The sequence below is a fragment of the Canis lupus genome, chromosome 13 (assembly GCF_048164855.1).
Source record: "Canis lupus baileyi chromosome 13, mCanLup2.hap1, whole genome shotgun sequence".
NCBI lineage: Eukaryota > Metazoa > Chordata > Mammalia > Carnivora > Canidae > Canis > Canis lupus.
The window spans coordinates 18,428,092-18,552,514 of record NC_132850.1 but is presented as its reverse complement, the minus strand read 5'-3'; the positions used below and the strand labels follow the sequence as shown (position 1 = coordinate 18,552,514).

The 124,423-nt window shown below is 38.9% G+C and overlaps 3 protein-coding genes across 6 annotated transcripts; 2 read left to right on the top strand and 1 right to left on the bottom strand.

The window, feature by feature from the left end:
* Window positions 1-11,286: 11,286 nt before the first annotated feature.
* Window positions 11,287-117,739, bottom strand: LOC140602703 (olfactory receptor 4Q3-like). 4 transcript variants are annotated; one of them, XM_072772655.1, is made up of 4 exons: window positions 116,463-117,739; window positions 108,983-109,098; window positions 89,389-89,612; window positions 11,287-12,624 (listed from the first exon to the last, which is right to left on the bottom strand). In XM_072772655.1, exon 4 carries the CDS (start codon window positions 12,600-12,602, stop codon window positions 11,655-11,657), a length of 948 nt encoding a protein of 315 aa, XP_072628756.1. In that variant the 5' UTR covers window positions 12,603-12,624; window positions 89,389-89,612; window positions 108,983-109,098; window positions 116,463-117,739; the 3' UTR covers window positions 11,287-11,654. The 4 variants fall into 4 exon arrangements, 3 of the variants coding, with proteins under 3 accessions (XP_072628756.1, XP_072628755.1, XP_072628757.1); XM_072772654.1 differs by lacking the exon at window positions 108,983-109,098 and having other exon boundaries at window positions 116,463-117,678; XM_072772656.1 differs by lacking the exons at window positions 108,983-109,098; window positions 116,463-117,739 and adding an exon at window positions 107,055-107,221.
* LOC140602705 (olfactory receptor 4N4C) lies at window positions 52,037-52,963 on the top strand. Its single transcript, XM_072772657.1, has one exon. It carries the CDS (start codon window positions 52,037-52,039, stop codon window positions 52,961-52,963), a length of 927 nt encoding a protein of 308 aa, XP_072628758.1.
* LOC140602706 (olfactory receptor 4N2) lies at window positions 74,756-75,743 on the top strand. Its single transcript, XM_072772659.1, has one exon. The coding sequence runs from the start codon at window positions 74,820-74,822 to the stop codon at window positions 75,741-75,743; it is 924 nt and encodes a 307-aa protein (XP_072628760.1). The 5' UTR covers window positions 74,756-74,819.
* Window positions 117,740-124,423: the final 6,684 nt, after the last annotated feature.

Genomic DNA, 124,423 nt, shown 5'->3' with positions numbered 1-124,423 from the left:
TTCATTTTCATTTGGAAATGAACAAAATGGTAGACTTCTCTAATATTTTATAAGAGAGCATGAAAATAATCATCTAACATACAAAAGGCTTATATATACACATAATAAAAATGAGTTATGTTTCTAGATTTTAAGTTTCCTTATTGTTCTTTCTCTGCATCTTAGCCAGGCAGACTTCTACTCGTTTTGTCACTTATCCTTCATTTAGCTAGGATTAATGTTTTTTTAGGGAAAAGACTACTGCCTCAGGATGCTCTCCAAGGCATTATACTGTGGCTATGTATTTGTTGAAAACATTGATGCTAGGAATAAGAACATGGCAGTGTAATGAAGATGTTAACAGTATCTCAATATTAACAAGATGGACTATGCTGTTACATTTGGTTAAAAAAAATCTTCATTATCCAAACAAAAATAAAGTTCTTCTGTTTTTAAATTACTAAAACAATATATGTTCATTTAAAAATAAAAATATATGAATACATAAGTACAAAGACATTACTGGCAATATATTTTTCCCCAGGGATTGGAGTTGTTCGTTTTTTTTTTTTTTTTAAGATTTTATTTGTTCATGAGAGTAACAGACAGAGAGAGAGGCAGAGGCCCAGGCAGAGGGAGAAACAGCTCCCTGCAGGGAGCCCGATGTGGGACTCGACCCCGGGTCTCTAGGATCACACCATGGCCCAAAGGCAGGTGCTCAGCCACCGAAGCACCCAGGCACCCCAGGATTAGAGTTTTTGGGTAACAAAGTTGGTAAAGTCCCATCCATCCAGCTCCATTGGAAGCAGGCCAGTTTGGCTGTCTGCATCGCTGTAAAATATAATGAACGAACGATGGAGCACCTGAGGTGCAACAACAGTTCAGACAGGGAGGCCGGCAAGGTGGCAGAGGAGTAGGGTCCCCGGGCACCCGCCCCCCAACTTACCTAGATAACTGTCAAATCATCCTGAAACCTATGAAGTCGACCTGAGATCTCCAGGGAGAGCAGCGGGAGTGCCAAGGGACAAGGGTTTGCGCTTCCAGCAGGTAGGAAGGTGGAAAAATGAAACAGACCCACACGGGGAGGGGCCCAGGGGTCGGGCTGGGGGCGGGCACAGGAGAAGGCCCAGAGGGGCGGGGACTGTAGAAATCCACCCGGACCCTCCCAGAGGGAAGGCCCTCCCGGGACCGCAGGACTGGGGGGGGGGGGGCAGCAGGGCCTCCAGGGTCGCGGGGTCACGGGCCCAGAGGGGCCCGGGGAGAGCGCACCCACCGGGGAGCTCGGGAAAGGGCTGCAGCGCCCGGGGGTCTCGGGGAGCCAGGGGATCCGTGGGGACTGCGCCCTGCTCCTTGGGGAGCCGCACCCGGGGGACCCCAGAGGGATGGGAGAGGACAGGACGGTGGAGATTCTCCTGCCCCGGGGGACCCCGAGCTGTGTAGCTCAGCGCCCTGCCCCGGGAGCACCTAGGCCAGTGCGGACTGGGAGCTGTGGGTGATACTGGGGGAGTGACTCCAGGGCTGGAGAGCTGGCCGCCGCCGGTGGTGTTGTCCCTCCTGGTGTCGCCTTGTGCCTGGGACAGAGCGTGGCTGCCAGGGAGCAGGGGCCTCATGGGGTAAAGAGCTCCCACTGAGCCGTGCACGTGGCAGGAGGTGGGGCATCTCCCCAGGTGCACACACCTCAGAATCAGCACAGTAGCCCCTCCCGGAGAAGACCAGCTGGAAGGACAGGGGAAGAGCAAGTCCTTGACCCAAAAACGCTGAGAAACGCCAGGGAAAGTCGAGGGATTTACAGTATAAAGAACCAGAGGGTACCCCTCCTTTTTTTTTTTTTTCCTTCCTTTTTCCAGTACAACTCGTTTTTATATCAGGCTGTAAATTTCCGATTTTTTTTTCCTTTTTTCCCTCTTAGTTACAATATTTTACCACCTCTTCATTTTTAAGACTCTTCCTTTTTGACTTTCATATTTCTACAATTATAGGTCCTAGATATATTTTCCCCTTCCAGATTCCCTTCAACATACTCAACTTAATTTGGGGAGATATACAAGATATTTTTTTGTTTTGTTTTGTGTGTTTCGTTTCTCTGCCTCATGTTGTTCTACAATGGCAAAAGTTAATACCTTCTAAATCATGACCAGTATGCACGCAGAACCAAGTGGAACACCGTGCTGGTTCATTCTGTGAGATTCCTCATGGCCATTCTGCTCCTCTCTTTTATCTCACTTATGTTTTGGTGGTCAATGGCTGGGCCCCCTACAAGTATTTCTGGTTTGTATAAATTTGGGACAGAGGATCTTCTAACATACAGAAGTTAATATACTCAGAAACAAGAGGATCACCCTCTAGAACCCCTCAGGTAGACTACATTCTCCCTCCATTACAACTTCTTCACCACCTTCTCCCAGTCCCCGTTTTTTTCTACTTCTTCTTTTTTTTCTTTTTTCTTTTTCTTTCCGTTCTAGTTTTTCTCATCTTCTTTAGGATTCCTGGCCTTTTATTTCTTACGACTTTGCTTTAAAATTTGTTTTTCACTTCAGTGGTCCTTTTGTTTTATTTTGTTCTGATCTTTGTTTCCAATTTCTGGTCTCTGACTTCATCAGAATCATCTAAGGTAAAATATACTAGGTCGCGGTTGATATTCTTGACTCAGCCTGCTCATACAGCCACTCTGCACTGAGCAAAATGACTAGAAAGAAGAACTCACTACAAAAGAAAGAATCAGAAACAGTCCTCTCTGACACAGAGTTACAGAATTGAGATTACAATTCAATGCAGAAAGCCAATTCAGAAGCACAATCATAAAGCTACTGGTGGCTCTGGAAAAAAGCATAAAGGATTTGAGAGACTTCAAACTGCAGCATTTAGACCTAATCAGACTGAAATTAAAATTCAATTAAATGAGATGCAATCCAAACTTGAGGTCCTAATGACAGGGTTAATGAGGTAGAAGAACAAGTGAGTGACATATAAGACAAGTAGATGGCAAGGAAGGAAGCTGAGGAAAAAAGAGAAAAACCATTAACAGACCATGAGGTTAGGTTAAGGGAAATAAATGACAGCTTCAGAAGGAAAAAAAAATCTACATTTAATTGGGTTCCAGAGGATGCGGAGATGGACAGAGGACCAGAAAGCATATTTGAAAACATAATAGCTGAGAGCTTCCCTAATTTGGGGAGGGAAACAGGCTTTCAGATCCAGGAGATTGAGAAGTCCCCCCTAAAGTCAATAAAAACCATTCATCACCTTGATATTTAATAGTGAAACTTGCAAATTCCAGAGATAAAGAGAAAATCCTTAAAGCAAGGAGAGACAAGAGAGTCTTTACTTATATAGAGAGAAATAACAGATTAAGAGCAGACCTCTCCACAGAGATCTAGCAGGCCAGAAGGGGCTGCAGGATATATTCAGGGTCCTAAATGAGAAGAACATGCAGCCAAGAATACTCTTTCCAGCAAGGCTTTCATTCAGGGTAGAAGGAGAGAGAAAGGGCTTCCAAGATAGGCAGAACCTGAAAGAATATGTGACCACCAAACCAACCCTGCAAGAAATATTAAGGGGGACCCTGTAAAAGAAAGAGGAAATCAAAACAAACAATCCACAAAAACAGGGACTGAATACGTATTATGATGACACTAAATTCATATCTTTCAATAGTAACTCTGAAAGTGAATGGGCTTCCTGATCCTATCAAAAGGCATAGGGTTTCAGACTGGATAAAAAAGCAAGACCCACCTATTTGCTGTCTACAAATGACTCATTTTAGACATAAGGACACCTACAGCATGAAAATAAAAGGTTGGAGAACCATTTACTATTCAAACGGTCCTCATAAGAAAGCAGGGGTAGCCATCCTCCTATCAGATAAATTAAATTTATCCCAAAGACTGTAGTAAGAGATGAAGAGGGGCAGTATATCATACTGAAAGGATCTATCCAACAAGAGGAACTAACAGTCATGAATTTTATGCCCCTAATGTGGGAGCTGCCAGTATATTCATTAATTAATAACCAAAGAAACGTCATCCTTAGATAATACACTAATACTGGGAGACTTCAACATGGCACTTTCTGTAAATGACAGATCTTCTAAGCACAACATCTCTAACAAGCAAGAGCTTTAAATGATACACTGGACCAGATGGAACTTTACATCCAAACACAACCAAATACACATTCTTCTCAAGTGCACATGGAACTTTCTCCAGAATAGATCACATACTGGGTCACAAATCAGGTCTTAACTAATACCAAAAGATTGGGATTGTCCCCTGCATATCTTCAGGCCATAATGCTTTGAAACTAGAACTCAATCGCAAGAAGAAATTTGGAAGAAACTCAAACACGTGGAGGTGAAAGAGCATCCTGCTAAAAGATGGAAGGATCAACCAGGAAATTAGAGAAGAATTAAAAAGATTCATGGAAACTAATGAGAATGAAGATACAACCGTTCAAAATCTTTGGGATATGGCAAAAGCAGTACTGAGAGGGAAATACATCGTAATACAAGCATCCCTTAAAAAATTGGAGAAAGCTCAAATACACAAGCTAACCTTGCACCTAAAGGAACTGGAGAAAGAACAGCAAATAAAAACTACACCCAGCAGAAGAAGAGAGTTAATAAAGATTCTAGCAGAACTCAGTGAGATAGAGACCAGAACTGTGGACCAGATCAACACAACCAGGAGTTGGTTCTTTGAAAGAATTAAGAAGACAGATAAACCATTAGCCAGCCTTATTAAAAACAAAAGAGAAAAGACTCTAATTAATAAAATCATGAACGAAACAGGAGTGATCACAACCAATACCAAGGAAATACAAATGATTTTAAAAACATAATATGGGCAACTATACACCAATCAATTAGGCAATCTAAAGAAATGGACACATTTCTGGAAAATCACAAAATACCAAAACTGGAACAAGAAGAAATAGAAAACCTGAAGAGGCCTATAACCAGGGAGGAAATTGAAGCAGTCATCAAAAACCTCCCAAGACACAAAAGTCCAGGGCCAGATGGCTTCCCAGGGAAATTCTATCAAACGTCTAAAGAAGAAACAATAGCTATTCTACTAAAGCTGTCCTGAAGGATAGAAAGGGATGGGATACTTCCAAACTTATTCTATGAGGCCAGCATCACTTTCATTCCAAAACCAGATGAAGACCCCATTCCAAAACCAAAGACCCCACCGGAAAAGAGAATTATAAACCAATATCCCTGATAACACAGATACAAAAGTTTTCAACAAGGCACTAGCCAATAAGATCCAACAGTACATTAAGAAGACTCTTCACCATGACCAAGTGTCATTTATCCCCAGAATGCAAGGCTGCTTCAACACTTGTAAAGCAATCAATGTGAGTGATCATATCAGTAAGAGAAAAAACAAGAACCATATTCTCTCAATAGATGCAGAGAAAGCATTTGACAAAATACAGCATGTATTCCTGATCAAGACTCTTCAGACTGTTGGGATAGAGGGAACATTCCTCAGCATCCTAAAAGCCATCTATTATAAGCCCACAGCAAATATCATACAATGGGGGAATACTGAGAGCCTTTCCCCTAAGATGAGGAACAAGACAGGGATGTCCACTCTCACTACTGCTATTCAACATAGGACTAGAAGTCCTCAGCCTCAGCAATCAGACAACAAAATGAAATAAAAGGCATTCAAATTGGCAAAGAAGAAGTCAAACTCTCCCTTTTTGCAGATGACATAATACTGTATATAGAAAATCCAAAAAACTCCATGCCAAGATTGCTATAACTCATACAGCAATTTGGCAGCATGGCAGGCTACAAAATCAATGCCCAGAAATCAGTGGCATTTCTATACACTGACAATGAGACTGAATAAAGAGAAATTAAGGAGTCAATCCCATTTACTATTGCACCCCAAAGCATCAGATACCTAGAAATAAACCTTACCAAAGAGGTAAAGGATCTATACCCTAAAAACTACAGAACACTTCTGAAAGAAATTGCGGAAGACACAATGAGATGGAAAAATATTCCATGCTCATAGATTGGAAGAATTAATACTGTGAAAATGTCAATGCAACGTGGATAATTTACACATTTAATGCAATCCCTATCAAAATACCATGGACTTTCTTCAGGGAGTTGGAACAAATCATCTTAACATTTGTGTAGAATTAGAAAAGACCCTGAATAGCCTGGGGAATATTAAAAAAGAAAAGCAGAGCCGGGGCATCATAATGCCGGATTTCAGGTTGTACTACAAAGCTGTGGTCATCAAGACAGTGTGGTCCTGGCAAAAAACAGACACATAGATCAATGGAACAGAATAGAGAATCCAGAAGTGGACCCTCAACTCATGGTCAACTAATATTCAACAAAGCAGGAAAGACAATCTACTGGAAAAAAGACAGTCTCTTCAACAAATGGTATTCAGAAAATTGGTCAGCCACGTGCAGAAGAATGAAACTGAACAATTTCCTCACACCATAAACAAAAATGGGCTCAAGATGGACGAAAGACCTAAACACGAGATAGGAATCCATCCAAATCTTAAGGTAGAACACAGGCAGCAACCATTGTGACTTCGGCCACAGCAATTTCTTGCTAGACATGTCTCCAAAGGCAAGAAAAACAAAGGCAAAAATGAACCATTGCGACTTCATCACGATATAAAGCCTGCATAGCAAAGGAAACGGTGGACAAAACCCAAAAGCAACCTACATAACTGGAGAAGATATTTGCAAATGTCTTATCTGATAAAGGACTACTATCCAAAATGTGTAACTGGGTGTTGGGCATTAAGGAGGGCATATGATGTGATGAGCACTGTGTGTTATACCATATATTGGAAAATTGAATTTAAATTTTAAGAACTTATCAAACTCAACACCCACAAAAACAAAAAATCCAGCCAAGAAATAGAAGAACAAGGTAGAAGACAAGAACAGACATTTCTCAAAGGAAGGCATACAAACAGCCAACAGACACATGACCAAATGTTCCACACCATTTGGCATCAGGGAAACAGAAATGAAAACCACAATGAGATACCACCTCACACTGGTCACAATGGTTAAAATTCACAACTGAGGAAACAACAGATATTGGTGAGGCTGCAGAGAAAGGCGAACCCTCTCATACTGTTGGTGGGAAATCAAACTAGTGCAGCCACTGTGGAGAACAGTAAAGGGGTTCCTCAAAAACTTAAAAATACAGCTATCCTACAAGCCAGCAATTGTGCTATTAAGCATTTACCCCAAAGATACAAACATAGTGATCTCAAGGGACACCTGCACCCCAGTGTTTATAGCAGCAGTGTCCACAAGAGCCAAACTATGGAAAGAGCTCAGATGTCCATTGACAGATGAGTGGATAGAGAAGATATGGTATATATATATATATATATGAATAATTCCATATATATAATGGAATAATGATCAAAAAAATGAAATCTTGCCTTTTGCAAGGAGATAGGTGGAAATAGAGGAAATTATACCAAGCAAAATAATCAATCAGAGAAAGGCAATTATCATATGGTCTCACTCTTAGGTGAAATTTAAGAAACAAAACAAAGGATCATAGGGGAAGGGAAAAAAAATAAAAACAAGACAAAATCAGAGATGGGGACAAACCATAAGAGACTCCTAACCATAGGAAACAAACTGAAGGCTGCTGGAGGGGAGGGGGGATAGGGGATGGGATAAATGGGTGATGAACATTGAAGAGTGCACGGGATGCAATGAGAACTGGGTCTTACATAAGCCTGATGAATCACTGACCTCTACCTCTGACATAAATAACACATTTTACGTTAATTAATTGAATTTAATTTTTTAAAAAAGAAAATAAAGTTAGATATATGAGTCAAAATTACAAGCCTAGGTAGAGTAAGATTGTTTCCCAAAATATTGTGCGTGATTGGTGTATGGACTGTCCTAACTAAAGGGCTGGAATCTATGAAAGGTGGACAATATCATTGCCCTACCCACCTTGGCTGGTTGTGTCAGACTTTTGCACCTGTTTAGAAACCAATTAATGCAAATGATGAGGAGTGTCTCTCTCTTCCCAGTTTTCTTCAGATAATTCATTTCTGACAACCACATTTTAAAAATATAGAACTATATTTTTCAGTCTCACCATAATATTTCAGTATCTGGCTCAGTGTTTTAGGTACCAATTGAGTTACGGTTCTAGTTAAGATGTGAAATTAGTGGGAAAAAAGTGAAGGCCCAAGTCACTAGCCTTCTAAATCTAAATATAAATCTAAAAATAAAAATCTAAAAATAAATCTAAAAATCTAAAATAAATCTAAAAACAAAATCTAAAAATAAAAATATCTAGAATGACTTCCAAGTTAAACTTGCTTGGGTCTTTTTGAGGAAAATAATGTAAAGTCGGGATATTCTGTATTTTCCCTTTGAAACTTGACTACATCAGAAACCGTCCATCAAATACAGGGTAGAGTGTATTTAAAAGAAAATACAAAGCATTATGTAAATGACATAAATTTTTCAGGTGGGAAAAATGTTGACTTTCTTTCAGTTTACTTTATCAACTTTTTAATGGATCAATTTTAACAACATAAATGCTTTACTTCCAAAACTGTTTACAAAGCTATGAATTGGTCTGGGAAATTATTTTTAAGATTTTATTTATTTATTCATTCATGAGAGACACACAGAGAGAGGCAGAGACACAGGCAGAGAGAGAAGACTCCCTGTGGGGAGCCAGATGGGGGACTCGATCCCAGGACCCCAGGACCACGCCCTGAACCAAAGGCAGATGCTCAACCACTGAGGCACCCAGGCCCCCAGTCTGAGAAATTTTATAAGAGATTTTTCTCTACATGCTTACTGAAGAAGTTTTGGAATACAAGTGAGGTCCGGAGCTAATGACGAAGAAAGAATTCATGGGATGCCTTTGGTGCAAAATGGTGGTTTTATTAAAGCCTGGGGACAGAACCCAAGGGCAGGCAGAGCGGCTGCCCTGGGCTTGCAAGGAGTGGCTGACTATATAGTGGCCAGTGGGGGAGGTAAGGAAAAGGGAGATTTCAGAAGGATTTTCATTAGATAAGGAGGACCTACAAGATACTGGAGACCTAGCCATTCTCCAGTTAAAGAGCACTTTTCCCTCTAGCAGGACATTAACTTTAAGACAATTGGAAACTTCCTAAAGGATGCTGCACAGATCCCACCCCGGGTGGGGGTCATTTGTGGGATATCAGCTTGTGCTTTGTCCTCAGCTAGCCCTGTTCCCTCATCACTCACTATCTCCAAATAATTATCTATTTTAAGAATTTCACTTCAGGGGAACCTGGCTAGAAGAGCTGGTAGGCCATCTTGATCTTGGGTTGTGAGATCCAGCCTCACTCTGGGGGTAGAGATTACTTAAAAGATAAAAAAATATAATAAAATCTTTAAAAAAAAAAAGAACAAAAAATCCTTAGACTCCTTTACTAGCTGTTGTATGCATGTGATGAATCATTAAATTCTACTCCTGAACCCAATATTGCACTGTATGTTAATGACCTAGAATTAAATCTAAAAAGTGAATAAATAAATAAAAGAATGAGTAAATTAATAAATAAATTCCCAGATCTCCTGAATTTCTGCAGCAGACCTGACAGCGTAGAAAGAGCAAGCTCTGGCCCTCAGGCCCCGTCCACCTCTTCCCTTGGGTCTAACCCAGCTCTGACCCCGGGGAGATGGCACAGAGGGAGCACACGGAGCTCCCTAAGGGGGGGCGGGGCGTCCTAGGGGTGACAGGTGTGAGGGCCCGTTCCTGTTGGAGCAGGTGGGGGATGACTGCTCAGGCCCCGCTGGGGGTCAGGTGAGGTCAGCGTCCCGTCTCCCACTGATGATGTGTCCTTGGGCGTCGGCTGCTGGCGCGCAAGGCCCGAGGCGGCGGCGACAAGATGGACGCCTGCCGCCATGTTGTTGGGCCTCCTGATGCCCTTCGGTCCCGCCCGCCCAGCACAATCCAAATGATTCCCAAGACACTTAATTTTGCTAAGAAAGAGGAACGTTAGAGAAAGGGATGTTGCAGCCCACGAATGTACAGAGTGGGAGCTTCCGGTCCCTGCAGGTGCCTGCTGACCCCACTGCCCTCCAGCCCCGACGCCCCCGCCTCCGGCCTGGTCCTCGGGACGCTGCTGTCGGGGAGGGCCTCGTGCAGATGCCACGGAACGAGGGGGGCGCGGCCTTGCCAGGGATGCTACTCCCCTCGCTCACCCTAGTAGGAGCCAGTCAAGCTCTTACGGGACCAGCTTTCGGGATTTTAAGAGTAAATCCTAATATTAGGTGGAGTTTCAGATACTTTTGTCCTGAGTTATTTTTCAGCTGACTACTTTAAAAGGCCTCTCCATTACAACTGATTAGAAAATAAGTGAACGTATATAAAAATGCCACTAAAATCCCATCATTATATAATTACTTACTGAACAGAATTAACACCTGCCCATAGACATAAGAAGTTGCAGAAATCCTTCTGTCAGAAATAGATAACCTTAAATACTAACATTGTGTGCATGCTTTTAGTGATCTCCTAGCTCTGGAGCTCCTCGATAGATAAAGTAGAAAATATGCAATTAGGTCATCTAATTGGGGTAAAGACTTTCTGGAAAGAAAAATATTAGCTTAATTACAAAAAAATTCCTAGCTTTCTGGCTTGATCATATTTTTTTCTGAGTGTTCTTATGAAAATCACTTCAGGAATCAGTTCGGAGTACCTGGGTGGCACAGTGGGTTGAGCAACAGATGCTTGATTTGGATTTGGGTCATGATCTTGGGTCATTGGGTTGATTCCAGTGTCGAGCTTCATGGTAGCTAGGGAGTCTGCCTGTGATGTTCTTTCTGGCTCTCCCTCTGCCCCTCTCTTTGCTTGTTCTCTCTTTCTCTCTCTCTCTCCCTCTCCCAAAAATAAATTTGTCTTAAAAAAAAAAAAACGAAATCTGAATTCATTTGTAAAAGTGAAGCTGAATAATATTACCTACTTCTTAAAGTACCGTAGAGACTTAGAGTACTCTGAGTACTTTAAACCATAGTTCATTTCTTTATCTTTTTTCTCTTATTGGTCAGACCTCTAAAATATTATGATCAGGTGAAGAGCCAGCTTATATACTTGATCCCGCTGTAACTCCCCTTCAAGCAACTCCAGGGCAAAGAGCTATCTCTTCTAGAGAAGCCTCCAGTGCAGGACACTGAGGTTTCCATCACCCAAAACTCCCAGGCTCCCTTGCCTTCACATGTAAACTTCTCTAAGAGCACTGTTCGCTTAAATGAATTGAATTCAAGTGCATTTCTAAAATTTGGCACAATATATAATACAGTGTCTAGATGAACATGACAAAAAAGGAGATGGAATACCTTCTTTCATTTGAAGAGAATTTAAAAGTGAAATGACATAAGTAAATGAAGACTAGTGATAGACAAAGGGTAGAAGAGTTGATCTTTCAAGGTGTCCTCTTGAACCCAGTACTCAATTCCTGGGACAATAAACATTCCTGACCTCCCTGCTTAATATTGAACACCCAACAGAGCCACTATGCCTCAGTAGCAATCAACAGCACACATTATAATTTTTATGCTGGCTTTTATGCCAGAGTCATCAAATTGGTTTTCATGCTCATAGCCATGTACAGGATGAGCGAAGAATGTCCCAAGAAGGTCATGCTTTCTAAATCACCTCTTCCTGTTCATCCTTTACTATGGAAGAAGAATGCCGCATACTTTTTTCTTAGCTTTTTCATGGCTCTCTTCATGTCAGCATTTCTGAGTGTGTAGATAAGCGGGTTCAACATAGGTGTGATCACTGTGTAAAAGACAGAGAATATCTTATCCACGGAGAAGCTGCAGAAAGGTCTCAGGTAGATGAATACACATGGCACAAAGCTCAGGCTGACCACTGTTAGGTGAGAGGCACAGGTAGAGAGTGCCTTGCTCCGGCCCTGGCGGAAGCGAGTTCTCAGAGTGGTCAGGATGATGGCGTAAGAGAACAGCAAGACAAAGAAGCAGATGAGAGAGAGAAGACCACTGTTTGAGACCATGAGCACCTCTACTACATATGTATCCATGCACGCGAGCTTGATGACCTGAGGGACGTCACAGTAGAAGTTGTCCAGTTCATTGGGGCCACAGAAGGGCAGCTGGATTACCAGTGTGACCTGTGATATAGAGTGGATGAAACCCCCAAACCAACAGGCAAAAACCAACTGAAAGCACAGCTGGCGGTTCATGACTGTCAGGTAGTGCAAGGGATTACATATGGCCACATACCTATCATAGGCCATGACCGTCAACAGAAATGTCTCATTGGCTCCCAGAAAGTGCAGGAAGTAGATCTGGGTCAAACATCCTGAAAAAGAGATGATCTTGCCTTGTTGTAGAAAATCTCTTAACATCTTGGGCACGGTAACACAGCCTAGGCATAGGTCAATGAAAGACAGATGACCCAAAAAATAGTACATGGGAGATTGGAGCAGGTGAGCATCAGCTCGCACTGTTACCATTATCAACAGGTTTCCCAGAATAACAGTCATGTAAAACAATAAAAATATGAAGAAGAGAAACAGCTGTAGCTCCCAGGAGGATGATAGGCCCAGAAGAACAAATTCTGTCACCTTAGAATCATTGCTTTTTTTCATCAAGTCAAGAATATCAAGTGACCTAAAAAAAGAAAAAAAAAAGGACCAAATTGGAAGAAAGATTCAGACAAAAAGCTCTCTCTCCCCACCCCTCATTCTCTCTCTCTCTCTACATATATATATATATGTGTGTGTATGTCTGTATGTTTATAGAATCATATTCCAAGATAAAAAAAACTTAAGCAAATTCTGTGAGGTAGGAAATATACATTTCTGTATAAATAGAATGAGGAACATTTTGCATACCTTCCAACTCTTCCTTTCTATAATGCTTTTAAGTTGAATTTACAACAAACTAATGAGGAAGGAGACAAGGAACTGGGCATGGCGTCATGAGAAGATGAAAATCATTCCATTTTTTAAGAGACAAAATTAAAACCTCTAAAGGCAGGAAGACTTCTGGAATGAACTATCTAGATCTAATGCTCAACTCTGTCACTCTCCAGTGCAGTGACTTCAGGCAAGATATCAAACTTGAATTTTAATCTTTGTTTATTCAATTAATATGAAGATAATAATACCTTCCAAGATTGTTTTGAGAATAAAATATAAACTCTTTATGAACTAAATACACTTACATAAAAAAATGACTTAAGTCCCTGAAAGTAATGAGATATTTCTTTTATTTGTTTGTTTTAAAGATTTATTTATTTATTTATTTATTTATTTATTTATTTATTTATTTGAAAGAGAGAGCAAGAGGGGTGGGTGGGCAAGGGAGAAAGAGCATATCAAGCAGATTCCATACTGAGCACAGAGCCCAACACAGGGCTTGATCTCAGGACCCTAAGATCTTGACCTGGGCCCATATCAAGAGTTGGATCCTTAACTAACTTGAGCCACCCAGGCACCTGAAGGCAGTATTTCTGATTCATCTTTGTACTCATGCCACAGTGATTACTATGTGATTATTTATGATGCTGAAAGGAGAATGCTTTATACTATAAATTGCTATACTGTACCACAGTTAGCAGGTATTCTGAATGTACATGTTAGGAAGCAAATCACTTAGGAATGAAAGGAACCTCATGTCCTTGTCTTTATTTATTATCCCAGGTTACAGAGGTTAGGGAGTTTGTAGAGACTAGGTAAGAGAAAATAAAATCTTTATCTTTAAAGGAATCGTCAGACTCAAGAGGAGTAGGACAGTAGCTGGAATACACTAATCACCAAAAGAAAAGACCAAGGGCCATGATCCATATCACTGAGCAGGTACAAAAGAGGTTTACCATGACCAATTTCATAGAAGAGGATGATAAAGGAAATTAGAATTCTTTTTTTTTTTTTTTTGAAATTAGAATTCTTCTGCTTTTGGAATTTTCAACAACCATGGGTTCATTTAAAAGAAATAAAGTTTACACTACAATATTGTTTTATCCATTTTCTCCTGCTCTACATTTACATTCATTCCCAATATTGGGTGGGAGTATCCCAGATTACAAATTTTTTAAAAAGCAGTGAAAAATTAGTAGATGTTTCTCTGTCTAGATTAGTATATTTTTAATCTAGAACTAGCTCTTGGTAAAATATTAAGTCAGGCAAAATTTGTATTTTTCTGTCCTCAGTCCTAGTTACCTAGTCTATGTTGCACTTGGTTCTCTCAAATCAGTCAGGGAAAGTTATCGGATAGTTATTCAGATATTCCAAAAAGAAAAATTCCTAATACCAAGAAATTTCAGTACATATAGTATTTCAAGATAAGCAAGTGAGAGAGAGATTTGGGGCCCAAGGAAATTTTGGATGTCTTGGTCACACCACATATGTGACCATTCTCTTCACCTGCCTGGAGTCAGGTGCCCAGGTGCATCTAATGCTACAATCTGATTAATAATGGAAGGAACCACCTACCTCCCTCTCTAGCATCATTTGGAAAACAAAGCAAAAAATACAGGAAACCAATTGCTGTCATATGTCCAGCCCTACTTGAGCTCTGATACAATGGAGATTTTCCAATCTTCTTTGGATATACCAAGGATTGTGAATTTCCATATAGAAGTTGCATTCTGATGTTCTTTCCCATGATCCAAGATGTTGAATTCGACAGGTCAAATTCTCATTAAAATTCTTCATCGAGGGGTCCCTGGGTGGCTCAGCGTTTGAGGGTCTGCCTTTGGCTCAGGGTATGATCCCAGGGTCCCAGGATCGATTCCCACATTGGGATCTTTGTATGGATCCTGTTTCTCCCTCTGCCTGTGTCTCTGCCTCTCTCTCTCTCTCTCTCTCTCTCTCTCTGTCTGTCTGTCATGAATAAATAAACAAAATCTTTAAAAAAAATGTCCTGCATCTAACTTCAAGCCTCATCTTTGGAAAACTAGGAAGAGCCTGAGAAAGACCAAGCTTTTTTGTTTGTTTTTTTTGTGTTTGTTTGTTTTTTAATTAAAAAGAGGCTTCTGAAAACAAGGGGAGAGAAAACAAGTGGAAAAGTAGAATCTAAAGCATTCCTGTAATTTATGACTGAGAAACAATGTGATTATTTCCTACTGTGAAAACATAATAGGAGAAGGGTGATATCAAAATCCTTACATTTCATGAGACAAACTTAGAAAACCATATATTTGAGTTGTAATAAATTCCAGTTATTCTTAAATTTTTTTATTGACTCGGGGAATATTCTGCCTTCAGATAATGTGAAAACATAACGCCAACTATTATGGAAAGCTCACTCTCAGTGTTGATAAACTGCCACACTTGGCAAAAATACATCCAGCTTCTACATTTCTGAAGACTCTGATCACAGTAAGAAATGTGACCACAACAATGACAGAAAAAAGATTGCTACTTGAAGCTTAAATGCCATGTGAATTTGTTTTGAGGGTATCTGATGTAATTCTAATTTTTCTTGAAACTCCAAGAAATGGACACCATTCGTTGAAGGTGATACCCATGAAGGTATTTCTTACTGAGAAGGGCATCATCTTTCTGCTTTAATCTTTGTTTGAAACACTGCACCTTAAATTTCTTTTGGGAGAAGTGAAGAACTTATCAAGAAGTAACTGAAATAAAGAAATGGAAAATAGTATCTAGGAGGTCCTGAGACAATACTGCCATGAATCCAGTGCTTTCTGCTATATTACGTTGATCCTATCTTATCCATACCTTGTAATTCCCTTCCTATACCACTGGCCCCAGTTCCCTGATGCTATGAGAGTGTCATTGCTCTGTGAGTGTTTCCAAATGTATAAACCTGGAACAACAAAACTCAAATGATTTCTTAAATTTAAAGATTACGACTGTCAGAGAAGTATAAAAATGGCTTCAAAGACAGAAAGACCAGCAAGGGAGGGAAGTGGAGCTTTGAATAAAGACATCTGAGAAACTTACATGACTGCATGTCAGGAGCTATGTGAGTTCGAGGAAATACTATGTTACCCTACTGTTCATCCCACAGATTCCGTCAGAGTTTCAGTCCAACAAAATTAGAAGTTCTCAGATGACCATCATAGTTGCCCAAGTCTGTACCCTAACTGCTTCCTTATAAGTCAAGCCCTAGTTGAGAGCTGGCTGTACAAGGGGAAAGATCACTTGTCCCCAGGGCTCCGGATGTGTCTGAGGCTTTATGGTCCTCATACTACTGCTCAGCCTAATGAGCCTTGGGATTTCCCTAGACTGCTGTTGTCTGAATCTCAGGTCTTGCCGAAAAGCTGAACTCAGACCTGCAGGCTCTGGAACAGTCAGACCTATTGCATAACACAGCTCACCCCTTTTACTTACTTTGGATTGATTAATTTGGCACTTGATATGCTGACACTTTTCCATGTGTCAGTCTGTACCTGAGAAAAAGGATTGCCACTGCTTTCTGTCTCACCACGACCCTGAAGTAGGCAAGGCTGAACGATTACATACCAGTTACCACTGGAAGCTATAGAAGCAGAAACTCTCCCTTCAAGGCGTTTCAGAGCCATCATACGACACCTGAGTCTCTTGATGATGCCTCAAGCATCTTATCTAATCGGTGTCTATGTATGGATCTTATACAGAAAACACAGCTGCTGTCATTAGTAATTGAATATTTTTATAAATTGTTGCTGTCAAAGTATAATTTTTTGAATGTTATAAACAAATTTCTCAAATAGATGAAAATGTCATAAATTGTATTTAACTCTTTAATTATTTAAATTTAATTTATAATGTTATAAATATTATTTATTATAATATAAAAATTATATTTAACTCCCTAGTAATGTTCCAGGGGTGCCTGGGTGGCTCAGTCAGTTAAGCATTTGCCTTCTCTTCAGATCATTATCCCAGGGTCCTGGGGACAAGTCCTGGGATGGAGCCCCACATTGGGCTCTCTGCTCAGTGGAGAGTCTGCTTCTCCCTCTTCCCCCTTCCCCTCCCCCTGCTCACATGCTCTCTCTCTGTCTCTCAAATAAATAAATAAAATCTTTTAAAAACATAAAAGAATTCTTTTTTTAAATGTGGTTTCATATAGAATATAAAAAAAAACATTGAAATAAACTTTCTAAGTGATATGTGAACTGGTTAATGTCCTAAAGGGCAGTACAGCATTAACCTTTGGGATTACCTTTTCTACCATGGTTAAAAAAATAATAATAACACAATTTAGCCATTTTTTATTACAGCTATCTTCCCATCATTCAAAACTGTGAGAAATAAATATGTTTATATGCCACCCAATCTATGATACTTTTGTTCTATCAACCCAAAAAGAATAAGTCAGTAACTAAAGTCTATTTCCTCACCAGCCTAGAGAAAAATAAGAGTCGATACTTGACAATATCTTTGCAAACAAGCAGCTCAACAGATCAGCAATACATATATATTTTATAAATGCCTATAGTCACACACATCCCTTTTTATATTTCTTAAAGGATGAAAATAAAGATGCCTTAACATAGTCTAAAGGTAGCCAAATGCCCTATCAAACTGTTAGCTGGCAACTATTTGACGATATATAAAAAGAGGAAGCAAATTAAAATTGTGCTTCATAATCAATGTTGTTGATTGTTGTTGTTGTCCTATTTTATTAAGTGTTGTCTAGGTATCCAAAGATTTTTCATTAATTATTGCTTTAGTGTCAGTCCAAAGTCTTAAAGTTAACAAAGAATATTGCAAATTATGTATTAGATAACATTCCAGAGAAACACAATTACTATTGATAACAAAAACATTTATTAGAAATAAAATTCAATTTGGTTGAACACATAATTTTACATTTTTAAGAATGCTAGACATGTAAAAGTAATGCTAGCTCATCTGATCAGGGAAATGAGTAGATGAAGTATATTCAATTCAGATTAAGCAGTTTCTCTATGTGAAAACAAAGTGGCCTCACAAAAAACAAAATGCACATCTGTGTTATATCCTAATCTGTTATAAAATGATGAAGACAAACACAGCTCTTTTAAACCAAACTAGCCAAACCAATCTGATTTGTTCAAAGAATCATTCTGAATACCTGAACTTGGATTCTTGCATACAAATGATCCTAAGCTAGCAGTTTCTGTTAGAAGTTGTTCATTTCTTTCCTCTTCAAAGGCTATCAGATTTAAATTACTAGAAATTCCATTTCTTTCTTCCCCAGAGATTCTTTCTCTTGTTTAAAATTTATGAAAGCACTTATTATTCTTTTTAACCTACTAGAATTACAGCTCCATTAAATTGAAGAAACTTGAAAAGCTGATATATGGACTTCTTCTGGGAATAAGAAAATATTTAGTACTCATACAAGGAGGACAAAATATTTTATCATTTACAGATACACGGAGAACTTTTAGCTATAGTTAACAAATCCAGCCATAGGTGAAAAGCAAATATGGACACACTTAACATGTAAAAACTCCTAAAAAAAAAAAGAATATGTATTTTCATTCAACAAGTATTCTGAGTTGCAAATATATGCTAAACATTGTGCTAATAACTGAAGTGATTATGATTCTTTTTTTTCCTTTGGCTTCTTCGCTTGAATATTTTGTTTTCTTTTTTTTAATAATAAATTTATTTTTTATTGGTGTTCAATTTGCCAACATACAGAATAGCACCCAGTGCTCATCCCGTCAAGTGCCCCCCTCAGTGCCCGTCACCCATTCACCCTCAACCCCCATCCTCCTCCCCTTCCACCACCCCTAGGTCGTTTCCCAGAGTTAGGAGTCTTCCATGTTCTGTCTCCCTTTCTGATATTTCCTACCCATTTCTTCTCCCTTCCCTTCTATTCCCTTTCACTATTATTTATATTCCGCAAATGAATGAGACCATATAATGTTTGTCCTCCGATTGACTTATTTCACTCAGCATAATACCCTCCAGTTCCATCCACGTTAGAGCAAATGGAGTGATTATGATTCTAAACAGGCTAGAAGAGACTATCCTTCACAGAGTAAGCATTCTAATATGGAAGACAAGGTACAAAATAATTGTAGATTTTGATAACTACCATAAACAAATAAAGCAATGTGATAAAGAGCAAGTAAGAGGTGCCAGATTTAGATAGCACGGTGACTGTGATACAGTGAACAAGGGAGGAGTATGAGAGGAGTTTGAACAGGTAGCCAAAAGTCAGAATCTACAGAGTCCTGTAGGTCATGGGAAGGAGTTTTGGCTTTATTCTAAAAAGAGTGGAAAAAATTTGAAAGAATTTCTTTAAAGTAACTGAAATTATTTCATAAATGTTTTTAGAATATCACTCTAGAAGGATCAGATAGGGGAAAATGGGAGACCAGGTAAATGGCTGCCTTCCAGAAAAGAACCAATAATAGTTACACTAGGATATATTGGCAATGGAAATAGGCCATAAATGGATAGATTCAGTGTTTTTAAGAGATAAGACATTTTAAAACATGGATTAATGTGAAAGCAGTAAAAGCAAAGAGAAATGGACAAATTAAGTTTTTTTAGAAGTAGAAATGACCGGAATTGCCTTAATTACTAGTAACGGAAAACTAAATTGTTTAGACTTACTTCCCACAGGATAAAGAAATTTGATAAAATGTATCGAAATATAAGAAGATAGAAAAGAACAACAGCAGTGGTTTTTGGTGATTCAGAACCCAGAGAGATAAACACTAAAACACCAAACCTTCTTCTCCTCTGAGAGTGTTCCCAATTGTGGCGAATTTTGGGATGCATTTCAGAGGTTTTGCAGAAAGAAGCTAAGACCCAGAATCTTCCCTAGATGGGGAGCCTTATAGGAAATACTCTTCATCTTAAGATGGGACACAAAGAGTTACATCTTTAGGATAAGTGGAAAACAGAGCTACTGGGTATTGACTCCCAAAAGAACAAAGACACCAATCAAAAAGATAATGCACTCTAGTTTATTGGAGCATTATTTGCAATAGCCAAGAAATGGAAGCAACCTAAGTGTCCATTGGACTAATGGATAAGGAAGATGTGGTATGTATTCATGTATATATAATGTGTGTGTATGTGTATAATGGAATATTAATCATAAAAAGAACAAGATATTGCCATTTGCAACAACATAGATGGACCTAGAGAGCATTATGCTAAGAAAAATAAGTCAGACTGAGAAGGACACATACCATATGATTTCATTCATATGTGGAATCTCCAAGGCAAAACAAATGAATAAACAAAAAGAATCAGATATATAAATACAGAGAACAAACTGATGGCTGAGACATAGGAGGGAAATCGGGAGATGGGCAAAATGCGTGAAGGGGAGGAGGAGACACAGGCTTCCAGTTGTGGAATGAGTAAGTCAGGGGAATAGAAGGCGCAGCATAGGAAATATCTTCAATGCTCTGTGACAGCTCTGTATGGTGACAGATGGTAGCTACTCTGGTGGTGATCACAGCCTAACATGGAGACTTGTCAAACCACTCTGCATTACGCCTGAAAATAATGTCACATTGCGTGTCAACTACACCCAAATAAAGACAATTTTAAAAATAAAAATGAAACAGAACTAAGTGTGCTTCTGAACCCAATTTAAAAGACTTTAAAGGAAGTGAGGAAGTGAGGAAGGTTGCCTTGATAATGCGTATGATGGGCCAGGGAGGAGAGAAAGATCTTTAAGAAGCTTGGACCCCAGAGAGGCCCTGACAAGGGTAGGAGCCTAGTGTGTGTGTGTATAGAGATGAAAACCCAGACCTTGCCTTTGCTTAACAATAGCCCCAACAACAGGTCCTCGGGTGCCTGGCAGACACAAACCCAAAGTCTCCGGGAAGTAAGGTGTTTTCCTCTTAGTCCTTAGAGAATCCCCACGTATAACTTTTCAAGGGCAGTGAGCGGACAGAGACAAAATTAACTGTAGGACTTTTCTATTGGCAATGTAACATAACAAATTCCCACAAATTGGTAGCTTAAACAAATTTATCATGTTCTGAAGGTCAGCGTTTTGACAAGACGTCTCTGGGCTAAAAATCAAGGTGTAGGCAGGGATACATTCCCTCCTGTAGGCTCTAGGCGACGATCTCTGTCCTTCCTTCCTTAGGTTGTAAAGGGTTCCCACTTTTCCTGGCCTGCAGCTCCCTTCTTCCACCTTCCAAGACAGCAAGGCTGAGTGAAATCCTTCTCATACCACCCCATGTCACTTCACGCAGGCAGGGGCCTACCTGGAGAACTGAGGACACCCCCTACTCCTTAATCCTAATCCCATCTGCAAAATCCTTCTCGCCACATGACGCAGCTGGTTGACAGGGCTGAGTATGTTTTTCTGAGGGTTTCAGCCATGAACAGCTTTGGAGACCCTCATGTTGCCTACTTCAATATGTAATGAAATGAGATGCTGTGCTCAAAAGCCAATGCCTCACTCAGACAGAAGAAACAGACCACTCAGGGGTCACATGCAGGGCTTAGCACACCTCATCTATAAAAGAATTCCTAGAGATAGATTTTTTAAGCAATTATGCCTAAAGAAGGAAAAGACAAAATTTGCCTGTTATCACAGTTAAGAAGGGCATATTTTCCATCTTCTCCACATGCTTCTATTTATCATGAGATAAATATTCTTCACAGGTATTGTTCCTGCTGCTACAATCCTAGAAGGCAGTTTCCCCTCCCGTTCCCACAACATTCAAGATGTAATTCCTTGCCATCTGGTTTTCACCATAACTGCTCAGAAATCCACTTTCTGCTTAATGTTGTTTCTGGAAAGGTGATCTATTTTTCTCTTCTTCCTTCTCAGCTATTATTGGTTTTTGAAGATTTATTCATTTATTTTAGACAGAGAAAGAACATACACATACACACATACCTGTGAGCAGGGGTAGGGGCGGAGGGAGTCGCTGAGAGAATCTCAAGCAGACCCCCTGCTGAGCTTGGAGCCTGCCATGGGGCTCCCCGCCAGGACCCAGATCGTGACCTGAGCTGAAGCCAGGAGTCCAACACTTAACAAACTGAGCCACACAGGAGCCCCTGAGCCCCTATTTTTGTCCTTAGTTTCCATTGTTTATAATTTGCATGGTGCAAATTTTTAATTTTATACTGTTAGAATGTGTTGGGCTTCCTCTTTGAGGTTACATATTTTTGTGTTTGACTAAATCTATAGGTATTATCTCTTTAAATATCACCGGACTCTTCCTTTCTTCACAATTGCCAATTAAACTATTAGACATCCACATTTAACTTTTCTTCCATTTTTCTTTTTTTGTCTATTCACAATGCATTAATATACAGTCTTCTGATGTAGTTGCTAGTTAATTTATTCTCCTGTGTGCTCTCCCATCTACTATTAAACCAGTCCATTGAATTTATAATTTTCATTATTACATGTATTTATGGGTAGTTATATTTTCTCCAAAAAAAAACATTCCATATCCATTAACCAGTGTGTTGTCACATCTATGTGGTACTGGTGGATGAAGGTGTTACACCATAGAGAAGTTTAAATCAGTTGCTGTGATGGAAGATGCTCTCAGTACCTTCACCAGGAAAAGTTAGTAAGAAAACTGATGTCTAGTCTTTTAAAAAATAAGTTAAGATTCTTACCTCTCTCTGCTTTGTTAGGGGTGGGAGGGATGGATGTTAAAAAAAAAAATGCTGACCTTAACTGTTATGGAGAAGAAATCCCTGCTGGCTGTTAACTCCAGTGGTAAAGAACAGTAGCTTCCCCCAAGTGGCAAAAAAGGGAATGTGTCAGCAAAAAATGAGTCTAAATACCATAGAAAACAAATCTATATGCCTAATATTACTGTCCACTAAGGCTTATTAAATTCCAGTGAATTTCCAATTTGTGAAATAGAAGGGACGAGGTCTTTGCAAACTTGATCCTAATAAAAGCGTTCTCATTACAATAGAAAGCTCCCTGCCATGTTGTACACAAAATTTGGAATCTTTCTTCAAATTACAATGGGAACATATTTCCATTTGGGATAGTACAAAAGCCAATAGGTGGCAACCTGCGGTGTGCCTACCACAGATGGCATTAAGATAGAAAGAACTGATCCTAGACAGGACTATTATTAGTGAAATGCATCTTGGCTCCTGTTCACTCTACTTTTTGTACCTCAATTCCCAATCGCCATATACGTATTGTGGTTCTGCTCCCTGAAACTGACCGTTGATGCACAAAGATCCCCACATTACATGATAATGACCTATAAATGCTTTATATTTCAAATATTTTTTTTGCTAAAATGCAAAATAAGAATGGGCATTTTGTTACTGTCTTACTATGCCTGCCTCCAGAAATTCCCTAAAAAGTCATTCAGATGGTAAGACCTTAAACAAATATGCAGGAAACACATAAGAGGATGTATTTTTGTAATGGATTATATGGGCTCCTTATACTCACCAGAAAATAATACTTCTCTAAAAAAATACATGCACACACTAAAGCTTAGAAGAACGCTGGAAATATTTGTAAGAATCTTAGGAGAACTCATCATGCTAGAACAGTACAAAGCTAATACAGTTAGGGGTGCCCGGGGGGCTCAGCCGACTGAGCCTCTGCCTTTGACTCAGGTCATGATTGTAGGCCCCTGACATGATCCTAGCTCAGTGGGGAGCCTGCTTCTCCCTCTCCCTGTGCCCATACTCCCTGCTTATGCTCTCTCTCTCTCAAATACCTTTAAATTTTTTAAGCTAATTAAATTAAACCTTTGTGAAGAAAACCAAAAATATGCCAAAATGGATTTACTTCATGCATTAAGAACAAAGATGTTATAGTCTTTAAATTGTCTAGTTTTAGTTTCTCAAAGCCAGAAATTTTCTTCTACATCTCTCTGGGGACTGTATATATGGCTATCTTCTTTCCCGAGAGGAACTTTGGTTTACCGAATAAAGGACAATTCATAATTAGCTTTGAGTTCAGGAGACACAGCCACATAGTCGTTTCACACAACTACTTATTTGTCCTAGTTACTCCCCTGAAGGCACCAAAGCGCAGAAGGCCAAGGTAGATGCTGGCCTGAGAGACTAGCCTGCCCAAAGGACTACTGAAGTGAGGAGTGACTTTTTTTTTTAATACACGAGGGATCGATCTCTGGAAATACATACCAAAAAAACCTGAAGAACAGAGTTCCTTCCAGCACTTCATTTCTAGTTTAAACATTTTATACAGGTGTTACTTGAAACCTTTCTTCCAAATTAAAAATTGGAAAAAAAAAAAACCTTCTAATATCTCACATGCATCTTCTCTGGGCATCTCCCCTAACAAGATTCTGGTGGGCCCTGGGCAGTTAATTGTACAAAAGGGGTTTTGTTTTTTAGTAAAAGTCCTGGAATCAACACTTTTGAGACTGAGTCTGAGACTGAGAAGAAAGGACAAAGCTGACCCATTCCTCCCAGGCAGAGCTCTCAGGTATGCAGAAATTACATCATATCCTCATCCTTTTTTTTTCTCTCTAGAGAAATAATCCTAATTTTAATTTTATGTTGTTGTTCTTGATGAAAGATCTGGAGGACAAAATCCAAATAGTTTCAATTCCTGGAAAAATTGTGGTGTTACTGTTGTAGGTATAGATGAATCTGTTTTCTAAAACATTAAATTTTTCTAGCTTTTTCACAACTCCAAGTAAGTAACTGTATGCTTTTTTGAAAATAAGGGTCCAGTTATGACTATGACCCCATAGAATATAAGTTACCCAGCACCCCCCTTAAAGTAAGTAAAAATAAGGAAAAAGAGAAAGGAAAGAATTCAGAAGACATGGGCAAAAAGCGAAAGAGAGAAGGAAAGGAGGAAAAAAACAACAGATACCTCAGGTTGGGAGAAGAGCATGCCATTTGGTGGAAGGGCAACTATTCTTTGCTTATTGGGCATAGAACTCAAAGGAGCACAGGTAAACTAAGTAGATAAAGGTCAGATCATAAGGACCTTGTCTGTTCTGCTTTGTTGTTAGGATTTGGTCTCATGGTGATGCCTCCATTGCAGCGCAGCTTACAGCCTCAATGAACATGTCTGGATCAGGATCTTCTTCTGAGTCAGTAAGGGAATTCATTCTTCTGGGTTTTCCCTGCAGCAAGGAGATTCAAGTTGTTGTTCTCAATCACCTATCCTGACTCTCATGGGAAATGGAGCTATTATTGGTGCTGTGTGTTGGGACCAGCATCTCCACACTCCCATGTACATCCTGCTGGGGAATTTTGCATTCCTGGAGATCTGGTTTGTCAATCCCACTGTTTGAAACACACTACAAGTATTTCTGGTTTATATAAATTTGGGACGGAGCATCTTCTAACATACAGAAGTTAATATACTCAGAAACAAGAGGATCACCCTCTAGAACCCCCTCAGGTAGACTACATTCTCCCTCCATTACAACTTCTTCACCACCATCTCCGAGGCTCCCCCCTTTTCCTCTTCTTCTTCTTCTTCTTCTTCTTCTTCTTCTTCTTCTTCTTCTTCTTCTTCTTCTTCTTCTTCTTTCTTCTTTTCTTTATTCTTTTTCTCTTCATTCTAGTTTTTTCTCATCTTCTTTAGGATTCCTGGCCTTTTTTTTTTTTACTACTTTGTTTTAAAATTTGTTTTTCACTTTAGTGGTCCTTTTATTTCGTTCTGATCTTTGTTTTCAATTTCTGGTCTCTGACTTCATCAGAATCATCTAAGGTAAAATTTACGTAGGTTGTGGTTGATATTCTTGACTCAGCCTGCTCATAGAGCCACTCCACAGTGAGCAAAATGACTAGAAAGAAGAACTCACTACAAAAGAAAGAATCAGAAACAGTCCTCTCTGACACAGAGTTACAGAATTGGGATTACAATTCAATGTAGAAAGCCAATTCAGAAGCACAATCATAAAACTACTGGTGGCTCTGGAAAAAAGCACAAAGGATTCAAGAAACTTCATCACTGCAGCATTTAGACCTAATCAGGCTGAAATTAAAATTCAATTAAATGAGATGCAATCCAAACTGGAGGTCCTAATGACAGTGTTAATGAGGTAGAAGAACGAGTGTGTGACATAGAAGACAAGTTGATGGCAAGGAAGGAAGCAGAGAAAAAAGAGAAACCATTAAAAGACCACGAGGAAAGGTTAAAGGAAATAAATGACAGCTTCAGAAGGAAAAAGAATCTACATTTAATTGGGGTTCCAGAGGATGCCAAGAGGGACAGAGGACCAGAAAGCAAATTGAAAACATAATAGCTGAGAGCTTCCCTAATTTGGGGAGGGAAACAGACATTCAGATCCAGGAGATTGAGAAGTCCCCCTAAAATCAATAAAAACCATTAAACACCTCGATATTTAATAGCGAAAGTTCCAAATTCCAGAGATAAAGAGAAAATCCTTAAAGCAGTGAGACACAAGAGATCCCTAACTTATATGGAGAGAAATAACAGATTAAGAGCAGACCTCTCCACAGAGACCTGGCAGTCCAGAAAGGGCTGACAGGATATATTCAGGGTGCTAAATGAGAAGAACCTGCAGCCAAGAATACTCTATCCAGCAAGGGTCTCATTCAGAATAGAAGGAGAGAGAAAGAGCTTCCAAGAAAGGCAGAAACTGAAAGAATATGTGACCACCAAACCAGCTCTGCAAGAAATTTTAAGGCAGGACCTTGTAAAAGAAAAAGAATGTCCAAAGAAACAATCCACAAAAACAGGGACTGAATACATAGTATGATGACACTAAATTGATATCTTTCAATAGTAACTCTGACCATAAATGGTCTTAATGATCCCATCAAAAACACAGGGTTTCAGACTGGATAAAAAAAAGCAAGACCCACCTATTTGCTGTCTACAAAAGACTCATTTTAGACCTAAGGACACCTACAGCCTGAAAATAAAAGGTTGGAGAACCATTTATCATTCAAATAGTACTCATAAGAAAGCAGGGGTAGCCATCCTCATATCAGATAAATTAAAGTTTATCCCAAAGACCGTAGTAAGAGATGAAGAGGGACACTATATCATATTAAAAGGATCTATCCAACAAGACTACCTAACAATCATGAATACTTATGCCCCTAGTGGGAGCTGCAAAGTATGTCAATCAATTAATGACAAAAGTAGAGTCATACTTAGATAATAATACACTAATACTGGGAGACTACAACACGGTGCTTTCTGCAAATAAAAGATCTTTTAAGCACAACATCTCTAAAAAAAAACAAGAGCTTTAAATGATACACTGGACCAGATGGATTTCACAGATATTTACAGAATTTTACACCCAAACGGAACTGAATACACATTCTTCTCAAGTGTACATGGAACTTTCTCCAGAATAGACCACATACTGAGTCACAAATCGGGTCTCAACCGACCCCAAAAGATTGGGATTGTCCCCTGCATATTTTCAGACCATAATGCTTTGAACCTTGAACTCAATCACAAGAAGAAGTTTGGAAGAAACTCAAACACATGGAGGTGAAAGAGCATCCTGCTAAAAGATGAAAGGGTCAACCAGGAAATTAGGGAGGAATTAAAAAGATTCATGGAAACTAATGAAAATGAAGATACAACTGCTCAAAATCTTTGGGATACAGCAAAAGCAGTCCTGAGAGGGAAATACATTACAATTCAAGCATCCCTCAAAAAACTGGAAAAAACTCAAATACACAAGCCTAGCTTGCACCTAAGGGAACTGGAGAAAGACAAGCAAATAAAACCTACACCCAGCAGAAGAAGAGAGTTAATAAAGATTTGAGGAGAACTCAATGAAAGAGAGACCAGCAGAACTGTAGAATGGATCAAGAAAACCAGGAGTTGGTTCTTTGAAAGAATTAATAAGATAGATAAACCATTAGCCAGCCTTATTAAAAACAAAAGAGAAAGAACTCTAATTAATAAAATTACGAATGAAAAAGGAGAGATCACGACCAATACCAAGGAATTACAAATGATTTTAAAAACATAACATGGGGGGATCCCTGGGTGGCGCAGCAGTTTAGCGCCTGCCTTTGGCCCAGGGTGCGATCCTGGAGACCCGGGATCGAATCCCACGTCGAGCTCCCGGTGCATGGAGCCTGCTTCTCCCTCTGCCTATGTCTCTGCCTCTCTCTCTCTCTGACTATCAAAAATAAATAAAACTTTAAAAGAAAAAAAAAAACATAACATGGGGAGCTACACTCCAATAAATTAGGCAATCTAGAAGAAATGGACACATTTCTGGGGAAACACAAGCTACCGAAACTGGAACAGGAAGAAATAGAAAACCTGAACAGGCTGGTAACCAGGGAGGAAATTGAAGCAGTTCATCAAACACCTCCCAAGACACAAAAGTCCAGGGCCAGATGGCTTCCCAGGGGAATTCTGTCAAACGTTTAAAGAAGAAGCAATACTTATTCTACTAAAGCTGTTCCAAAGATAGAGAGGGATCAAATACTTCCAAACTCGTTTTATGAGGCCATCATCACCTTAATTCCAAAACAAGATAAATTCTTTTCACCAAAAGGGAGAATTATAGACCAATATCCCTGATGAACATAGATGCAAAAATTCTCAACAAGATACTAGCCAATAAGATCCAATAGTACCTAAGAAGATTATTCACCCTGACCAAGTGGGATTTATCCCCAAGATGCAAGGCTGGTTCAACACCTGCAAAACAATCAGTGTCATAGATGATATGAACAAGAGAAAAGGGGGGAGGAGCAAGATGGCGGAAGAGTAGGGTCTCCAAATCACCTGTCTCCACCAAACTACCTAGAAAACCTTCAAATTATCCTGAAAATCTATGAATTCGGCCTGAGATTTAAAGAGAGACCAGCTGGAATGCTACAGTGAGGAGAGTTCGCGCATCTATCAAGGTAGGAAGATGGGGAAAAAGAAGTAAAGAAACAAAGGCCTCCAAGGGGGAGAGGCCCGCGAGGAGCCGGGCTGAGGCCAGGGCGAGTGTCCCCAGGACAGGAGAGCCCCGTCCCGGAGACGCAGGAGCTGCACCGACCTTCCCGGGCGGAAAGGGGCTCGTGGGGAGTTGGAGCAGGACCCAGGAGGGCGAGGATGCCCTCAGGCTCCCGGGAACACTAACAGCAAATGCGCGCCCGGGAGAGTGCGCCGAGCTCCCTAAGGGCTGCAGCGCGCACGGCGGGACCCGGCGGGACCCGGAGCAGCCAGGAGGGGCTCGGGCGGCGGCTCTGCGGAGGGGGCTGCGCGGCCCCGGGAGCAGCTCGCAGGGGCTCGGGCAGAGGAAGAGGCTCCGTGCGGAGGGGGCTGCGCGGTTCCAGGAGCAGCTCGGAGGGGCTCGGGCGGCAGCTCCGCGGAGGGGATTGTGCGGCCCGGGAGCGCGAATCCAACAGCGCAGGCCCCGGAGCACAGGGCGCCCGGACACAGCCCAGGATCCGGCCTCCCCCGGGACAGGCAGAGGCCGGGAGGGCCCAGGACAGCAAGGACGCTCCTGCCCCAGCTGAGCAGATCAGCGGCCCCGCCCCGGAGCCTCCAGGCCCTGCAGACGGAGTTCCTGCCGCAGCTGAATCCAGGTTTCCAGAGCTGCCCCGCCACTGGGGCTGTTCCTCCTGCGGCCTCACGGGGTAAACAACCCCCACCGAGCCCTGCACCAGGCAGGGGCACAGCAGCTCCCCCAACTGATAACACCTGAAAATCAGCACAACAGGCCCCTCCCCCAGAACACCAGCTAGAAGGACAACTTCCAGGAGAAGCCAAGGGACTTAAAGAACACAGAATCAGAAGATACTCCCCGGTGGTTCTTTTTTTGTTTGTTTTTGTTTTTGTTTTTGTTTTGTTTTGCTTTTTGATTTGTTTCCTTCCCCCACCCCCTTTTTTTCTCCTTTCTTTTTCTTTCTCTTTTTCTTCTTTTTTTTTCTTTTCGTTTTTTTTTCTTTTTCTTCCCTTTTTTTTTCTCTTTCTCTTTTCTTTCCTTCTTTCTCTCCTCTCTTTTTCTCTTTTTCCCAATACAACTTGCTTTTGGCCACTCTACACTGAGCAAAATGACTAGAAGGAAAACCTCACCTCAAAAGAAAGAATCAGAAACAGTCCTCTCTCCCACAGAGTTACAAAATCTGGATTACAATTCAATGTCAGAAAGCCAATTCAGAAGCACTATTATACACCTACTGGTGGCTCTAGAAAAAAGTATAAAGGACTCAAGAGACTTCATGACTGCAGAATTTAGAGCTAATCAGGCAGAAATTAAAAATCAATTGAATGAGATGCAATCCAAACTAGAAGTCCTAATGACGAGGGTTAACGAGGTGGAAGAACGAGTGAGTGACATAGAAGACAAGTTGATTGCAAAGAGGGAAACTGAGGAAAAAAGAGACAAACAATTAAAAGACCACGAGGATAGATTAAGGGAAATAAACGACAGCCTGAGGCAGAAAAACCTACGTTTAATTGGGGTTCCCGAGGGCGCCGAAAGGGCCAGTGGGCCAGAATATGTATTTGAACAAATTCTAGCTGAAAACTTTCCTAATCTGGGAAGGGAAACAGGCATTCAGATCCAGGAAATAGAGAGATCCCCCCCTAAAATCAATAAAAACCGTTCAACACCTCGACATTTAATTGTCAAGCTTGCAAATTCCAAAGATAAAGAGAAGATCCTTAAAGCAGCAAGAGACAAGAAATCCCTGACTTTTATGGGGAGGAGTATTAGGGTAACAGCAGACCTCTCCACAGAGACCTGGCAGGCCAGAAAGGGCTGGCAGGATATATTCAGGGTCCTAAATGAGAAGAACATGCAACCAAGAATACTTTATCCAGCAAGGCTCTCATTCAAAATGGAAGGAGAGATAAAGAGCTTCCAAGACAGGCAGCAACTAAAAGAATATGTGACCTCCAAACCAGCTCTGCAAGAAATTTTAAGGGGGCCTCTTAAAATTCCCCTTTAAGAAGAAGTTCAGTGGAACAGTCCACAAATACAAAGACTGAATAGATATCATGATGACACTAAACTCATATCTCTCAATAGTAACTCTGAATGTGAACGGGCTTAATGACCCCATCAAAAGGCGCAGGGTTTCAGACTGGATAAAAAAGCAGGACCCATCTATTTGCTGTCTACAAGAGACTCATTTTAGACAGAAGGACACCTACAGCCTGAAAATAAAAGGTTGGAGAACCATTTACCATTCAAATGGTCCTCAAAAGAAAGCAGGGATAGCCATCCTTATATCAGATAAACTAAAATTCACCCCGAAGACTGTAGTGAGAGATGAAGAGGGACACTATATCATACTTAAAGGATCTATTCAACAAGAGGACTTAACAATCCTCAATATATATGCTCCGAATGTGGGAGCTGCCAAATATATAAATCAATTATTAACCAAAGTGAAGAAATACTTAGATAATAATACACTTATACTTGGTGACTTCAATCTAGCTCTTTCTATACTCGATAGGTCTTCTAAGCAAAACATCTCCAAAGAAACGAGAGCTTTAAATGATACACTGGACCAGATGGATTTCACAGATATCTACAGAACTTTACATCCAAACTCAACTGAATACACATTCTTCTCAAGCGCACATGGAACTTTCTCCAGAATAGACCACATATTGGGTCACAAATCGGGTCTGAACCGATACCAAAAGATTGGGATTGTCCCCTGCATATTCTCGGACCATAATGCCTTGAAATTAGAACTAAATCACAACAAGAAGTTTGGAAGGACCTCAAACACATGGAGGTTAAGGACCATCCTGCTAAAAGATAAAAGGGTCAACCAGGAAATTAAGGAAGAATTAAAAAGATTCATGGAAACTAATGAGAATGAAGATACAACCGTTCAAAATCTTTGGGATGCAGCAAAAGCAGTCCTAAGGGGGAAATACATCGCAATACAAGCATCCATTCAAAAACTGGAAAGAACTCAAATACAAAAGCTAACCTTACACATAAAGGAGCTAGAGAAAAAACAGCAAATAGATCCTACACCCAAGAGAAGAAGGGAGTTAATAAAGATTCGAGCAGAACTCAACGAAATCGAGACCAGAAGAACTGTGGAACAGATCAACAGAACCAGGAGTTGGTTCTTTGAAAGAATTAATAAGATAGATAAACCATTAGCCAGCCTTATTAAAAAGAAGAGAGAGAAGACTCAAATTAATAAAATCATGAATGAGGAAGGAGAGATCACTACCAACACCAAGGAAATACAAACGATTTTAAAAACATATTATGAACAGCTATACGCCAATAAATTAGGCAATCTAGAAGAAATGGACGCATTCCTGGAAAGCCACAAACTACCAAAACTGGAACAGGAAGAAATAGAAAACCTGAACAGGCCAATAACCAGGGAGGAAATTGAAGCAGTCATCAAAAACCTCCCAAGACACAAGAGTCCAGGGCCAGATGGCTTCCCAGGAGAATTTTATCAAACGTTTAAAGAAGAAATCATACCTATTCTCCTAAAGCTGTTTGGAAAGATAGAAAGAGATGGAGTACTTCCAAATTCATTCTATGAAGCCAGCATCACCTTAATTGCAAAGCCAGACAAAGACCCCGCCAAAAAGGAGAATTACAGACCAATATCCCTGATGAACATGGATGCAAAAATTCTCAACAAGATACTGGCCAATAGGATCCAACAGTACATTAAGAAAATTATTCACCATGACCAAGTAGGATTTATCCCTGGGACACAAGGCTGGTTCAACACCCGTAAAACAATCAATGTGATTCATCATATCAGCAAGAGAAAAACCAAGAACCATATGATCCTCTCATTGGATGCAGAGAAAGCATTTGACAAAATACAGCATCCATTCCTGATCAAAACTCTTCAGAGTGTAGGGATAGAGGGAACATTCCTCGACATCTTAAAAGCCATCTATGAAAAGCCCACAGCAAATCTCATTCTCAATGGGGAAGCACTGGGAGCCTTTCCCCTAAGATCAGGAACAAGACAGGGATGTCCACTCTCACCACTGCTGTTCAACATAGTACTGGAAGTCCTAGCCTCAGCAATCAGACAACAAAAAGACATTAAAGGCATTCAAATTGGCAAAGAAGAAGTCAAACTCTCCCTCATCGCCGATGACATGATACTCTACATAGAAAACCCAAAAGTCTCCACCCCAAGATTGCTAGAACTCATACAGCAATTCGGTAGCGTGGCAGGATACAAAATCAATGCCCAGAAGTCAGTGGCATTTCTATACACTAACAATGAGACTGAAGAAAGAGAAATTAAGGAGTCAATCCCATTTACAATTGCACCCAAAAGCATAAGATACCTAGGAATAAACCTCACCAAAGATGTAAAGGATCTATACCCTCAAAACTATAGAACACTTCTGAAAGAAATTGAGGAAGACACAAAGAGATGGAAAAATATTCCATGCTCATGGATTGGCAGAATTAATATTGTGAAAATGTCAATGTTACCCAGGGCAATATACACGTTTAATGCAATCCCTATCAAAATACCATGGACTTTCTTCAGAGAGTTAGAACAAATCATTTTAAGATTTGTGTGGAATCAGAAAAGACCCCGAATAGCCAGGGGAATTTTAAAAAAGAAAACCATATCTGAGGGCATCACAATGCCAGATTTCAGGTTGTACTACAAAGCTGTGGTCATCAAGACAGTGTGGTACTGGCACAAAAACAGACACATAGATCAGTGGAACAGAATAGAGAATCCAGAAGTGGACCCTGAACTTTATGGGCAAGTAATATTCGATAAAGGAGGAAAGACTATCCATTGGAAGAAAGACAGTCTCTTCAATAAATGGTGCTGGGAAAATTGGACATCCACATGCAGAAGAATGAAACTAGACCACTCTCTTTCACCATACACAAAGATAAACTCAAAATGGATGAAAGATCTAAATGTGAGACAAGATTCCATCAAAATCCTAGAGAAGAACACAGGCAACACCCTTTTTGAACTCGGCCATAGTAACTTCTTGCAAGATACATCCACGAAGGCAAAAGAAACAAAAGCAAAAATGAACTATTGGGACTTCATCAAGATAAGAAGCTTTTGCACAGCAAAGGATACAGTCAACAAAACTCAAAGACAACCTACAGAATGGGAGAAGATATTTGCAAATGACATATCAGATAAAGGGCTAGTTTCCAAGATCTATAAAGAACTTCTTAAACTCAACACCAAAGAAACAAACAATCCAATCATGAAATGGGCAAAAGACATGAACAGAAATCTCACAGAGGAAGACATAGACATGGCCAACATGCATATGAGAAAATGCTCTGCATCACTTGCCATCAGGGAAATACAAATCAAAACTACAATGAGATACCACCTCACACCAGTGAGAATGGGGAAAATTAACAAGGCAGGAAACAACAAATGTTGGAGAGGATGCGGAGAAAAGGGAACCCTCTTACACTGTTGGTGGGAATGTGAACTGGTGCAGCCACTCTGGAAAACTGTGTGGCGGTTCCTCAAACAGTTAAAAATATACCTGCCCTACGACCCAGCAATTGCACTGTTGGGGATTTACCCCAATGATACAAATGCAATGAAACGCCGGGACACCTGCACCCCGATGTTTCTAGCAGCAATGGCCACGATAGCCAAACTGTGGAAGGAGCCTCGGTGTCCAACGAAAGATGAATGGATAAAGAAGATGTGGTTTATGTATACAATGGAATATTCCTCAGCTATTAGAAATGACAAATACCCACCATTTGCTTCAACGTGGATGGAACTGGAGGGTATTATGCTGAGTGAAGTAAGTCAGTCGGAGAAGGACAAACATTATATGTTCTCATTCATTTGGGGAATATAAATAATAGTGAAAGGGAATATAAGGGAAGGGAGAAGAAATGTGTGGGAAATATCAGAAAGGGAGACAGAACGTAAAGACTGCTAACTCTGGGAAACGAACTAGGGGTGGTAGAAGAGGAGGAGGGCAGGGGGTGGGAGTGAATGGGTGACGGGCACTGGGTGTTATTCTGTATGTTAGTAAATTGAACACCAATAAAAAAAAATAAAACTGTAAAAAATAAAAAAAATAAAAATAAAGAACAAGAGAAAAAACAAGAACCATATGAATCACTCAATAGATGCAGAGAAAGTATTTGACAAAATACAGCATCCATTCCTGATCAAAACTCTTCAGAGTGTAGGGATAAAGGGAACATTCCTCAGCATCTTAAAAGCCATCTACGAAAAACCCACAGCAAATACCATTCTCAATGGAGAAGCACTGGGAGCTGTTCCCCTAAGATCAGGAACACGACAGGGATGTCCACTCTCACCACAGCAATTCAACATAGTACTAGAAGTCTGAGCCTCAGCAATCAGGCAACAAAAAGAAATAAAAGACTTTCGAATTGCAAAGAAGTCAAACTCTCCCTCTTTGCAGGTGACATGATACTGTACATAGAAAACCCAAAGACTCCACCCCAAGATTGCTAGAACTCCTACAGCAATTCAGCAGTGTGGTAGGTTACAAAATTAATGCCCAGAAGTCAGTGGCATTTCTATACACTAACAATGAGACTGAAGAAAGAGAAATTAAGGAGTCAATCCCATTTACAATTGCACCCAAAAGCATAAGATACCTAGAACTAAACCTAACCAATGAGGTAAAGGATCTATACCCTAAAAACTACAGAACACTTCTGAAAGAAATTGAGGAAGACACAATGAGATAGAAAAATATTCCATGCTCATAGATTGGAAGAATTAATATTGTGAAAATGTCATGCTACCCAGGGGAATTTACACATTTAATGGAATCCTTATCAAAATACCATGGACTTTCTTCAGAGAGTTGGAACAAATCATCTTAAGATTTGTGTGGAATCAGAAAAGACTCCGAATAGCTAGGGGAATATTGAAAAATATAACTAGAGCCAGGGGCATCATAATGCTGGATATCAGGTTGTACTACAAAGCTGTGATCATCAAGACACTGTGTTACTGGCACATAAACAGACACATAGATCAATGGAACAGACAGAGAACCCATAAATGAGCTCTCAACTCATGGTCAACTAATAATTGACAAAGCAGGAAAGACTATCCACTGGAAAAGGACAATCTCTTCAATAAATGGTGCTGGGAAAATTGGACAGCCACATGCAGAATAATGAAACTGGACCATTCTCTTATACCAGACACCAAGATAAACTCAAAATGGATGAAAGATCTAAATGTGAGATAAGTATCCATCAAAATCCTAGAGGAGAACCCAGGCAACACCCTTTTTGAACTTGGCCACAGCAACTTCTTGCAAGATACATCTATGAAGGCAAGGGAAACAAATAAAAAATGAACTTTTGGGACTTAAGATAAAAAGTTTCTGCACAGCAGAAGAAATAATCAACAAAACTAAAAGACAACCTACAGAATGGGAGAAGATATTTGCAAATGAAACATCAGATAAAGGGCTAGTATCCAAGATCTATAAAGAATTTATTAAACCCAACACCCAAGAAACAAACAATCTAATCATGAAATGGGCAAAAGAAATGAACAGAAACTTCACAGAGGAAGACAGACATGGTCAACAAGCACATGAGAAAATGCTCCGCATCACTTGCCATCACGAAAATACAAATTAAAACCACCATGAAAAATAATAAAATAAAATAAAAAATAAAACCACCATGAGAGGGGATCCCTGGGTGCCTCAGTGTTTTAGCGCCACCTTCGGCCCAGGGCATGATTGTGGAGACCCAGGATCAAGTCCCACATTGGGATCACTGCGTGGAGCCTTCTCCCACTGCCTGTGTCTCTGCCCCCCAATCTCTCTCTCTTTCTGTGTGTGTGTGTCTCATGAATAAATAAAATCTTTAAAAAAAACACACCATAAGATACCACCTCACACCAGTGAGAATGGGGAAAATTAACAAGATGGAAAAAACAAATGTTGGAGAGAATGTGGAGAAAGGGGAACCCTCTTGCACTGTTGGTGGGAATGTGAACTGGTGTAGCCACTCTGGAAAACTGTGTGGAGGTTCTTCAAGGAGTTAAAAATAAACTACCCTACCACCCAGCAATTGCACTGCTGGGGATTTACCTTAAAGATACAGAAGCAGTGAAACCCTGGGATCCCTGCACCCCAATGTTTATAGCGGCAATGTCCACAAAAGCCAAATTGTGGAAGGAGCCTCGGTGTCCATCGACAGATGATGGATAGAGAAGCTGTGGTCCATGTATACAATGGAATATTCCTCAGCCATTAGGAACAACAAATACCCACCATTTGCTTCATCGTGGATGGAACTGGAGGGTATTATGCTGGGTGAAGTAAGTCAATCTGAGTAGGAAAAAACGTTATATGGTCTCATTCATTTGGGGAATATAAAAATATTGAAAGTGATTAAAGGGGAAAGGAGAGAAAATGAGTGGGAAACATCAGAGAGGGAAACAGAACACGAGAGACTCCTAACTCTGATAAACGAACAAGGGGGTAGTGGAAGGGGAGGTGAGCCAGATTGGGTGAATGGGTGATGCGCACTGAAGGGGGCACTTGATGGGATGAGCACTGGGTGTTATGCTATATGTTGGCAAATTGAACTTCAATTAAAATATATACAAAAAAAGTCTTCACATGGCTCCAGATTTCAAATGTGGGGTACAGATCAGTCACTGGGCAGCTTCCTCTCTTTGCAATCCTGAGATTCTTTCAGTATAACAGCCTCTGCATGACAGTGAACAAGAGAATGCTGACACTAGCTCATCATTGAGTCCCTGGAAGTGATATAAGTGTGGTCTCCACCACTTGTAATGAAATAGTGACAATTTTTAAGGAGATTTGTGTTGATTTGAAAGATTGCTGTTATTAGGCCACCGTGAGGATTAGAGGGAATCCAAAGTAACAGTGAATAATTGAAGCATTTGATTACCTGAGTGATTGCTAGCCTGGCATTTTTTCTGTCTAGCATGTAGCCCATTTGTCACTTTCCTTACTCTTTTACACATTCTCAATTTATTCTTCAACTTTCCTCCCCAACCTCTAGGTCCCTCGTAATATAGGCATCCTCTTTCCCTAGCCCATTTCTGCCGTCCTTAAGTTTTTTTAATCCCTCATCAGTTTGAATGCAGTCCCAAAGAACACTCTGGCATCCTTGCTTCTCAGTATTTTACAAGGTACTTCAGTTTGTATAGCTTCTCATTTGCATTTCAGCTTTGAAATTCAGGGTTTTGTGACACTGGAATAAATTACTTAACCTCTCAAAAAAAAAAAGTCTTCAGATAAGTAAGTGTAAATATCAGATTTTATATCCAGCAAAAACTGGCATTTAATTTAGTTTAAAAGTCTACCAACTGTTTTAAATATTAAACAAAATTCTAGTAATGTTATTTCTGAGAACTTGATGAAACTCAGAATAAACTTTAGTCACTCATAAAGACTGAGAAACTAGGACAGAAAGATAAGTACTGAATATGAAATATATTAAAGTATATCAAGGCTGAACTGATGTCGTGATTTACATGATTGGGCAGTATGAAATGCCACATCTTGATAATGCAGAAATGATAGAGCTTCATTCCATTTCCATCTGGTGGCACATTAGAGACCTTTTCTGAACCTGTGACTAAAATCAAATACACATGTTGGGTCAACATTTTTGAAATACTTTGGTTAGTTAGAATACTGAGAATCTAGAAATCAAATGAAATTGGAATCCCCAAGAAATAAGTGGTGAATGGAAATCAGTTTTTGTGAAGATTTTTTTTTTCTGTTGTTAAGGCCACCAGATGGTAGGGACACAGATGGATAGGTGACAATGTCCAGGGCTCACACAGGGAAATCCTTTACAACAAGCTGAGATCTCAAAAGATATCATCTCAGGTTAACAGTGAAATAGATTTTTTTTAAAACATCATCCAAAAGGCTATAAAGAGAAAAAAGAATTATGAACTATAAGTGGGATCACATATATTTTTTGAGTTTGATTTTATACTATTGAGTAGTCTGAATCACTGCTAGCTGATAATTTTATTCACAGTTTCTGATTCCAGAGAGGTAATGCCTCCTGATAGAAGGAAGTACAAATACACTATGGCAGAGGCTGCCATTATTCCAGGACTTAAATTATTCTACAGATAAAAAATAAGCTTACAGTCTGACATCAGTGATCACACAAGAAAATAAAGTTCTGTGAGTGAAAACCAAAAGAATGGAAAAAAGAATCAAAAGCACAAAACAATTACAGAATATAAATTGCATACACTTAGCATTTTTCAAGAAATAAAAAAGGGGTGGAAATATGAAAAAGGAGGACACTATAAAAACAAATAGGAAAATTATACGAAAAAAAAGAACTAGATTCAGTTAAAAAATTCTATAGTTGTTTCTGAATACAAATTAGACACATCCAGAGAGAAACGGAAGTTAGAATGTAGAGCTGGATAAGTAACTGGCAATGCAGGCAGAAGCAAAATGGGATAGAAAGGATGAAAGAGATGGTAAGAGACATTGAGAACTGAATGAAAGTTCAGAGTTTCTGGAGGAGAGGATATGTGGCAGAGGCGACTTTGGAGAGGCAAAGCTGAAAAATTTCCCAAACTAACAAAGGACACCAATGTCCATACTCAAGGATCCCACCAAAATATTAGGAGGATAAATTTTTTTTAAAATACACACTGAGAAACATAATAAAATCCATAAGGACAACTGAGCAGATGTTGAAAGTGTCTGAATACAAAACCAGAGATTACTCTCAAGGGAAAGGCAGTTAACAGCAGACTGCTTTAACAGCAAAAATGTAAACCAATGAAAAATTATATTTAGTGTTCAGAGATAAAAATAAGCTTCAACTTGGTGAGAATAAAATAAAAACTCCTAGAAAACAGAAGCAAAGTTTGCTGCTAACAAATAAACAAGAGAAATTTCATAGGCTATACCTGAGACAAGAAAATGATCTCAGCTAGGAGATTTGAGATGACAGAAAAAGAAGGCAAGTATGTGGTAAATCTAAACAAACATCTACTGTATTAACTACCAAGAGTGACAAACAAATGTCTGAAGTCTAGGAAAAGGTTAAGGACTAAAGTACACGAAAATAAGATTTACATAAGTCAAGAATTGTGTGCTTGGAGTTAAATGTACCAGTCCATATTTCTCTGGAAGATGGTGAGGATAGTGATTTACTTTTAATTTTGAGTTTTAACAGGCTATGCCACAGAAATAACAGAAAAATTTCATAGGTGTTATACATCAGAAGTTTATATCTCATATAAAGCCTGTTGCAGGTTTGGGTGACATTCCAGAACACTGAAAAAAACAAAGAGGTTAAAATGAAAAATGGCAAATAAATTGAAAAGACTATTAAGTTAAATGAGTTAAGCTTCTTGTATTATTCTAGAGCTGTGCTATCCAATACACTGGATACACATGACTTAAAATTTTAACTAATAAAATTTAAGATTCATTTCCTCAGTTTGTAGTCACATTTCAAGTGCTCAATAGTCATGTTGTAGCTGGTGGCCACCACACTGGACAGCACATTTCCAGGGTTTATAACCATTTAATAAAACTATTTCTGGAATTTTTAGATAATAACTATTAGGTTCATGTTATGAGCAAAGATAAAATTAGTATATACCCTCTTTTCCTCTTCTTCAACTCAAATTTTAGTGATTAAAGGTTTTATAATTCTTTATTTTTAAAGATTTTATTTATTTATTCATGAGAGACACAGAGAGAGAGGCAGAGACACAGGCAGAGGGAGAAGCAGGCTCCCTGTGGGGAGCCCGAAGTGGGACTCGATCCTGGGTCTCTGGGATCATGGTCTGAGCTGAAGGCAGATACTCAATCACTGCGCCACCCAAGCATCTCAAAAGTTTTATAATTCTTTACTTTTCTATTACTTATACTTCAATTATTTAATTACAGTTTTAATAAGAGACTTTGGCTTCTAGAAATGACATTAGAAGCAATTACTATAAGCTTTCTCCCACTTTTTTACTTCCTTAAATAAAATCTTGTTATGGAGCGTTTTTTTTTTTTTCTTATTTATGGAGTCATATCACCAATTAAAGAGAGATGCTAAGGACAGAAGTTAGAATAATGTATTTTTGCATCCATGTTCATCAGGGATATTGGTCTGTAATTCTCCTTTTTAGTGGGGTCTTTGACTTTGGGATCAAGGTAATGCTGGCCTCAGAACAAGTTTGGAAGTTTTTCTTTCATTTCTATTTTTGGAACAGTTTCAGAATAGGTATTAATTTTTCTTTTTTTTTGTTTTGTTTTTTTTTAATTTATTTTTTATTGGTGTTCAATTTACTAACATACAGAATAACCCCCAGTGCCCGTCACCCATTCACTCCCACCCCCCGCCCTCCTCCCCTTCTACCACCCCTAGTTCGTTTCCCAGAGTTAGCAGTCTTTACGTTCTGTCTCCCTTTCTGATATTTCCCACACATTTCTTCTCCCTTCCCTTATATTCCCTTTCACTATTATTTATATTCCCCAAATGAATGAGAACATATAATGTTTGTCCTTCTCCGACTGACTTACTTCACTCAGCATAATACCCTCCAGTTCCATCCACGTTGAAGCAAATGGTGGGTATTTGTCATTTCTAATAGCTGAGTAATATTCCATTGTAAATGTTTGGCAGAATTTACCTGGGAAGCCATCCAGCCCTGGAATCTTGTTTGCTTGGAGACGTTTGATTACTGATTCAATTTCTTTGCTAATTCTGGATATGTTCAGGTTTCTTATTTCTTCCTGTTTCATTTTTGGTAGTTTATATGTTTCTAGGAATTTATTCATTTCTTCCAGATTGCCTAATTTGTTGGCATATAAACCCTCATAATAATTATCTTGTAACTGTATTTTTTGGTATTGGTTGTAATTTCTCCTCTTTCATTCATGATTTTATTTATTTGGGTCCACTATCTTTCTAAGGGTTTATCAATATTATTAATTAATCTTTCAAAGAACCAGCTTCTAGTTTCACTGATCTGTTTTATTGTTTTTTATTATAAATTATTTATCTGTATAATTGATTTTTGCTCTAATCTTTATTATAAAAAGTGTGTTCATAGCAAAGGAAATAGTCCACAAAACTAAAAGGCAACTGACCGAGTGGGAGAAAATATTCGCAAATATCTTGTCAGATAAAGGGCTTGCATCCAAAATCTATAAAGAACTTAACAAACTCAACTCCCAAAAAACAAACAAAAAAAATCAGTCAAGAATTAGGCAGAAGACATGAACAGACATTTCTTCAAAGAAGACAAGCAATTAGCCAATGACACATGAGAGAATGCTCAACTTCACTTGGCATCAGGGAAATACAAATCAAACCACAATGAAATATCAGCTCACGTCAGTCACAGTGGCTAAAATTCACAACTCAGGAATCAACAGACGTTGGCGAGGATGCAGAAAAAGGGGAGCCCTCTTACCCTGTGGATGGGACTGCAAACTGGTACAACCACCCTGGAAAACGGTATGGAGGTTCCTCAGGAAGTTGAAAATACAACTACACTGTGATCCAGCAATTCAACTACTTAGTATTTATCTAAAGGATAGAAAAATGCTAACTTAAAGGGGCACATGCACCCCGATGTTTATCAGTGCTATCAACAATAGCCAAACTATAGAAAGAGACTAGGTGTCCATCAACAGATGGATGGATAGAGGTGTGGTATATATTTATAAACATATATATGAATATTACTCAACCATCAAAGAGAATGAAATTTTGTCATTTGCAACAACGTGGAACTGGAGGGTATTATGCTAAGTGAAATAAATCAGTAAGAGAAAGACAAATACCATATGATCTCACCCATATGTGGAATTTAAAAAACAAAACAGATAACACAGGGGAACATAAAGAAAGGAAAGGAAAAATAAGATAATAACAGAGGGAGACATTCATAAGAGACTCTTAACTCTAGGAAACAAACTGAGGGTTGTTGGAAGGGAGGTGAGTGGGGGGATGGGGTAATTAGGGGATGGTCATTAAGGAGGGCACTTGAGTAATGAGCACTGGGTGTTACATGCAACTGATGAATCACTAAATGCTACTGCTGAAACTAATAATACACTATAGGTTAATTAAATTGAATATAGAGATTGCATTAAACGTGTAAATTGCCCTGCGTAACATTGACATTTTCACAATATTAATTCTGCCAATCCATAAGCATGGAATATTTTTCCATCTCTTTGTGTCTTCCTCAATTTCTTTCAAAAGTGTTCTATAGTTTTTAGGGTATAGATCCTTTACCTCTTTGGTTAGGTTTATTCCTAGGTATCTTATGCTTTTGGGTGCAATTGTAAATGGGATTGACTCCTTAATTTCTCTTTCTTCAGTCTCATTGTTAGTGTATAGAAATGACACTGACTTCTGGGCATTGATTTTGTATCCTGCCACGCTGCCAAATTGCTGTGAGTTCTAGCAATCTTGGGGAGGAGTCTTTTGGGTTTTCTAAGTAGAGTATCATGTTATCTGCGAAGAGGAAGAGTTTGACTTCTTCTTTGCCAATTCGAATGCCTTTAATGTCTTTTTGTTGTCTGATTGCTGAGGCTAGGACTTCCAGGACTATGTTGAATAGCAGTGGTGAGAGTGGACATCCCCGTCTTGTTCCTGATCTTAGGGGAAAGGCTCCCAGTGCTTCTCCATTGAGAATGGTATTTGCTGTGGGCTTTTCGTAGATGGCTTTTAAGATGTTGAGGAATGTTCCCTCTATCCCTACGCTCTGAAGAGTTTTGATCAGGAATGGATGCTGTATTTTGTCAAATGCTTTCTTTGCATCTAATGAGAGGATCATATGGTTCTTGGTTTTTCTCTTGCTGATATGATGAATCACATTGATTGTTTTACCAGTGTTGAACCAGCCTTGTGTCCCGGGAATAAATCTTACTTGACCCAGCAATTGCGCTGTTGGAGATTTACCCCAAAGATGCAGATGCAATGAAACGCCAGGACACCTGCACCCCGATGTTTATAGCAGCAATGTCCACAACAGCCACACTGTGGAAGGAGCCTCAGTGTCCATCAAAAGATGAATGGATAAAGAAGATGTGGTTTATGTATACAATGGAATATTACTCAGCCATTAGAAATGACAAATACCCACCATTTGCTTCAACGTGGATGGAACTGGAGGGTATATGCTGAGTGAAATTAGTCAATCGGAGAAGGACAAACATTATATGTTCTCATTCTTTTGGGGAATATAAATAATAGTGAAAGGGAATAGAAGGGAAGGGAGAAGAAATGGATAGGAAATATCAGAAAGGGAGACAGAACATAAAGACTCCTAACTCTGGGAAATGAACTAGGGGTGGTGGAAGGGGAAGAGGGCGGGGGTGGGGGTGAATGGGTGACGGGCACTGATGGGGGGCACTTGACGGGATGAGCACTGGGTATTATTCTGTATGTTGGCAAATTGAACACCAATAAAAGTAAGTTTATTATTAAAAAAAAGAAAAATAAATAAATTGAATATAGATTAAAATTTTTTCAAAAAATTTTAATAATATAAACCCAGACACATGTATCACTCCTTTAAAAAATAAGGGTATGATCATTACCTTTGGAGTATGCTATATTGCCCAGTAATTCCATTCTTTTCCCTCTCTGCTCCAAAGGATACTACTGTCCTGTCTTATCCTTTTGCTGAAGATTCCTTAATTTTCATTGGGTGGAAGAAATTTGTTCTCTAAAACATTACACAGGAAAAATGTATGAATCTGATTTTCTGGATTAGTACAAGTTTAAAATGGTTTTGAGACTTGAGATAGCTTAGCTTAATATAAAATCTTTGTAGTGCACTTTTGTGAAGTTTTTGAAAATATTGCTCCACTTAAAAACAAATAAACTTCTGATGTTGCTATTGAAACAAGTCTGATGTTAACCTGCAGAGGAAAATTCCTTCACAGGTAACTGATTTTTTAAGAAATAAAATCAATTTATTTTCATGCTTGTTTGCAAATACATATAATTTCTTGATGGGTGCAACAGAGATTAATATTACCTTTTTGTTGTGAGGTGTGAGGAGAAATAGACCCATGGAGGACTGAGATGGGGAGATTTCTCACTGTACAAATTATTTTAAAACTTTTTTATTTTTGAAACATATGCATATATTATTTATTTTTAAAAAGACAAAAATCAAATATGTTTAACCTTATCTTTTCCAGTTATCTCCATATTTGTAAGTTATACAACCATCCACACGTTTATGCCAGTCACAATTCCAGGACTTATTTTTGCTTCATCACTTCTCATATCCACTCCATCAACAAGTCCCCTTGACTATTTCTCCTAAACATATCTTCAGTATACAACTGTCCCTTCACGTCTTGTTCCACCTCCTAGCCTAACCTACCATCATCTCTTGTCTACGGTACTTCAAATGCTCCTAACTGGTCTCTTTGCTTCCACTCTTGGTTTCTATAACCCATTCTTTACTCTAACCAGAATAATCTTTTAAAAATGTAAATCAGATATTGGGGCTCTTCTGTTTATAACATTTCAAATAGAATGATGACCAGTTGCCATCTGATCTATATCTGGCTCTTCCTCTCTCTCTTGCCTAATACTTTTTTTTTTCCTATTTGGTCACTACTCTCTTGTCACAGTGGCCTTTCTGCTTCTTTCTCCTCCTTTCTGTTTCTTGGTACACCATCCTCTTCCTGCTTCATGGCCTTCTATCAGCTCTTACTTCAAATCTTCATAGAGTGGGATAATTCTAATTCTAGGTATCCAGATACCTGTTGAAATGCCACGTGCTCAGAAAGGCTCTCCTGGCCAGCTCACATAGCACAGCAGCCTCATCCCCATCCCTTTCCAGTATGTCACTCTTATATGTCTACATAGCACTCACTCATATCATCAGATATTTCCTTTCTGGTGTGTTTGTTTATTTTCTTATCCATGTATTTCAATGTAAAGTTCCCCGGAACAGGAATCTTTTTCTTTTTTTTTTTTTTTTTTGCTATGTTCAGGCTGACACTCTAAGGCCAACTGGTTCATGATTTTAGTTTCTAAGATTGTGTAATTTTTTATGGGTTGATTATGAATGTTGTGGCAAGCATTAGAAGGCAAGGTCCCTCGCTATATCTATATATGGTTATGAAAAAACCTTACATTTTACAGTCTGTGGTGGCAAAGGCTATAACATAACTCTAAGATGGGGAGCTTTCTGCCCATATTTCATCGTTTCTTTTTTTGACAGGAAATCAATTATTTAATGGATTTATTGTTAGACACATTATCATTTTTGTTATTTTAAAATATATCTTTATAAAATTATACAGTTGACCCTCAAGCAACACTGGTTTAAACTGCATAGGTCCATTTAAATATGGATATTAATTTTTTTTTTACTTTAAATTCAAGTTAGTTAACATATAATGCATTATTTGTTTCAGGAGTAGAGTTTAGTGATTCATCACTTACATAGAACACCCAGGCTCATCACAACAAGTACCCTCTAAAACCCATCATCCATTTAACTGATCCCCCACTCCCCTCCCCTCCAGTAACTCTGTTTGTTCTCTAAGTCTCTTATGGTTTGCCTCCCTCTTTGTTTTTATCTTATTTTACTTTTCCTTCTCTTCCCCTATGTTCATCCATTTCTTTTTAAAAATATTTATTTATTTATTTAAGAGAAAGAGACAGAACAAGAAGGGAGAAGGGTAGAGGGATAGGGAGATAAGCAAATACCTACTGAGCAGGAAACTGCCAGGATGGGGTAGGGACATTGATCCAAGGACCCTGATATCATTACCTGAGCTGAATTCAAGAGTTGGATGCTTAACCAACTGAGCCACCCAGGTACCTCCATCTGTTTCCCATCTTAAGTTCCACACATGAGTGAAATCATATGGTATTTGTCTTTCTCTGACTTATTTCACTTCGCATAATACCCTCTAGTTCCACCCATGTCCTTGCAAATGGAAAAACTTCATTCTCTTTGTTTGATTTGTATTTCCCTGATGCCAAGTGAAGTTGAGCATTCTCTCATGTGTCATTGGCTAATTGCTTGGTTTCTTTGGAGAAGTGTTTGTTCATGTCTTCTGCCTATTTCTTGACTGGATTTTTTTGTTTTTTGGGAATTGAGTTTGATAAGTTCTCTATAGATTTTGGATACGAGCCCTTTATCTGATAAGACATTTGTAAATACCATCTCCGATTCTGTTGGCTGTCTTTTGGTTTTGACTGTTTCCTTTGTTGTGCAAAAGCTTTTTATCTTTAATGAAGTTCCAATAGTTCATTTTTGCTTTTGTTTCTCTTGCCTTTGAAGACATATCTAGCAAGAAGTTGCTGCTTGTGTTCTCTAGGATTTTGATGGATTCCTGTCTCACCTATGGTTATCATCCTTTCCCTTGTTAATGTGAAATATTATGCTGAATTCTTTGTGAATATTAAAGCATCCTTGCATACTGGGAATAAACCTCACTTGATTGTGGTGTATGATTTTTAATAATGTATTATTAGATTCAGTTTTCTAATATTTTGTTGAGGATTTTTGTATCTATATTCATGAGAGATATTGGCCTATAGTTCTTTTTTTAGTGGTATCTTTATCTGATTTTGGTGTCTGGCCTCATAGAATGAATTTGGAAGTTTACTTCCTCTTCTATTGTTTGGAATAGTTAGAGAAAAATAGATATTAACTCTTGTTTAAATTTTTGGTAGAATTTGTCTGTGAAGCTGTCAGGTCCTGGACCTTTTTTGGGAGGTGGAGGGGTAGGTTTTTGATTACCAATTCAATTTCATTGCTCATAATGTTAAAATTTTCAATTTCTTCCTGCTTTAGTTTTGGTACATTATATGTTTTTAAGAATTTATCCACTTCTTCTAAGTTGTCCAATTTGTTGGAATATGGGTTTTCGTAATATTCTGTGACAATCCTTTGTATTTCTGGATCTTGGTTGTTATTTCTCCTCTTCATTAGTGATTTTATTTATTTGAGTCCTTTCTGTCTCTCCTCTTTTTGATGAGTCTGGCTAGAGGTTTATCAATTTTGTTGATATTTTCAGAGAACAAAATCCTGGTTTCATTGATGTGTTCTATTGTTTTTCAGTCTTTGATCATTTATTTCTGCTCTAATCTTTTTTTTTTTTTTTTTAAAGATTTTATTTATTTATTCATGATAGTCACAGAAAGAGAGAGAGGCAGAGACACAGGCAGAGGGAGAAGCAGGCTCCATGCACCGGGAGCCCGACGTGGGATTCGATCCCGGGTCTCCAGGATCGTGCCCTGGGCCAAAGGCAGGCGCCAAACCGCTGCGCCACCCAGGGATCCCTATTTCTGCTCTAATCTTTATTATTTCTTCTCTTTTGATGAGTTTGGGTTTTGCTTGTTGTTCTTTTCCTAGGTCTTTTAGGTGTCAGGTTAGGTTGTTTATTTTAGATTTTTCTTACTTCTTGAGGTTGGCCTGTATTGCTATAAACTTCCCTCTTAAAACCACTTTTGCTGCCTCTCAATGATTTTGGATCATTATGTTTTAGTTTTCATTTGTTTCTATATAATTTTTTATTTCTTCTTTGATTTCATGGCTGACCCATTCCTTGTTAGCATGTTATTTAACCTCCATGTATTTGTGGCCTTTCCAAACCTTTTCTTGTGATTGATTTCCAGTTCTACAGTGTTTTGGTCAGAAGATACATGGTATGACTGATTTTTTAAAAAAAATTTTTGAAGCTTGCTTTGTGGCCTAATATGTGATCTGTTTTGGAGAATGTTCTGTGTGCACTTGAAAGGAATGAGAATTCTGCTGTTTTAGGATAGAATGTTCTGAATATATATATTAAATCCATCTGGTCCAGTGTGCCATTCAAAACTACTGTTTACCTTGTTGATTTTCTGTTTGGATAATCTGTCCATTGGTGTAACTGAGATGTTAAAGTTCCCTACTATGATTATATGAGAATGAAATGTCTTTTATTATGTACTGTATTCTTTAACAAAACATTTTATGTCTAGTATTTTAATTTTTAAAATATTTTGAAATTCTTTCTCTTTAAAACAAAATCAGATCTACTAAAATTTAAATTATGTTGCCTTCTACATGATTCTTAATTATTTTCCTTCTGTTTATTATTTAGTTGAAAAAGAAATAGTTCTTCGTTATTGTTTTAGCAGGGCATAGGAGACAATTATGTCTAAAAAGAAAACAACAAATACCAAGGGTATAACAGGATCTAGTTGGAGAACATCCTCTCTTTACATGGAAGGACTATGTAAAGGAGACTTTACGAGTATAATTTATTTTGTCCTTGCCTATCTTCTTGTTACCAGAAATAATGATGAATCTAATGTATTTACCACCTACATGACCACAATATTTTTTCCTACAATATTTTTTCCTATGTATTGCAATGATTTACTATCAATTATACTATTTTTCTCTTTTTGAATTGCATTATAAAATATAATTTCCTGTGGCTTTCTATCACTGAGACCTAATAAATATGTTCGCCATTGCATTATCTCTGTCACTGATGGAATGTTGATTTTAAGTCCCAGAAGTGATACAGTATCTGTTTAACTGATTTGTATTTGAATGTTTGTACATAACAGATCTCAAGTATAATCTCTGATTATATCTTGTTGGCATTCTAATAATTCCCATTGAAAGCATTCTATGCCTTTGTTAGCCTTCAAATTCCCAAAGTACATTCTCCATTGCATCATAAATTGGCTATGTATTTCAAAGTGTAAGAAGCTCCTCTGTGAGAAGAGATATTTAAGAACAGAGGTAGGAATAAACAGTAATTGTTCCTTCCATTATGTGGTAATGTCTGCTGTGTGAGAGTAGTATTGGATTGCTAGAGAAGTAAATGTTTTTGTCTTCATATTTGTGAAGAATAGAAAGAAGGAATAAATGGAAACATATTACAATTCTTCAGATGGGGCATTTGCTGTCATGGTCTACAATGGTCAAAATTATAGTAGAAAGAGACTAATATATGAGGTTTTAATTTAGTGATACAGCAACACATTTTATCTGTTCTCAAAAATATAGCTCTAGTTCTTCCTGATGTTTAAAATTACTTTTTGGGGGATATGCAAAGCCTTTTTTTTTAATACCAATAGTCTTGGGGATGTTAATACTTGGTGTTAAATTTATATACCACATATTAGTTGAGAGAAGTGAGGGATGTTAGATGGTAATGAATCCCATCTGTTAAAGGGCTAATAGAAAAACAGAAGTTTATGATAGGAAATAAAACACAGAATATAGTGGAAGAGCCTGCAGCTCTAACTTTAGAGCTACTTAAAATTTTCTTCTTTCTATGAAAGATAGCATAGTAAGCACTGTATAATAGTGTGAAAGATGCACACTACTTAGGAGTTAATATAGAAAGATCCCTGATTCATTTTTCTAACAGCAGGTTTTATGAACAGAAAGAAAGACAAATATTGAAGCCAATGAATGCAGAAGGAGAACAGGGAGGGAAGAATGGAGGGAGGAAGGAAGGGAGAACTGATTTGGATGATGCCATTATAAATTTCTGTGCTTCAATTTTGCTTAGGAAACTGCATGTGTGTGTGTGTGTGTGCGCGTGCACACATGCATATATGTGCCTTTGTGATGTAAAGTACCTCTTTTATTCCTATTTAGACTATACATGGAAACCTCTGCTACCAATTATTCTATCTAGGTTTAGACATACAAAAAGCAGCTATTTTGATGTTTTGAATAGATGTGTCATTGTAAAAATTTCCTTTGGTTTCTCAAGTTTGGAACTTTATTGCTTTTCTCTTCCATCTTTCCCTCTTTAAATCCATCTCATCTTACATTTAGTTAGTGAACCCTTTTTGCTCTCCTCTCTACACTCCATATTCCACAACACTATTTAAAAACAAGTGTACAGGGGCACCTGGGTTGGTCAGTGGTTGACCATCTGCCTTTGGCTCACATCATGATCCCAGAGTCCTGGGATTGAGTCCTCCATCAGGCTCCCCGACAGGAGTCTGCTTCTCCCTCTGCCTTTGCCTCTGCTTCTTTGTGTCTTTCATGAATGAATAAATAAATAAAATTAAAAAAATAATAACAACTGTACTATGCAGCTGAAAGCATGTGAAATATTGGGGTTTTTTGGTTGTTCTTTTGTTCTTTTTAAAGATTTGATAGAGCAAGCGACCATGAGCTGGAGGGGCAGAGGGAGAGAAGGAGAGAGAATCTCAAGAAGACTGTTGATCACAGAGTCTGATGTGGGGCTGGATCTCAAAACTCCAAGATCACTCCCTGAGCAGAAACCAAGAGTCAAACACTTAACTGACTGTGCCACCCAGGAACCCCTGTGAAATATTATTTTAAATCACTAGCATTTTTCTCTAATTCCAATGTTTTCAAGCTTTTAAATTTTTTCATTTTAGTAATGAACCATTTTGAATATGCACAAGTAACATCTATATTTTATTTGTATATTTTATGTTCAATTATACCATGACTCTACATAAAGTATAAAATTTTCAAAAATAGAACTTCAAGGAATGGGATATAAAAACATACGAATATAAATTCTATTATTATTTTCATACCAATAAATTATCATATGTGTTGGGCAACCACATTCCCAGTTTAGAGGCCATTGTACAGATAAACCTCAGATCTCTTTTCTCCAGAGTAACCAGGAATTTTTTTTAGATCATGTGAATGAGTTGATATTATATACAGGAAAAGGAAATAGTTCAAGTAAATAGTTTTTTTTTTAACTTCTTACATCAGCATGACTAAGTTATAATTTGCATAAATTAAATGTACCAACTTTTGTATAGTTTAGTAAGTTTTGGTGATAGAATGAATACTTGTAACCATTACAGTCAAGATATGCAAATTTTCTGTTACCTTAAAAAACTCTGTCATTCCTCTGTGCTGGAAGTCTCCAGCTCTACTCCCATTCAAATAAAAACCTGAAGAACTTGATAACAGAGGTTAAGTTTTTTCTCAATCACTGACCTTTTCTTATGCCTCATGCAAATCATAAACAAGTCCAGGGAGGGGCATTCCAGAGTCCCATGTGAGAGAACAGTGAAATAGAAGCACAGGAAGAAGCAGAAGAAGGTGGCTGCAAACCAGGGTGTTGGTAGATACGAAATGTAGAAGAAGAATGATTAGAAAAGATTTCTTAGGTGATGGGGAAGTGATGGTGTAACAGATGTGACATACGCTGCTTTTAGTTTTAGAACTATGAGCTACATGCAAGAAATGAAATTAAATTATCTACCTCTGATATTCTATAGGCAGAGGAGATGGAGGCAGAAAATAGCACAGTGGTGAAAGAATTCATCCTTCTTGGTCTAACCCAGTCTCGAAATATTCAGCTCTTGGTCTTTGTGCTAGTTTTAATCTTCTATTTCATCATCCTCCCTGGAAACTTCCTCATCATCCTCACCATCAGAACAGATCCTGGCCTCACAGCCCCCCTCTACTTCTTTCTGGGCAACTTGGCTTTCCTGGATGCATCCTACTCCTTCATTGTGGCTCCCAGGATGCTGGTGGACTTCCTTTCTGAGAAGAAGGTAATCTCCTACAGGGGTTGCATCACTCAGCTCTTTTTCTTGCACTTCCTTGGAGGAGGGGAAGGATTACTCCTTGTTGTGATGGCCTTTGACCGCTACATTGCCATCTGTCGGCCTTTACACTATTCAACTGTCATGAACCCTAGAGCCTGCTATGCCTTGCTATTGGCTCTGTGGCTTGGAGGCTTTGTCCACTCCATTATCCAGGTGGCCCTCATCCTCCGCTTGCCCTTCTGTGGCCCAAACCGACTGGATAACTTCTTCTGTGATGTGCCGCAGGTCATCAAGCTGGCCTGCACAGACACCTTTGTGGTGGAGCTTCTGATGGTCTTCAATAGTGGTCTGCTCACTCTCCTGTGCTTCTTGGGGCTCTTGTCTTCCTATGCAGTCATCCTCTGCCATGTACATGGGTCTGCTTGTGAAGGGAAGAGCAAAGCAGTGTCCACGTGTACCACTCATGTCATGATTATACTTCTCATGTTTGGGCCTGCCATCTTCATCTACACTCGCCCCTTCAGGGCTTTATCAGCTGACAAGGTAGTTTCCTTCTTTCACACTGTGATCTTTCCTTTGTTGAATCCTGTGATTTATACCCTTCGCAACCAAGAAGTGAAAACTTCCATGAGGAGGTTATTGAGTCGGCATGTGGTCTGCTGAAAGATTTAATAATAGGAAGTCAAGAGAGAGAATTCTTATTGTAAATAATACATTCACTTAACAAATACTGTTCTTCACTGAGTACCTCTCATTTGTCAGGTACTGTTGTAGGCAATGAGGTAGAGTTATGCATAATTAGGGCATAAACTTGATATGTTTAAAGATTATAAAATAAACATCCATTTCTCAGCTGGAGTATGATGAATAATTGTGAGAGATTTAGGGGATAAATTTATATTATGGTAAGATTCAAATCACTAAGGTGTGTTAGGCTTAGATAAAGAGTTTTATTCTAATTGCTGTAAGAATGTTTGTTAATATTTTAAGCAAGAGAGTCTCACTCATTCACAACTGTTTCTTCTATGGTTTAGAGCAATGTCAGGATTCTGGCCAGAGATCAATAAACTGCAAAACACCATTAAGAGCCAAATGTAATTCTGTAGACTTGTTTTGATGCCTCTAATATTATTCTCTCTCCCTAATGCACATATATTTATTTATTCCTCACCCCCAAATTTGTCAAATGGGTAAGAAAAGAAGATAATTGGCTTTAGAGAAAAATGTTGTGAAATTACTTCATTTGATTATTTTGCAGAGCTTCATGATTATTACTAATGGGTGTTTACAAATCTTCCTTGTATGTTAAACCTTGCCTTCAATTGATTTCACTCATGATGATAATCAGTTATTTGGTAGTATAGATTCTATTAGAGATTACATAAATTAGTTATTTTAAATATAATGGGGTTTAATGTTAGAAATTAGGTACTTGCAAAATCTTTTAAGGTATAGAAGATTATTTTCTATGCTAGGCTTTCAGACATGATTGCCAGAAAAACAGTATAAAAATAACCTGCCAAGTGATCTATTGCTGCAATAATCAGGGGAGTGGGGAAACAAGAAGTCATTTTGCCAGTTTCTGACTGAAGGCCGATATCAATAAGCCATGGTCTGGGAATGGGAGGATGATATAGAATACCTTTAGTGTTACTGCTTCTCTCTCCAATTATTTTTTTCTAAATTCAAGTTTTACAGGAGTACATTTGATACTTAGAATTTGGAACCTTGACACAAAGATCCTAGAAGAACCTGTCAGCTTTATTGGAAAACAGAATAAAATAAAGCCAATAATAGTGATAAAATGTAGGTACAGTTTTACAATCTTGGAGGTAAGAAAGATCAGTGAAGTATCATGTAAAAATAGTAAATAAAAAGAAAAATAGTTACATTTGACATGCTAAAAAATATATTTGTAGGCAAAAGATAAAGTATGATGAAAATCTGTCTGCCACATTATGGATGTGCAGATTTTCGCTACAATTATAGAGGCTTGCATGGAAATTGAACTGAATACCTCCTTACTCCAGATGGTACAAGGTAGCATCCATGCATTAAAAAACCCCAGCTATCATGTCATCGGCGAAGAGGGAGAGTTTGACTTCTTCTTTGCCAATTTGAATGCCTTTAATGTCTTTTTGTTGTCTGATTGCTGAGGCTAGGACTTCCAGTACTATGTTGAACAGCAGTGGTGAGAGTGGACATCCCTGTCTTGTTCCTGATCTTAGGGGAAAGGCTCCCAGTGCTTCCCCATTGAGAATGATATTTGTTGTGGGCTTTTCATAGATGGCTTTTAAGATGTCGAGGAATGTTCCCTCTATCCCTACACTCTGAAGAGTTTTGATCAGGAATGGATGCTGTATTTTGTCAAATGCTTTCTCTGCATCCAATGAGAGGATCATATGGTTCTTGGTTTTTCTCTTGCTGATATGATGAATGACATTGATTGTTTTACGGGTGTTGAACCAGCCTTGTGTCCCAGGGATAAATCCTACTTGGGCAACTAATATTCGATAAAGGAGGAAAGACTATCCATTGGAAGAAAGACAGTCTCTTCAATAAATGGTGCTGGGAAAATTGGACCACTCTCTTTCACCATACACAAAGATAAACTCAAAATGGATGAAAGATCTAAATGTGAGACAAGATTCCATCAAAATCCTAGAGAAGAACACAGGCAACACCCTTTTTGAACTCGGCCATAGTAACTTCTTGCAAGATACATCCACGAAGGCAAAAGAAACAAAAGCAAAAATGAACTATTGGGACTTCATCAAGATAAGAAGCTTTTGCACAGCAAAGGATACAGTCAACAAAACTCAAAGACAACCTACAGAATGGGAGAAGATATTTGCAAATGACATATCAGATAAAGGGCTAGTTTCCAAGATCTATAAAGAACTTCTTAAACTCAACACCAAAGAAACAAACAATCCAATCATGAAATGGGCAAAAGACATGAACAGAAATCTCACAGAGGAAGACATAGACATGGCCAACATGCACATGAGAAAATGCTCTGCATCACTTGCCATCAGGGAAATACAAATCAAAACCACAATGAGATACCACCTCACACCAGTGAGAATGGGGAAAATTAACAAGGCAGGAAACAACAAATGTTGGAGAGGATGCGGAGAAAAGGGAACCCTCATACACTGTTGGTGGGAATGTGAACTGGTGCAGCCACTCTGGAAAACTGTGTGGAGGTTCCTCAAACAGTTAAAAATAGACCTGCCCTACGACCCAGCAATTGCACTGTTGGGGATTTACCCCAAAGATACAAATGCAATGAAACGCCGGGACACCTGCACCCCGATGTTTATAGCAGCAATGTCCACAGTAGCCAAACTGTGGAAGGAGCCTCAGTGTCCATCGAAAGATGAATGGATAAAGAAGATGTGGTTTATGTATACAATGGAATATTACTCAGCTATTAGAAATGACAAATACTCACCATTTGCTTCAACGTGGATGGAACTGGAGGGTATTATGCTGAGTGAAGTAAGTCAGTCGGAGAAGGACAAACATTATATGTTCTCATTCATTTGGGGAATATAAATAATAGTGAAAGGGAATATAAGGGAAGGGAGAAGAAATGTGTGGGAAATATCAGAAAGGGAGACAGAACGTAAAGACTGCTAACTCTGGGAAACGAACTAGGGGTGGTAGAAGAGGAGGAGGGCAGGGGGTGGGAGTGAATGGGTGACGGGCACTGGGGGTTATTCTGTATGTTAGTAAATTGAACACCAATAAAAAATAAATTTAAAAAAACCAGCTATTAGCTAAAAATTAATATAAATGATAAAATATTAATTTACTTAATACACAAGGAACTTGAATAAATTAATATGAAACAGTTACATACCCAAGGGAAAATAGAAATGAGCAATTGAAACTATAGTTAATGTTTGTCCTTCTCCGATTGACTTAGTTCACTCAGCATAATACCCTCCAGTTCCATCCATGTTGAAGCAAATTGTGGGTATTTGTCATTTCTAATGGCTGAGTAATATTCCATTGTTATATGTTCTCATTCATTTGGGGAATATAAATAATAGTGAAAGGGAATAGAAGGGAAGGGAGAAGAAGTGTGTGGGAAATATCAGAAAGGGAGACAGAACAGAAAGACTCCTAACTCTGGGAAATGAACTAGGGATGGTGGAAGGGGAAGGAGGGGGGTGGGGGTGAATGGGTGATGGGCACTGAGGGGGGCACTTGACGGGATGAGCACTGGGTGTTATTCTGTATGTTGGCAAATTGAACACCAATAAAAAATAAATTTATTATAAAAAAATAATAAAGAAACTATAGTTAATTAACAAAGGGGAAAAATGAAAAAATTTATAAACATAAGCATATTCTCAAAAACAAATCATGAGACTACAGAGTACTGATGGTGGTTAGCTTGTAGAAGAATGTTGCTCATGTATAATAAACAACAGAAAAGTGCAAAACAAAAATTATACTTTTCTATGAGACTTCTAAAGAGCAAAGAAGCAAAAGAAATCTTATTACTGAGCTCCAGAGAGGAATAAAATTTTCTTTTTTTATATCTGTAGCAGGTTACTGGTCTGGATATGGGCATATGGAGGAGTGATCCTACCATAGATTGAGATATTTGTAGAGACAAGAATGAAGCTCTAAACTGTGGACAGACTGGAATCTAAAAAAGCCCCAAACACAAAAATAAATTGCTCACTTTTATAAATTTATCTCCCAACCTCAACTGACATCTGTATCAGTAATGTGCTCAGAAAAGTGACAGACAGTGGAGGAAGAAATGAAAATCAGGGGGATTTGTACATTCTCCGCCATTATTGCAGTGTTTGGGTATTAATGTCTATGGAGTTGAATCATCAGGGTAACAAAAATATCTGAATTGACTTGACAATTCATCTTGAATCAACTGGAACAGACCCAGAAATCCAAGCCAGTTTTCTCAGAAAGCCTTTCTGACTGATCTCAGCATTACCTCTTTGGAAAAGGAAGGTAGTTCAAGAAATGAAGAATGGTTGATGGGATAGTTGAAGAAAAAGGCTATGGGGGGATTGGCTCCCACCTTTGTCACTCTTGGAACATCCTGTCATCTGAGAATGAACAAAGACCAATTTTGGGGGGGGGGGGTTGAGGGTCATATATGTATTTAATTGTGTTTTTTTAATGCTAATCTTGTGAAAACAATTGACAGATGAATGGGAAAACTACTAGATGCAAATTACTGTATCTGCGACTATGCTTTCTCAAAGTCCCATAAACTGCTCCCTATAATTTTGATAGTGGAACTGCTTTCTCTAATTTGATAGTGGGACCACATAAAGTAAAATCTGTCATTTGTGTGGATTCATTTCAGATTTCTGGGGAGATTGATACATCTTTGTGTCTCTCAGAAAGGCTAGCAGGTGGAGAAAAGTAATTTGGTACTTAACTATAGGCCTCTTTATCTAGTGTTTTGACTTTCGGTGCTGGAAAGAAATCTATGGGATGTTAATACAATACACTCAGCTTTCTAGATTATCTCCTTCCCTTATGCTGTGATTTACTTTAATGTATAAGGTACGGTCTCAAGGTAGTACAGGTAGCCTGAGTGTCTAGAGGCCTTTAGATACAAAGGAATCTAGCCAGTGAGCATAATTCTCAGTACTAAACTGCCACAAGGAAGAAGCTTACTAACCCTGTATATCAGGGTCCAAAAAATTCAAAGATGTGCCTAAATAGGTTATACAGATTTAGGCCAGTCAAAAGCTAACAGCAGTTTCAGGTAGAGGTGCATGCCTAATGTTAATCAGTATAGATTCCATTTACTGCATTCTTTTGATCACTGAAGTAAAAGCTTATAAAAAATTCAAAAAAAAAAAAAAGAGTCAGATGCCTAACTGACTGAGCCACCCAGGCACTCCTGGAAAGAAAATCTTAAAAGCAGTAGAGGGAAAAAGATCAGAGGAGTGACAAGAATGGTGGTTGACTGTTTATCAGAAACAATGGATACCATGTCAGTGAAATGCAATTTTTAAAGTTCTTCTTAAAGAAGAAAAACAAACTGTCAAGCTAGAATTCCATATCTAGTGAAAATAAACTTCAATAAGAAAGATACAACAGGCACCTTAATAGTCATAAAAGATGAGAGACAATTTGTTGCCAGCAGACCTATACAAAAAGTCATGCTAAAGAAAATTCTTCATATCAAGAGAAAATATGTCAGATGGAAACCTGAATTAATAAGGAAGACTGAGAAGGTCTGGAAATGGTAAAGAAGTATGTAAATATGACAAAAAGTCTATTTTTTATTTTGTTTTTCTATTTTTTATTTTTTATTTATTTTTTAATAATAAATTTATTTTTTATTGGTGTTCAATTTGCCAACATACAGAATAACACCCTGTGCTCATCCCAACAAGTGCCCCCATCAGTGCCTGTCACCCATTCACACCCCCTCCACCACCCTCCTCCCCTTCCACCACCCCTAGTTCGTTTCCCAGAGTTAGGAGTCTTTCATGTTCTGTCTCCCTTTCTGATATTCCCTACCCATTTCTTCTCCCTTCTATTCCCTTTCACTATTATTTATATTCCCCCAATGAATGAGAACATATAGTGTTTGTCCTTCTCTGATTGATAATGGAATATTACTCAGCCATTAGAAATGACAAATACCCACCATTTGCTTCAACATGGATGGAACTGGAGGGTATTATACTGAGTGAAATAAGTCAAAAAGTCTATTTTTTAACTTGTATTATTTACTTTATCATTAACCACCTAAGAAATAATAAAATACTATAGGGGTTTTATAATGTATTTTGAAGTAAAATATACTACAACAATAGCAGAGAGGACTTAAAGGGGGCTAAAAGAATTATTTATTTATTTATTTTTGTAAAATACTCTTCATGAAGTATCCTTGAATAACAATTTGTAGTGACCAGTATGCTATAGATGAGTATTATAATCACGAGAGCATCCAGTCACACAAAAATAATACAAGGACACTTAATTAGATAGTCTTTACAGGAGAGAAAGTGGAATGTTAAAAAATATTCAATCCAAAAGAAGGAAGGAAAGAAATGCAAAGGAATGAAGAATGGGACAAATACAATTAACTCAAATATCAACAATAATACTAAATGTAAATGGGGGCACCTGGGTGGCTCAGTTGTTTAAGCATCTGCCTTCAGCTCAGGTAATGATCCTGATCCCAGGTTCCTGGGATCCAGCCCCACATCAGGCTTCCTGCTCAGCATAGAGCCTGCCTCTCCCTCTCCTGCTACTCCCCTTACTTGTGCTCTCTCTCTTTCTGTTAAATAAAATCTTTAAAAAATATTAAATGTAAATGGACCATGTATGTGATTTAAGAAAGATTTTCAGACTGTATAAGAGAGCAAGATTCAAGTATATATTATTTATATCAGTTCTTAAATACAAAGATATGTTTCAAGCATAAGCATAGAGGATGATATGCCATATGTTATATTTAATTTTATATGTCAACTGGCCATGGGGTCTCCAGATTAAACATTATTTCTGGTGTGTCTGTGAGAGTGTTAGTACGGAACTAGTATTCAAATTGGTGTACTTAGTCGATTGCCCTTCCGTCCTGGGTAGGTGTCATTCAACCCATTGATGGGCCTGAATGGGGGGGGTGCGGAATTGCTTGCTTGCTTTCTTCACTGATTGAGCTGGTATATTTCACTTTGTCTCTTCTAGACGTTGGACTGGAATTTATCAGCTTCCCTGGTTCTCAGGCCTTTAAACTTGGACTGAATGACAGAACTGTCTTTCCTGGGTTTTTATTTCACAGATGGCAGATTGTAGGACTTCTCCACTTCCATAATCACATGAACCAATTCATTATAATAAACAACCTCTCTCTGTCCCCCTTTCTCTCTCTTAATTATGTATCTTTTCTACCATGCAAACAGTAACCATTTTTTGGTATAGTTGTATTAATAACAAAGTAAATTCCAAGGACCACTAGGTCTTTATAAAAGAATTTTATAGTGATAAAAGTGTCAGTTCATCAAGACATACAATAAATGTGAATCCGCTAGTAACAACAATTTATGCATGAATACAGACATATCTAAATAAAGAAATGGAGAATCCAAAATCATAGATTGAGAGTTTAATAACTTTTTTTGAAAATTGGTAGAATATGTGATTTAAAAAAATCAGTAGGGGTATAGAAGAGTCAAACGACAAGAAACAAACTTAACCTAGTTGCTATTTATAGAGTATTGTACCCAAAAATGAAGAACACACATCCTTTTGGGGTGCAATGAAGCATTCGTCAAGATAGACCAGTATATTTTCTGACCACAATGGAGTTGAATTTGAAATAATTAAGAAAAAAACTGCATATACTTGCAAATTAAGACTTTTTTTTTAAAGCCAGAAACTTAAATAACTGAATGTGTACAAGAAGAAATTAGAGGATATTAGAAAATATCTTCCCTTTCATACTGTTTTTTTAGAGTCTGTGTAAAATTAGTATCATTTCTTCAATAAATGTTTGGTAGATTTCACTATAGGAGCCATCTAGGTCTGAAGTTTTTTTCATGGGAATTTTTTAAGTACAAATTGAATTTATTTAATAGATACACAGCTATTCAGTGTACTTCTTCTAGAGTTAGCTTTTGTAGGTAATGTCTTTAGAATTTTGTGTGCTCAATTAAGTTATCAGGTTCACTGGCATAAGTTGCTCATAATGTTTCCTTAATATTCTTTTAATTTTTGTATTATCTATAGTGATTGCCCCTCTTTAATTCCCGATACTGATATTTTTGTATTTTTTTCTTGATTAGTCTGGCTAAAGTTTTATAAATTTTCTTATTCTTTACAAAGAATTAGCTTTTTGTTCTTATTTATTTTTCTCTATTGCTTTTCTGTTTCTTAATATTTCTTCTTGGATTTATGTTATTCATTCCTTCTTTCTTTGGATTTAATTTACCATTCTTTTTCTAAAGTGGAAGATTAGATTATTGATTTAAACCCTTTGTTATACTCTTTAAAGACATTCAATTGATGCTACACATTTCCCTCTAGACACTGCTTTATCTACATCTTGCATATGTTTTTAAATTGTGTTCTCATTTTCATTCAATTAAAAATATTTCTAATCTTTACTTTGATCTTCTTATTCATGGGTTATTTAGAGTGTTTTTTTTCCTGTAATATTTGGAAATTAGCTTAATATACTTCCAGTTTAATTTCATTGTGGTCTAAGAACATATTTGATATGACTTCAATTTTAAAAATGTGTTGAAATTTGTTTTATATCATAGAATAAAATCTATCAGATTAAGACTTGCCATGTTGAATGCCATAATAAATTCTGAATTTTAAATGTAAGAGTATGCTTCTGTAAAATGAATTTATTCTGATGATATATGTACATGATATGTAAACCATATACTGAGAAGTTGTAAATTTTATCAAGTCAGAAAGATAGATCCCTTACATATAGTGTAGCAACAGTAGTCTCATGGTATTTCCTGAATTTCCTTTTGCAGAATTGTAAACTTAATCAAGTACAACTACTCTTAACAATTACCTTATTTTTCCAATTTTGCCTGTTACTATTTCTGCACATGCATAGTTTGGATTCTTTGATACCTTTGCACTTCCTGTGGTCTCCTCTTACCATTTTCTAGTGAATATTTCAAACAAGACTCAGCCATAGCGTTTCTCCCATCTTGAAATATTTCTAACACTCCACACTGTGTTTGCCTCTGTTTTTTCTTATAATACTCTAAATATAGTTCTTTTTTAAGCATTTCACAATTATTTAAATTTTATTTGTATTCACAATTTTCTGCCTTTCTTGAAGTTAGTGTTTGTCTTATTAATTTCTGTATTTGGTCTCTTGGCACAATGACTTTCTCTGGTAGACTTTCAGGATGGTTGGTAAGAAGAGAATGAGTAATTGAATACTTTTTTATTATTGTAAAAAGCAAAATGGGAAATTTTGAAGTAGACATTATAGAGTTTAACATAATCTGGTGTTAATAAAAATTTTTTAAATGGTTGTGGTATAAAGGAGTTGTTGAGATACATATACACAATAGGAAAAAAGTCAGAGAATGTATATAAATTTTGGAATGTATTTTCTACATTTTTCAGCATGTATAAACTTTAAAAAATATTCTGGAATCTATCTTAAATTTTTTTTAAATTTTTATTTATTTATGATAGTCACAGAGAGAGAGAGAGGCAGAGGGAGAAGCAGGCTCCATGCACCGGGAGCCCGACATGAGACTCAATTCCGGGTCTCCAGGATCGCGCCCTGGGCCAAATGCAAGCGCTAAACTGCTGCGCCACCCAGGGATCCCTGGAATCTATCTTATACATGAGCATAAGTATTATAGGTTTACATATTTTATATATATAATATTTTAAATACCTATGAAAGAAGTATTGACTTTTATGCTGTTATTAAAATGTATTTGAATAATCCTTTATTTTGGGATATTTATCACATTTGTTTATTAATAGGGAGAAAATAATGTACAGTCCATTTACTTATGTATGTATAATGCTTTTGGGAAGATACACAAAGAATCATAGCTGTTTCTTATCAGGAATTGTGTGTGGAATATATGGGTATGGGACAAAGGTAGGAAGGAATTTTCTCTGTATATAAATTTTTTACTCTCTGGGCACCCTGGCCTGTTTTCTGTTCCTCAGAACACCAGATCTTTCTTTTTGATGACTTCTCTCTAGCATGTTTTCTTTGAGACCTTGATATCTCATTTTATGAAACTGCCTCAAAAGACCATCCCTGACCACCACCCTATCTAAAATAGCAGTATTTTTTGCAAGATTTCTCCAACAGAGTGTAATATTTTCATTAGTATCTCATGTTCTCTTTCCTTCTTGCTTATTGTCTGTGTCTCTGTATTAGAATGTAAAATCTCAAAGAACAGGGATGTTGTTTGTCTTGTCTGTACTGCATTGCGTTGCAGGGACACTTAAAATACTACCTGGCTCATGGTAGACAGTAAGTGATTGTTGAATTGTGTACAGAATCTAAGGGAGCATCAAAAAAACTCAGTAACGGAGATAAATTATTCATTATCTTAATATTTAAAAAAACAAAAACAAAAATACCCCAGGCCCCTGGGTGATACAGTCAGTTGAGTGTCTGACCCTTGGTTTCAGCTCAGGTTGTGATCTCAGGGTCATGAGATGGATCCCCATGTATGGTGCTCAGTGCAGAGTCTACTTGAGATTCTCTGTCCTCCCTCACCCTTCCTGGTCACGCTTTCTCTCAAATAAATCATTGTTAAACAAAACAAAACAAAACAAAAAATAAAAATAAAAATACCCTATCTATAGGTGGGGAAACAGTCTGAGAAAAGTGGTGTTATTTTTCAAAGCCATGGAATGTTATAGATTGAAGCCAGTACTGTATCCTTAGCTTTTTACTATCTGGTAATATTTTCGCTGTAATGAGTTATTTTTATGTATATGCTTTTTGATCAGTAAATTAGTTATACAAATCTTAAGTCAACCTGAGGTTACGACTTTTTAAAATCCTTTTAATCATTTGTTTGTTTTTTTCCTCAAATTGTAAGTCTGTCTAACATGACCCAAGTTTTCTCAGCTGGGTTAAAAAGCCTCTACTCTGAGCTAGTTTAGATCTTCTGATTAATTTTATCTTACGTATTGGGGTAAATATTAAAAAGTGAGAAAGTCTCAGATTATGCTCCTAATTACAGAAAAATATCCTATTTTTAAGAGTCTTTTGTGGCAGGACACTAACCTAGTTCAAGACGGGGCTAATACTCCACATATGTTTATAATATATATATATTATAAATAATTGCCTTTCCATTTGTGTCTCCTTTATGTTTTCTTGTTCTATATTTTGATCATTCTAGCTTTCTTTTGTGTGTGTGTATATTTTTTTATTAGAGTTCTATTTGCCAACATAGAGTATAGCACCCAGTGCTTCTCCTGTCCAGTATTCCCCTCACTGCCTGTCACCCAGTCACCCCATCCCCCTGCCCATCTCCTCTTCCACTACCCCTTATTTGCTTTCCTGAGCTAGGAGTCTCTCTTGTTTTGTCATCCTGTCTGATTTTTCCCACTCATTTTCTCCTTTCCCCTATTATCCCTTTCATTATTTTTTATATTCTCTGTATGAGTGAAACCATATAATGTTTCTCCTTCTCTGATTGACTTACTTCACTCACCATAATACCCTCCAGTCCATCCACATCGAAGCAAATGGTGAGTATTCATCCTTTCTAATGGCTGAGTAGTATTCCCTTGTATATATAGACCACATCTGGGGATCCTGGGGTGGCTCAGCAGTTTGGCCCCTGCCTTTGGCCCAGGGCATGATCCTGGAGACCAGAGATCAAGTCCCACATCAGGCTCCTGCATGGAGCCTTCTCTCTCTCTCTCTCTCATAAATGAATAAATAAAAAAATCTTTATACACTACATCTTTTTTATCCATTCATCTTTCGATGGACACTGAGGCTCCTTCCACAGTTTGGCTATTGTGGACATTGCTGCTATAAACATTTGGGGGCAGGTGTCTCAGCTTTTCACTGCCTCTGTATCTTGGGGTAAATCCCCAGCAGAGCAATTGCAGGGTCGTAGGGCAGATCTATTTTTAACTCTTTGAGGAACCTCCACACAGTTTTCCAGAGTCCCTGCACCAGTTCACATTCCCACCAACAGTGCAAGAGGGTTCCCCTTTCTCCACATCCTCTCCAACATTTGATGTTTCCTGCCTTGTTAATTTTCCCCATTCTCACTGGTGTGACCATTGGGTATCTAACTGTGGTTTTGATTTGTATTTCCCTGATGGCAAGGGATGCGGAGCATTTTCTCATGTGCTTGTTGGTCATGTCTATGTCTTCCTCTGAAATTTCTGTTCATGTCTTTTGCCCATTTCATGATTGGATTATTTGTTTCTTGGGTGTTGAGTTTAATAAGTTCTTTATAGATCTTGGACACTAGCCCTTTATCTGATATGTCATTTACAAATATCTTCTCCCATTCTGTAGGTTGTCTTTTAGTTTTGTTGACTATTTCTTTTGCTGTGCAGCTTTTTATCTTAAGTCCCAATAGTTCATTTTTGCTTTTGTTTCCCTTGCTTTCATAGATGTATCTTGCAGGAAGTTGCTGTGGCCAAGTTCAAAAAGGGAGTTGCCTGTGTTCTCCTCTAGGGTCTTGATGGATTCTTCTCTCACATTTAGATCTTTCATCCATTTTGAGTTTATCTTTGTGTCTGGTGTAAGAGAATGGTCTAGTTCCATTCTTCTGAACGTGGCCGTTCAATTTTCCCTGAACAGGCCAATAACAGGCCAATAAATTGAAGCAGCCATCAAAAACCTCCCAAGACACAAAAGTCCAGGACCAGATGGCTTCCCAGGGGAATTCTATCAAATTTTTAAAGAAGAAATCATACCTATTCTACTAAAGCTGTTCTGAAGGATAGAAAGGGAGGAAATACTTCCAAATTCGTTTTATGAGGCCAGCATCATAAATGGTTGGTTGATTCCAAAACCAAAGACCCTACCAGAAGGGTGAATTATAGACCAATATCCCTGATGAACGCAGATGCAAAAATTCTAAACAAGATACTAGCCAATAGGATCCAACAGTACATTAAGAAGATTATTCACCATGACCAAGTGGAATTTATCCCTGGGATGCAAGGCTGGTTCAACACTTGTAAAACAATCAACGTGAAAAATCACATCAACAAGAAAAAAAACAAAAACCATATGATCTTCTCAATAGATGCAGAACAAGCATTTGACAAAATACAGCATCCATTTAATCAAAACTCTTAATAAGAGTGTAGGGATAGAGAGGATATTCCTCAGCATCTTAAAAGCGATCTACAAAGAACCCACAGCAAATATCATTCTCAATGGAGGAATACTGAGAGTCTTTCCCCTAAGATCAGGAATAGGACAGGGATGTCCACTCTCACCACTGCTATTCAACACAGTCCTAGAAGTCCTAGCCTCAGCAATCAGACAACAAAAAGAAATAAAAGGCATTCGAATTGGCAAAGAAGAAGTGAAACTCTCCCTCTTTACAGATGACAAGATACTGTACATAGAAAACCCAAAAGACTCCACCCCAAGGTTGCTAGAACTCATACAGCATTTTGGCAGTGTGGCAGGATACAAAATCAATGCCCAGAAATCAGTGTCATTTCTATACACTAACAATGAGACTGAAGAAAGAGAAATTAAGGAGTCAATCACATTTACAATTGCATACAAAAGCATAAGATACCTAGGAATAAACCTAACCAAAGAGGGAAAGGATCTATACACTAAAAACTACAGAACACTTCTGAAAGAAATTGAGGAAGTCACAATGAGATGGAAAAATATTCCACATTCACGGAATGGAAGAATTAATATTGTGAAAATGTCTGTGTTACCCAGGGCAATTTACACATTTAATGCAATCCCTATCAAAATACCATGGACTTTCTTCAGAGAGTTGGAACAAATCATCTTAAGATTTGTGTGGAATCAGAAAAGACCCTGAATAGCCAGCGGAATATTAAAAAAGAAACCAGAGCTGGGGGCATCACAATGCCAGATTTCAGGTTGTGCTACAAAGATGTGATCATCAAGACAGTGTGGTCCTGGCACAAAAACAGACACACAGATCAATGGAACAGAATAGAGAATCCAGAAGTGGACCCTCATTCTATGGTCAACTAATATTCAACAAAGCAGGAAAGACTATCCACTGGGAAAAGGACAGTCATTTTAATAAATGGTGCTGGGAACATTGGACAGCCACATGCAGAAGAATCTAACTTTCTCTTTACCTCTTTTTTACTCTCTCCTTTTTCTACTTTTTCTACTGTATTTTTAAGCTGAAAATAGATTAGGACAAATACATATTTTATTATGAATTATAGTTTACAAAAATAGGAGTGCATTATTTCAACTGTAAAGTGACTCCTAAATTCAGATTTCCCCTTAAAACAAAAGAATAAAAACAGATATAAAAAACAGAACCAACTTGCATTTAATTGCTCTAAACCATAATTAATTTTAATAATATGTAATGAAAGAGAAGGACAAACATTATATGGTCTCATTCATTTGGGGAATATAAAAAATAGTGAAAGGGAGTAAAGGGGAAAGGAAAGAAAATGAGTGGGAAAAATCAGAGAGGGAGACAGAACATGAGAAACTCCTAACTCTGGGAAATGAACAAGGGGTGGTGGAAAGGGAGGTATGCAGGGGGTTGGGGTGACTGGGTGATGGGCATTGAGGAGGGCACTTGATGGGATGAGCACTGGGTGTTATGCTATATGTTGGCAAATTGAACTCCAATAAAAAGAAATTTTAAAAAATAATCTCTAACATGAAAGACTCCTAACTCTGGGAAATTAACTAGGAGTGGTGGAAGGGGATGTGGGCGGGGGGTGGAGGTGACTGGGTGACAGGCACTGAGGGGGGCACTTGATGGGATGAGCACTGGGTGTTTATATGTTGGCAAATTGAACACCAATAAAAAATAATTTTATGAAAAAATAATAATCTGTAATGAAAGCAATAAAAAGTTATTCGTTTTTGTTTTTGCTGAGCAGAGTAAAAGTGAATAAACAACAAATACTGAGATCATGATATATCTTTTCACATCCTATTTGAGAAGTCATTTTCCCTTAAGGAAACGGTTCTTCTGTCTAAGAAGGATTATGCCTTCAAAGTCTTCATGAGCATTATTTATATTTTTTCTGCATATTGTTTACATACTCATTTATTGACTTGGCCACATGATTTGCTTTCAGGGCCAGATCATGGTGATATGGACAATGAGAAAGCACTTGCCTTGAGTGTAAAATCTAAGGGAGTGACCAAAAAAAACCCAACTTAGTAATAAAGATAAACAATATTTTAATTAATATTTCTTAAAAAATCAAATCTTTTTAAAAAATCCACAGTGAGGAAAGTAAATGCCAAACTTTAAATAAAGATATGATCAGCGAGTGTTATGCTGAGCCATAGTGGGATTTCACACAAAAGGAAATATCTGTAATTTTAATATTTTGATTTAAAAATTTCATTTTTCTGTTCACAATTTTCACATTAACTGTGATTTTTAAAATATTGCATTAAAATGGTACTTATTTTGATTATTAAAGTTTTTGGTGCCCTGGTAAATTTTGTGCCTAAGGCAAATACCTCACTTTTCTCACCTTGTCATTCTATTCCTGCTTGCTTTCTTGACATCTATATATCTATATCTATATATATCTATGGAAATATATATATGTATAAATATTTCATCATTTATTTACATTTGAGGGGTTATTATAAGTATGAATGAGTTTTCTTAACCTTCTATTTACTTTTGACCTAATAAACATGCTTCCAGATAGGTTTCTATTATCTCATTTACCAATAGGACTTTGATTTTAGAATTCAGAATTAACCCAGTGTGGCACTATATGACATATTTTAAAATATTTATCCCTTCCAAAGCTCTGGTATTTCCATATGCCTAATTTAGCTCACATTCTAACAGCTCCCTCTGGAAATATTCAGTAGGGTCTTGGCAGTCCCAGTCCCCAAAGCACTTTCTCCGTTGTATTGTAAAGTGTTAAAGGAGATCTCAAAACCTAAGGTTCCTTTGTGAGGAAGGATGGCTACTTGTGAGAATTACATAAAACCCCTGGAGACTCAAATTTCCAAGGAATGGAGTAATATTCATATTTACCAGAAACAAGGAGAGGACAACAGAGAAGATATCACAGCTATTCTACTGTTTCATCTGCTGCATTGGAATACAATGGAATAGAGGTCAGAGTTTCAGTAGGAATAGCAGAGGCAAAAACCTAAATTCAGCAGTGTGGCATTTTCTACCCTCCACCCTAATAGATCTCTAATGCTCTTGATGTTTGGAATTACTTTAATGGTGGACAAAACTTTCATTCTCTTATCATAATTAAGTAGAATTATCAAGAGCCTTCACAGAATTGACATCTGGTATTAAAATCAAGGAACATAAGAATGAATGATATGTTTTATTATTCTTATAAAATATGGATGAAAGGGAGAAAGATACAGAAAGTTAGGCTAAAGCCTCCAGAGAAAAAAAAAGCTTAACAGATTTTATGATTTTGCAGATTAGTCCAGATCTCTTAATATCCATACTCAGTAAATTTGAGAGTTTCTTCTCTTGCCTATGGTTCTATTATTCAACAACACAAAGCTTTGATAGAGAAAGTTGTAAAACTGAGAAAAGCTTGATATCAAATGATTGACTGCATTGGCAGTTTTACATGAAAGCTTTACTGCACCGCCACAATTTCTCCTATTAATCACTCCAATTTTTGTTGCCACCATCACCCAGGGTTTACCCTAGAGCCATTGACAAAGGATCTCATGGCAATATATCTATTTAGTAGAGCTACCTCTTAACATCTACATATTTGCAGAGTTCACTTTGGTTTAAACATACTTAAATAAATTATTATTATTACCTTCTTCCTTATATATCATGATCCTTGTATCCCTGTCAGAGTCAACACGTTATTCTATGTGAAAGATGAAAAGCCAACCTTCTGAAAGCAAAGCTAGATGACTTTCCCAGGATCAAACATTTAGTGAATTGCTGAGCCAACACTTACTCATTCTACAAAAGCATTAGAATCACATAAAAGGTTTCCAAAGTAAGGATAGTTCTATCTTATTACATTGCTTAAAAAGTTAGGAAATTTAGAAGTAATTTAAACCATTTAATTTTACTGATGAAAGAATTTCCTGGCTGAATACCTATATATTTGTTTAGTGCTTTATATGTTTATCAATAGCATCAGTACCAATTAAATCTTTGATTATGTTCTTTAGCTTGATCCACATTTTTAATATGTAAAACTTACTACTAATTTATCCTTAAATAACTTATAAACTTCAATCAATATGCTGACAGAAATTACACTCAGATTTTTGGAAACTTTGTTGAACAATTTCATTTCTTTAGAATGATATTAAAGAGATTTACCTTTATTTTATAAAGAGAAAGCATCTTTTTTTTATCAGATTCACTTATATGTGGAAAAAATATATATGAGGGAATGGGGAGTAATTAATGAGTGGTTCAGATTTGGTAAACTATAAGAAGGATACTACTCAAGAGAAAATGATTAGTACTGAAGACTGAATTATAAATTTATTTTGTAGACCAACTGTTAAGAATGGAATATGGTGGGAAGTGTACTTATCACTCATTTTTGTTTGAAAGGAACCAACAATAGGGTTTTTGTTTTGTTTTTAAAATATAATGGCAAGACAGACATGGGCTATAGTGGAGTGGCAATGAACAAGAGGACAAACAGAGAATGAAAAAATTTCATATAGAAAAGAATATGAATAAATGATAGGAAGAAGAGAAAATGTTAAAGAAAAGTGAGATTTAAGGTAAGCAACGTAAATAGGGAAAGAAAATTAGGGGAAAATGAGTTCAGTAAATTAAAAGGGGAAAAGAAACCATAAACTTATAAAAATAAATTAGGAAAATGAAGACTTGGTGATGAATAAAAGGGGAGATAAAGAGGACAGAACATAAGGAAGAAAAGGAGTGAATGTTTCAAAGAGATAGGGAAGTAAGGCCCTTGGGTCTCTAAACACCTGGCTCGAGAGGCTGGTCTGACCAGTTTACACTCCAGATATGCACAGTTTGCTGGTAGTGTCTCCACCCTAAAAATGAAGGCAGCCCTCTCCTTTGCCTTCCCTACTTCTCTACTGTATCCTCATTGCCACAGAGAGAAGAATCTATGAATTAGCTGAAAGGCAAGGAAGATTGGAAATACAGTGGTGAGGATTTAGATGCTCATTTCGGCCTCTTTTTGACAACACTTTTCCCATGAATTGGCTGAAATCGGATATTTTTATTCTGAAAAGGGCCATATAATCTGTAAAATTTTTTCCCAGAAATTTGTTTTATTTTACCTAGAAAAATGATCATCTCACACACAATTCTCTGGATTTACGTGAGCTACCATTTCAGAATCACAGGTAGAGAGGATACATAGATGAGAAGGGGATAGTGTCAGGTAGTATCTTATAACATCTGTTTAGGTAATAGTTAAAAAAACAGAGATGAAAGACTGGAAATAGGTGGAGTGGAGGCTAATAAGCCTTAATCATAAATACCTTCAGAAAGCCTCTGTCTCAGAGATGTCATTAAACACTAACACCATGAAATAATACACTCAGATTGAGCTTGTAGGATTCAAGAAAACTAAGTAAAAGGGGGCTTTGACTTACATTCCTGAATATATTTTTATAGGCAGTTGATGGAATGAATGTTGAGACAAATGGCTTCCTAAATGCTAACAAGAAGTGAGTAGAGAAGCTAATTTAAAGAGCTACAAAAAAAAAGTTTTATTTTCATGTGTCTGTAGGCCATTTGTATGTCTTCTTTGAAGAAACATCTGTTCATGTCTTCCACCCATTTCTTGACTGGATTTTTTGTTTCTTGGTTGTTAAGTTTTTAAATTCTTCACATATTTTGGAAACTAGCCCTTTATCTGAGATAAGACGTTTGCAAATATCTTCTTCTATTCTGTAGGTTCCTTTTAGTTTTGTTGATCCTAGTTGTATAAAAGCTTTTTATCTTGATGAATTCCTGATAATCTACTTTTGCTTTTGTTTCTCTTGCCTTTGGAGGTGTGTCTAGCAAGAAGTTGTTACAGCAGAGGCCAAAGACATTGCTGCCTGGGTTCTCCTCTAGGATTTGGGTGGATTCCTATCTCACATTTAGGTCTTTCATCCATTTTTATTTTATTTTTGTGTATGTATGGCTAATAAGTGGTCCAGTTTCATTCTTCTACATAAAGAATGGCTGTCCAAATTTCCCAACACCATTTGTTGAAGAGACTGTCTTTTTTCCATTGGATATTCTTTCCAGCTTTGTCGAAGATCAATTGAGGGTCCATTTCTGGGTTTTCTATTCTGTTCCATTGATCTGTATGTCTATTTTTGTGTCAGTACCATATTGTCTTGATGACTGCAGCTTTGTGATACAGTTTGAAGTCCAGAATTGTGATGCCTCCAGTTTTGGTTTTCTTTTTCAACATTACTTTGGCTATTCAGGGTCTTTTCTGGTTCCATACAAAGTAGGAGTGTTTGTTTCAGCTCTGTGAAAAATGTTGATAGGGATTGCATTGAACATGTAGATTATTTTGAGTAGCATAGTTAAAATTTTCTGTAGGTCTCACTTTCCCTGTGTGTCTAGTATTTGTATATATGTGTATACTGTGTATATATACTGATTAATATGTGAAATCATGACTTTCATAAATTCCACCTGTGGCTTGGAGTGAAACATGGAAACTTGTATATTATCTATTCAGCTCCAGAGATACTTAAAACATATATTTTTAATGTTTCCTAAAATATGTATCCTAACAATGAACTATATAGACTTACTGTTTTGTTTTGTTTTGTTTTTACTTTTCTATTTATCTCCTTTATTTCCATCACCCTTTTCTCTTCCAGTCTTTCATTCTAATTACTTACTCATTAGCATTTTCTGTCAAATATTTTCCCTTTTTTGGTACCCTATATTCCACAGAGCTTACTTAAAAGCAACTGTGCTATTTAGTTAAATAGTATAGAGGAGCATATATATTGGTATATACTGGTATATATTGCATTATATTTTTCTGTAGATTAGCAATATTCAAACTCTAAGAATATTTCATACCTATGACAAAACATTTTTTAAGATGTACCTTAAGTATATGCAATTTATTTATAAGTACCATTATATCAATATATATATCAAAAATAGTATTTTGAAAAGAATAAAATTAAAGCACAATATGTACAAATATGCACAATTATATACTTGTTATATATATATACTATATTCTGTTCACTCCTCAATGAATCATCATGTGTCCCTTCTTTAATGAGCATACCCCACTTTAATAGCCTGTGCCTTAAGTCTGTATTTTTCCCACAATAACTTAGAAAGGTTCATCTTCTAATTTTAGGCTCTATAAATGAGTGATTTTTAGACTATCAATATTATTTTTATTTAAGTACACAAAAAAGAATATCCACTGATTAAGGCTGAGTTAGTAATTTCTTTATTTAAATGAAATAGAACACACTTGCATTCTTCCACTACTGGTCAATCAGAACCAAAGAGAAAACTAGGGCAGCCCGGGTGGCTCAGTGGTTTAGCCTAACCCCTAACCCTTCAGCCCAGAGCATGACCCTGGAGACCCCAGATCGAGTCCCATGTTGGGCTTCCTGAATGGAGCCTGCTTCTCCCTCTGCCCGTGTCTCTGCCTCTGTGTGTGTGTGTATGCGTGTGTCTCTCATGAATAAATAAATAAAAAATCATAAAAAAGGAGTAAACTCATTCTAAACTTAGGTAACCACGGTAACCTTAGTTTTCTTATCTTTGAGAGGAATTTGCTAAACTGTAATAGGATCTTTATTGTTACTCCTATCTATTCTATGCTATGATTTTATGCATTGACATAACTTATTTTTTAAAATGGTATATTGGAAAATTTTGTATTGCAGTGTATTGTTTGTTGAAAGGCTAAAGGCTCTCCTCCCTTGACTGTTACAACGGACATCAGAGAATTAAGGATACCGAAAGTATAGAAGTAACTGAGATTTAGATAGTGTTAATTAAGCTGCATGAACAAGGTATGGAGGGCTACATAAGTGGTATTTAACCAGGAATATAACTATGTGAATGTAACTAAGTTACATGGAAAGTAGAGTTATCATTGGAATCCTGATTATCAGTTTGGAGTCAGGGTAATAGAAGGACACCAGACTAGAGGAGGTTCATAGAAGAATTAATAAGAGAATACAGAGGGCAAGGCAGAGAGTTAGTAGGCAAGAAGGAGGAACTCCACAGAAATGGGAAAAAAAGGAAATACTTAGGAAAAAAATGGACTTGAATGAAAAAAAGGTATAATTACAAGAAAATAGCTAAGTCTCAAGCACAGTATAACCATAAAAATGCAAAGATCTTAATAGAGTTATGTTGTATCTCAAATAGGAAACTTCTTATATGACTTAGGAAGGCAGGAATCCCAAGGTGCAGGATTCCAAATTCTTAAAGTAGAGAGCAATTCTATAGAAGTGCATGGTTGGATGGGAATAAGAGTTGTGGTATGAAAGCAGTATTTTTGTTGGGTTGCCTGCTTTAAATTTGGATCTTAACAGAAGGTTTGGAGTTTACCTAAGATGTTGGAGAGGGTTGAGAGACGATTTTTAACTGATGTGACAGGTCATTTTTTTTTTTTGGAAAAGGATGGGACAGGAGAAGCAGAGGGATAATCTTAAACTCATGTCTAGCATGGAGCGTGACTCAGGGCTCAATCTCACCACCCTGAGATCATGACCTGAGCCGATATCAAGAGTCTGACACTTAACTGACTGAGCCTCCAGATATGTCAAATATTTTTAGTTGGAGAAGAGTGAGGATCTAGCTGGAAGAAATAGTAATAACAATGAAATCTGCTTCTTGATGTACTGCAGGCAGAGGAGATGGAAAATAACAACAGTACGGTGGTGAAAGAATTCATCCTTCTTGGTCTAACCCAGTCTCGAAATATTCAGCTCTTGGTCTTTGTGCTAGTTTTAATCTTCTATTTCATCATCCTCCCTGGAAACTTCCTCATCATCCTCACCATCAGAACAGATCCTGGCCTCACAGCCCCCCTCTACTTCTTTCTGGGCAACTTGGCTTTCCTGGATGCATCCTACTCCTTCATTGTGGCTCCCAGGATGCTGGTGGACTTCCTTTCTGAGAAGAAGGTAATCTCCTACAGGGGTTGCATCACTCAGCTCTTTTTCTTGCACTTCCTTGGAGGAGGGGAAGGATTACTCCTTGTTGTGATGGCCTTTGACCGCTACATTGCCATCTGTCGGCCTTTACACTATTCAACTGTCATGAACCCTAGAGCCTGCTATGCCTTGCTATTGGCTCTGTGGCTTGGAGGCTTTGTCCACTCCATTATCCAGGTGGCCCTCATCCTCCGCTTGCCCTTCTGTGGCCCAAACCGACTGGATAACTTCTTCTGTGATGTGCCGCAGGTCATCAAGCTGGCCTGCACGGACACCTTTGTGGTGGAGCTTCTGATGGTCTTCAATAGTGGTCTGATGACCCTCTTGTGCTTCCTGGGCCTTCTGGCCTCATATGCAGTGATCCTCTGCCGTGTACATGGGTCCTCCTCTGAGGGGAAGAACAAGGCAGTATCCACATGCACCACCCATATCATTGTTATATTTCTTATGTTTGGGCCCGGCATCTTCATCTACACTCGCCCCTTCAGAGCCTTCCCAGCTGACAAAGTGGTTTCTCTTTTTCACACAGTGATCTTTCCTTTGTTGAATCCTGTGATTTATACCCTTCGTAACCAGGAAGTAAAAGCTTCTATGAAGAGGCTATTTAATCAGCATAGAGCCTAATTATGGGAAAAAAAGAATAAAAATTCAAGACCAGAGAATTTTCTTTGAAATTAATGTATTCATTTCTAAACACTGCATTTATTGAGCATTTCATGGGGGCTATTTTAGACAATGGGAGAGATAGCTATTAATGAGCCACCCAGGTGCCCCAACACGTCCATTCTGTTTTTTTTAATAAATTAAATTTTTATTGGTGTTCAATTTACCAACATACAGAATAACACCCAGTGCTCATCCTGTCAAGTGTCCTCCTCAGTGCCTGTCACCCATTCACCCCCAACCCCCGCCCTCCTCCTCTTCCACCACCCCTAGTTCGTTTCCCAGAGTTAGGAGTCTTTATGTTCTGTCTCCCTTTCTGATATTTCCCACACATTTCCTCTCCCTTCCCTTATATTCCCTTTCACTATTATTTATATTCCCCAAATGAATGAGAACATACACTGTTTGTCCTTCTCTGATTGACTTACTTCACTCAGCATAATACCCTCCAGTTCCATCCACGTTGAAGCAAATTTGTCGTTTCTAATGGCTGAGTAATATTCCATTGTATACATAAACCACATCTTCTTTATCCATTCATCTTTCGATGGACACCGAGGCTCCTTCCACAGTTTGGCTATTGTGGACATTGCTGCTAGAAACATCGGGGTGCAGGTGTCCCGGCGTTTCATTGCATCTGAATCTTTGGGGTAAATCCCCAACAGTGCAATTGCTGGGTCGTAGGGCAGGTCTATTATGAACTCCTTGAGGAACCTCCACACAGTTTTCCAGAGTAGCTGCACCAGTTCACATTTCCACCAACAGTGTAAGACTGTTCCCTTTTCTCCGCATCCTCTACAACATTTGTTGTTTCCTGCCTTGTTTTCTTTTTACTTTTTAATAAAATAATTTTTATTGGTGTTCAATTTACCAACATACAGAATAACACCCAGTGCTCATGCCGACAAGTGTCCCCCTCCGTGTCCATCACCCACTCACCCCCACCCCCCGCCCTCCTCCCCTTCCACCACCCCTAGTTCGTTTCCCAGAGTTAGGAGTCTTTATATTCTGTCTCTCTTACTGATATTTCCCACACATTTCTTCTCCCTTCCCTTATATTCCCTTTCACTATTATTTATATTCCCCAAATGAATGAGAACATACACTGTTTGTCCTTCTCTGATTGACTTACTTCACTCAGCATAATACCCTCCAGTTCCATCCACGTTGAAGCAAATTTGTCGTTTCTAATGGCTGAGTAATATTCCATTGTATACATAAACCACATCTTCTTTATCCATTCATCTTTCGATGGACACCGAGGCTCCTTCCACAGTTTGGCTACTGTGGACATTGCTGCTAGAAACATCGGGGTGCAGGTGTCCCGGCGTTTCATTGCATCTGAATCTTTGGGGTAAATCCCCAACAGTGCAATTGCTGGGTAGTAGGGCAGATCTATTTTTAACTCTTTGAGGAACCTCCACACAGTTTTCCAGAGTGGCTGCACCAGTTCACATTCCCACCAACAGTGTAAGAGGGTTCCCTTTTCTCCTCTCCAACATTTGTTATTTCCTGCCTTGTTAATTTTCCCCATTCTCACTGGTGTGAGGTGGTATCTCGTTGTGGTTTTGATTTGTATTTCCCTGATGGCAAGTGATGCAGAGCATTTTCTCATGTGCATGTTGGCCATGTCTATGTCTTCCTCTGTGAGATTTCTTTTCATGTCTTTTGCCTATTTCATGATTGGATTGTTTGTTTCTTTGGTGTTGAGTTTAAGAAGTTCTTTATAGATCTTGGAAACTAGCCCTTTATCTGATACGTCATTAGCAAATATCTTCTCCCATTCTGTAGGTTGTCTTTGAGTTTTGTTGACTGTATCCTTTGCTGTGCAAAAGCTTCTTATCTTGATGAAGTCCCAATAGTTCATTTTTGCTTTTGTTTCCCTTGCTTTCATAGATGTATCTTGCAATAAGTTACTGTGGCCAAGTTCAAAAAGGTGTTGCCTGTGTTCTCCTCTTGGATTTTGATGGAATCTTGTCTCACATTTAGATCTTTCATCCATTTTGAGTTTATCTTTGTGTATGGTGAAAGAGAGTGGTCTAGTTTCATTCTTCAACATGTGAATGTCCAATTTTCCCAGCACCATTTATTGAAGAGACTGTCTTTCTTCCAATAGATAGTCTTTCCTCCTTTATCGAATATTAGTTGACCATAAAGTTCAGGGTCCACTTCTGGGTTCTCTATTCGGTTCCATTGATCTATGTGTCTGTTTTTGTGCCAGTACCACACTGTCTTATTGACCACAGCTTTGTAGTACAACCTGAAATCTGGCATTGTGATGCCCCCAGATATGGTTTTCTTTTTTAAAATTCCCCTGGCTATTTGGGGTCTTTTCTGATTCCACACAAATCTTAAAATAATTTGTTCTAACTCTCTGTAGAAAGTCCATGGTATTTTGATAGGGATTGCATTAAACGTGTAATTGCCCTGGGTAACATTGACATTTTCACAATAGTAATTCTGCCAATCCATGGGCATGGAATATTTTTCCATCTCTTTGTGTCTTACTCAATTTATTTCAGAAGTGTTCTATAGTTTTTAGGGTATAGATCCTTTACCTCTTTGGTTAGGTTTATTCCAAGGTGTCTTATGCGTTTGGGTGCAATTGTAAATGGGATTGACTCCTTAATTTCTCTTTCTTCAGTCTCATTGTTAGTGTAGAGAAATGCCATTGATTTCTGGGCATTGATTTTGTATATTGCCACGCTACAAAATTGCTGTATGAGTTCTAGCAATCTTGGGGTGGAGACTTTGTGTTTTCTATGTAGAGTATCATGTCATCAGCGAAGAAGGAGAGTTTGACTTCTTCTTTGCCAATTTGAATGCCTTTAATGTCTTTTTGTTGTCTGATTGCTGAGGCTAGGACTTCCACTACTATGTTGAATAGCAGTGGTGAGAATGGACATCCCTGTTTTGTTCCTGATCTTAGGTGAAAGGTTCCCAGTGATTCCCCATTGAGAATGATATTTGCTGTGGGCTATTCGTAGATGACTTTTAAGATGTTGAGGAATGTTCCCTCTATCCCTGCACTCTGAAGACCTTTGATCAGGAATGGATGCTGTATTTTGTCAAATGCTTTCTCTGCATCTAATGAGAGGATCATATGGTTCTTGGCTTTTCTCTTGCTGATATGATGAATCACATTGATTGTTTTACGAGTGTTGAACCAGCCTTGTGTCCCGGGGATAAATCCTAGTTGGTAGTGGTGAATAATTTTCTTAATGTGCTGTTGGATCCTATTGGCTAGTATCTTGTTGAGAAATTTTGCATCCATGTTCATCAGGGATATTGGCCTGTAATTCTCCTTTTTGGTGGGGTCTTTGTCTGGTTTTGGAATTAAGGTGATGCTAGCCTCATAGAACGAATTTGGAAGTACTCCATCTCTTTCTATCTTTCCAAACAGCTTTAGTAGAATAGGTATGATTTCTTCTTTAAACGTTTGATAGAATTCCCCTGGGGAGCCATCTGGTCCTGGATTCTTGTGTCTTGGGAGGTTTTTGATGACTGCTTCAATTTCCTCCCTGGTTATTGGCCTGTTCAGGTTTTCTATTTCTTCCTGTTCCAGTTTTGGTAATTTGTGGCTTTCCAGGAATGCGTCCATTGCTTCTAGATTGCCTAATTTATTGGCGTATAGCTGTTCATAATATGTTTTTAAAATCGTTTGTATTTCCTTGGTGTTGGTAGTGATCTCTCCTTTCTCATGCATGATTTTATTAATTTGAGTCTTCTCTCTCTTCTTTTTAATAAGGCTGGCTAATGGTTTATGTATCTTATTAATTCTTTCAAAGAACCAACTCCTGTTTTTTTTGATCTGTTCCACAGTTCTTCTGGTTCGATTTTGTTGAGTTCTGCTCAAATCTTAATTAACTCTCTTCTTCTGCTGGGCGTAGGGTCCATCTGCTGTTTTTTCTCTAGCTCCTTTATGTGTCAGGTTAGCTTTTGTATTTGAGTTCTTTCCAGTTTTTGAATGGATGCTTGTATTGCGATGTATTTCCCCCTCAGGACTGCTTTTGCTGCATCCCAAATATTTTGGACGGTTGTATCTTCATTCTCATTCATTTCCATGAATCTTTTAAATTTTTCCTTAATTTCTTTTTGACCCTTTCATCTTTGAGCAGGATGGTCCTTAACCTCCACGTGTTTGAAGTCCTTCCAAAATTCTTGTTTTGATGTAGTTCTAATTTCAAGGCATTATGGTCTGAGAATATGCAGGGGACGATCCCAATCTTTTGGTATCAGTTCAGACCCGATTTGTGACCCAGTATGTGGTCTGTTCTGGAGACAGTTCCATGTGCACTTGAGAAGAATGTGTGTTCATTTGAGTTTGGATGTAAAGTTCTGAAGATATCTGTGAAATCCATCTGGTGCAATGTATCATTTAAAGCTCTTGTTTCTTTGGAAATGTTGTGTTTAGAAGACTTATTGAGTGTAGAAAGCACTAGATTGAAGTCACCAAGTATAAGTGTATTATTATCTAAGTATGTCTTAACTTTGGTTATTAATTGATTGATATACTTGGCAGCTCCCACATTCGGGGCATATATATTGAGGATTGTTAAGTCCTCCTGTTGGATAGATCTTTTAATTATGATATAGTGTCCCTCTTCAGCTCTCTACACAGTCTTCGCGATAAATTTTAATTTATCTGATATAAGGATGGCTACCCCTGCTTTCTTTTGAGGACCTTTTGAATGGTAAATGGTTCTCCAACCTTTTATTTTCAGGCTGTAGGTGTCCTTCTGTCTAAAATGAGTCTCTTGTAGACAACAAATAGATGGGTCCTGCTTTTTTATCCAGTCTGAAATGCTGTGCCTTTTGATGGGGTCATTAAGCCCATTCACGTTCAGAGTTACTATTGAAAGATATGAGTTTAGTGTCATCATGATATCTATTCAGTCCTTGTTTTTGTGGAATGTTCCACTGAACTTCTTCTTAGAGGAATTTTAAGAGTCCCCCTTAAAATTTCTTGCAGAGCTGGTTTGGAGGTCACATATTCTTTCAGTTCCTGCCTGTCTTGGAAGCTCTTTATCTCTCCTTCCATTCTGAGTGAGAGCCTTGCTGGGTAAAGTATTCTTGGTTGCATGTTATTCTCATTTTGGACCTTGAATATATCCTGCCAGCCCTCTCTGGCCTGCCAGGTCTCTGTGGAGAGGTCTGCTGTTACCCTAATACTCCTCCCCATAAAGTTCAGGGATTTCTTGTCTCTTGCTGCTTTAAGGATCTTCTCTTTATCTTTGGGATTTGCAAGCTTAACTATTAGATGTCGAGTTGTTGAATGGTTTTTATTGATTTTGGGGGGGGTTTCTCTATTTCCTGGATCGGAATGCCTGTTTCCCTTCCCAGATTAGGAAAGTTTTCAGCTATGATTTGTTCAAATACATATTCTGGCCCTCTGGCCCTTTCGGCGCCCTCGGGTACTCCAATTAAATGTAGGTTTTTCTTCCTCAGGCTGTCGTTTATTTCCCTTAATCTATCCTCATGGTCTTTTGTTTGTCTCTTTTTTCCTCAGTTTCCCTCTTTGCCATCAACTTGTCTTCTATTTCACTCACTCGTTCTTCCAACTCGTTAACCTTCGTTGTTAGGCCTTCTACTTTGGATGGCATCTCATTCAATTGATTTTTAATTTCTTCCTGATTAGATTTAAATTCTGCAGTCATGAAGTCTCTTGAGTCCTTTATGCTTTTTTTCTAGAGCCACCAGTAGCTTTATAATAGTGCTTCTGAATTGGCTATCTTACATTGAATTGTAATCCAATTTTGGAACTCTGGGAGAGTGGAGTGTTTCTGATTCTTTCTTTTGAGTTGAGGTTTTCCTTCTAGTCATTTTGCTCAGTACAGAGTGCCCAAAAACAAGTTGTATTGGGAAAAGGATAAAAAGAGAGGAGAGAAAGAAGGAAAGAAAAGAGAAAAAGAAAAGAAAGAAAAAAAGAGAAGAAAAAAAGAAAGAAAAGAAAGAAAGGGAAATAAAAGGGTGGGGAAGCAAACAGAAATCAAAAAGCAAAAAAAAAAAAAAAAGAGAGAAAACACGGGGAGTATCTTCTGATTCTGTATACTTTAAGTCCCTTGACTTCCCCTTGAACTTGTCCGTCTAGCTGGTCTTCTTGGGGAGGGGCCTGTTTGCTGATTTTCAGGTGTTAGCACCTGGGGGAGCTGCTCAGCCTTCTGCCTGGTGCAGGGCTCAGTGGGGGTTGTTTACCCCGTGAGGCCCCACCCAGGAGGAACAACCACAGTGGCGGCAGCCAACTCTGGAGCCCTGTATTCAGCCCCCGCAGTAACTATACAGCTCTCCGTCAGCAGGGGTCTGGATGCTCCGGGGGCGGGGCCGCTGAGCTGCTCAGCTTGGGGCAAGAGCGTCCTTGCTGTCCTGGGCCCTCCTGGCCTCTGGCTGTCCCAGGGGGAGGTCGGATCCTGGACTGTGTCCCTGTCGCCCTGTGTTCCCAGGCCTGCCCTGTTGGATTCACGCACCGCCACGCAGCCCCCTCCGCGGAGCCGCCGCCGGAGCCCCTCCGAGCTGCTCCTGGGTCCAGCCATGTGCGCTGCAGCCCTTAGGGAGCTCGGTGCACTCTCCTGGGGGCACAGGTGTCTGTTAGTGTCCCAGGGAGCCTGAGGCATCCCCGCTCTCCTGGGGTCTTGCTCTAACTCCCTTCAAGCCCCTTTCTGTCTGGGAAGATTGGTGAATCTCCTGCTTCTCCAGAACGGTGCTTTCCTGTCCTGAGGGCACTCGCCCCGGCCTTATTCCGGCTCCTCGCGGGGCCCCTCCCCCTTGGATGCCTTTTGTTTCTTTATTTCTTTTTCCCCATCTTCCTACCTTGATAGAAGCCTGAACTCTTCTCACTGTAGCATTCCAGCTGTTCCCTCTTTAAATCTCAGGCCGAATTGGTAGATTTTCTGGGTAATTTGAAGGCTATCTAGGTAATTTGGTGAGGACAGGTGACTTGGGGGACCCTACTCTTCCGCCATATTGCCCCTCCCTTCTGACCTGCTTTTTCTATCAGATCCCCCCATATGTTGGCATTGACTTCCCGGACTCAGAGTGAGTGACTTTTCTGTCCCTAGAGACTTGATTATGATCCTGTGTAGCTGTCCTATAGAAGTTTCACCACTTCTTCAGTCAATGAATAATCCTACCCACTCATGTGGCGCATACACCAGGAATCCTACACACAATGCCAGTAGATGCCCGACCTCACAGGTGCACTGGAAGACAGATCAGTGGAATTACCATCGCTCCCATTTCGCAGATGCAAAACCAAGGCATGGAGTTAGGTAAGGAAGGCTGTTCAGAGGGCCATGACAATGGAACAGAAATGAGGAGCACATCAGCAAGGACACCTGGGGGCTCACACGGATCCCCCAAAAGAAATATATTTCTCACACACTCTCATGGCCTCCGTGTAAGCACACACCTGGAGCTCTGGACTCACTCCGGGGGGGCCTCCCTTTATCATTCCTGGGAACAGCAATGGTCACAGAAGCAGGTAACTTCTGCCCTCTGGCTGCAGGTGATTGGAACAGATGTGGTCATGTGGCCCAGGGCAGCCTCAACTCATTGGCTAGGCTATTCAGAATTGTGAGGTCTGCAACCTAGAGGCTGTTATTTCCAGAGCATTTTCTAAGTTTTGGGAATGACGCCAAGTAACTAGGTGTCCATCTCTTGCTCACAGCAGCTTAGATTGATCATTCTTGTCCCCATTTTATAGACGACAAACAAGGCCAGGAAGGTTAAAGGTCGCGATGAAGGTTATACAGCGAGGAAGTAGCATTGAGGAGGTTCAGTTATTTGTATGTTAGACCAGAGACTGTGGTCTTAACTGCTACGTGGTGCTGCCTTTCTTAGTGGACCCCACGTCTCCCTAGGCCATCCCAGTCCCTATATGCCAATATTCAAGTCTTTTCTCAACAACATGCAGTTCCCCAAATGCATCATGCTGGTGGTCGCCTCTGAGCCCCTCGTGTGTTCTTCCTCCTGCTTTTGTGTCCTCCCTGGCTTTGCGACCTCAGAGTGGTCTGTCTTACTCCATGTCATGGACCTCAGTTTTCTTGTGTGCAGAATGGGAAACATGCTGATTGTCATGCTTACCTCACAAGTTCCATGTGAGGCGCAAGTGATGACTGTGAGAGCAGTTGGTAGACTTTCAAGTCTTGTAGCACATCAGTGAGTGCAGTACAATACTGGACAACTGAGGGCACAGACAGGAAAGGTAGAAAGGGCTGCTGTGTTGAACTAGTAGGACGGTACTTATCTATAGAATGGCTTCAGAAAAAGGCTTTATAAAACTACAAATGAAAACACAGAGCAAGGGATGCCTGGGTTGCTCACAGGTTGAGTGTCTGCCTTTGATTCAGGGTGTTATCCTGGAGTCCAGGTATTGAGTCCCACATCGGGCAATTGTTATCTTCTGTTCTATTTAGTCTGTTACTCTATTGTATTTATTCTCTAATCTGTTGTTACAAAATCATCCAGTATGGGAGAGATTTAAAAACGGAATATATACCATTTACAAATAGCCATAGTTGTAAGAAGAGCAGAGGGGACAGGCTTCTACATACCCATTAAAAATGTCAGAGAGTGAAAGGTAAAGCATAGAGGATATGATCAATGGAATGGTAACAGTGCTCTATGGGGACACATGATATCTAGGTTTGGGGTGAGTGCAGTTTCAATAAGCGTACATGACAATCATAGGTGGTACACCTGAAACTAATGTAACCTTGTGGGTCATCTTGACCTGAATTAAAATCAGTAAAATGTGGTCAACAGGGTGGATACTTTGGGTCAGCAACTCCCTTTGGCTCAGATCATGTTCCAGGGTCCTGGATTACATAGTATTATGCATATGTCAAAACAATCCCTAATGCAGAGCAGTCCTTACTATAAGTGGTCAACGTCAATGTTGATAAAATCTTTACACCAGTTTTTTCTTTGTTATAAATGTTCCACACTGATGTAAGTGTGAATAATTGTGGAGATCGTGTGCCAAGGGATAGGGTGAAAGGGGAATTTTTATATTATATGCTGCATTATGACATCAACCTAACACCAATGTCAGTAACATGGTCTATTTTTAAAAACATAATAGGAGTTTTATTTGCTAATATTTAACATGGACTCATATGTCCAAATGTTAGCTTCACAATGCCTACCATTAAGTTTGACCAACTTAGAGATCTGAATGCCATTTTACTATTTTCGGTATAAACAAATGACCATGTAAATTAAGATTTTCACACATGAAATATAAAGGATATGGCTTAGTATATTTGTCTTCGGAATGGCACCCTGAGCAAAATTGAATAATGGTTCTTCTTATTCTTCCTCCTCTTTTTTTTTGTAGAGAGAGCAAAAGAGGAAGTGCAAGGAGGAGAGGGGCAGAGGGAAAGGAAGAGAGAATACTAAGCAGGCTCCATGCTGAATATGGGTGAATCTGATGACCTTGAGATCATGACCAGAGCTGAAAACCAGGAAGTACAAACTTAGCTGACAGAAACACCCAGGTGCTCCTACAACATTATTTCTTGAGTCAATTTAAAGAATGAATTTTCATGCTACTGTCCATTGACTCCTTTGATAGGTGACTTTTTCTGTTTCTGAAAACTTAAAATATTTTTGCTCAATTTTCAGTCCAGGTGTACCCAGCTGGTTTCATAATTAGTTTTTGTTTTGGGATTTTGACTGAAGATCCTGGGAAATGGATAACCAAAGAAAGAGCTGTTGACATCTTTATGTTAGAAGACCATCCCAAATGAGCGATGAGATTATCAGAGTTCAAAATTTGATCCCATTACTGGTCATTTGCTTTGTAGAGAAACCTGAGTCAGAATGGGGTGCAGAAAGGCCTTGGAGAAGCCATATCCATAAAGTACCCAACTGAAAATCTAAACTGATAAGGTCACGATGAAAAACAATCTGGAGAGCCCCCCCCCCATATTTAAAAATATCTGTCATATAATCTAGCGGTCTGAGTTTGGGCAAATAAGACACAAAGAGTTGAAATCTGAATTTCACAGAGATATCTGTGCACGATCTGCAGCACCATTCTCAACACCCAAGAAAAAAAGAAAGGACTTCACATCCATTGATGAGCAAAAGGATAAAAAAATTAGTCTATCTCTACAATGAAATATTATCCCACGTAGAGGAAGGAAATCACAATAATAGTGATGACATGCATGGACCCAGAGGCCCTTATGTTAAGAGAAATAAGCAGGCTGTGTAAGACAAATACTGTATGATGATACTTATGTGTGGAACGTAGAATAGTCAATACACAGCATCAGAAAATAGAATAGGAGAATGAGGGACAAAGTGGGAAATGTTGCAGGTAAGGTACAAAGCTTCTATGATACAAATTCAATCTGTTCTGGAATTCTTTGTGCAATCAAGGGCTTGTGATAAGCAACAATTCATTATATGTTTGAAAATCATGAAGAGATTAGATGACATCAAATTCATTTACTGTCCGAGAACAAGAAAATAGCTAGCAGACACTGTGTGGGGACAAACTTTTCTTTAGGTGAGACAATATAGAAAGACAGAACTACAGTCATTGAGAGCACAAGACATGGTGTTGATGACTTTCCAAGAGTTACAAAACTGTTGAGGAAGGGGACTGAGACATGACCTGAGTTGGATCCCAGTGGAGAGAGGTCCCTGAACACCTGGAAATTGCCTAAGGTCCCAGAGATCATGCTCTGCACCCCTGAACCAAGGGCTGCCTCAGTCTCTCTCAAATTCTCCTGCCCTAAGTTCCCTGTGCATGACATTTCATAACCTGGAGACTGAGTGAATGGTAAGGTACACATCCTATGTAAATCATCCAATCCTGGTTTCAATCCCTGACCCAAAATACAAAGCAGTTGCCCCCAAGTCAAGCACTGGAATGGCAACGGGATCCCCAACTGTGGTCAACATCCCCCAGCATTCACACTGCTAGCTATCTCAAATGGTACCTTCCTGGGCACCAGTGGACCTCCCTCAATTACAACTGGACTGCTCCCAAGCTGATTCAGAACCCAGGATCTTCCAAGCATACTGTCCCATGAGGGCTCTTCCAAGAAGTAGCTTCCCTTAAACTGACCAACCATGATGAACAGTTATTGTGAATTCATGACATTAAAGCATGTTTTAGGCCTCAGGGTGAATGTGTTATCAGACATATTACTACATGTGTCTGATACTATTTTTTTTCTTAAGAAGGCTCTATGCCCAACATAGACTAGGCCACATGATGCTAGATCAAGAGTTGCATTCTCCATCCATGAGCCATCTGGGCACCAGCTACTCTGCTTCCAATTCTTAGTATTTTTGTGCCATGTCCTGAAGTCAGACCATGCCATGACACTGATTGGCCAGGCATTGATCACCTCTGTATCTCAGCTGTACAAGTGAATAGCAATGGGACGTGGATACCAAGCTAATCATAAACTGGCCCTTGAGTCTGATCTTTCATTGTCTCAGGGGTACGTCACAGGATTTCAGCATTACTATCGCTCACTGTACAGAAAAAGCCATCATGAAAGAAATGCCTCGATTATGAGCAGATTGAGGTCACGTGCTGAGAAACAGCTCCACTGACAGACTTCAACTAGGTTATCTAATGATGCCTCCAAACCCTTAGAATCTGCAAACTGACCACAACCATGGCTTGAATTGACCACTATCATAGCTTTAAGCTGACCATAATCATGGTTTGAACTAACCTGATCTAAGACTTAGGACTCCTCAGGCTTTTGTGTCCATTCCTATTAGTGACTATGGCAAGATCTCTCCCACTACAGCTCAAGAGCTTCCCTGGTTATGTAACCACTGAGGTGGCCTCATAATGGTAGACAATGTTGGGATTTCCCTAGGCACAGGTCATTCCTGACACACACACAGAAGCTAAAGCTCCTTTACACATTAACCAATGATCCCATGCCTGAGTAATCACTGCAGTGTAATTCAATAATAAGAGTATGAGATTTCGGACTACAAGCTTGGATTCATATCCTAGTTCCTGAATTCAGAGTTCATGAACATCTTCACTGGGCCTCTATTTCTCCACCTGAGGAGGACAGAGAGTCATCAAAACATCACATATATGTTTGACAAGTTTTAAATGAATAAATGTCTGGATAGTGATCAGGAAGTTTAAGTAGAAGCGAAATATCGTGTCTGAGATCTCACATTTCACAAGTTCCAGAGCCTGACTGAAACCTAGGAATATGACTTCCTGGACTATTGTCTTTTATGCAAAACGGCTTTGCCTAAATACACCTTAAAACAATGTATTACTGACAAAATTAAGGGCCTCAAAAAAGAAAAGAAAGAAAAGAAAAGAAAAGAAAAGAAAAGAAAGGAAAAAGAAAAGAAAGGAAAGAAAAGAAAAGAAGAAAACTGTTTGCTACATCCCCGAATATACTCTTGGGACCCTTGATCTAAAAGATACATGACTATCCTCTACAGCATTCCAATTCTTGAGTCATTATCAGCACATCAAATGTGATGAATAGTAGTTGCAGGAAAGTAGACTCACTAGTATCAAGTCTTGTGTTTTAAAATGTGTGAAACAATGTCATTGTGAATTATTTATTCCTCATGCACAAATATGTGCCTCAAAACTGTGCCTGAGACCTTGGCATGTCCTAGAATAAACCATAGCTTAGCTTTGGACTGAGTTCTGGAGGACAGTTCAGGAAAACTGAATAACACGTTATATGAAAACCACTCTAATAAAGTCTCCTTCTGTTTTCTACTGACCTTCCAAATTCAAATGCTTGCTATTCTCCACTTCTGTAAAATTGCCTTTCTCTACTCATGGGTGTGCATCACCTATTTTTCTTTGAGTATGAATAATAAGTGTTTACATGGTTATCTCTCAGTCATTAATTTATTAACCAGTTATCTATGCTTCAATGTAAGTAGAAAGACTGGCTATTTGTCGCATAATTGAAAAAACTATCATCATATATACATGCTTACACCTTAAGAGGGTAGGAATTGGATGAGGGTTAGCATAAAATTGCTATCTCTATAAAGTGTAATTTTGGATAATGCCCAAAGTGTAAAAGGAAATGTGTATTTGGGGACATATATTGAAATAGACACTCATATTCACAGGATGACTTTGGGCAACCGTTCAGATGAAGGTAGCAACATGTCCCTGCAAATACAGAATTCGATACCCAATTTGGGAGAAACAGTAAGGAAGACATTGAGAACCATTGATAAAACAATGACAAATATCCTCCATATCAACCTTTCCAGATTAACACTTAATTATTGAAATGAATAATTTGAATATATAACTTTGGACACTAACAAAATCTGAAAATAAACTTGGCCATATTCCCCCTGTGAGGATCTTTGTGGTGACAAATGAGGGGTGCAGGATATAATACTGAGTAAGACTTTTTTTTTCAAAATGGAGGCAAAATATTCAAGGCAGATAGTATGATAGAATAATCAAAAATAGAAATGAGGGACTAGAACAAACGAAAACACATAGGTATCACTCCTCATGACAATATGGGGAGAGGAAGCTTTAAACAATGAGAAAAATAGTTTGAGAAACAGTTAAGTATCCAGTTGGTATCAAAGAGCATTCAGAAGATCTTTATGAACATACCTTCACAGCAGCAATAATAGAATTGGCCCATTTTCAAAGATGCTAGGTAGAGAGCTGACAACTCCCTCAATATCAACTTTGAGCTACTCAGCTCAAACAGTGACAATTGGGAAGAGAGACAGAGGTATATTTCTCGTCACCATGGCAAGGTGTGACATCATAATCCTTTCAAAGTGAATCCAGCTGCACAGCAAGCAATTTCTGCTGTCTAGACGGGGATGTATCTGGGGAGACAAAGGAGATATTTTTTTTTAATTTTTTAAATTGCAGTTCAATTTGCCAACACATAGCATAATACCCAGTGCTCATGCCACCAAGTGTCCCCCTCAGTGCCCATCACCCAGTCACCCCACCCCCCTGCCCACTTCCCCTTCAACTACCCATTGTTCATTTCCCATAGTTATGTGTCTGTCATGTTTTGTCACCCTCACTGACGTTTTCACTCATTTTCTCTCCTTTCCCTTTATTCCTTTCACTAATTTTTATATTCCCCAAATGAATGAGACCATACAATGTTTGTCCTTTTCTGATTGACTTATTTCACGCAGCATAATACCCTCCAGGTCCCTCCATGTTGAAGCAAATAGTGGATATTTCTTGTTTCTAATGGTTGAGTAATATTCCATTGTATACATATACCACATCTTCTTTATCTATTCATCTTTCGATGGACACCATGGCAGCCTCCACAGTTTTGCTATTGTGGCCATTGCTGCTATAAACATTGGAATGCAGGCATCCCGGTGTTTCACTGCATCTGCATCTTTGGGGTAAATCCCCAGCAGTGCAATTGCTGGGTAGTAGGGCAGATCTATTTTCAACTGACAAAGGAGGCATTTGACAGGAATAACTTTGTATCAGAAGCTTTCCTAGGACCCTCCACACTGTTTTCCAGAGCAGCTGTTCCAAGTTTCATTCTCATTGTCAATGTCAGAGTGTTCTTTCTCCACATCCTTGTCATCATTAGTTGTTAAATTTAGCCATTCTTACCAGGGTAATTTGGTGTCTCATTGTGTTTTTCTTTAAGATTTTACTTATGTATTTATTTATTCATGAGAGACAGAGAAAGAGAGAGAGAGAGAGAGAGAGAGAGGGAGGGAGAGGGAGAGAGAGGGAGAGGCACAGACACAGGCAGAGGGAGAAGCAGGCTCTTTGTAGGGATCCCAACCTGGGACAGGATCCCGGTCTCCAGGATCACACCCTGAGCTAAGGCAGTGCTAAACCTCTGAGACACTGGGGTTGCCCTCATTGTGGTTTTGATTTGTATTTTACTGTTTACAAGTGATGGAGATCGTCTTTCACATGCCTTTTGACCACATGTACGTCCTCTTTAGAGAAATATCTGCTCCTATGCTCTACTCATTTCTCAGGTGATATTAAAATATGTCATTAGGAGTCTCTCATGTTCTGTCTCCCTTTCTGATAATTCCGCACTCATTTCTCTGGGAAACGAACTAGGGGTGGTAGAAAGGGAGGTGGGTGGGGAGGTGGGGGTGACTGGGTGACGGGCACTGAGGGGAGCACTTGATGGGATGAGCACTGGGTGTTATTTTCTATATGTTGGCAAATTGAACACCAATAAAAAATAAATTTATAAAACAAAAATAAAATGTCATTAAAGTATAAAAAAGAGGGGTTGATAAAACAAGAAAATAGGTGAGATTGGAATAAACAAAAAAATAGAGGACAATTTTATCTTGAAAAAATAAACGAGTCAGAAAAGGAAAACCTTGAGTTGTTATGCAATGTTCCCCCAGTGCTGGAGGTTACAGTTCTTTCTCATCAGGAAATGTGCTGGTCACCTGTTCTTCCAGGTGATCCCCCCAGGAAGGTCCTGCTGCACAGATTCTCAGGTGTCCCTGCCTGTATGATGTTGTACCACACCTTGTGGGGAGGCCATGATCATTATAAGCTGTTCCCTAAAATCCATTATGCCTTTTGGGGGGCTGAGTGGAAAGAAGACCACACCTTGATCTCCAGCCCTGGAGACGAGTGATGGGGTGATTGACAAATCTGTAGACTCCAATGGTATCTGCCTACTCCAATTCTCCCCTATGGGATCTGGGGGGACACCGAAATGAGCAATGTTTAGGTTTCCGCAGACAGAGTCTTTGCCGCACTTGCTATAACCCCCTCTTCCTGGATGAAGGGATGGTTTGTCCCTTTCTGTGGTGGCTGGGACCCGCAAGGGAGGGTTCAATCGGTACAATGGTCACCTACTCTGCCTGTCTCAGAGGAAGGCGGAAGCTGTGTCCCAGTCCCATGTATGGACTAACATGGACTGCAGTTCAGGCCCAGCCTGAGACCATGGTTGATGGCACCACAAGCTGACACTCTCCCAGCCTTGCTGATCTAAATCCATTTCCCTGAACGAATACCTGGGAACTCTGCTGGGTTGGGCACATGCATACTTTCTGGCCTCCAGGAATATTGAGACCCCATTCACTTATCTGAGTTTCTTTACCCTTTCACCAATGAGCCCCTTTCAGGCAGGGAAGTCTTTTGAGGAGCAGATGTCTAAAGGTTCATATTTTGAGCTTCAGGGCTCTTTCACTTTCCTGCAGCTGGCTTACATATGCTCACTCATTTTCTCTCCTTTCCCTTTATTCCCTTTCACTAATTTTTATATTCCCACCCCCACTCTGCCCATTATCCTTTGATATATCCCTTCTGTTTTACTTCTCATACTCCACCATGCATGTTTTTCAACTTTTTATTTGTAGAGTCAGCCGTTATTGCTTACATCTCAGCTTGAATTCACGGTGTTCAGGATGGCTTGATAGTTATGTAACTAAATTTAGGGGACCACCTGACATGAGGAATTGTACTCCACAATCTTACATCCATTTGAAATTAGTTTTTTAATGGGCCTAATCCAATCTGATTCAGGAGGTTAGTCCATGAAATCTGTCTTTTCCTCAAGGTATTCATTTATTTTCAAATAAATTCAGCTTTATTTAAGATTGCCCAAACTAGAGACAACTAAGTTGTCACTCTTTAAGGGAATGAAAAATAAAACTTCGATTTAAACCATACAAGGAAATACTATTCTGTAATGAAAAGCAATTGAGCTCTTAGGGAGCCTGTGTGTTTCAGTGGGTTAAGCTTCCTTCTCTTGATTTTGCCACAGATCATGACCTCAGGCTCATGAGAGCAGGCCTCGTGACAGCCACGTGCTGTGCCTGGAGCCTGATTAAGATCCTTTCTCCCTCTTACTCTGTCCTTTCCCCTACAGTTGCACTCTGTCTCTCTAAAAATATTAATACTAAAAATATTTAAGCTATTAAGCCACAAAAAGACATGGATGAATGTTAAATAACAGCTAAAAGAGAAAAATGTAGGGACGTCCAAAACAGCGACAATTTTATGGCACCAATTCTGAAAAAAGAAGATCTATACACATGACAAAAGCTCGATGGTTGCTAAGATTACTATAGAAAGTGCAACAGCATGAATAGTTAAATCATGGATATTAAAGGCAGTGAAACTACACTGCACATGGTGCATGCATGATATGCATTTGTCAAAACCCACACAATGGCACAACACAGAGCTGACCTTCATAGAAATAGTACACTTCAATGAATAGCAATATCACTCCATTGATATCTTCTTCATGACAAATGTTCCACAATGATGCAAGTTTTAATAATTGTGGAAAATCTGTGCCAGGGAATAGGGATATAGGGAAACTGTTTATACTATGTGTTCAATTATTCTGAGTTATTCTAAATAATAAATTGTATTCACTAGAAAGTAATGAGCTCAATTTTTGCTAAGATTTAACAACAAACTAATACCCAAATGGTGGCTGAAAATTATCTACTATGGAATGAGATTAAATTTGAGTTGGAAATTAAATTTTACGGAGGAGGAGCAAGATGGCGGAAGAGTAGGGTCCCCAAATCATCTGTCCCCACCAAATTACCTAGATAACCTTCATATCATCCTGAAAATCTACGAATTCGACCTGAGATTTAAAGAGAGAACAGCTGGAATGCTACAGTGAGAAGAGTTCGCGCTTCTATTAAGGTTAGAAGACCGGGAAAAAGGAATTAAAGAATCAAAAGGCATCCAAGGGGGAGGGGCCCGCGAGGAGCCGGGCTAAGGCCGGGGCTAGTGCCCCCGGACAGGAAAGCCTGGTCCAGAGAAGCAGGAGCTGCACCAATCTTCCCGGGCAGAAAGGCACTGGCAGGGAGTTAGAGCAAGACCCCAGGAAGGGCGGGGATGCGCTCAGGCTCCCTGAGACACTAACAGAGCAACTGAGCACAGGGAGAGTGCGCCGAGCTCGCTAAAGGATTGTAGGCGCGCACGCATTGACCCCGGAGCAGCTCGGAGGGGCTCAGGCGGCGGCTCTGCGGAGAGAGGGGGCTGCGCGCACCTGGAGCAGCTCAGAGGCGGCTCTGGCAGAGGAAGAGGCTCTGTGCGGAGGGGGCTGGGCGGTCGGGAGCGCGAATCGAACAGTGCAGGCCCGGGAGCACAGGGCTCTGGGGACACAGCCCAGGATCCGGCCTCCCCCCGGGACAGGCAGAGGCCTGGAGGGCCCAGCACAGCAAGGACGCTCCTGCTGTGAGCTGAGCAGATCAGCGGCCCCGCACCCGGCCAGGCCCCTGCAGACGGAGAGCTCCATAGTTACTGCAGTAGCTGAATCCAGGGCTTCAGAGCTGACCGCGGCCACTCTGGTTGTTCCTCCTGGGGCCTCACTGGGTAAACAACCCCCACTGAACCCTGCACCAGGCAGAGGGCTGAGCAGCTCCCCCAAGTGCTAACACCTGAAAATCAGCACAACAGGCCCCTCCCCCAGAAGACCAGCTAGACGGACAAGTTCCAGGGGAAGTCAAGAGACTTAAAGTATACAGAATCAGAAGATACGCCCCCGTGTTTTTTTTGTTTTTGTTTTTTTGTTATTTGTTTTCTCTTTTTTGCTTTTTGATTTCTGATCGCTTCCCCCGCCCTTTTTTATTCCTTTATTTTTCTTTCTCTTTTTCTTCTCTTTTTTCCGTTTTTCTTCCTTTTTTCTTTTTCTCTTTTCTTTCCTTCTTTCTCTCTTCTCTTTTTCTCCTTTTCCCAATACAACTTGTTTTTGGGCACTACGCACTGAACAAAATGACTAGAAGGAAAACCTCACCTCAAAAGAATCAGAAACACTCTTCTCTCCCACAGAGTTACAAAATCTGGATTACACTTAAATGTCAGAAAGCGAATTCAGAAGCACTATTATAAAGCTATTGGTGGCTCTAGAAAAAAGCATAAAGGACACAAGAGACTTCATGACTGCAGAATTTAGATCTAATAAGGAAGATATTAAAAATCAGTTGAATGAGATGCAACCCAAACTAGAAGTCCTAACGAGGGTTAACGAGGTGGAAGAACATGTGAGTGACATAGAAGACAAGTTGATGGCAAAGAGGAAACTGAGGAAAAAAGAGACAAACAATTAAAAGACCATGAGGAAAAAAAAAAAGACTATGAGGATAGATTAAGGGAAATAAACGACAGCCTAAGGAAGAAAAACCTATGTCTAATTGGGGGTCCCGAGGGCGCTGAAAGGGACAGAGGTCCAGAATATGTATTTGAACAAATCATAACTAAAGACTTTCCTAATCTGGGAAGGGAAACAGGCATTCAGATCCAGGAAATAGAGAGATCCCCCCCCCCAAAATCAATAAAAACCGTTCAACACCTCGACATCTAAGAGTTAAGCTTGCAAATTCCAAAGATGAAGAGAAGATCCTTAAAGCAGCAAGAGACAAGAAATCCCTGACTTTTATGGGGAGGAGTATTATGGTAACAGCAGACCTCTCCACAGAGCCCTTGCAGGCCAGAGAGGGCTGGCAGGATATATTCAAGGTCCAAAATGAGAAAAACATGCAACCAAGAATACTTTATCCAGCAAGGCTCTCATTCAAAACGGAAGGAGAGATAAAGGGCTTCCAAGACAGGCAGGAACTGAAAGAATATGTGACCTCCAAACCAGCTCTGCAAGAAATTTTAAGGGGGACTCTTAAAATTCCCCACTAAGAAGTTCAGCAGTACAATCCACAAAAACAGGGACTGAATAGATATGATGACACTAAACTCATATCTTTCAATAGTAACTCTGAACGTGAATGGGCTTAAGGAAAATCAAAAGGCGCAGCATTTCAGACTGGATAAAAAAGCAGGACCCATCTATTTGCTGTCTACAAGAGACTCACTTTAGACAGAAGGACACCTACAGCCTGAAAATAAAAGGTTGGAGAACCATTTACCATTCAAATGGTCCTCAAAAGAAAGCAGGGGTAGCCATCCTTATATCAGATAAACTAAAATTTACCCTGAAGACTGTAGTGAGAGATGAAGAGGGACACTATATCATAATTAAAGGATCTATCCAACAAGAGGACTTAACAATCCTCAATATATATGTCCCACATGTGGGAGCTGCCAAATATATCAATCAGTTAATAACCAAAGTTAAGATATACTTAGATAATAATACACTTGTACTTGGTGACTTCAATCTACGCTTTCTACACTCTATAGGTCTTCTAAACACAACATCTCCAAAGAAACGAGAGCTTTAAATGATACACTGGACCAGATGGATTTCACAGATATCTACAGAACTTTACATCCAACTCAACTGAATACATATTCTTCTCAAGTGCACATGGAGCTGTCTCCAGAATAGACCACATACTGGGTCACAAATCGGGTCTGAACTGATACCAAAAGATTGGGATTGTCCCCTGCATATTCTCAGACCATAATGTCTTGAAATTAGAACTAAATCACAACAAGAAGTATGGAAGGACTTCAACCACGTGGAGGTTAAGGACCATCCTGCTAAAGATGAGGGGTCAACAAGGAAATTAAGGAAGAATTAAAAAGATTCATGGAAACTAATAAGAATGAAGATACAAGGATTCAAAATCTTTGGGATGCAGCCAAAGCAGTCCTGAGGGGGAAATACATCCCAGTAAAAGCATCCTTTCAAAAACTGGAATGAACTCAAATACAAAAGCTAACCTTACACCTAAAGGAGCTAGAGAAAAAACAACAGATATATCCTACACCCAGCAGAAGAATAGAGTTAATAAAGATTCAAGCAGAACTCAACGATATCGAGACCAGAATAACTGTGAAACAGATAAACAAAACCAGGAGTTGGTTCTTTGAAAGAATTAATAAGATACATAAACCATTAGCCAGCCTTATTAAAAAGAAGAGAGAAAAGACTCAAATTAATAAAATCATGCATGAGAAAGGAGAGATCACTACCAACACCAAGGAAATACAAACGATTTTAAAAACATATTATGAACAGCTATACGCCAATAAATTAGGCAATCTAGAAGAAATGGACGTATCTATGGAAAGCCACAAACTACAAAAACTAGAGCAGGAAGAAATAGAAAACCTGAACAGGCCAATAACCAGGGAGGAAATTGAAGCAGTCATCAAAAACCTCCCAAGACACAAAAGTCCAGGGCCAGATGGCTTCCTTGGGGAATTCTATCAAACGTTTAAAGAAGAAACCATACCTATTCTACTAAAGCTGTTTGGAAAGATAGAAAGAGATGGAGTACTTCCAAATTCATTCTATGAGGCCAGCATCACCTTAATTCCAAAACCAGACAAAGACCCCACCAAAAAGGAGAATTACAGACCAATATCCTTGATGAACATGGATGCAAAAATTCTCAACAAGATACTAGCCAAGAGGATCCAACAGTACATTAAGAATATTATTCTCCTTGACCAAGTAGGATTTATTCCCAGGACACAAGGCTGGTTCAACACTCGTAAAACAATCAATGTGATTCATCATATCAGCAAGAGAAAAACCAAGAACCATATGATCCTCTCATTAGATGCAGAGAAAGCATTTGACAAAATACAGCATCCATTCCTGATCAAAGCTCTTCAGAGTGCAGGGATAGAGGGAACATTCCTCGACATCTTAAAAGCCATCTACGAAAAGCCCACAGCAAATATCATTCTCAATGGGGAAGCACTGGGAGCCTTTCCCCTAAGATCAGGAACAAAACAGGGCTGTCCATTCTCACCACTGCTATTCAACATAGTAGTGGAAGTCCTAGCCTCAGCAATCAGACAACAAAAAGACATTAAAGGCATTCAAATTGGCAAAGAAGAGGTCAAACTCTCCCTCTTCGCTGATGACATGATACTCTACATAGAAAACCCAAAAGTCTCCACCCCAAGATTGCTAGAACTCATACAGCAATTTAGCAGTGTGGCAGGATACAAAATCAATGCCCAGAAGTCAGTGTCATTTCTCTACACTAACAATGAGACTGAAGAAAGAGAAATTAAGGAGTCAATCCCATTTACAATTGCACACAAACGCATAAGACACCTTGGAATAAACCTAACCAAAGAGGTAAAGGATCTATACCCTAAAAACTATAGAACACTTCTGAAAGAAATTGAGGAAGACACAAAGAGATGGAAAAATATTCCATGCCCATGGACTGGAAAAATTAATATTGTAAAACTGTCAATGTTACCCAGGGCAATGTACACGTTTAATGCAATCTCTATCTAAATACCATGGACTTCCTTCAGAGTGTTAGAACAAATCATCTTAAGATTTGTGTGGAATCAGAAAACACCCCAAATAGCCAGGGGAATTTTAAAAAAGAAAACCATATCTGAGGGCATCACAATGCCAGATTTCAGGTTGTACTACAAAGCTGTGGTCATCAAGACAGTGTGGTACTGGCACAGAAACAGACACATAGATCAATGGAACCGAATAGAGAACCCAGAAGTGGACGCTGAACTTTATGGTCAACTAATATTCGATAAAGGAGGAAAGACTATCCATTGGAAGAATGACAGTCTCTTCAATAAATGGTGCTGGGGAAATTGGACATCCACATGCAGAAGAATGAAACTAGACCACTCCCTTGCACCATACACAAAGACAAACTCAAACTGGATGAAAGATCTTAATGTGAAACAAGATTCCATGAAAATGTTAGAGGAGTACACAGGCAACACCCGTTTTGAACTTGGCCACAGTAACTTCTTGCAAGATACATCTATGAAAGCAAGGGAAACAAAAGCAAAAATGAACTATTGGGACTTCATCAAGATAAGAAGCTTTTGCACAGCAAAGCATACAGTCAACAAAACTAAAAGACAACCTACAGAATGGGAGAAGATATTTGCAAAAGACATATCAGAAAAAGGGCTAGTATCCAAGATCTATAAAAAACTCAACAGCAAAGAAACAAACAATCCAACAAAAGACATGAACAGAAATCTCACAGAGGAAGACATAGACGTGGCCAACAAGCACATGAGGAAATGCTGCGCATTACTTGCCATGAGGGAAATACAAATCAAAACCACGTTGAGATACCACCTCACACCAATGAGAATGGGGAAAATTAACAAGGCAGGAAACCACAAATGTGGGAGAGGATGCGGAGAAAAGGGAACCCTCTTACACTGTTGGTGGGAATGTGAACTGGTGCAGCCACTCTGGAAAACTGTGTGGAGGTTCCTCAAAGAGTTCAAAATAGATCTGCCCTATGACCCAGCAATTGCACTGCTGGAGATTTACCCCAAAGATACAGATGCAGTGAAACGCCGGGACACCTGCACCCCGATGTTTCTAGCAGCAATGTCTGCAATAGCCAAACTGTGGAAGGAGCCTCAGTGTCCATTGAAAGATGAATGGATAAAGAAGATGTGGTTTATGTATACAATGGAATATTACTCAGCCATTAGAAACGACAAATACCCACCATTTGCTTCAACATGGATGGAACTGGAGGGTATTATGCTGAGTGAAATCAATCGGAGAAGGACAAACAGTGTATGTTCTCATTCATTTGGGGAATATAAATAGTAGTGAAAGGGAATATAAGGGAAGGGAGAAGAAATGTGTGGGAAATATCAGAAAGGGAGACAGAACATGAAAGATTCCTAACTCTGGGAAATGAACTAGGGGTGGTGGAAGGGGAGGAGGGTGGGGGTTGGGGGTGAATGGGTGACGGGCACTGAGGGGGGCACTTGAAGGAATGAGCACTGGGTGTTATTCTGTATGTTGGCAAATTGAACGCCAATAAAAAAAAGAACTCTTAGGATATTACCCACGTTTTTCACCACCAAGTTAAGGCAAATGTTCTGCGAATAGTCCTAGCAGCCTCTCCCTGCCTTTCAACAGAAGATGTTTCTGAAGAAAGAGCCAAATATGAAAAACTATCCTGACACATCACTGAAAGGCAACTTATACCTATTTAAAACAAAGCAATGAAATTCTAGGAAATTCAACATTTAATTACATTTTTTAAAAATTCAGAATTCGATAAAATAAGAAGGCTCTCAAACAGCCTCCTCAGAGATCTTCTGGAAGCAGTCAGTCTTAGATAAAGGTAGTTGATCCAAAACTTATAAAATAGGTAAATGACGATAGATAGTGGGCAGCTTCCACCCAAGATAACGGACCAAGATTCTCATCGAAATCTTTCTCCATTTTCTATCCTCTCAGTAAAAATAAGTATTCTCACTTTCCACAGACCCTTTGTGGCCCTTCACCCAGAATGACCCCTTTCACCCCTTTTCTTCTTCTTATACTTTTTATACTAATTATAATCATTGTTAGGTCAGAACATAGCCAAACAGGTGCCATGGCTCCCTTTCTGACTGTTGGATATGCCATTCATCAATGAAGCTCATAGTAAATCCCTCAGGGAAAAGTGGATTTCATCCAATGAAATGAATCACCAAGGCTGGAATTTCTAACTTATATGTGAGTTTCCAAATAGGACCATTTTGTTTGTTCAGGCACAGTACTCGAAGGAATTACTGTTTATGCCAAAGATTAGGAAAATGTTCCCATGGGTGGAGATTGCACATTAGAAAGCCTGTATAACAGTGACCTCCAATTTTGATAATTGGTCACATGTTACTGAGGATACAATGTATGTCCGACAAGGAATATGGATCCATCAGACCGTATTGTCATGAATAGTGACAGACTGTCACATTGCCCTAGATTTCTCAATGGGTGGGTGTACTGTCATGTCTATCATTGTTAACACCTTCTGTGCTGGAACCAATAAAATCACAGGGCAGAACAGGATATGAGGTGCTGTACAGAAGAACTTGTCTGGCTTTCAGGTTGATTCTCATGACTTTCGGGAATTGATTCTTGGTCTGGGCTGGCCAAATGCAGTTCCTCAGTTTGAGGTACAATTTCTTGAATCAACTTGTTCTTTGTTTGTTTGCTTGCTTGCTTGCTTGCTTTCACAGTGGTCATAGTCCTGGTAATTTGCCTTCTATCTGGAGCCTTAAGAGATACTATAGAGATGTTCTCGCATGAATTGAATGGTCAAGAAGATCTTATACTTCAGGTGAATATGAAGATGACTAGATCATGTGCAGCAGGAAAGTGTGGGTCGCCCCCTCACAAGTGAGAAAAGAACCAAAATTGGGGACTGTGAATGGAACATACAAATTGGCAATGGTTGCTTCTGTGGAAACAGTTGCTTCTGTGGAAACTAGACATTGACTTGTCTATACTTGCTGTAATTTGTAGGTAAGGAGTGATCATAAGAGCTCTTCAAGTGCTTAAGAAAACATCACCAGTAGATCATGTGGCTCCCAGATGCCTGGAGATCTCTCTGGAATAGGACACCTTTAGTTATTTGGGGAGTTCCAGAAGGAATGAATTACTCACTGTACATGAACTTGTTGGTGCAGTTATCCCTACAACAGGAGCCATCCAGTCACAAAATGTAGTAAGAAATGTGTCCCTGAAATTCAGCTGAAACTTGAGCTGAAAGTATCAATGATGCCTCTTTGGACAGAGAAGCCATTACGGGTCAGTTTCAAGCCACTGGCCAGAACTGCTAAGGCACACAGAACTGTCCCACACAGTCATATTTCAAGGTCAAAGTGCACCCGGTGCGGCCACTTACACATTGCTGTGCCTGGATTAATTCCTCTGGAAGGGTGGCAAGGGCAGTGCAGAGACTTAAATAGGGAGTCCTGTGTCTATAATCATGTCTCTGTTTGTGAGATTTCTTCAGCCAGCTTAGTCTGGGGCCCCAGGGGTCATAGATAGTCATGACTGCAGGTTGGCTCCATCCTGCCACTTGCAGAATACTAGTGGCACATCCTGCCACTATCAGTATAGTAGTTTAAATAAATGTTGTCTGAGACAAATTGAACAAATATAGGTCGAGTTCCTATGGATGGAATGAATCTGAATAGTCCACAAAGTGGCATGCTCCCATGCCCACTGTGACCAGCGGCAAATGTGGAGGGCCACAGGAGGTGGGGGGAGAGGAAGGGTGCCATGGCTCTGAGTAGCCCTGCACATTCCTGCTGAGCGAGCCAAACTGGAACCTTACCCACCTCCTGATACTGAGCAGCTTTCTTAGCTTGTTACATACCAACTAAGTAGGCCAAGTCCACTAGCTGGTGACAGCCATGGAACTGCTTTCTCTCTTGTGGAAGGCGAGTCTGTCTGTTTTGCCATTTGCTAGAGTGTTTTATGCTAGCTTGAAAAGTGCTTTGGCCCTGGGTCCCTCGGCCATAAAACGAACCCACTGCATGTGTGATGTCTATCTGGGCCCATTGTGTAGCCTCCCTGGGACCTGGGGGGCCAAGAGACACACAAATATGTTGATGCCTGTGCTCCTTGCTGTGCCAAGAATGAGACAGTTCTTGGTCTGTGACCCAAGAGTCCTGGGGCCTCTGCCCGAGGGGCTGGTCACGGGCCGCCCGTGGAGGGCAACGCCACACCACACGTTCACAGTGCCTGAGGGAGACACCGTGATTCTTAAATGGGCCAGAACTGTATTATATTTAAGCATCTTTTAATCCTCTTATAATTTTTTTACATATCCTTTCAATTTCTAAAAAGCACATTAGCTAGAAAAATAGCTGGAGTGGGATATAAGCAAGACAATCTGGAAGCAGAGCATGTTTTTGTTCTCCTATATTTCTCTGCATGTTGATGTGGTTTAAAAGTATTGGAACTTACTTCACTCAGCATAATACCAGAAAGGGAGCAGAACATAAAGACTCCTAACTCTGGGAAACGAACTAGGGGTGGTGGAAAGGGAGGGGGGGTGGGGGTGAATGGGTGACGGGCACTGAGGGGGGCACTTGATGGGATGAGCACTGGGTGTTATTCTGTATGTTGGTAAATTGAACCAATAAAAAATAAATTTATTTAAGAAAATAAAATAAAAGTATTGTAACATCTTGCATTGTATTTAGTAAGTTTCCCATGTCTCTCTTTTTAAAAAGATTTTATTTATTTATTCATGAGAGACACACAGAGACATGCAGAGACACAGGCAGAGGGAGAAGCAGGCTCCCTGTGGGCAGCCTGAGGTGCAACTAGATCCCAGGACTCCAGGATCAGGTCCTGGGCCGAAGGCTGACGCTCAACCCCTGAGCCATCCAGGCGTCCCTGCCACGTCTCTTTTATGTGATTCTGTTTAAACTCATTTAACCATCACTTTTTCAAAGTCCTATTTTCTAAATTGTTAATCACTTTAAATTTTACCATTTTCCTTAATTTGCAAATGATAAACATTTTCAAAACAAACTAATCCTAACATGCCCATGTTTCATGATTTTACATCCAAATTCAACTGAATACACATTCTCTTCTCAAGTGCACATGGAACTTTCTCCAGAATAGACCACATCCTGAGTCACGAATCAGGTCTTAACTGATACCAAAAGATTGGGATTCTCCCCTGCATATGTTCAGATGATAATGCTTTAAAACTAGAACTAAATCACAAGAAGAAGTTTGGAAGAAATTCAAACATGTGGAGGTTAAAGACCATCCTGCAAAAGATGAAAAGGTCAACCAGGAAATTAGAGAAGAATTAAAAGATTCATGGAAACTAATGAGAATGAAGATACAACCATTCAAAATCTTTGGGATACAACAAAAACACTCCTGAGGGGGAAATACATCGCACTACAAGCATCCCTCAAAAAAAAAAAAAAAAAAAAACAGGAAAGAACTCAAATACAAAGGCTAAACTTGCACATAAAGGAGCTGAAGATAAAACAGCAAATACATCCTATACCCGGCAGGAGAAGAGAGTTAATAAAGATTCGAGCAGAACTCAATGAAATAGAGACAAGAAGAACTGTGGAACAGATTAAAAAAAAAAAACAGGAGTTGGTTTTGTGAAAGAATTAGCATTATAGCTAAACAATTAGCCAGACTTATTAAAAACAAAGGAGAAAATACTAAAATTATTAAACTCACGACTGAAAGAGGAGAGAACACCACCAATACCAAAGAAATACAAACGATTTTAAAAGATTATGAGCAGCTATATGCCAATAAATTAGGCAATCTCGAAGAAAAGGATGCATTTCTGGAAAACCACAAACTACCAAAACTAGAGCAGTAAGAAATAAAAAAACCTGTACAGGCTGATAACCAGGGAGGAAATTGAAGCAGTCATCAAACACCTCCCAAGACACAAAACTCCAGGGCCAGATGGCTTCCCAGGAGAATTCTATAAATAAGAAACAATACCTATTATACTAAAGCTGTCCCAAAAGATGGAAAGAGATGGAGTACTTCCAAACTCGTTCTTTTTTTTTTCCAAACTCGTTCTATGAGGCCAGCATCACCTTAATTCCAAAACCAAAGACTCCACCAAAAAAAAGGAGAATTCTAGACCAATATCCCTGATGAACACAGATGCAAAAATTCTCAAGAAGATACCAGCCAATAGAATCCAGCACTACATTAAGAATATTATTCACCATGACTAAGTGGGATTTATCCCCGGGATCCAAGACTCGTTCAATACTCCTAAAGCAATCAAGATGATTGATCATATCAGCAAGAGAAAAAACAAGAATCATATGATCCTCTCAATAGATGCAAAGAAAATATCAGACAAAATACAGCATCCATTCCTGATCAGAACTCTTCAGAGTGTATGGATTGAGGGAAAATTCCTCAGCATCTGTAAAGCCATCTATGGAAAGCCCACAGCAAATAGCATTCTCAATGGGGAAACATTGGGAGCCTTTCCCCTAAGATCAGGAACATGACAGGGATATCCACTCTCACCACTGCTATTCAGGATACTACTAGAAGCCCTAGCCTCAGCAACCAGGCAACAAAAAGAAATAAAAGGCATTAAATTTGGCAAAGAAGCCAAACTCTCCCTCTTCACAGATGACATGATACTGTACATAGAAAACCAAAAAGACTCCACCCCAAGATTGCTAGAACTCATACGGCAATTCAGCAGTGTGGCAGGATACAAAATCAATGCTCAGAAATCAGTGGCATTTCTATACACTAACAATGAGATTGAAGAAAGAGAAATTAAGGAATCAATCCCATTTACAACTGCACCCAAAAGCATAAGATACCTAGGAATAGACCTAACCGAAGAGGTGAAGGATCTATACTCTGAAAACTACAGAACCCCTTTGAAAGAAATTGAAGAAGACACAAAGAGATGGAAAAATATTCCATGCTCATGGATTAGAAGAATTAATAGATTGAAAATGCCAATGCTACCCAGGGAACTTACACATTTAATGTAATCCCTATCAAAATAATGTGGACTTTCTTCAGAGAGTTGGGACAAATCATCTTAAGATTGGTGTGGAATCAGAAAAGACCCTGAAGGAAGGTGTTAACCGCAGTTGTTGTTCACTGCAAATACGACCTACGTCAATCAGGGGACACAGGGAAACAGGCTCCAGGTGCCTTCCTGACCAGCTGCTAAATCCTAGTATTCCCAATTCTGGTTCAGCCTGTGTCTTTGGAGGGATTGCATGAGGTTAGTCTGTCATCAAGGGTTTGTCTACACAACCTGCTAGGTGGCGTTCATCCATCCCATGTCATGAACTAGTGATAGAGATGGGAGTAGAGGTGGAAAGACATTTAAAGGTGATGATAGCCATTTTGTGTGGGAGATGCAGGGGCTGGTATCACCCCCTATTTCTGATTGACTTCTCAGTGACATTAGAGAATAGATACCAAGTGCTGGTCACCACCATTTGGTGGTGGGGGGTGGATCTAGGAGTCCTTTAAATCAAGCAGTTTGTGATTGTCTGTGAAAGCTGCACTGGGATGGGATGTTTTTCTTTGTGAAGAAGCTTCCAGGATGGTTCCAAAAGATCACAGATCATTAGTGTCCCTCCTGCTCTGCACCCAGACTCTACGATGTTCCCTCCCAGATGTCAGAGTTGTGGCTCTCCCTATAGTCCCCCACATTAGTATGTCTCATCCTAGGAGCTATCTATCCACGTTTTCTCCAGTCAGCATCTCTCTGTACTCAGACCTCTGAGCTAGAGTGTTCCATACCTGGGGGATAAGAGCATCTTAGCAAAGTGTGTTGAGGTGCTGAAGATGAGGGAGGTGGAGTTAGAAATCTTTTCAGTGTTGTGTTGTTTTTATAATCTGTGACCTTCTTAATGACACTATTTGAGGATGAAAGAAGTGTGGAATGGCCAATGACTACCTTGACTTTTGACCCAATGTTGGGTGGCCTTTGTGACAAAAGGTGCACCATTGTCAGGTGGTTAATGGGTAAATAATCTCAAAGGCTGGAAACACAAACAACTTAGTTTCTCAGGACCCAGTGCAGTGGTGGGTGGAGGCCAATTGGCCAGTGGATGGGCAATGGGCAGCCCCGAGGGCAGTGGGCAGCCAGTGGGGGGGGGCATTTTGGGGAGTGGGCAGTAGGGAGAAAACCTGCAGTTCCTGATAAGTCACCCAGCTCCTTCTCCTGATCACACCATTCAGATGCGGGAGTTTCCTCCAGTACTGTTCTTTTTTTAATTTTTATTTATTTATGATAGTCACAGAAAGAGAGAGAGAGAGAGAGAGAGAGGCAGAGACACAGGCAGAGGGAGAAGCAGGCTCCATGCACCGGGAGCCCGATGTAGGATTTCGATCCCGGGTCTCCAGGATCGCGCCCTGGGCCAAAGGCAGGCGCCAAACCGCTGTGCCACCCAGGGATCCCCCAGTACTGTTTTTTAAATTTTTTTTTATTGGTGTTCAATTTGCCAACATATAGAATAACACCCAGTGCTCATCCCGTCAAGTACCCACCTCAGAAAGGGAGACAGAACACGAAAGACTCCCCAGTACTTTTGAGAAATCAGAACTCATTCCAATAGACAGAAACCTGGGAAAAAGAAGGAGTGACCTCCCCTACAACCCTGCCATAACAATGATTAGGCTAGAGCTGGCTAATGACATCAGATAATCAGGTTAATTAACAAATTGAGAGGCAAAGTGAATTGGATGCAAAGCAATTATCTGAAACACAGAGCTGAGAATAAGTAGCATTGGAGGGACAAAGAGTAGTCAGGATTTTTGTTTAACCTTTTTTTAAAAAAAAATATTTATGTGTTTGAGAGAGTGAGCACAGTGGGGGAAATGGGAGGGCCCGGCACCCAGTCCCTGGAGCCTCCTGCACAACAGCTTGATCCCAGGCGCCCAGGATCCTGACCTGAGCCCCCCCACGTGCCCTTGTTTAACCTGCTTTACCACAGAAAGCCTTGGCTTGGTATTTTTCCTTTATTCAGTGGTTTTGCATGAGAAGAAGAGGGGTTAATTGTGTCTTCTATATTTTTGTCTAATATTAAAACAGCCAGTGTTTCATACCCAATTTATACAAGTTTTATACCTTTATATGAATCTTTGTCAAAAAACCCCACTATTTCTGGGATTCCTGGGTGGCTCAGCAGTTTAGCGCCTGCATTCAGCTCAAGGCATGATCCTGGAGTCCTGGTATCGAGTCCTACATCGGGGTCCCTGCATGGACTCTGCTTCTGCCTCTGCCTGTGTCTCTGCCTCTCTCTGTGTCTCTCATGAATAAATAAATAAAATCTTAAAAAAACACCATTTCACATAAAGCTATGAAAGTACATATCATTTAAATTACAGATATATACACATCCATGCATACACATAATTTATTTTCCATACATTTTTCTGAGATTTAGTACTCCATATATGGAGCATTTTATATGCACAGGGCATTAAATAAGGTTTTTAAAATGATTACGATGTGTTCTCTACATTAAGGTCAAGGAGTAAGAAAAACAGGCAAGACAAGGATACGTTAAAAAAAAACTATCTAGAGGCACTTGGGTAGCTCCATAGGTTAGGCCTCTGCCTTTGGCTCAGGTCATGATCTCAGGGGCCTGGAATGGAGCCCCACATTGAATCAGGCTCCCTGCTTACTGGGGAGCCTGCTTCTCCCTTTCCCTCTACTCCTCCCCCACTCATACACTTTTTCAAATAAAAAAATAAAATATTTAAAAATTAAATAAACATATTAGATATAATATCATAAAAGCAATTCTTAAAGCAATTTATAAGATTAAGAGAGTATGTATTTAAAAAATACAATCATAAGACTAGACCAGAGAGTCAACCAAAACAGATGACCCAGAAACAGTTTCAGCACATCTTAAACCTGGCTTCCCAAATAAATTTATATTAATGAAATCATTAAATGGTACTATTGCAGTTGTTTTACCCTTTGAAAAATATCCACAATTGTACTAAAGTACAGATGAATCAAAAAATAAATAAATATTTAACCAAAATTACTAAATGGGCATCTAATTTAAATATTTGTTTGGACTCATTGTGGCTAGGCCATTTATTAGATGAACTAAAAAGAAACTATGATAGGTACAGACTGAGATCTAGATACATAAAACTTTCTGGGCAAATGCTTTGGTTTCAAACTCTTAAAAAACTGTCGGAATGAAGAAATTTTATTTGCTATTGCTCATATTTTACAATTCTAAATAAATGTTATTTTGGAACATTTTGTTGTGACATCTTTTGCATCCTCTTTTCCAGAGTGGAAATAGAATGACTAGGTTTGTTCCCATGTGAGATAAAGCTTGGATAGCTTTCTTCACATTTATAAATTCATTACCTTGATTGTATACTTAATACATGCCAAACACTAAGCACAAATAATAACTTATTTAAAACCCAGCCACAGTCCAATTTAAGTAAGGGACCTGAGTGGGGAAAGACCATGGTATACCCATTCAGAGTCTAGTGGGGAAAAAGTGTGTTTGGGGGACATCTCTCCCCCACCCCTTCTAAATCGTCTGGAATGCATGGTCAAAGGAGAGACAGGAAATATGATAGGTGTTAAGTAACAAGTGATGTTAAATGTGATAGGGATGAGAGGGTGGTGACTCTGAATTGGTTCTGTATGTGTTTGGAGTCTTTGCCAAGAAAGGAACTTCCTCAGTAAAGATAAGAGTATTTGGGGACAGTTTTCAACTTGGCTTCAAGCCCACCCCTCACTTCCTTGGAGAGTAGCAGTTTTGTCTCCCTTTGGTCCCTGTCAGCTAACCACACTGTTGTCCCTTCCCAGTATGAGTTGCTCCAGTAAGACAGCCTTCTTCAGAAATGTCCAGGTGAGAAGCAATTCTTAGCATGCTTTTCAGCCATCTAGAGAAATGGAATAGTAGAAGGCGAACTGGATCCAGTGGTATTGTACAGTATTGCCACACTTGACTAGTCGGGTGGAAGGATCTAGCCCTGTTGCATGTAATTCTATTTAAAATGAAAAATACTTACAGCTTGCTTTGGGTTTTCATTAAAAGTTGTTCCTATGCTGCCAATTGTTGGGCAAAGGAAAAAGTTCTGCTCAGCATCCTTTATACTAGTAAATAGTGACAACTAAATAGAAAATTCTGCAGGAAGAAAAAGATTTAATTGACCAAAAACACAAAATGCTTTGAAATAACCTTGAAGAGAAATGTTAGGACCTTTCTTAAGAGCATTGTAAAAAATAATCGGGTGGCATTTATTCATTCATTTCATAAATGCTTATTGACTGTTTATTATACGAAATTTGAATGCTGCTGTCCTGGACAAGAAGAGTGAATATTAAGAAGGGAAAACATTTGTTCAAAGTGATCTCAAAAATTAAAGCAATTAATTAATCAAAAAATAATCAAAAGCACAGTAGACCATACAGGCAGTTATATAATCAATGAAATTTTGACACACTGCTGTGTCATATTGTGTAGGGCACAGAGTGTATCCAGTTTGTTAGTTGAAAAAAAAAGAGTAAGGACAAAACTTACAACAAATAGGTTACATATCTTTATATACCATATATATTTATACTTTTAAAGCAACCTTAAAAAAATCTCTAAGCTTTCCTAGTGTATCATGAGTGCTGTATTGTGAAAGCTGAAGAATCTTTTGAATTCTGTTGAGAAGATAAATTAGAAATTTTCTAACATTGTTTCGTACTTCTTGTAGGACATTGCTTTCACAGTAAAACAGTGGTTCTCCAGAGTAAGCCCCCTGTTTCAGAGTAAAGAATCTTTTTTTTATTTTTAAGAATCTTTTCTTTTTAACAAAACAACTGGGATCTTTCTGTCTTCTCATTCGTGTAGGCACAGTTATTGGAAGTTGATGTAAACTCTACAGAATTTTGTTTGGATTAAGTAGAGTTCTCCATAATCTGGTGAAGAGATATTCAAATAGTTTGTCTGTTATCTACTTTACCAGATCCTATGTCCACTTGCCTGTCATATGACATAGTAAAGCCACACAAAGGACAATAAAAGCTTCATTATAGATTGGTTAATCTATATTGGTTAATGATCTTAACCAATATTTATTGAGCTCTTCCTGTATGTCTCATATATTTTACTGCTTTACATTCTGTGTCTCCACCAACCCAGGCAGTATCCACAAGTTAATATTATTATTATCATTCCTGTTTTTCAGATGCAGGAATTGATGTTGGTAAGGACGTCACATTAACTTATTAACCTAGGTTACACAGCTAGTAAGTAGCTGGAACTCACACTACCAAGTGGTGTGTTGGGATAGCTTATGAGTTTCATATATTTAGTAGTGGGGAGGGGCAGTCCACCCTCATGTCGTAAGCCTGTTTACCCACCTTAGCCCCTCTTTCTGTTGGCATAGTGGTCTTTCAGAGCACAAACCAGGGGGAAGCACTCTGAAGCCTCTACCCAAAGAACAGCTACAAAGAACCCACCTCCCATAACCTCTCAAGATAGAGCGTGTGGTTACTCAACCTCTGAGGTCTGCTCTACTTGTATCCCAAACAGACTTTTTCATCATACCTGGAATCATGGACCAGAGTCCTCTTTCTATTGTCTGATACTTTCTATACTCTTATTTGGCAGAATTTATTTAAGATCCAGAGTTTAATTCATTCTTCCTTCTCCCTTTTTAAATAAGTTTTTGCCTACTTCAGGGAATTCTGGTAGAGCGCAGGTTTAGACAGATGTACTAATTAACCACTATTCAAGATGTATTTGTTATTATTTAGGACCTGTTTTATAAATTGCTGAGCAAAATATGAAATAATCTGTATTTGGTGTTGATATTATCCAGTGAGCTGAATCAGATTTCACATTAAAGTTTGAAATATGTAACTTCTTATACTGATCTTGTCAACTCAACATTTTTGCCCTAAGTACAAGGTGTTAAGACTCAGGGATGGCTTGAGTTATAAACTCTGATGGTGTCAACTGGCATCTTCCTCATATGTAAACATCATAAATGCATTGTCCCTATAATATATTCCAAAATTGAGCTTACTTGCCCTGGATAAATAGTCACACCTTGTAGCTTTTAAAGATGTCTGTATTAATTAACTGGTAGTGCTCTCTACATAGCTGCCACTCAATGGTCAATGACCACATGTCTCTTTAAACTATGTCATGAATTCTGGTCTTATCACATTCTCTCCCACCCTGTCATTAATGCCTCAACACTTCTGTCAAGATTATTTCTTGATACACATTATTTTAAAGAAGTAGCTTAACTTTTTAAATTAAATTATTTCACTTTTTAAATTTCATGATTTCTCTTGTTTTTTACTTAAGAGTCTGACTTTTGATCAAAGATGACATCGCTCCATTCCAGGGGGACAGATGTAATTCCATACATTACTAGCAAAGCTTTCAAATAAATATATAGTGTCTGGTATGCTAGTCATATAGGTCACAGTGAATGTATAGAATATAAAGAATAATGTCTGATAAGAGAGGAAATCCTTCAATATATTACAATAATAAAAATTATTTTTGCTTACTTCTCAAACATCACAGCCATAAATAGGTAAGACAGTTAAAGCAGGCACCATGACTTACCCAGAAGCAAGGCTTGTGTATTTATGGCATGTTGAATATGCAGGAATAGCTGCTGCCCCCCCCCCCCCAGAATCAGGCAGATCTGAGAAGGGTGGCCTGATTTCACTTCTATTTGATATATACATTTCCTTGAAAGCCATATTTCTCTATAAATTATTTTACTGTATCATTTTTTTCTCCCTAAGAAGAGGTTCTTCTTAGCTTTTTCAACATTTTTTTGAATTTAGCTCAGTCCTAAAAAGGTGACTACACATGTTCTTAAATTTGCAGTAGACAATACTCAGGAAATAAAAAAATCTCAACAGCTACCTCTGTTCAAACATCATTATTAATAACTGGTAATAATTACTCAGCCATTAGAATTGACAAATACCCACCATTTGCTTCAACGTGGATGGAACTGGAGGGTATTATGCTGAGTGAAGTAAGTCAATTGGAGAAGGACAAACATTATATGTTCTCATTCATTTGGGGAATATAAATAATCGTGAAAGGGAATATAAGGGAAGGGAGAAGAAATGTGTGGGAAATATCAGAAAGGGAGACAGAACGTAAAGACTCCTAACTCTGGGAAACGAACTAGGGGTGGTGGAAGGGGAGGAGGGCAGGGGGTGGGGGTGAATGGGTGATGGGCACTGAGGGGCGCACTTGACGGGATGAGCACTGGGTGTTATTCTCTATGTTGGCAAATTGAACACCAATAAAAATAAATTTATTATTAAAAAAAATAACTGGTAATAGCAGAAATTTCCTTCATATTTTATTCAGGTCTTTATTTTTACTCCTCTTTTTTTTCTTTTAAAAATTGCGTTAGATATTAATATTGATTGCATAGTTACCTTTCTACACTGTTCTTCTTTGTAATTTATTTATAGGTTTATTACAAGTGCCTATGTTCACCAGAAATAGTCAGTGCTGAATTGATGGAAAATGTATGGGTCAACCCAGATTGACCTTACATGTACATATGCATAGGCGTATATGAAGCGCTCATGCATTTTGACTATGGAGAGACCTCCTTCCTGTCTTCCTTATGCTCTGCACTTGCTTCCTCCATTCTACAAGGCTATGGAATTCTTGTGGACCGAGTGGGAGTGTAAAGTGATAGAGCCATCTTGGAAACTTCTCCAGCGGGAGCTTTGGGAGGTAAACTTTATGATCTTCATACTTTCAGACCCAGCAGTTCTGCCCCAGAATGTATAGCCAGTGTATGGATGTACTCTTCACCAAAAGACTAAAATATTTGTAGCAGAGCTGTATGATGAACTCCAAATGAGAAACTCCCAAATTCTCATTAATGATAGAATGCTTTGTGTTTATTCATACATTGGAATGCTATGTAGCAAAAGGAATGAATGATGTGTAGCTTCTTGTAGCAGCAGGGATGGATTTCACAAGTATGTTGAAGGAAATAAGGCAGACTAAGAATACTGTGCTATATCTCTTTGTATGTTTCATATGTGCCCTGCTCTATGGAGTAACAAGTCAGATAGTGGTTATCCTCTGATTGGCATGTAGTGATGGGAAGGAAACTTGCTTGGCCTTTTGGGGATGCTAGCAAAGTTCTGTTTCTTGATTTAAGTGGTTGATCTGGGCACACAAATGTGCTCATTGAATGGTACACTTATGTATACTTTTTATATGTATACTATGTTTTGGTTAACAATTTTTTTAAATTAGTGATCAAACTGAGAAAAAAAATTTGCAATTTATATTACAGGTAAAGTGCTTATTTTCCTAATGTGTAAGTGATTCTAATAAACAATGAGAAAAAGACCAGCTGAGTGTTGAATTGGGCAAAAGATATAAACAGTTTGGAGAAAAGGAAATGAAAATGTTTGCTAAATGTTTAAGAAAAGTTCATGGAACTTACTCATGGAAAGAAACCACTCCATAATAGTATTTTTAAGTTATTTCACTTGCAGTGATCCTAAAGTTTGGTAATGAAGGAAACAAGTGTATAGTCCTTTATAGAAGAGGGTCTAGGTAGAACAGTATTATAGCATTTAGCAAAATTACAGATGTACATACCCTGTAACCAAGGGGTTCTGCTGGGAATTTATTCTTCAGATACGCTTGCAGAAATGGTGTGTGATATATGTGCAAGGTTATTACTTGTACATTGTTTATAATAACAAAAGTCAGAAGCAGTTTGGAAGTACAAAATAGAGGACTAATTAAAGTACAAGAAATATACTGTGGTCATTAGTAAAAGGGAAAGAGGCTCTTTAGGTACTAATATGGAATAATCACAAAAATTATTAAAATTCTAAGACATAGAAAAACATGTAAAATATTCTGACATTTGTGTAAAAAGGTGAAAGGGGGGAGGACACACTTATATTTATAAATACATATGGTGGAAAGCTATTGTAAGAAGAAAGAAATGGATTGCAGGAATTCCTAGCTACTGAGCTCAAAATCAAATAGATTCATTCAATTGGAGATTTCAGGGGTCCTTTATATATTGGTTGCTTTTGGAGATGTGGGACATAGGGTCAGGGGTGAGGAGGAGACTTTGTAGTGTCCTATTCCCTTTTATGTCTTTGGATACCTTCTAAAAACTCCTTGTTGAAGCAGAATATACATATATGTACCTTTGCTTTTTCAACGATTTTATTTATTTATTCATGAGAGACAGAGAGAGAGAGAGAGATGCATAGACACAGGCAGAGAGAGAAGCAGGCTCCATGCAGGGACCTGGACGTGGGACTTGATCCTCGGTCTCCAGGGTCAGGCCCTGGGCTGAAGATGGCGTTTACCCATTCATCCACCTGGGCGGCCCCTGTACCTTTGCATTTTGAGGTAGGTTGGTATGTTAGTATTAAAGGAAAAATAAAATAGATAAAAGCAGAAGTTTAATGAAACCATCCTTGTGGTTTGGGAATGAACAATGGCTAGCTTGGAAAGGATGAGATGTGAAGAAATATGGAAAATGATTATGGAATACTCTGAGGGAAAAAGGCATAATAGAAGGAAAGAATGAACTAGATCAAGGGAAACAGGCCAGGGGAACATACATGCAGGGGAAGCATTTTTATAGGAAAGGGGAAGGGAATTCTTAAAATGGAAGAGTAGAGAATTTGGAAAAGAAAGGTAGGACCAAGGTGTAATTTCATAAGGTCAGAGTCATTCAAAATGAAAAATTATCTACTTCACCAACTTTATTCGGAAAGTAAGAGATCTGACACCCTCTTCCCCATTTCTGCCTTTCCTCTCTCTCTGACAGCTCCATGCATCTGAGTCACTACATCACTTGGGCTGTGCCCCAGGATTCCAACATGATTAGTGGGTTGGGATATATGGCCTGCTTCAAAATTTAACAACTAAAACATCAAGGATGTTCTGAAAGGACTGTTTTAGATTCTTACAGGACATAGATTAGTATAAAACATGAAGTTCTTTTTTCTCAAAATTGCGGATTTCTAATGATCATACAAGTTAGCAATGTTACTGTAGATTTTTCTTTAAGAGTCTTCAATTAAAGTTCAGAGAAAAAGCACTTCAGAATATAGTAAATAGAAGTTGGAACTGTTTACTTAGTGATGTGAAAAAAATCGATTTTTAACTCATTGAAGTAAAATAGGTTTATCCGGGTTAGTGTCTTTAATGGTCTGATTTCCCACTTCCCCTCCCTTGGCTGTTGGATTTGCTTGGCTGATACTTTCATATTTCAGGGAAATGGTTTCTAATGTACTTTGGATCGTGGGCCCCACAGAGAATCTTTACAGAAATATTTTTATGTGAAAGACTGTATTGTTCATGTGATTTTGAGAGTTTCATGGTTCTACTGATGCCTATTCATACACCGGTAGGTTAAGAATGTGTTTATATAAGAACTGATGGGTTTATGAGGTAAAGAACCAATACTACCCTAACATGTGAAGATCTGAGCTATCTCTCATGTTCTTTTTTTCAGATTGGAAATATTCTCCCATTTCAATAATGTTGTCTCTCAAGATATCAGACTTTCCACAAGGGCAGTTTGGTTCTGATTACCCCTGGTGGACTAATAAGAATGGGGGATATCTCTCCTGTTTGGGCTCCAGGAGACCATCTCTCCTGAGTTGTGTGAAACATCCATTGCAGCCAGTCTCCTAAAGTATGAGGCACAGGCCCCGAGTGGGCAGCAAGCAGGCAGAGACCCTCGGACTTTTTGATTAGGCAACATGTTTAAAATCCTTTCTGATTGTTTTTTTTTTAATTTATTTTTTATTGGTGTTCAATTTACCAGCATACAGAATAACCCCCAGCACCCGTCACCCATTCACTCCCACCCCCCGACCTCCTCCCCTTCTACCACCCCTGGTTCGTTTCCCAGAGTTAGCAGTCTTTATGTTCTGTCTCCCTTTCTGATGGTAAGGCCTTGAGCAGGATCATGTGCTTTCTAGTTTATCACTACCCCCACTACTCCCTGTTGTCACACCTTTCCTCTCGCCTCTGAGGCCTTGTCACTCATGGCTTTGGTTTAGAGATTAAAGGTGTCTAGGCCCATTCGTTTCCCTAAGGTGAACTGAATTGCTCAGTAGGAACTTTGAGGGCAGCCGCTGGTGGGTGACCACTTGTTTTAGCTTGCACAGGCTGTGGGTTTTCCTGGGATGTGGGACTTTGCATTCTAAAACTGAGACAGTTTTAGACAGTTTGCTGGGCAAACAGGTGGTTGGGTGCCCCAGCAGACCTCTTCACGATTAGTTTACAGAATGATTAATTGTTCTGATAGTTTCAGATAAAACTTCACCACTATTCACAGTGACTACTTTAAATCAGGTGTGCCAACCTCTTGAAAAGGTAAAAATGTGAATCTTGTACAAACAGAAAGCTTATATTTTAAGGCCTTTTAGTGAGGACAGGTTAGTAACTGATAAAATCATTAACAGTAGAGTTCATTACCAGATGATTCAGAACTACAGACTTACATTTTTTTCTAAGGCCTGGCCTGGGCTGCTCTGTATTACCGTAGGGCGCCTCCTGGCAAACGCCCTGAGGCATGGTGTGTGATGGAGAAACCAAAGTCTACAGCGTGAAAGAGCCAAGACCCTGGGTTTTCTGGAAGCCAGAGCCCTGGGAAGTCAGCAGGCAGCAATAGAACATCTTTCAGTAGCAGATGTCTCCAGCCAAGTGAGCCTGATGTGAGGCTGCAGTAGAATGTGGGTGCCTGGTTGCAGGGGTTCCAAGTTCTGTTGGGCTCTGTGGTCAAAGAAGTGACCTCACTGCCTGGGATCCCCTACCTGAGTCCACTCCTGTTTGAACCTTCAGTGTTGTCTTTTCACTTTCCCTCTATCCCTACCCTGTGGAGTTTTCATCAAGAAAGGGTGCTGTACTTGGTCATGTGCTTTTTCTGCGTCTATTGAGAGGATCATATAGTTCTTGTCCTTCGTTTTATTGATGTGATCTCTCACATTGATTGATTTGCAGATGTTGAACAACTCTTGCAGCCCAGGAATAAATCCCACGAGGTGGTGGTGAATAATCCTTTTAATGTACTGTTGAATTCTATTAGCTAGTTGTTTGGTGAGAAATTCTGCATCCATGTTCATTAGGGATATTGGTCTATCATTCTTTTGTTGGGTTTTTGTTTGGTTTCGGAATCAAGGTAATGCTGGCCTTCTAGAAAGAGTTTGGAACTCTTTTCCTATTTTACTCCATTTCTATTTTTTGAAACAGATTCAGAAGAATAGGTAGTATTTCTTTAGATGTTTGGTAGAATTCCTCTGGGAAGCCTTTTCTTTGATCAGGAGGTTATCGATCTTATTCTCTTCAAGGTCAAAGGAATCTCTTATAAGCAGCGTATCAGTCTTGTGATCTTGTGTACAGTCTTTGGTTTCTGTTTCATTGATTCTTGCTCAAATTTATTATTTGTCTTGTCTTGCTGGTTTTAGACTTTTTTGCTGTTCTTTCTCTACCTCCTTTGGGTATAAGGTTAGGTTGTGTATTTGAGACCTTCTTGTTTCTTGAGAAGGGCTTGTTGCGGTATACTTCCTTCCTAGGACTGCCTTTTCTCCCTGCTGACGGTATTGAACAGTTGTGTTATTATTTTCATTTTCTTCCATGAATTTTTAAAATTCTTCTTTAATTTCCTTGCTGACCCTTTCGTTCTTTAGGAAGATTCTGTCTAGCCTCCATGTATTGGAGTTCTTTCCAAATTTCTTCTTCTGATTGAGTTGCTTCAAAGCACTGTGGTCTGAAAGTACACAGGGGTTGATCTCAACCTTTTGGTACTGGTTGAGACCTGATTTTAACCCAGTATGTGATCTATTCTGGTGACTGTTCTGTGTGCACTCACAAGGAATGTGTGTTCTGTTGCTTTATGATAGAATGCTCTGAATAGGGAAGCCTGGGTGGCTCATTGATTTGAGTGTCTGCCTTTGACTCAGGGCCTGATCCCAGAGTCCTGGGAGTGAGTCCCACTTCGGGCTTCTCGCAGGGAGCCTGCATCTCTCTCGGCCTATGTCTCTGCCTGCCTGTGTGTGTGTGTGTGTGTGTGTGTGTGTGTGTGTCTAATGAATAAATAAAATCTTTACAAAAAGAATGCTCTGAATATATCTGTGACATCCATCTGGTCCAATGTGTCATTCAAAGCCCTTGTTTATCTTCTTTTAGGTGACCTGTCCATTGAAGTGAATGGGGGGTTACAGTCTCCTACTTTTGTATTATTATCAATGAATTTCTTTAGTATTGTTATTAATTGGTTTATGTAACTGGCTGCTCCCATGTTAGTGGCATCAATATTTGCAATTGTTCGAACCTCTTGTTAGATGGACCCTTTAATTATTCTATAGTATCTTTCCTCATCTCTTATTACAGTCTTTGGTGTAAAATCTAATTTGTCTGATATAAGGATTGCTACACGAGGTTTCTTTTGATGCATATTAGTATGACAAATGATTCTCTACTCCCTCTTTCTTCCAATCTGGAGATGTCTTTCAATCTCAAATGAAACTCTTATAAGCTGCATATCAGTGGGTCTTGCTTTTTTTTCCAGTCTGGTATCCTATGTGTGTTGACTGGGGCATTTATTCTGTTTACCTTGAGTATTGAATGATAAGAATTTAGGGGTGCTTGAGTCACTCAGTTTAGTTAAGCCTCTGCCTTCAGCTCAGGTCATGGACTTGGAATCCTGGGATCAGGCTCTTTATTGGGCTCCCTGCTCAGTAGGGACTCTATTTTTCCCTCTTTTGTGGGCTCTCTCTCTCTCTCTCTCGTAAACAAAAAATATATATTTTTCAAAAAGATATGAATGTAGTGCCATTGTATTAGCTATCAAGTCACTCTCTCTGTTCCTTTCTTGTCTTTGTTACTTTTGGGATCTCCCTTTGCTTAAGGGATCTCCTTTAATATTTATAGTAGGGCTTATTTAGTGTGCCCCAATTCTTTTAGTTTCTGTTTTTCCCAAAAGCTTTTTATCTCTACTTCTATTCTGAATCAGCCTTGCTGGATAAAGTGTTCTTGGCTGCACATATTTTTCTCAAACATCACACTCAATATTTCTTGTTGGTTTCTTGCGTTTTTTGACTTTAGCATTTCTGACAGTATGAAGTGACATCTCATTGTAGTTTTGATTTGCGTTCACCTGATGATTGATGTTGAGCATCCTTTCATGTGTCTGTTGGCCATGTGTGTGTGTTTTTTTTTTTTTTTTGCAAAAATGTATGTTCGTGGCTTCTTTCCCATTTAAAACAATTGGATTATTTTGTTTTGTGGGTTACAGTAGTTCTTCATATATTTAAATAGGAACCCTTTATCAGATATTTTGTGGATTTTTTATTTTGCTGTTCAGAAGCTTTTTATTCTGATGTAGTCCCAATAGTTTATTTTTGCTTTTATTTCCCTTGACTCAGGAGACACTGATACAAAAACATCATGGCTGACATCAGAGAAATTACTGCCTTTGTTCTCTTCTATGATTTTTATGGTTTCAAGTCTCCCATTTAGGTCCTTAATCGATTTTGAGGTTTTTTTGTGTTTGGTGTAAGAAAGCTGTTCATTCAGTTTCATTCTTTTGCAAGTTGCTGTTCAGTTTTCCTAACACCATTTGTTGAAGAGATCTTTTCCATTGTGTATTTTTAGGTCATACATTGAAGATTAATTGACCCTATAATTGTGGGTTTGTTTCTGGCCTTTCTTTTCTGTTCTCTTGATCTATGTGTTTATTTTTGTGCCAGTACCATTTTGTTTTTTGTTTTTTATTTTTTAAATTTTTTTATTGGAGTTAAATTTGCCAAAATATAGCATGTCACTCAGTGCTCATCCCATCAAGTGCCCCCTGTCAGTGCCCATCACCCAGTCACCCCAACCCCCTGCCCACCTCCCTTTCTACTATCCCTTGTTCGTTTCCCCTAGTTAGGAGTCTCGCATGATCAGAAGGCCAGTACCATTTTATTTTGATTCCTAAAGCTTTGTTGTATATCTTGAAATCTGGTTGTGATACCTCTGGTTTTGTTATTCTTCAAGATTGCTTTAATTCTTGGGGGACTTTAGTGATTCCTTACAAATTTTAGGCTCGTTTATTCTACCTCTGTGTGAAAAGGACTGTTGGTATTTTGATTTTTTCATAGGGATTGCATTAAATCTCCACATTGCTTTTGCTCATGTACACATGTTAACAATATTTGTTCTTCCAGTCCATAGGTATGAATATCTTTCCATTTGCTTGTGTTGTCTTCAAGTTCTTTCATCAGTGTCTTATGGTTTTCATAGTAAAAGTCTTTCACCTCCTTGGCTAAGTTAATCCCTGGAATTTCATTATTTTTGCTGCAACTGTAAATGGGATTTTTAATGTTTATTTGTGCTACCTCATTATTAGTATATAGATATGCAGTGGATTTCTGTATATAGATTTCATATTCTATAGTCTTACTGAATGTATATCATTTCGAGTAGGCTTGTTTTGCTTTTTGTTTTTGTTTCTGTTTTGTAGAGTGTTTAGGGTAGCCTATGTACAGCATCATTTCATCTGCAAATAGTAAAAGTTTTACTTCTTCCTTACCAATTTGGGTTCCTTTTATTTCTTTTTGTTGTCTGATTGCCGTGGCTAGGACTTTTAGTTCTACGTTGAATAGAAGTGGTGAGAGTGGACATTTTGTCTTGTTCCTGACCTTTCGGGAGAGCTCTTAATAGTTTTCCCCCATTGAGTATAACGTTTGCTTTGGGTTTTTCATATATGACATTATGTTGAGGAGGCTCCCTGTAAACCTCCTTTGTGGAGAGGTTTTTTTTTTTTTGTAAAGATTTTATTTATTTATTCATGAGAGACACCGGAGAGAGAGAGAGAGAGAGAGAGAGAGATACAGGCAGAGACACAGGCTCCATGCAGAGAGCCCGACATGGCACTGGATTCCAGGTCTCCAGGACCACACCCTGGGCCAAAGGCAGCGCTAAACCGCAGAGCAACCTGGGCTGCCCTGTAGATGGTGTTTTAACACGAATAAATGCTATGCACTTTCCAATGTTTTTTTGAACCTATTGAAGTGTTAATATGGTTTTTCTTCTTTTTCTTGTCAATATGATGTTTCATGTTGTCTGATTTGTGAATTTCAACCCACTCTTGCATCCCAGGAATAAACCTCACTTCATTCTGATGAGTGATTTTTTTTAAAAAAATGTATTGTCGGGTTCTGTTTGCTCATATTTTATTGAGGATTTTGTATCTGTATTCATCAGATGTTGACCTGTATTTCTTTTTCTTGTAGTGATGTTACCTGATTTGGTGTCAGGATAATGACTGAATTTGGAAGCTTTCTTTCCCATTTTAGTTTTGGGAATAGTTTGAGAATAATAGAAACTATCATCTCTTTAAATGTTTGGTGGAATTCACCTGTGAAGCTATCCAGTCCTAGACTTTGGTTGGGTGCTTTTTTCTTTGTTTCTTTGTTTTTGTTTTTTAGTATTGTAATTTTTTCATTGGAGTTCAATTTTCCAGCATACAGCATAACACCCAGTCCTCATCCGGCCACGTGTCCCCCCTCAGTGCCCATCACCCAGTCACCCCAACCCCCTGGCCACTTCCCCTTCCACCACCCCTTGTTCATTTCCCAGAGTTAGGTGTCTCTCAAGTTTTGTCACCCTCACTGATATTTTCACTCATTTTTTCTCCTTTCCCCTTTATTCCCTTTCACTATTTTTTATATTCCCCAAATGAATGAGACTCTATGTTTGTCCTTCTCCGATTGACTTATTTCACTCAGCATAATACCCTCCAGTTCCATCCACGTTGAAGCAAATGGTGGGTATTTGTCGTTTCTAATGGCTGAGTAATATTCCATCGTATACAGAGACCACATCTTCTTTATCCATTCATCTTTCAATGGACACCGAGGCTCCTTCCACAGTTTGGCTATTGTGGACATTGCTGCTAGAAACATTGGGGACAGGTGTTCAGCCTTTTCACTACATCTCTATCTTTGGGTAAATCCCCAACAGTGCAATTGCTGGGCCCTAGGGCAATTCTATTTTAAACTCTTTGAGGAACCTCCACAGTTTGCCAGAGTGGCTGTACCAGTTCACATTCCCACCAACAGTGCAGGAGGGTTCCCCTTTCTCCACATCCTCTGCAAGATTTGTTTTTTCCTGTCTTGTTAATTTTTCCCATTCTCACTGGTGTGAGGTGGTATCTCATTGTGGTTTTGATTTGTATTTCCCTGATGGCAAGTGATGCAGAGCATTTTCTCATGTGCTTGTTGGCCATGTCTATGTCTTCCTCTGTGAAGTTTCCTTTCATGTCTTTTGCCCATTGCATGATTGGATTGTTTCTTTTCTGTTGAGTTTAATAAGTTCCTCATAGATCTTGGATACTAGCCCTTTATCTGATAGGTCACTTGCAAATATCTTCTCCCATTCTGTAGGTTGTCTTGTAGTTTTGCAGTCTGTTTCTTTTGCTGTGCAGAAGCTTTTTATCTTGATTAAGCAATTGGGTGCTTTTTGATTACCGGTTCGATTTCTTTGCTGGTAACCAGTCTGTTCAGATTTCTCTTTTCTCTTTTCCTGTTTCACTTTTAGGAGATTATGTTTCTATGAATTTATCCATTTCTTCTTGTTTGTCCCAGTTTGTTGGCATGTAATTTTTCATTATATTCTCTTATAATCCTTTGTATTTCTTTTTCAGTTTTTGTCTTTTTTTCAACCCTGATTTTGTGTTCTCTCTCTCTCTCTCTCTCTCTCTTAAATGAATGTTGCTAAAGATTTATCCATTTTGTTGAACTTTTCAAAGAATCAGCTTCTGGTTTCTTTGATCTGTTCCATTGCTTTTTTTAGTTTTTATTTCGTTTATTTCTACTCTATTCTTCCTATCCTTTTACTGGTCCTGGGTTTTGTTTTCTTCTTTTTCTAGCTCCTTAATTTGTGAGGTTAGGTTGTTTATTTGAGATCTTTCTTGCTTTTTGAGGTAGGTCTGTGTTGTTATAAAGTTACTCCTAAGAACAGGTTTTCCTGCACCCAAAGTTTTTGGATTGTTGGGTTTTCATTTGCATTTGTTTGTGTATTTTCTTAATTCCTCTTTGATTTCTTGGTTGACCCATTTATTTCTTAGTATCAGGTTATTTAACTTCTGTATATGTGTGTTCTCTCCAGATGGTTTCTTGTGTTTGATTTCTAGTTTCATACATAGCCTTGTGGTCAGAAAAGATGCATTGTGTGACTTCAGTCTTTTTGAATTTGTTAAGACTGGTTTTCTGGCCTTAAATGTTATCTATTCTGGAGAATAGTTTGGCTTGCAAAGTATTCTGCTGTTTGAAGATGGAATGTTCTAAATATATCTGCAGATCCATCAGGTCCAGTGCGTTATTCAAAGTAACTGTTGATTTTCTTTTTTGATGATCTGTCCATTGCTATACATGGGGTGTTAAAGCCCTTACTGGTACTGTGTTATTCTTCATTCCACTTTGCATATTTGTTATCAGTTGATTGGTGTATTTGGTTCCTCCCATGGTGGGTGCGTATATATTTGTTAAATCTTGTTGGATTATGCCCTTTATGTAGTTAATGTGTGAGCATGGAACCTGATATGGGGCTCCATCTCATGACTCTGAGAGCATAACCTGAGCCAAAATCAAGAGTTGGACCCTCCCTCAGCAGTCTGAGCCACCCAGGGGTCCGTAGATTTTACTTTTTGGTGCAATCTGGTCATCTGTTTTTGGGATGAACTAGTTAATCCTTTACCACTTAGTGTAATGGTTAATATTCTTGATTTTTCAAAACTTTACTTCTTTTTACATTTACATTATTTTTATCATGTTTTAAAAACATTTTTTTAAAGATTACTTGTGTTGGAGTGAGAGACTGCCTGAGACTGCTGGAGAAGAGAGTAAGGATAGAGGCAGAAGCAGGCTCCCCACTAAGCCAGGAGCCTGATGCTGGCCTCAATCCCAGCACCCTGGGATCATGACCTGACCTGAAAGCAGACGCTTAACTGACTAAGCCACATGTGCTAACTAACCCCTTCAAAATGTTTTACGGTACTATTTAGCCTGCTTTCCCCCTCTGTCTTCCATCTTCCCTCCTTAAGCATTTAGAATGTTTTTGATTTTTTAAAAAATGATTTGAGGAGTCATATTTTTCATATTTTAACACTTGTGAAATCAATACGTGTCATATAGCTATTATATGTCATAGTGTAACGTTCTTTGTGGTACATACAACAATGGCATCTTAAAACTCAATGTTTAGATTCTATGAGGGAGGCTGGTTTTTCATTATCTGGAGGGTATTCTTTCCCTTCCTTAATTCATTCTCAGACATGCTTTTCATCCATTATTTGAGATGACATCATCATGTTCCGACCAGGGCACCTTGTTGCCTTTTTGTTTATCTTAGATGCTGGTAAGAGGAGACTTTCAAATAATTTTTAAAACTTTCAAATAAACCTATTTATTTGAGAGAGAGC

Excerpts from the sequence above, each read along its gene's own strand:
- LOC140602703 (XM_072772655.1), bottom strand. The coding sequence starts at position 12,602 with ATGAAAAAAAGCAATGATTCTAAGGTGACAGAATTTGTTCTTCTGGGC.
- LOC140602705 (XM_072772657.1), top strand. The coding sequence starts at position 52,037 with ATGGAGGCAGAAAATAGCACAGTGGTGAAAGAATTCATCCTTCTTGGT.
- LOC140602706 (XM_072772659.1), top strand. The coding sequence starts at position 74,820 with ATGGAAAATAACAACAGTACGGTGGTGAAAGAATTCATCCTTCTTGGT.